General features: G+C 41.2%; 3 protein-coding genes across 5 annotated transcripts; 1 reads left to right on the forward strand and 2 right to left on the reverse strand.

Moving 5' to 3' along the window:
• The first annotated feature begins 4306 nt into the window (after nt 1–4306).
• Nucleotides 4307–27721, forward strand: copg2 (COPI coat complex subunit gamma 2). The gene is made up of 24 exons (XM_072453294.1): nt 4307–4472; nt 4856–4908; nt 7206–7286; nt 7370–7441; nt 7514–7593; nt 8727–8802; nt 9086–9178; nt 9247–9333; nt 9497–9654; nt 12124–12257; nt 12330–12397; nt 13407–13595; nt 14117–14212; nt 14556–14799; nt 15167–15242; nt 18745–18848; nt 21774–21899; nt 22425–22493; nt 23066–23247; nt 24012–24141; nt 24204–24301; nt 26251–26389; nt 26462–26560; nt 27100–27721. The coding sequence occupies exons 1-24, from the start codon at nt 4436–4438 to the stop codon at nt 27228–27230; spliced, it is 2622 nt and encodes an 873-aa protein (XP_072309395.1). The 5' UTR covers nt 4307–4435; the 3' UTR covers nt 27231–27721.
• mest (mesoderm specific transcript) lies at nt 27426–45653 on the reverse strand. The gene is made up of 12 exons (XM_072453295.1): nt 45549–45653; nt 42246–42425; nt 41066–41145; nt 40893–40970; nt 39093–39229; nt 38948–39006; nt 37081–37121; nt 36927–36997; nt 34676–34777; nt 33815–33891; nt 29205–29268; nt 27426–28800 (listed from the first exon to the last, which is right to left on the reverse strand). The coding sequence occupies exons 2-12, from the start codon at nt 42397–42399 to the stop codon at nt 28683–28685; spliced, it is 981 nt and encodes a 326-aa protein (XP_072309396.1). The 5' UTR covers nt 42400–42425; nt 45549–45653; the 3' UTR covers nt 27426–28682.
• Nucleotides 45654–47618: 1965 nt separating this feature from the next.
• atp2b1a (ATPase plasma membrane Ca2+ transporting 1a) lies at nt 47619–119780 on the reverse strand. 3 transcript variants are annotated; one of them, XM_072453334.1, is made up of 23 exons: nt 119603–119780; nt 103599–104065; nt 79875–80072; nt 76743–77000; nt 75904–76029; nt 72184–72345; nt 71880–71918; nt 68046–68201; nt 67227–67441; nt 66216–66458; nt 65901–66142; nt 64833–65070; nt 64390–64569; nt 61278–61365; nt 61087–61193; nt 59540–59731; nt 58855–59068; nt 56165–56376; nt 55279–55386; nt 54264–54452; nt 52821–52910; nt 50521–51036; nt 47619–50487 (listed from the first exon to the last, which is right to left on the reverse strand). In XM_072453334.1, exons 2-22 carry the CDS (start codon nt 103783–103785, stop codon nt 50560–50562), a joined length of 3921 nt encoding a protein of 1306 aa, XP_072309435.1. In that variant the 5' UTR covers nt 103786–104065; nt 119603–119780; the 3' UTR covers nt 47619–50487; nt 50521–50559. The 3 variants fall into 3 exon arrangements, with proteins under 3 accessions (XP_072309435.1, XP_072309436.1, XP_072309437.1); XM_072453335.1 differs by lacking the exon at nt 52821–52910; XM_072453336.1 differs by lacking the exon at nt 47619–50487 and having other exon boundaries at nt 50761–51036; nt 52733–52910.
• Nucleotides 119781–144179: the final 24399 nt, after the last annotated feature.

Here is a 144179-nt window from a genome sequence, read left to right on the forward strand (position 1 = left end):
AGTTAATCTTGTCAGTAGAATGCTTTAAGCCAAGTAATAGCTTTCTTAGTTCCCTTTAGTTACCTACACGTCCCACGTTTTATTTGTATTTTTATTTATTTTTTCCGGAGTCCAACTCCCTTTTAAATCAGTCCAACTGATTGTATGTACTTTTACACGTCCAACGTGTTTTGGAGTCCAACTCTTCTTTAAATCAGTCCAACTGATTGTCTAAACTAATGAGCTAACATTCACTAAATTCATACTTGTGCAATGTGGAAAATTTAGGTCTAGTTTTGGCAAATTTAGCATTTTCAATGTGCAGATTTTTGTAATAAATACAAGAGGTTTCTGCCTTACTTTTGTTGAATGTCGCAGTCACAATTGTGAGTCAAAAATAAACTGGCAATCCACTCCTCTTGTCTCTCTTTCGGCTCGGTCCTTGTTCTCCCATTATTCCCAGCTGAACCGTTACTGGACGCTCTGCGTCGTCAGCCGACATCCAGAAAAGAATCGTTTAGAGCAAAATTCAGATGTTTCCTTTCCAAGCACGATGAGAGACCCGCATCCTCCACCAATTCTGTCGAAGTTTAGTCTATACAGACTGCGAGAGGCGAAGATCGTTCTCAAGTTCTTTATTTGATGAAAACAGGGAAAAACAGGCAAAACAGTAGCGTGTTGTTCGTCTGCAGCTGAGATTCGACCCGTCACAAGAATTAGCTGTGTTTTATATAGCTGTTGCTTGGGTCTGATAAAATGGCCTGACGTTGATATGACGTCCGCTTTAAGATTGTTTAGACTAGTCCACAGATAATCAGAAAATACACAGAAAGTTCATCGTGACCCATATGCCGTAAGATCGTCGTGACTCATGATAAACAGGACACAGACATGACAATAATTTGATCAATATCCACATCCTCTGTCCCTCCTCAGTCCCACCGCACACGCTTCTGTCCTGGTTTGTCTCCCTCCCTGTAAAGTTTTCACTTTTATTTTGGTAACTTCCTGTGTCACCGGAAATTATAGTGAAACAATAATTCCACAGGACAGCAGTCAAAGAAAAGTCGCAAAGTAAAGTAAGCTACGTTTAAAAAAAAACAAAGATCAAGCTACAGTCGACAGGGGATCAAGGTTTATTATTTGTTCATGGTTGAATGGCACAAAATGAAAACAATAAAAATGACTCCTTTTTTAATCTAACTTTTTAACTTGCTCTGCTACTGTTGATGTTGTTGTTGTTAATTTAAATGGTGGTTGACAGCCAACTGAAAAGGTTAATTTACCGCCACCTAGTTGTACGTCTTCAAAGTATGTGTTTTACGTTATACTGTAAAAAAGAAAAGAAAACAAGGGAAGAGAGAAAGAAAGAAAGAAAGCAAGAGAGAAAGAGACAGAAAGAGAGAAGCTTCTCTGCTACTGGCCGCTCTACTTATGTTGTTGTTGTTGTTGTTGTTGTTGTTGTTTTATGGCGGTTGGCATCCAATTGTTGCATTACCGCCAGACTTTATTCCTCAGACTTTTCGTAGTCCTCAGACTGTCATAGTCCGTAAAAGTACTCCTTCCATTGCTTTGGTGTTACAAAGCCCATGAGGTCATGATATGTCTTTGTGACCGGCTTTATTCCAGGGAGACTCTTTTTCATCTTCCTCTCCCTCTTTGACGTTCGGTGCTTTGGAAGTACAAAGCCCATGAGATCATGGGACGTCTTTGTTGTTTTACAAAGCCCATGAGATCATGGGACATCTTTGTCGTTTTATCCTTTAGAAGTCCTTCTTCCATCACTTTGGCGTTTCTAAGCCCATGAAGCCCAAGCGCGTTAGAACATCCTCTTGCTCCTCATCCTCGGCTCAGTCTCCAACACCCCCCACCTCTATAAACGTTTACCCAGCCCTGTGCTACATAAGTAAGCAACCACAGCCTGACACAAACCCTGTGACTGGATCGCCAGAACGTTCCGCAGATTGAACTCCCGCCCATTATTCCGAAACCACAAGGCCAACCCGGCCCTTTCCCTATCATTCTTCTACTGTGGTGTTTTATACCAGCTGATATCCAAGTGTTACATTCTTCTTCTTTTGTTGTTGTTGTTGTTGTTTTATGGCGGTTGACATCCGAGTGTTGCATTACCGCCAGACTTTATTCCTTAGACTTTGTCGTAGTCCTAAAAGTTCTTCTTCCAGTGCCTTGACTTCCAGTGCTTTGTCCTCAGACTCTGTCGTAGTCCGTAAAAGTACTCCTTCCATTGCTTTTTCTTTGGTGTATTATGGGGGCTGGTATCCAAGTGTTACATTACTGCCAGAGTTTTTTCTTTAGACTTGTTGTTGTTGTTGTTGTTTTATGGCGGTTGGCATCCAATTGTTGCATTACCGCCAGACTTTATTCCTCAGACTTTTCGTAGTCCTCAGACTGTCGTAGTCCGTAAAAGTACTCCTTCCATTGCTTTGGTGTTACAAAGCCCATGAGGTCATGATATGTCTTTGTGACTAGAATAGTTGTTGTTGTTGTTGTTGTTGTTGTTGTTTTATGGCGGTCGGCATCCAAATGTTGCATTACCGCCAGACTTTATTCCTCAGAATAGTTGTTGTTGTTGTTTCAGAGACCAACCGGCTTTATTCCAGGGAGACTCTTCTTCATCTTCCTCTCCTTCTTTGACGTTCGGCGCTTCCACCGTACAGCTTTATTCTTTAGGCTTGTACCTCTGAGACTTTATTCTTTAGACTTTATTCTTCAGAAGCACAGGAGTTCAAAGCCCATGAGTTCAAAGCACAAGCCATTGACTTGAATTGACTGGTCATAACCTGCACTGGTGTGTCCCTACGGCGACGTCTGTGGATGAAGTTAAGGAGAATTTGACGGGAGTTCCGGTGGTGGACGCTAGGCGTTTGAAGGTGACCCGGTTTGGGGTAAGATGTGACAGCTTGTCGGTAATGGTAACACTTGAAGGGAGGTGCCTGCCTAGTAAGGTGTTCATTGGGTACATGTGCTATAGCGTCAGGCCACATGTTCCGCCGCCCCTGCGTTGCTTTAAGTGCCAGCGCTTTGGGCATATTGCAGCGGTCTGTAGAGGGAGGCAAAGGTGTGGTAAATGTGCAGGAGATCATGAGTATGGGAAGTGTGACGTGGGTGCAAAACTGAAGTGCTGTAACTGTGGGGAAGAACATAGCTCTGCCTACGGGGGATGCAGGTTTAGCAAAAGAGCTGCTGAGGTGCAGAAAATAAAGGTCTCTCAAGGTATATCCTATGCAGATGCAGTCAAGAAAGTTTCAAGTAACGAGTTTAGAGTAAATACAGAGAGAGGAGCCAGTGCTGCTCCCAGCCAGGGCGAAATGAGAAAGGCCAGCGTGGCTCCCAAGAAGTGTGAAGGTTTCAAGAGTGGAGGTCCCAAGTGTGCAGGTTCCAGAATTAATGAGAATACCTTGGTTGTGGATAGAGAGGATTTTGTACTCTTTATGGTGGATGTTGTAAACTGTGCTGCTCAGACTCAAAGCAGAACTGAAAGGATCAGGATCATTGCTAAAGCTGCAGGGAGATTCCTTGGAACAAAGGAGCTTGATTGGGCAGATATAGAAAACAGGCTAAAGGCGCTAAATGGGAGTCGGAGTGATGGGGGTCTGCTTGTGGGGAGTCAGAGTGATCAGAGTGACGAGATGGGGGTGGGGGTGGTCTCCTGTCCTCGCCCAGTCTCGTAGACGCACGGCTACCAAGCGGCGACATCAGTGGACATATTAAAGCCTATAGAATGAAGCCTGAAGAATAAAGCTGTACGGTGGAAGCACCGAACGTCAAAGAAGGAGAGGAAGATGAAGAAGAGTCTCCCTGGAATAAAGCCGGTTGGTCTCTGAAACAACAACAACTATTCTAGTCACAAAGACATATCATGACCTCATGGGCTTTGTAACACCAAAGCAATGGAAGGAGTACTTTTACGGACTACGACAAGGTCTGAGGAATAAAGTCTGGCGGTAATGCAACACTCGGATGCCAACCGCCATAAAACAACAACAACAACAACAAAGTCTGAGGAATAAAGTCTGGCGGTAATGCAACACTTGGATGCCAACCGCCATAAAACAACAACAACAACAACAACAATCAGAAATAAATCACATTGCTCACATAAAATTAACTGTTTACATGACATTTCAGTAGTGTGATAACATCGGAATTCAAATAATTTTGGTGTACATTTAAAAACCATAATAGGTCCATGGTTAAAAAAACAACAAAAAACAGCCACCGTCCCACTTTTGTTTACGCCTCAAACCTTTAATAGCCTGAGTCAACAGCGCTCTCTTTCGGCGGTGGCGGTACAACGATACCCTGACGCTACTTCCGTCTACGTGGACCTCGGAGGCGGAAGTGTATTTTCCTTTTGGATACGTGGAAGTAGCTTTTCATTTAAGGCAGTAGAGAGCATCTTTTTGCCCTCACCCGGCACATTCATTCCTATAAAATGATTAAAAAGTTTGACAAGAAGGATGAAGAGTCCGGTGAGTTTATTGTTATGACTTACAAACGCTTGAATGTTTAATAAAATTACAGCAGAATGTGGGTAAGCTGCAGGTGCTAACGCAGTTCGGTCTGTCTAGCTTCGGTCCATAGATCAACGGTTTTTTTTTAAATTGCTTGCTGTCAACGTTGTATTATGTTTATGATATTATGTCTGTTTATGTACTTCAAGTAATGGTATCAAGATTATGTATAATTGCAGTGATTCTTTCTCTGTTCTTGTTTGTCTGCGATGCTAACCTTTGCAAAGCTATCTACAGCCTTGCATACCGTAGTTCTAAAGTCCTGGTGAAATTGCACGTTTATACTATAAATGACCATAAAAGCTATTTCTTGTGAAATATTTTTTTTCAACAATTTGTAGGAAGTGGCTCCAACCCTTTCCAGCATCTGGAGAAAAGCGCAGTGTTACAAGAGGTAGGAACGGTCAATATAATTCAGCTGTATATACGATTTTGACTTAAAAGTGCATATGACACATCCTCATGTTTTTTGTATTCATGACTTCGTTTGTTTGGGTTGGTACTTGTGGTCAGTGTTGGGTAGTGTTGCTTTTAAAAGTAACCTCGTTACTGCCCTGGAAACTATTGCATTACGTTACTGCGCTGCTGTGTTACAAAAGTAAAACGTTAAAGTAATCTTGCGTTACCAATAATCAACATGATTGTATAACCTTTCTAGATCCCTTTGCATTGTTGAACACTGTAACATGATCATTAAAATATAAATTGAAGAGTAAGAGCTTTATTTACCAGTATATTTTATATTAGCAGATTACCACAGTACAATGCCATACAATATGCACGTGTAGGCCTGTCCGCAAGCAATGAAAAACATAGCTGGAACATGATTGGATTAGTAAGAGCACTGACGCACAACAGAACACGCTTGTTTTAGGCCTGTAGTTTATTTAAATCAAACTTGCCGCATTACTGTTACCTCACATTTACACCTCATCTACAAAATAGTGGTTATAACGAAGGAGAAGGACTTTTTCAAAATGTGCTTCTGAAAGTTTATTTCTCTTTGGACTAGATTACATGGATGCACAAAACTAACATGTTGTGTACCTCTGCTTGTGGTAAATATCCATCATAGTTTTAAATCAGTCAAGTTGCAGTTTGTGAAGAAAAAAATAATGATGTCACCAATAAGGGACATTTCGTTGATCATTGGTAAACAAATTCAAATTATATATTGCTTTTACTGATAACAATTGTAATGCTGATTTATTATTATTTGTAAAAACATTGAACATGATAGACAATTTGTTTATGCTATAATTTGGTGTTTTAGTTTTTTTAGACAATTCTCCAATGAAAAAGCAGAACAAGTCTCACATGAGACTCTTGTTTGTGTTGTCAATTTCAAAGCTGAAGTCCAGTGTTTTAAAACCTGTGTCCTCTCTCTGATCTGAATGGTCACTACCTGAAGCCCTGCTACATCAACAGATGGCATATTTACATTTGTATCATATTTGCATTAATATGCAGTGTCACTTTTATTTTTAAATAAATTAGTGTTTCATTTTACTTTGTATTTGTTGCAGAACATTTTATTGTCTTTACATTTAGAAAAGGGCTACGCTAACTAGGGATGTCCCGTTTTTTTGGCCCCAATCCGATTCATCTAATTTCGAGTATCTGCCTATACCGAGTCCCGATCCGACACTTTCATAACACATTTTAAAAAATGCACGAATGCAACATAAACAGGTTGTCCCCAGTTTTGATTTTATTTCTTTACTTTCTTTTGAGGTAGCTTGAATAAGAAATAATAGTGCAAAATTAAATAAAGATTGCAGCTCAACTTAAGATACCCAACAGGCATGTAAACAAATAAGCAAAGTGCGTATTAAATGAAAGTGCAACAGTGTCATAAAGTAAGGCCAGTAATGTGCTTTTCAGAACTGCACTCTTTAATTCTCTTCTGGCTTGAATAATAAAATGTATGTTTTTCTTGATGAAATCCGCCTGAATGTCGAGTCGAGAGTAAGCCAGGGGCAAGTGTTCTGATCCTCGCGGTAGCCACGCCGCCCGCACTCCGCCCCCCGGTGTCTGTGCTCCGGAATGGCGATGACGCCCTCGCCCAAACTGCACGTCGTCTCACCCATGGCTTTCTTCATATTAGCTGCGTTGTCGCGCAAAATTACATCAACCCATTGCTTGTCGATACCACAGTTATTGAGCATTTTCTCTCCTTAATCTGTTTGATGCGCTCTGCTGTGGCATGCAGGATCGCACAGCGCAGAACAAAACTAAAGTTTAGTACACTTTACGGCAGTAAAATGTTGCGATCCATTAATGCGTTATACGGACACAAGACTAATAATAAGATTGAAATGTATAGTGCTGATCAAACTAATAAGAGTAAAATTTATATCCGATCAGTGATCGGGAGGTGACGTCTGATTTCGATCGAGTCTGAAACCATGTGATCGGATTGGGACATCCTAACGCTAACTGGATTATCCTGGCATAAAGTGGTTTCAACATGCGTTATTGTGATATCTTGTAGTAGTGATTTATCATTGTTCAAAATGTTTTCTCGTGATGGGGGTGTCCATATACTGGGTAAGGGTTAGGAGGAAAGTTGTATTTGTCTATGCAGGTTAAAGCACTGGCAACACAAATTCAGTTGTGATTGCAGTGCCTCTCTAAATATGGTTCTTTTTAGTGTAAATCATAATTTTTACACATATTTGTTGCTTTTAGGCTCGTATTTTTAACGAGACTCCCATCAACCCTAGAAGATGTCTGCATATTCTGACCAAGATTATTTACCTCCTCAACCAGGTCAACATTAATACTAGTACAAATACTTTTTATTCTGCCACCTGAAATCCTTTAATCTGACTATTTTGTGGTCTCTAATCCAGGGTGAACACTTCGGCACCACTGAGGCCACAGAGGCTTTCTTTGCGATGACCAGGCTGTTTCAGTCCAACGATGTAAATTTTTAGTTCATCTTCATTTAATCTTAGATTAAAATGTCTCGTAATCTGAGAATATTACTTTCTCAGCAAACCCTGAGGAGGATGTGCTACCTGACCATCAAAGAAATGGCCAATATCTCTGAAGACGTCATCATCGTCACCAGCAGGTTTGTCACACCATTTTTAATTGCAAAAGTTATGTAAATACTTGTGATGGGTGGATGGGTAGTCTAGGTGTGTGTTACACATTCCCGATACTGTGTTGACACAGTACCGACACTGTGTTGGTGCCCTCTATTGCACCATCTGGTGGTCTAAAAAAGATAGGCCTACTGCTTCTTAAGCAGACGTGTTAACACAACACTGCGTTTGTTTATTAAAAAATGTTTATTGAAAAACACTGAACCAAAATGTGTTGAGGAGCAACAAATATGAGATACTTTAGATAAGGTCACTCAATCTTAGTCATTAAAACAAATAACAGCCTATTGTACAAATAAAGTAGGCTGTAATCTACAAAGTGACTCAAAATTAATATAGAAATTATATGTCTTGAAGAGGTTATTCTTGTGAATGATCAAAATTACCTCTCAAAGAGGAACCGGCAAAAATTCATCACCAGTGAACCAAAAAACAAGCAGACAAAGCGACAGACTTTTGTGACACGAGCGACACCAACTGACACAGTACATTTGATGGTCAGGTGACTTTTCAAGTGACACAGCTCGACACAGCGTCACTTTCAGAGCTCGACATGTGTCGGTGCCTCGACTCATTTGGCCCATCACTAGTTAATGCATGAAATTCTGAGCTTTTATTCATGTTGGGATTATGAAGAGTTTAGATTGGGTTGCAATTAAATATTAAAGGCGCAATGGACGATTTTTCGGCGATTTGAGAACTCAGGCAGAAGTTCGCATGCGCACACCCCCGTGCGGACTGATACAACACAAACGTGCGTTTGTTTATTAGCGCGACGGATCACATCGCATCTCGTCTCCTGTAGATTTCAGTCTTCTTCTGAGTCAGCTCGAACAGTCTTTCTCCGTCTTCATTTTGTCCCGTACACTGGGGGAACTATATTAGGATGGATCAATGCGCTTAGACATGCGGAAACGTGGGGACGAGCCACATGCGGCTGCAGGTGAGCGGTAGGTGCGTTCTATGATTGATACGTGGCAGGACTAATCGGCAGTCCACGCCACGAGGAAATAAGACTCAGATTTGGGCCAAAGAAATCATCCATTCAACCCTTAAGAAGAGGTAAACGTGTTAAGATGTTGTGTGTTTTGTTCTACAGTTTGACCAAAGACATGACTGGAAAAGAAGACGTGTACCGTGGACCTGCCATCAGAGCCTTATGCAGGATTACTGATGTGAGTTTAACAACAATGTATTTGTCCTTACCAATGTAAGAATTCATCATTCATTCATTAGTTTTCATCAAAGAGACTTTCTTCTTAAAGCATTCTAGAATACATACATTATGTGTGTGTGTCTCCCCTTTGTAATTGTGTTTTTTGTAGACCAATGTTTTCTAAGTTCTAACCCGCCGAAGCGGAGTATGTTTTAAAGGCCAATAACAATACATACACTGCATAATCTGTGTCCTGTAAGTAAATGTGTATATGTAAAATTGGTCTCCTGATGTCACCCCAGACCACCATGCTACAGGCTATTGAGAGATACATGAAACAGGCCATCGTGGACAAGGTGCCCTCTGTGTCCAGCTCTGCCCTGGTCTCATCTCTGGTAAGACCTGCTCAAGGTCACACCTCATTTTCACCCGAGCGTGTTGACATTGTACTTGTGTTTTTCAGCACATGGTGAAAGGAAGCTATGACGTGGTGAAACGCTGGGTCAATGAAGCTCAGGAGGCGGCCTCAAGTGACAACATCATGGTTCAAGTGTGTACATTTACGGCTCAGCATCGTACTCATTTTGAATGGCATTAAATTTCACTTAAACTAACCTGGATCTCCCCTGTGACTTGTTAAGTATTTTGAGTTACATCAAATCATTGATGTTTTAATAACTTACTTGCATACTATCTTTTGTTTGTTTTTCCAGTACCACGCCCTGGGGCTGCTGTACCACCTGAGGAAGAACGATCGTCTGGCTGTGACTAAGATGTTGAACAAGTTCACAAAGTCCGGCCTGAAGTCCCCGTTTGCCTACTGCATGTTGATCCGCATTGCTAGCAAACTGTTGGATGAGACTGAGGGAGGGTGAGTAGAAGAGCTGTAACGTTCATGTATTCACAGTCACAGCACACCTGCTCACATAAACGTTTAGTTTCTCAGCTCCAGGACAAAGTTAAAATGTAACTATGGTATGTTAAAGCACTGCTGCGTATGTCGATATTTACCATACTTTCGTCACTATAAGGCGACTTTAAAGCCTTTAATTTCCTCAAAAAACGTTGCGCTTTATAATCCGATGCGCTTAATATATGGATTATTTCTGGTTGTGCTTTCTGACCTCGAAACAATTTTGTGTGGTACACGTTTACATATTTTTTTTCGTCTCTCTCTGGACCCCCTCCCCCCCTCAAAAGACAAAAAAAAATGTCTGGCTTCACATACATTTTTACGCGTTGATAAAACGATAGTAGCTTGATAGACTCTGCTCACCTCTAGTGAACATCCCTGAACATCCTTTGGTATGTTTATCAGTAGACGTTATGACCTCTCCAAATAATGTCACCTGTTGCGCATGTTTGTTTACTCAATCCACATTTTCCACGGGCCCTACGACACATCCCATTCAACCCAAATTGTGAGATGACCACATTGCGATAGTCTCAAGAGGATGAGAGTGTCAGAATGACAGAAGCAGTACACGTGCTTTTGTCTCAGTGAGAATCTCACGTCTTCTGTGATTGGCCGAAACCTCATGCAGGGTTTGTGTTGGTCCATCTTCCGGGCAGTGCGTAGCCACGTTACTAAAGCCAAATCTCTTGATCATTTGCTGCGCCGCGTCTTGCCGCAAAAAAGCTTTTCCAACCCCGCCGTGATGCCCCGCACGGGCGCGCCGTGATCCCCGCACGGGCCACGGGGCGCCGCGCTCCCCCGCATGGGCCACGCGCCCGCCCCCGCCGCCGCCGCCTACTGTTGGCCTAATGCTCGTTGCTGAGAGAGATTTTTTAGCATTTCAAAACAATTACTGCCACAATGATGTATTGAAGCGTCAAAACAACAAAAAGACGAAATGTCTTTTCAGCTTCAACCCATTTTGAGATGATCCCTTAATGCGCTTTATAATCCGGTGCGCCTTTTTGTGCGGAAAATACGGTATCCAGATTTTAATACTTTCTGACTCAATCAGTTCAGGGATATTTAAACAAATATGGTCATGCCTTAATCTAGTCTCAATATCAAAAATTGTGCAACTCTTCTGCTGAAGTCGACTAAAGACATGCCCTGTGAATTCATCTGTCAACTAAAAGGGTGCAAAATCTCTCAATTTAATTAGGATCTTGTGCAAAAACGGCCATGTTCACAGGGAAAAACTGCCTCTGAAGTGAAAAGGCCGTTTTGGACTGGCCAGTCACTTCTAAAACTCACTCCAGGCATACTCTTTTCTGCTGTGTTCCATGTCAATCTTTATAATTATATTTTTTTTTTATAATTAATCGACTAATAAAAACATTTGGTTGACCAAGATGGTGTTTTAACCTTGTTTGTGTGGACCTGGTATTGTGTGGAGGATTTGTTGTTAAGGCGCTAGAGTTGTCACGATGATACAATTTCAAATTCTATTTCAATATCAAATTGGATACCACAATGATAATTAAAAAGGTAAACGTTTTAGAATATTGACTGACATTTTCTGCCCTAAATATACTAGTTTCTTTATTAAAGGTCCCATATCATGCAAAAATCGACTTTTCAGAGCTTTTAACCTTCTTATAGTGCTATTGGTGCCTCATATATGTGCCCAACGTGTTTTTTTGATTGATTCCTGCTCTTTAGCCAAAGAAAAGTCTCTCCTTTTCCTTGGATGTGCAGACGGACGGGGCCTACTCAAAGGATGCGTCATCCTTGTGGAGTGTCGCGGCACACTTCCCTGTTTCAGCCCATCCTCCAGGAAGCACTCTGTACCTGTAAAATGCACCCCTGGACCTCTGTTTACATTCCCACCGTCTCCACACAGAGACTACGTCACGGGGTGGGCGGGTAACACGTGCTCTCGCTGAGACTACGTCACGGGGTGGGCTGGGAATGCGTGCTCTCGCTGAGACTACGTCACAGGGTGGGCGGTGAACGCGTGCTCTCGCTGAGACTACGTCACAGGGTGGGCGGTGAACGATTATGTTATGGGTGTTGCACAACACTTATGATCAAATATACCCTTAGGGTAGACTACGAAACGAGGAAAATAGCATGATAGGGGATCTTTAAACATTGTGGTCTTGTGACATTGTTCTGAAAGCGCAAGATCCATTTTAAAACTGTTAAAAGAATCACATTAGCAAATCAATATTTTACCTTTTTTGAAGTGTCTTAGTATCTGATTTCGAATACTTTGACAAACTAAAACTTGATCCTAGAAACTGTACAGTACATGCACTTCTACTCGTCCGCATCTAATCATCACACAATTGGCCCTTAGACTCATCACAACTTCTTACATTATAATAACAGCCGCTGAAATGCTAATAGTACATGGTTAAGTGTGTTTTATTGTGTCATTAGCCACGACAGCCCATTGTTTGACTTCATCGAGAGCTGCCTGAGGAACAAGAATGAGATGGTGGTATACGAAGCTGCCTCGGCCATCGTCCACATGCCCAAATGCACAGCCCGAGAACTGGCCCCTGCAGTCTCTGGTCAGTGACTCGACTTCTATGCCATCACATAAAGGCGCAAACTGTTTAAAATGTCCCATTGTTTTTCTTTAGTTCTGCAACTCTTCTGCAGTTCTCCCAAAGCAGCCTTAAGATATGCTGCCGTCAGAACTCTCAATAAGGTACCGTTGTTTAGTTTTATTTTAACTATACAATTGTTGTCTAATTTGTGTTCAATGAGCATTAAATAAACCAAAATTATGAACTTAAATTACACATGAATTGGCTTTTAACCATGCTCTAACATTTTTCCCTGATCTAAAAAACATACCTTGAGTTGTATTTAGCTTCATTCATGCTTCTGTTCAGTAAGTCCTCTGTGTCTGAGCCTCAGATAACACTTTTTTTTAACTAGGATGTCAAATATCAAGTTCTTGTTTTATTGTGAGGGAAAACATCACTATTTTTTTCCTTCTAATTATTCATGACTACTGTGACCAAACAGTTAATTATTTTTATTTTATTTCATCCCTGTTGACATCCCTCTAACATGTTACATTTCTCAAGTTTGTGACCGGCTTTAAGGAAATGAACTTTATGATAAACAAAATAAAGTTAAATATGACAAAAACAGCCAGATATAAAAGGTTATTTACATTTAGGTCTAGTTTTTGGATTGAGATTGAACTCAAAAATATAGATTGAACTAAAAATGTTGTATTATTTTTTAGGATTATATTGTGACCTAACCTAATTAATAATCAATCTAATTGATCTAAAATATTCTAGATGTCTCTAAATGATCTCGTGACCAGATCTTTTATTTAAACTCTGCAGCCAGTAAAACAAATCTTGACGAGGGTAATTATTATATATAAAGTTATAAATCTTGAGATGCCCAACAGAGGTACAAGAGCATGTTTACAATACAAATAATGCATAATGTGTCCTTTTTGAATATATCTGTTTTATACGAATGTTTTGTTACTGCAAGTTTTAAGCAAAACGTTTAATTCAATATTTTAAATTGTATTATTTATTATTCCAAAGACATAAACACACAATTGCAAAGGTGTAGGCTGAACATTAATTGATTGTGGTAGTTTACTAAAACACAAACCCTAACCCGATGCAACTATCCACACACTTGAGTTTTTAAAAGACAAAACTTTGCTGCGTGTCGTCCTGCAGGTGGCGATGAAGCACCCGTCGGCAGTGACCGCCTGTAACCTGGACCTGGAGAACCTGATCACAGACTCAAACCGCAGCATCGCCACCTTGGCCATCACCACTCTGCTGAAGACCGGCAGTGAGAGCAGCGTAGACCGCCTCATGAAGCAGATCTCCTCCTTTGTGTCCGAGATCTCAGACGAGTTCAAGGCCAGTGCACTCTTTACTCTCAAACACATTATTCATTTTTCAGTAGTTTTTGGGTGCAGGTTTACAATGACAAAATTTCTCACTTTCTGAAGTCCTGGTTTAGGCCTCATTTAGACCTGGAGTAGTCCTGTTGCAGACCTGGTTTAGGCCTCATTTAGACCTGGAGTAGTCCTGTTGCAGACCTGGTTGCGAGTTTATGTTTCACTTTTCATGCCTGACAGCTAGGGGGCACTACTTTTGTTATGTGGGTATGGATTTGGTTACTTTGGGCAAAAAGACCTGGAGTAGTACTGTTGCCAACCTGTTTTAAATCTCTCTGAAACCCATGGACAATTTTCTAAAATCAATCCTTTATTATCTTTATCATTATCAGTATTGTTAAGGATTTCATTGTGAGGTAAGACCAGTCAAGTCTATTTCTAGCACTTGTTTCAGTTCAATTAGGATTTTTGTGGGTGTCCTGTTTGTAAATGTTTCCGCTGTGACCCTGACCTCGTCTCTCCTGTGTTCTCTGTATGTAGGTGGTGGTGGTGCAGGCCATCAGCGCCCTGTGCCAGAAATACCCCCGAAAACACAGCGTCATGATGAACTTCCTCTCTAACATGCTCCGGGACGATGTGAGTGGGCCACATTCAAACATATTTGTTTTAGGAAAGGAAAGCGAGGAGACCGTCAGAAATCAGAAATGGTTTATTCACTTTGACTTTTAAACACTAAAAAAATTATATATAACAAACACAGCTGCATTATTGAACTAAAATGTCAAAGAATACACTTACTCATAATTAATATTCCCTATATATTTAAAACCAAAGGAAATAATTGTTTCACTATGAGACGACTAAAATAATTGTTAGCTAATTTTTGTTGGAATTCAAAGTTTCTCCCTGCTTTAGCCAGTGTAGCATTTCATTGGTCCTCATTATCATTTATATAATTAATAGTACGTGTCTGTTTCAGGGAGGTTTTGAGTACAAGCGTGCCATCGTAGACTGCATCATCAGCATCATCGAGGAGAACCCTGAGAGCAAAGAGACGGGCCTGGCTCATCTGTGCGAGTTCATTGAGGACTGCGAACACACCGTTCTGGCCACCAAAATCCTGCACCTGCTGGGCAAAGAAGGTCCACGCACGCCCCAGCCCTCCAAGTACATCCGCTTCATTTTCAACCGCGTCGTGCTGGAGAGCGAGGCGGTGCGCGCAGGTGAGGGCCATGCTTCGAAGCTGCACTCTGTCACACAAAAACATAAAACTGCAGTACAAGCCGCCGTGATTTTAATCGCTCTTTTTCTTCTGTTTCGGTAAAAGTTTGAACTGACTTTAAAGCGCCCTTTGGTGATTATTTAACAGAACATGGCCTTGATTCATAAGATCTATAAGGTATTTTTGAGCAATTAAAACACTCTTGAATAATTAAATGCAAGATGGATATATTCCGGGCAAAGCATCTCCATGGAGACGAGCGTGTGACGACCACTGTTTCTTTTGGGGGGGTTCACTAGTTATGGGGCAGATTCATCAGTTTCTGTTAAACCCGTCTAACACAATTTGTTAATGTGTTTCTTTTCTAGCTGCTGTCAGCGCTCTGGCTAAATTTGGGGCACAGAATGACGATCTGCTCCCAAGTGTCCTGGTTCTGATGCAAAGGTACTATCACTTTTGTTGAGTTACATTCCAACATTTGAAACAAAAGGGTCTTTTTTTTTGCATTCACTGTTCTATAAGTTTATTTCATACTTACTATTTTCATCAATATATGTCTCTCTATCCCTCTATCCATCCATCGATCTATCGATCTGTCTGTCTGTATAGAAATCTATACCTCTGGCTGTCTGTCTAGATATCTATATATCTGTCTGGCTGTATAGAGTTCATTCACGTGACGTCACATGACCAGGCTTGTTTCGCCATAGTGTCCGTCAGCTGATCGTGTTTACCACTACAAGTCAATTCAATACTGCCGTCTGTCTGCTTCAATTTAAAACGAAACACAAAACATCATTAATGATATCGGACGCTTTACTATAATCAAAATGGTGAAGGTATGTGTAGCAGTTGGGTGCATCAACCGGGAAGATAAACGGAGAGATCTGAAGTTCTATCGGATACCGAGAAACCCGGAATGAAGAGCGCGATGGACAGCTGCGATAAAACTGGGAACCAAACGATCACCACAGACTACGTAGTAGTCATTTCATATCTGTTCATTTACTATTTGTAGTTGAATTGAAATTGTCACTCACTCTCACGGCGGAGGGAGCTGACAGCTGTTCAGCCCCGTGCAGGTGCGCAAACCCCGGGCATGCAGACTCGTGGGAGCTCCGGATATATCAAGTCTATCGTGTTCCGCGCACGCTGTAGAATCAGTTTTATTTAGGCTCGTAGACCCTTTGTTCAAAATTCAGACTTGTGAACCATTTATAAATAAGTGCTTTGTGGATAAACATGAAATTTCATACATTCCATACATCCATACATCCAGAGTAAACCCATTATCCATTTGGTACATTTTTAAGACCCTTTTTTCAAAAATGTATCTGGATACGCATCGTAATGAGGGAATTGTATCGGAATATACAAGTATTGGGAAACGTATCGCATCGCGACCCCTGTATCGGGATACGTATCGTATTGTGAGGGTCTTGCAATACCCAGCCCTAGGGCCCTCCATAATTTACGTTTGAGATTTCTTTCCACACTCTATCAGTGCATAGGACAGCAACAAGTGATGGACAATATGGCTACACAGTATGCGATCACGTGGTTTTGTGACGTTGGTGAATGAGCTCTATAGATATCTATATGTTTGTCTGCCTGTCTGTATAGATGTCTGTCTGTATATATAGATATCTATTTGTCTGTCTGTCTGTATAGATAAATATCTCTGTCTGTATAGATATCTACATCTCTCTATTTCTCTGTCTCTGTATATCTATCTATGTTTGGGGGTCACTGCCCCACACGAGTGTCCCCTCCAAAAAGTTTGACTCTAGTCCAAACCACACACTTTAGTGTCAGAGGATGGGCTGTGGCGCCCCCACACTGTAGGTCCAAGTGTCAGACACACAGTCCCGTGCTCTCACAAACTGGGGTCGGTCCGTGAGGTAGTCCAGGATCCACTCTGCCAGGTCATACTCCACACCAGCACTCTCCAGCTTGTCCCTCAGGAGCAGCGGCTGGATGGTGTTGAAGGCGCTGGAAAGATCGAAGAACAGGATCCTCACAGAGCTGCCAGGCTTTTCCAGATGAGAGAGAGAGCGGTGCAGCAGGGAGATGACAGCGTCCTCCACTCCGATGCCAGGCCGGTATGCAAACTGCAGCGGGTCCATGGCTGAGCTCACGGTGGAGCGGAGGTGGTCCAGGACCAGCCGCTCCAGTGTCTTCATCAGGTGGGACGTGAGAGCCACCGGCCTGAAGCTGTTGAGGTCTTTGGCGCGCAGTGTCTTGGGCACAGATACCAGACAGGAGGTCTTCCAGACCTGTGGTACCACCCTCAGCTTCAGGCTCATGTTGAATACATGCTCCATAACTCCACACAGTTCATCTGCGCAGGACTTAAGGAGCCTGGGGCTGATGCCGTCAGGTCCTGCTGCCTTCCTCACTTTAATCCTCTTCAGCTCACTCCTCACTTGTGCTGCTGTGACAGTCAGTGGTTGGCAGGGGGACTGTGTGCTGGGGGGATGGGTGGGGGTGAGTCCAGGTGAAGTGGGGAGCTGATGGTCCGGGGCGGAGAAATGAAGAGGAACGGATGCAGGGCATTGTCCCGCTGTGGAAGAGGGAGCATGCAGCTGTGCAGGGGGAGGGGCGAGTGACCGATCAAATCTCAAGAAGTGAGCATTTAAATCATTCACCCACTGTAGATCCCCCTCTGTCCGGGCAGGGGGGATTTTGAAGCCCGAGATGGTTTTCAGGCTTCTCCACACTCCCTGAATGTTCTTCTGCTGTAGCTGCTCCTCCATCCTCCTCTTGTAGCCAGCCTTAGCCTGCCTGATCTTCCTCCTCAGCTCTTTCTGCACAGTCCTCAGCTCCTCCTTGTTCCCTGACCTGAAGGCTCTCTTCTTCTCCTTCAGCAGAGCCTTCAGTTCACGGTTAATCCATGGCTTGTTTGGAAAACACCGCACCGTCCGGGAGGGAACAATGTTCTCAAAACAGAAGTTGATGTAGTCCATGATGCACTCTGTGATGGTGTTGATGTCCTCCCCATGGCCGTAAAGCTCAGTCCAGACAGTGGTGCTGAAGCAGTCCCTCAGAGCTTCTTCGCTCTCAGCAGACCACATCCTCACCATACGGGACACCACAGGCTGCCTGCGCACGATGGGTTCATACACAGGCCTCAGATGTACAAGGTTGTGGTCCGAGCTGCCCAGGGGAGGGAGGGGGGAAGAAGAATAAGCCTCTTTGGTGTTGGCAAAAAAACAAGTCCAATGTTCTATTGTTTCTGGTGGGGCAGGTAACATACTGGGTGTATGTTGGTAGAACAGAAGAGGGAGAAGCGTGGTTAAAGTCACCAGAGATGAGGAAGAGAGCCTGTGGGTGCTGTGTTTGCAGCGTACAAGTGCAGGAGAGCAATGCTTCACAAGCATCTTCAGCATTGGCAGACGGGGCCACATAGACTGCGATCAAAATCGCATGTGAGAACTCCCAGGGCAGATAATATGGCCTCATGCCAATAGCCAGTAGTTCAATATCCTTGTTACATAGCTGCTCCTTCACTGTGCAGTGTTCGGATTTGCACCAGCTCGTGTTCACACACACAGCCAGACCTCCATCTCTTTTCTTCCCGCATTCTCTCGTTCTGTCCGCCCGCAGCAGATGAAAATTGTCCAAACCTACAATAGAGTCTGGCATTTCTGCTGTTAACCAGGTCTCTGTGAAAATCAAGACGCTGCTGTCCCTATCAATCCTCTGGGACCGCATGAGGCTCGCTATTGCCGTCATTTTATTTTGAAGGGACCTCACGTTACCCATGACTACGGCGGGAACCGGTTTTCTATTTCCTCCTCTCTTCTCTCGGAGTTTACGTCCAGCCCTTCTGCTTCTTTGCGTTTTCCTTAGGATGTCCGCCGGGATAACGTGACGATCTCCGGGTAAGACGACGGTATAACGTCGACCTCAGTACAGTGTGTAAAGTGTGTGTTGTGCGTTTTAGGTGCATGATGGACAGTGACGACGAGGTGCGAGACAGAGCCACATTTTACATGAACGTACTGCAGCAGAAGCAGAAGGCTCTCAATGCTGCATACATCTTCAACGGTAACAATACGCACTTTTATACACTTTTACACCTGAGGTGAGTGTGTGCACTTTAGTGGCACAAACGGTTACATATATAGTTATGTTTGTATAGTTTTGTTAAATGAATACATTTAAAAGTAAAAAATACATTCAAATATAAGTTCTTGATGAGAACACTAGAAACCATAAAATGGTTATTGATGTAAACTATTCTGGATAATAACTGACATTTTATTAGTGGAAATTGGGGATTGACATTTTCTAAACGCATGACCAGATAAAAGTGAAAATACACTGACAGAAGGATGCTAGAGATAATATTTACACATATAAGAGCCATTTAGATGTATTATTAGTATTAGTATTAGTAATAATAGTGATAGCGATAGTAAGATAAGATATTCCTTTATTGTCCCACATGGGGAAATTTCATTGATGCAACGCAGGTAGATACAGAGGTAGATACAGAAGAAAAGAACAGACCACCTATAGGAAGTTTGAAAAACACCCCCAGTAGAAAATCTCTTATAAACAAAAACTCCCATAGACAAAACCCAACAAGGGATGGAGGGGAAAAAATAATAAAGATAACAATAAATAAATAAATACATAAATACCATTGCATGTGATCACGACAGTAATTGCATATGAATATGTTTCACGACGGCACATGGATTGCAGATGACTTTCACAGTAATTGCACATGAATCACGACATAAATTGCACATATGACGGAATTGCACATGGTTAGGTCAGTATTGCGAGTGTTCAGGACTAACAGTGTTTGTTATAAAGTCTGACAGCAGCAGGAAGGAAAGACCTGCGAAACCTTTCCTTCACATAGCGAGGGTGGATGAGTCTCTCACTGAAGCTGCTCTACAGAGCGAACAGAGTGTCCTGCAGGGGGTGGCACTCATGGTCCAGCATAGATGTGAATCTAGCCAGGACCCTTCTGTCCCCCTCCTGCTGCACCGAGTCCAGAGCACAGCCCAGGACGGAGCTGGACTTCTTGATGACTTTGTCCAGCTTCTTCCTCTCCCTCTCTGTGATGCTGCTGCTCCAGCAGGCCACACCGTACTGGAGGGCTGATGCCACCACAGAGTCGTAGAAGGTCTTCAGGAGTGGCCCTGTCACTCCAAAAGACCTGAGTCTCCTCAGGAGGTAGAGCCGACTCTGGCTCTTCCTGTACAGTGCGTCTGTGTTATGAGTCCAGTCCAGTTTGTGGTTCAGATGAACACCCAGGTACTTGTATGAGTCCACTCTCTCAATGTCCTGTCCCTGGATGTTCACTGGTGAGGGGCCAGTGGGGTGACGTCTGCGGAAATCCACCACCATCTCCTTGGTCTTCCCCGCGTTGATGAGGAGGTGGTTCCGCTGACACCAGTCCACAAAGTCCTGCGCCAGTCCTCTGTACTCCGCATCATCGTTGTCCGTGATGAGTCCGACGATGGCAGAGTCATCAGAGAACTTCTGCAGGACACAGCTGTCCGTGTCATGTCTGAAGTCTGCAGTGTAGAGGGTGAAGAGAAAGGGCGCGAGGACAGTGCCCTGGGGCGCCCCCACACTGCAGGTCTGAGTGTCAGACACAGTCCCGGGCTCTCACAAACTGGGGTCGGTCCGTGAGGTAGTCCAGGATCCACTCTGCTAGTAGTAATAGTAATAGTAGTAATAATAATTATAATAAAAGCCGCGCTCTCGCCACCAGCGCGACCGCCTTCCCGCCCATCCATGCTTTTTGCGGCATACCAAACGACGCTCAGTAATTCACAGTTGATGATTGCGTAGTTTGCTATTCATATAGTTGTTTGTCTTGACAAATTGTAAGATTGTCCTGAACCTGAGCAGGGAGAAAGGGAAAGAGAGCCTCGGTGACCCGGCTGCACCCCCTCCTCCCTGTACCTCCGTCACCTAGCAACAGAGACACTAATGCTAATTAATAATAATTTTAGGAAAATTGAGCCTTTTTTGAGGGCGTGTTACACGAAGATTTTAAGAAATATCAACTTTTTTGTCTTATGTCTCTAGATGCAAAAAAGTGTTGTTTTGAACTCGATCAGACGAAAAACCTAGGACAAGTATGATTATGAAGAAAAAACAAATAAGTCAAATGTGGTGGCGCCACTTTGATTCAACATGGCTGACTTCCTGTTTATCATACAGCGATGCTGCCAGGTGTGTTTTACTCGTCAAAGGTAGCTCTATCACTGTCCCAAGTCTCATGTGCCTAGGCCAAAGATAAAGAGTTTAATGTTTTTTTCTTTTTTGAACTAGTTGGCACTGTTGCGATGGGCGTTCTCGCAAGCTCCATTTTATTCTAGTTCGGGCCAAGCCGATCGCGTCTATGTCCCCATGTGTGACTTTCAACAATGTTCAGGGGGTCAAAAATGCCCGAGTTGTGGCAGAATGACCATGAAGAATAATAAAAAGAAGACACCAGAAGAACAACAGTCTTGAGCATTCCATGGAATACATTTCATTGATTGCTCGAGCCAATAATAATGATTATTTTAGTCTACTAATGACGACTATCAATTTATTCTTCATCAAATACAAGATGGAACAATATTTATCATGTGAATATTTTTTGTGCAATAGTGGACCAATTCTTGTTTTTGCAGTACATTAATATAGTATTCTATAAAAAAGTTTATGGTCCACTGTTTATCAGTTGCACCATATTTTTCGAACAATATTGTCCATTTAAAAAGGGTTTATTGGGATTATTCTGCTTTTGGGATGTTCCTCATAGTCTAATATCCCCTTTGGATATTTAAAATTAAGATTTATGGGAAATATATAGTCACTGTTTTGTAAAAAAATGTCTTACCGTTTTGAATACATCATTACTTTCAGCCACATCAACTCATTCTCTCATTTGAATAATGTGTCCATGTTAATATCACATAATACTATCTCACTCATCTTCTCCCCTCTGTGTCCCAGGTTTGTCTGTGTCCGTCCCTGGTCTGGAGAAGTCTTTGCATCAGTACACGCTGGATCCTTCGGAGAAACCCTTTGACATGAAGACAGTTCCCTTGGCAACAGCCCCCATCACAGAACAGAAAACAGGTAAAGGGTTGATGAAGTACTCTTTAGGGCAGGGGTGCCCAACATGTCGATTACGATCAACCGGTAGATCCCGCCAAAGCGCACTTTAGAAAAAGCCGAAAGGTGCCGAAGCGCGCGCTGTGTATTGCAGAGGAAGCTCAACCTTCTATCATTTAGCGTAGTTGTAGTCAATATATTTTATTTTCAAAATACTCGGCTGTATTAAATGGTCTAGTTAAACAGCAGATACTCTCTCCTTTTAATATTGCACATTTGTATATGATAAACGATATAAGACTATTAATGAAAACCTACATTATGTTTCTATAGCCTAATTACGGTTAAACAAAAATATAAACCTGTTTAACACGGACAATAAAAATAATACTAAAATATACAATATTTTAAATCTATCTAGGTAGGTCTTCGGGCTTCGTCAAATATAAAAGTAGATTGTGAGTCAAAAATGTGTGGGCACCCCTAGTTTAGGGTTTGATATGATACACTGGGAGTGTTTGTATGAAAGCTTCTGTGCGATTCCTGTAGAAATGGCTCCTGTGGCTTCCAGCAAACTGCCAGAGAAGCTCGCACCATCACGTCAAGACATTTATCAAGGTAAGACTCCTATAGAGGCCTGTGCCAGGGTTTGTCAAACAGATACACTTCAAATAGGAGTCATTTTCTCCATGTTTTTTTGAGAGCCTTTATCACTTTGAGGCACAAGTTGTAACTTTCACAGATGAATCTACATAAGACATATTCAGTCCAGTGAATAATCCAGCGTCTTTGACGCTTTGCACGTGTACATTAAAGTTTTCGCTGCTAAACTCAGTTTGTGTCTCTGAACAAAGAAAAAGCAGTTATGACAACGCTATTCTCTGAGCGGCAGAGGCCTGCAAAGTTAAAAACATTTAGATATGAAACAAGGGCGTTTATGCAGTGTACAGGAGAAGTGACCCGAGTGAAAGACGAAAGCAATTGAACTATATAAGCAAATTAGTTTGCGGCTATTCCATTTTTCAATTTGTTTGTATTTTATTTCATCTTAATAGTTTATTAAACCAATTTACAAGAAGGTAAAATATACTATAACTTGGCCAATACAGGCTTCATTATAGCACACTTATTCAAATGTTCGGTGTTCTGTTTAAAGAGTCAATAATGCGCTTTCTCCTTTTGGTTGACAGAACAACTGGCTGCCATCACAGAGTTCCAGAGTCTTGGTCCTCTGTTCAAGTCTTCAGAGCCGGTGCAGCTCACAGAGGCGGAGACTGAATATGTGGTCCGCTGCATCAAACACACTTTTGCCCGACACATGGTTTTCCAATTCGACTGCACAAACACTCTGAATGACCAGCTACTGCAGAAGGTACGCACACGCTCTCTCCAACAAGCAGTAACATGTATACGTGTCTCAATATGTAACGGCTACTATGACAAAATATTTAGTCTGCTTCCCTTTACATCAGGGTTTTGGTGTGTTTAGGCACAAACTTCATCAAACCACCTGGTGACAATGATGTTTAATATAACTCTTTACATTTTTTATATTTTCTTTCATTTTTGTGACGATCAAATTAGTTTCCCTTTTTTGCATCTTTTTTTTGACAAAACCTGAACAATGGTAACAATCAAAAAGAAGATTACGCACATCAGATGTAACTGTTCACTTTTCAATAATCTCATAACTCCAGAAATCAGTTAATGATCAGATTTCTGGTCTGCATGTGAACACAGTGTTCCTCCTTCAAAATCAGAAAAGCTTTGTCAGTGAACAAAATTCAAACATTGTTTGAAAAGAAAAAAGGCATGACAAATAAGATAATACAAAATAAACCAGATGGATCTTGGACCAGTTTTATGTGCTCAGGTTTTAGAGCCATTTATTTTTTCAAAATATTTTTTGTGTATAAAAATTTAGTCATCCAAAAAACAAGTCATGTACGGTAAATGTTCAAAGTTCTCTCGGTCTAGTCCTAGTCAGCCAAAAGTACATCCGGCTATCGTTGGAGTTTTGAGTCCTAGTTACTTAGTATCAGAGATCAAGCAGGTTGTCAACGTTGAAGGCGGTTTGCATTGAATTGCAATGAATTTAAGCCCTTTTTCCTCTGCGAATCGGTCATGTTTTTGCAGGTGGTGGTACAGATGGAGCCGTCGGAGTCTTATGAGGTCATTCAGTACGTCCCAGCGGCCAGTCTGCCCTACAGCCAGCCGGGCTCCTGCTACACGCTGGTGCAGCTGCCCAACGACGACCCTACCGCTGGTAAGTTCACGTGGTTGTAGTAAAGAAACAAAGACGTGGTGCTGACTTAAACTTCTGTTTAGTTTCTTGCACGTTCAGCTGCACTTTGAAGTATCTGGTGAGAGACTGCGACCCGAACACAGGAGAGCCTGATGACGACGGATATGACGACGAATATGTGGTACGTGTAAACGACTCGACGATGAGCAGTGGTCTCCAAACTTTTTGACTCGAGGGCCACATTGGGTTCTAAAATTTGGCCGAGGGGCCGGACCAGGAAAATATGGTGCGTTTGTGTGAACTAATGCATTACTATAAATTACACGCAAGAGTTGACCTGTAACTTGTAACAAAGCAACAAATGCAAGGCTCAATGTACAAATTGTTTTCCAAATGCATTAAATAATGATTAATTATCTACTGTCTTCTACTGTCCACAAGAGTCTTCTACTGTCCACAAGAGTCTTCTTCAGTGTGTCAAACACTTACACTTCCTGCTTGATTGGCCCCGGTGGCCGTTTGTGGTGAATTTAATTTTCCGCGCGCCATAGATTTTTTTGTGCACGCACTATGTTGCACTATGTGCGAGCAGCGCACTATGTTGCACTATGTGCGAGCAGCGCACTATGTTGCACTATGTGCGAGCAGCGCACTATGTTGCACTATGTGCGAGCAGCGCACTATGTTGCACTATGTGCGAGCAGCGCACTATGTTGCACTATGTGCGAGCAGCGCACTATGTTGCACTATGTGCGAGCAGTGCATGGGGAAATGTGGGCATTACAGGCGAAAGGTAAATGAACGGCCAGCCACAGTATCGTGAGTTTGAATCCCGACTTCGACATTTGCTGCATGTCCTCCTTTCTCTCATATCATTCCCCTTCCTTTCTTTCTCATTCCATCTACTGTCTAATAAAGCCTACGAAAAGGAAAAAAAAAGAAAAAATAAATAAATATTTTTTTATATAACTTGGACAAGCTTGACGGGCCGGATTGAAAGGCCCAGCGGGCCGGATGTGCCCCACGGGCCGTAGTTTGGGGACCACTGACGATGAGGATGAAAAGCAAAAAAAAAACGTCTTTTCTGAATAGTTTTAGAATAACAGAACAAAAGTACTTTATCGTTCAAATGCCAGTCTATTGCCTACAAAAAGCCTTTATTGTCATTCTTGTATTTCCTATTGGGCTGAGCAAAATAATATGTCTGTTTGCCGTAACCAGACCGACCCGGTATGAAAATAGCCATTTTGTTGAAAAAACGTCAAAATATTAAATTTTTCTATTTCGCCGACTCACCGACCGGTCTTCCCAAAACTGCAGTGTTGAATATTTTTATCACGTTGGTAAACCAGGCCCTGCGACGAGTTGGCCACTGTCCAGGGTGTACCCCCCCCTAAGGCCCGAAGTCACTGGAATAGGCTCCAGTCACCCGCGACCCGGAAAGAGAACAAGCGGTAGAAAATGGATGGATGGACGTTGGTAAACCTTTCTTTCATCCCAAAGGACTGATAACACATTGCACAACACATGTGCGACTTCATATTCAGTCCTCCACATGCGTCTGTAACAAAATAAAATGCAGTTAAGTGTTGTTACATTGCCTTATGCTCTTACGCAATGCATTCTGGGATTGAAACACGCCTAGCAGCATCATCACAACAAACATGGCGGCGCCCGTGTCCCCCGCATGTTCCCCCCGCTCACCTTCGCTACCAAAATAAAGGATAGCGGCGTACAAAAGGTCGATTGAAATATCTTAAAATCGTGAGATTTAGTCTCCTGATCGGGTTGATAGAGACGTTTTCCGTCATTGACTGTTGAAGCCTGACCCCTGGCGGTCACTTTTTCAAGAATTTGCCTACCGTCCGACCCACTTGAAAAATGTTGACTCGGGTTACAGCAAACAGACAATTTATATGGGGTAGCCTTGCTGTCAAGCCTTTTTCTAAGTATCGCGTTTCAAATTTTAGTTTTGTAACGATGTGAAAATCCATTACAAAAACAATTATTCCAAACCTATACATTCTGTGAAAATATATATTTTACAGTGAGTGCAAATCCGCAAACTAATAATACTTTGTACAGGTAAAAACAATCTGTGAACATCATTTGTGTTCTTTGACCTTCCAGCTGGAGGATCTGGAGGTGACGGTGGCAGACCACATTCAGAAAGTCTTAAAACCCAACTTTGGCGCCGCGTGGGAAGAAGTCGGGGACGAGTTTGAAAAGGAAGAAACGTTCGCACTGGCGTCTGTACGAACGCTCGATGGTACGGCCAGTTTGATTTCTTTTCTCGCCAGTTCATTATCTTTAGCTCTTTTATTTAACTTGTCCTTTGCAGAGGCTGTGAGTAACATCGTCAGTTTCTTGGGCATGCAGCCGTGTGAACGCTCAGACAAAGTTCCTGAAAACAAGAACTCGCACGTGCTTTTCCTCGCGGGTGAGTGGAGCTGGAGAACGGTTTATAATACGCTCAATACACAGATTTAGAATGTTCCATCTGAACTAGTGTCAGGCCACATGGTAGTATTTAAAATTATATTCTATTTCAATTCAATTACATTTATTTTGTAACGCCCAGAATCACAATAGCAGTTTCCTTAGAGGGCGACAAATCTTAAACGGAGAGAAGGGCCTAAAAGCATAAAATTCACACTCACAAGTTATACAGTACTAATATTGTATTCAAATTGACATGACTATAATTAAGATCACAATTACATTCTTAAATGTTTTATCCAACACATCTTAATCTATTCATATTATTGTTTTAAGTAACCTATATTTTTGGACATTAACTTTTAACTTAAGGGGCATTCAAAAGTCTTAAGGTCACGTTTATTTCACTGGAACTGTTTTGAATAAAATGTATTTTGTAGTGATCCATGACACTGTAACACTGGTTTAGTGGCTTTACCCATCATTCATCAGTGCAGTGTTTCTTTGTCCTAAAACTCTGACCACTTCTGCCGTTCCCAGGTGTATTTCGCGGCGGATACGACGTTCTGGTGCGTGCCCGTTTGGCTTTGGCCGATGGTGTCACGATGCAGGTCACGGTTCGGAGCGGAGATGAGACTGTGGTCGACATTATCCTTGCGTCTGTCGGTTAAATCCTCCATCGTTTCTTCTCGGTACACAGCTTCAACAGAAAACTCTTTAAACTATTTGAAGGAGAAAAATTACAGCATCTTGTCTTTTTTCTTCCAATTGTGTTTTTCTTTGTACTTTGCTGGTCCTCATGTCTCAGAACCAATACATCTATAATAAATATTCAAGTCTTCAAAACTTTTTATTTTGTTCAAACAGTTCAATTCAGTGCAATTTAAAAACTCATATCAAACTTAAGTCATAATGGGGCTTTTTGTCCTAAACCAATCTTAAATGGGCTTTAAATATAGAATCACTTACACCTACTTTGCTCCAAAATACAGGCCGTCTCTCTGAATGCCATTTTACATTTTTTACCCTTTTATACAAGTATTTGGATGAAAGGGAAACTTACTGTCACAGGAAAAACAGACAAACTCAGTTCTGCTTTAAATGACAAATATTGTCACCTTGGTGAATGTCTTTGCAAGTCCCTGTGATAGTTAAATATGTATTCTCTGGGCGAAAAACCAGCCTTGCAACATAAGCCGACAGAGTTGAAGACAATTCTGCTGAGAAACCCCTGGCTCCGTTTTTATATTTGGCAATGTGAAAATGTCGTTATACTGTCTTATGATAAAGAAATAAAAACTTTGTCTATTTTGACAGGGGGAGCTCTATTGCCAGAGTTACTTAGTTCTGCTTTAAGAAAACACTGGCCAATCAAACACAACTCAAAGGAGGTGTTAAAGGTACTCAGCTGCTTTGCCAAACAAGCCAAGTTGGTGTTGGAGCAACGCCACGCTCAGTTTTGTTTTGCAAGTAATGCAAAAGTTTAAAGTCATACTACAGAACAATAACATCTCCATGGAAACAAACAGGTGAAGAACAGAAGTCTGAAACTTCTCCATGGAGAAATTGTTTAGCTTGAAATGATCCACAAATTGGCATTAAACATGGCAATCGTCACTGTGACCAGAAGGTGACACCTCCTCTGGCGATACATACACCTGTGATTGAATAGATTTAAATTGTACCATGAATAAGTTTGTCACAATAATTATTATATCAACTTATCCTTCAATAAATGACTGACGGAACTATCTTTTTTGGTGCTCATTGTTTACGGTAATATGGAAATTTTGGTTGTTGACACAAGGACAAATACTCAACTACTCACTTATTTTTTGGGATTATCCTGCTTTACAATTACTGTCAGTGGCGTAAAGTAGTTTTAATATTATTGTTTAGATTTTCTGCAGCAATATATTGCAATACATTTTTTCAGGCCTAACAACAGATTGCCATCTCCATGGAGACGTACAGAAAAGTTCCGTAGTACACCAACAAAGACTATTGCGGTATACTGAACGAAGATGAGCATAATGTAGCCCCAATAAAACTTCATACAACAATTTGATCACTTTGGTTCATGCCACAATCTTTCCACATAATTTGAAACGTCCCAGGTACTTTCAAAATGAGTGTATGAAATTAAAGTACGCATTGAGGAAACCTTGGGGGTCTTCCAGCTGAGGGTAGTGGCTGATGTGCTCATCCAATACGCTGATGGTGGATCTGGGGACCAACTTCCTGCAGAAAAAAGGTAAAGTTGTAACTGATGAGTCCCATATTTACCAGGCTTTATGTTGTGCTAAAACAGTCAACAACTCAAGAGTCAAACCATTATATTGTTATTTAAATAGATTTTTAAGCTGATTAAGGTAAACAATTTTGATAGGATATTCACAAACACAACATCTCAACCTATTTGGATTGACAGTACCACGCCTTGATAAAACATTTTCTGTATAACGATTAATAAGTTCTTGAATATTTTGACTGCGATTGGACACATGCATTTCCAATAGTCGACACCTGTAAAGATATTCTTGGTTTCACCAATTGGACCATTTTAATAGTGTTTCAAAGGTATTGCTGTACATGAATGGAATTACGCCCTTATAAAGTGGAAAGTAGATTGCAGAGTGACTTACTTATAAAGTCTTATGAAGTCGGGGTGAGGGTTGATCGGGTCCAGGGGGCCATAGATTATGTGCACTGACGAGAATCACAGGGCAACAATGAGAACAAGTTTCACATCTACATTTGACTTCAGTAAAAAGTATAAAACGCACATATCAGGACAAATCCAACAGTCAACAAACTAAAGCAAATTATTTGCAATCTCAAATGTTTTCTTCAGACTAGCAACCCATCTACTACTAAATGTATATTTTGCTGATGTAAATGTTTTTGTTTCCCTGCATCTCACAAAGGAATGGTCCAGCTCTGTGCAGCTCTGAGCGTTTAATGGGCGCTCCCTTAGAGATAAGGTGAGGAGCTCGGCCACACGGGGGGAGCTCGGAGTAGAGCCGCTGCTCCTCCACGTCGAGAGGAGCCAGCTGAGGTGGCTCGGGCATCTGTTCCGGATGCCTCCTGGGCGCCTCCCTCGGGAGGTGTTTCAGGCATGTCCCACCGGGAAGAGGCCCCGGGGAAGACCCAGGACACGCTGGAGAGACTATGTCTCTAGGCTGGCCTGGGAACGCCTCGGGATCCCCCCGGAGGAGTTAGAGGAAGTGTCTGGGGAAAAGGAAGTCTGGGAGTCCTTGCTCAGACTGCTGCCCCCGCGACCCGGCCCCGGATAAAGCGGCAGAAGATGGATGGATGGATGGATGGATGGCATTAAACATTTACATTTACAGAGTGGCCTAGTGGCATTACCTGGTTGTCTCCATGGGGATAGATTAATGCCATACGAGGAACAATCAAGGCAAAAAAATGACATCTCCAATGAGAGAACCAGCTGGGGTAAGAACTGAGTTAAAATGAAGGCTGGACAGCATTGCCATGGTAATCTCCAGTTCTAACTGTTATAGATATCCAGGTCCAGCAGAGATGTGACTGGACTTTTTCATATGTGTTTTATTTTAATGCCCACGTTCTACCAAAGTAATCCATCCACCCATTTTCTTCCGCTTATCTGGGGCTGAGTCGCAGGGGCAGCAGCCTAAGCAGGGACTCAAAGACTTCCTCCGGGGGGGATCCCGAGGCGTTCCCAGGCCAGCCGAGAGACATTCCCTCCAGCGTTTCCTGGGTCTTCCCCGGGGTCTCTTCCCAGTGGGACATGCCCGAAACACCTCCCCAGGGAGGCACCCAGGAGGCATCCGGACCAGATGCCCGAGCCACCTCAGCTGGCTCCTCTCGACGTGGAGGAGCAGCAGCAGCTCTACTCCGTGCTCCCCCCGTGTGGCCGAGCTCCTCACCCTATCTCTAAGGGAGCGCCCAGCCACACGGTGGATGAAACTCATTTCGACCGCTTGTATCCGCGATCTTGTCCTTTCGGTCATTACCCAAAGCTCATGACCATAGGTGAGGGTAGGAACGTAGACCGATTGGTAAATCGAGAGCTTTGCCTTTTTTGACTCAGCTCCTTTTTTACCACAACAGTCCGATGCAGCAACTGCATCACTGCAGCCGCTGCAGATCCGCCGGTCAATCTCACGGTCCATCCTTCCCTCACTCGTGAACCCTGAGATACTTCTCCACTTGGGGCAAGGACTCCCCACCCACCTGGAGAGGGCAAATCACCTTTTTCCGGTTGAGAACCATGGCCTCGGATTTGGAGGTGCTGATTCTCATCCCAGCCGCTTCACACTCGGCTGCAAACCGTCCCAGTGCATGTTGCAGGTCCAGGTTTGATGGAGCCATCAGGACAACATCGTCTGCAAACAGCAGAGATGAGATCCTGTGGTCCCCAAACCGGACACCCTCCGACCCCTGACTGCGCCTAGAAATTCTGTCCAGAAAAACTATGAACAGAACCGGTGACAAAGGGCAGCCTTGGCGGAGTCCAACATGTACTGGGTCTGACTTACTGCCGGCAATGTGAACACAGCTCCTGCTCCGGTCATACAGGGACCGGACAGCCCTGAGCAAAGGGCCCCGGACCCCGTACTCCCGGAGCACCCCCCAAAGGACACCCTGAGGGACACAGTCGAAAGCCTTCTCCAGATCCACATAGCACATGTGGACTGGTTGGGCAAACTCCCATGAACCCTCGAGCACCCGATGGGGAGTATAGAGCTGGTCCAGTGTTCCACGACCGGGACGAAAACCACTCTTCTCCTCCTGAATCCCAGGTTCGACTATCGGTCGGATTCTCCTCTCCAGTACCTTGGATTAGACCTTACCAGGGAGGCTGAGGAGTGTGATCTGCCAGTCCAGAGGCACGGTCCCCGACCGCCACGCGATGTTGCAACCTCAGTGACTTCAGCTTGGGTGATGGACGAGCCAGCCTCTGAGTCCCTGGTCTCTGCTTCCTCTTTGGAAGACGTGACGGTGGGATTAAGGAGGTCCTCAAAGTATTCCTTCCACCGTCTGACGACATCCCCAGTCGAGGTCAGCAGGTCTCCACCCGCACCGTAAACGGTGTTGGTCAAGCACCGCTTCCCCCTCCTTAGGCGCCGGACGGCTTGTCAGAATTTCTTTTGGGCCGACCGATAGTCCTCTTCCCAGGCCTCTGCGACAGCAAGAGCTGCGGCCCGCTTGGCCTGCCGATACCTGTCAATGACCTCAGGAGACCCACAAGCCAGAGTGACCTGATAGGCCTCCTCCTTCAGTCTGACGGCATCCCTTACTTCCGGTGTCCACCACCGGGTTCGGGGGTTGCCGCCACGACAGGCACCGGAGACCTTGCAACCACAGCTCCGAGCAGCCGCATTGACAATGGAGGCGGAGAGCTTTCCCGAAGGTGCGAGTTGAATACCCTACTGACAGAGGGCTCCTCAAGACGTTCCCAACAGACCCTCGCAATGCGCTTGGGTCTGCTTAGTCTGTCCGGCTTCCTCCTCCGCCAGCGCATCCAACTCACCACCAGCTGGTGATCAGTTGACAGCTCTGAACCTGTCTTCACCCGAGTGTCCAAGACACGTGGCCGGAGGTCAGATGGAGGCCAAGTCTATCATTGACCTCCGGCGTAGGGTGTCCTGGTACCACGTGCACTGATGGACACCCTTTGTGCTTGAACATGGTGTTCGTTATGGACAATCCATGGCTAGCACAGAAGTCCAATAACTGAACACCGCTCGGGTTCAGATTGGGGAAGCCGTTCTTCCCGATCACCCCTCTCGAGGTGTCACCGTCATTGCCCACGTGGGCGTTGAAGTCCCCCAGTAGAACAACATAGTCCCCGGTCGGTGCACTGTCCAGTACCCCTCCCAAGGACTCCAAGAAGGCCGGGTACTCTGCACTGCTGTTCGGCTCGTAGGCCGACACCACAGTGAGAGACCTGTCCCCCACCCGAAGGCGTAGGGACCCTCGACCCCCTCGTCCACCGGGGTGAACTCCAACACGTGGCGGCTGAGCTGAGCCCGCCGCCTCTCCCCGCGGGCAACACCAGAGAAGTGGAGCGTCCAGCCCCTCTTGAGGAGATGGGTTCCAGAGCCCAAGCTGTGCGTGGAGGTGAGGCCTATATCTAGTCGATACCGCTCAACCTCCCGCACAAGCTCAGGCGCCTTCCCCCCAGCGAGGTGAAATTCCATGTCCCCAGAGTTAGTTTCTGTGTCCGGAGATCTGGTCGCCGAGGCCCCTGCCCAGATCTCTCTGCACCTGCCCCTTATGGATCCTCCTGCGGGTGGTGGGTCCCCGGGAGGGTGGCCCCACGTCGCTCTTGCGGGCTGTGCCCGGCTGGGCCCCGTGGGGTAAGACCCGGCTACCAGGCGCTCGCCGTCGAGCACCTATCCCAGGCCTGGCTCCAGGATGAGGCCCCGGTGACGCCGATGCAGGCGACGTAACTGGCCTTGTTCTTGAACTCATCATAAAGGGCTTCTGAAGTGATCTTTGTCTGACCCGTCACCTAGGACCCGTTTGCCTTGGGAGACCCTACCAGGGGCTTGAAGCCCCCGACAACATAGCTCCTGGGATCATTCGGGCACTCAAACCCCTCCACCACGTTAAGGTGTCAGTTCAAGGACGGGTTTTTCACATTACTTTTCACACTACCAAAGTAATGTGAAAAACAAAGCTGAATTTAAAATGTTTAATACATTTTTATAGTAATAGTTGTACTGAAAACAAAATAAACATGAATGGTTGTGACGTTTGATAGTTTAATTCTGCATTAAATATAGAACAGTGTTGATATTCATTTTCATTATTCGGAGACACAGGTAGAGTTCAGCATTAATAAAGTGTTTAAATGGCAAATAATGGTATAATTGTGGTCCTAGGAATTTTATGGCCGTGTATTTGGATAATTTTCTACTCAAACTCTGAACTTTCTCCACTCACAAGATGTCCGCACACCAGAGCCCACGCTCTCTCCAGCCTGTATTATAACACTCCACTAGAAAAGTTCCACAGTGCACATTTAAGTATCCGAGTCACAACAGGAGGTTTCGGGTAAACAGAAGAGGGCAGGGAGACTGACATAAGGGAACAGCAGCAGTTTGTGAATGAAAGCACATCTACAATACCTCTGCAAACTGGCCCCGCTCCCTCTCTTCCACACCCACAGATGGACCAGGAGCTAAAGACTAAGCAGCTTAAACTCGTACAGTAAAAGGCTCCACGATCTGTTTAAAAATATAGAAATTATTCAACTCACATGGGACCAAGGTGGAAGAGAGCGTGCCCACCCATCGCTCCCTGTGCTTCAGTCTCTGGTTGATGTACTGGAGGAGGCTGCAACATGCGAACACATTTATTATATATCACAATTGGATGCTCTCAGTTCAAATGGAAGGCAGGGGGGCTTTGGCAACTGTTTTTGAAAGGAAAATCCAAACAGAAACTACAAAAATGTTGAACCATAATCACTTTTTAGGGATAGAGTTAAAAACAATTGCCACATTATCACGCCTGTGTATTTGAATGATTACCTGTTTTATTACTTTAAATAGATCATGTATTGGTGATTTACAGGGATACATCCACGATGATGATGATGATGATGATGATGATGATGATGATGATGATGAATAGATCGGGATATTTCACCTTAGTTTATCTAAGCTGACAGAGAGGGGAGCTAGATTCTCTGTCGGAGAGTAGAATGTTGTCCAAAACCTTGTAAAGTCATTGTGCAATATTCAATTCATGTAAATATGTTGTGAGGGTACTATAAACTAGTCAAGTCTAATTGAATGCGTTTTACTGCAGGGGTTTAGCGGTTAAAAGTATTTTGTTATAACTGCAATTTAATTTTAGTTTCCTTATTTTGTAGCTCTATTCTTATGGTCAGAATATCCCCTTGAGGATAAATACAATAAATTATGTTTCTGATATTAACCATAACTGCATTTAAACAGTTAAAAAGGCAAATTCTTCCATACAATTTGGACCTGCTTCCTTGAATTGGTTTGTGTTGTTGTAAAGTGGTCTTTAACTAAACTATGACTGCACCAGTGGGTATGAGGTGGGAAAATAAATAGAATCAGTGACATTGATTGACATTATCCTGACTCACCTGTCTAATACTAAGTTTCCGTCATTGTAGCGCAGAGCAGTCCACATGTCCCAGAACTCTGCATCTGTGGGCTGCGTGTAGGGGCCAAACACTTCTCCGACCCTGAATGAGAAGACAACACTGTTCAATGACAAGTTACACATGTTCGGTCACTATTGTGTCCTTTTTGGTCTGGAGTATCCCTTAAACTTTGTCTCACCTAAGGACCTGAGTACGCCCCAACTCAGGTCCTAGGCAAAAACTTGCTTGACCAGCCAGTCCCTCCTACATTTTGTTCAAATGCAGAAGGTTCTGAAATTCAACTCAGTCAATTTCCAAAGGGAGTGATTGACAGCCAGATAAACCATTCAAACAAATGCATTGTCCGTTCGTGTCTAAACGAACATGGCGGTTTAATACGAGGGCATTAATAGATATATAGATAGGTATAGATACATCTCTATAGATACATCTCTATAGATACATCTCTATAGATACATCTCTATAGATATCATATCTATATAGATACATATATATAGATATCATATCTATATAGATACATATCTATAGATATGATATCTATAGATATGATATCTATAGATATCATATCTATAGATATCATATCTATAGAGATGTATCTATATCTATATAATATATATCTATATAATATATATCTATATATCTATATAATATCTATCTCTATCTAGAGATAGAGATAGATATATATATAGATTATATATCTATATATATATCTATATATATATAATTATATCTATTATATAGATAGATATTATAGATAGATAGATAGATAGATAGATCCATATAATATCTATCTATCTATATCTATATCTAGTGGTGTGGAGTACGATCAGGCAGAGTGGATTCTGGACTACCTCACAGACCGACCCCAGTTTGTGAGAGCCTGGGACTGTGTGTCTCGGACCTGCAGTGTGGGGGTGCCCCAGGGCACCGTCCTTGCATCCTTTCTCTTTACCCTCTACACTGCAGACCTCAGACACGACACGGACAGCTGTGTCCTGCAGAAGTTCTCTGACGACTCTGCCATCATCGGACTCATCACGGACGATGATGAGGACTGGCGCAGGACTTTGCGGACTGTTGTCAGCAAAACCACCTCCTGAGGAGACTTTTGGAGTGACAGGGCCACTCCTGAAGACCTTCTACGACTCTGTGGTGGCATCAGCCCTCCTGTACGGTGTGGCCTGCTGGAGCAGCAGCATCACAGAGAGGGAGAGGAAGAAGCTGGCTAAAGTCATCAAGAAGTCCAGCTCCGTCCTGGGCTGCGCTCTGGACTCGGTGCAGGAGGTGGGGGACAGAAGGGTCCTGGCTAAAATCACATCTATGCTGGACCACGAGTCTCACGCCCTGCAGGACACTGTCCGCTCTGGAGAGCAGCTTCAGTGACAGACTGATCCACCCTCTCTGTGTGAAGGAGAGGTTTCGCAGGTCTTTCCCCCCTGCTGCTGTCAGACTCTACAACAAACACTGTTAGCCTTGAACACGTGTATGCTGTATACTGTATATCATCATGTGCAATACTGACTTAATCATGTGCAATACTCTGACATAATGTAATCCTACTGGTGCAATATTCCCTGTCCCTGTATAAGTGTGTAAAAAAGACTGTTACTTACTATTTTCTTATTTTCTTAAGTCTTCTATAAGTTATCTATTCTACCACTTCTGTACCTACTTGTGCGTTGTAACATTGAAATTTCCCCACTGTGTGGACTAATAAAGGCTTAGATAAGAGATAAAGATATAGAGATATAGAGATAGATGGATATATGGCAGGGACAGCATACATGGAGCGCCATAACCAGGAGGGTGGCATAGTGTACAGAAACATCTGTGCAGAGTACGGGCTGGAGACCCCAAGGACAAGGTGGGAAACACCTCCAAAGGTGGTGGAGAGGACCGAGCCAAGGACAGAATACAGGACAGACAGAATGGTAATGGCGAACCAACCGGACATAGTGTTGGTCGACAAGGTGCAGAGGAAAGCCGTGGTGGACATTGCAGTACCATGGGATGGTCCAGAAAAGCGCAGTGCTAGGAACAGCAAAGATACTGCACAGAACCCTCAAGCTCCCAGGCCTCTGGTAGAGGACCCGAGCTTGAAGGGGGATAAATAGAGACCACCCGCGTAGGGTGAGAAAGAGTTTTTACACACACACACAAAGGCACTTCATATCCAAATAAAATATAATAGTGGGCAAAATGACCCGTGGACTGTGGGTTATAGCCTTACCCTTTCTGGAAGAGCAGATAGTTTGTTAGTCGTGTCAGGATTGTGGAAAGTAAACTGTAATCTTTGAGAAGCTTTGGAAAAACAGGAAAAAAGAATACATCACTCACATATAAATCAGTGTGTCAGTATTGACATAGAAGAATGTGGAACTCACCATCTGCAGTAGGCGTGGGTGATGCGTCTCTGGGAATAATCCTAGTATGGCAAAAAGACAAAATGTGTTTTTACCGAGAATATTAAAGAGGGTGGATAGTGATTAGTCAGAAATTATTATAAAAGTACAGTAGAACGTCAACAAAAATAAAGTTAAACCTGTAGGGGACACGCATGTTCCAAAAAGACCTTTGAAAGAAAGTACCTTTTCACAATTCAAGACAAAATGTTGGCTGGATCAGGAATGTTACCCATCCCCATGGACCAGCAACACCGTCTTCACCAGAGCCCTTTCCTACTTAGTTCAACATCTCTGATAAAGAACAGGATGGAAAGTTTCTCAGGATTACGTCCTTAATGACTACCGGTGTTTCACATCTAAACTGACTTATTGCTTACTGTGTGATCTAAACTTGTAACTAAATCATGTTTTAGTTTAGTTTGCCATAAGAACTGTGTTTGTGTTTATGTCATACTTAATGTACTTCCTCATTACTTGCTAATGATGTGTGTTCATTGACAATATTGCAGTATTTTGTCATGGTTACATGTCATTTTCCTGGTTTAAATTAAATTTGTCCAAATTAGGAATACGTTTAACTGAGGGTTGAAGTGACTCCCACTCTAGGCCACACCTCCGAGGTCAGATAAAACCCCAGACGAGCCTGCGTCTGCGTGCGCTTGCTCGCTTCCCTTTGGCTCTTGATCTGAACCTCTGCCAGGACACCGGGTCGTGGACCCCAGGGGCCCCTTCCCCACCAGGGAGAGGGCTCATTGTCTCCAAAACTCTGCTTTCAAAGAATGCACAGGTCAACGGACCTTGGACTCACCAAAGTCTTCGCACGCTAAACCCTGCTCAAGGATCAGCGCCACAGAAAGCTCTAAGGACCCAAAGAGCTGAGGAGGCCTTGCTCCACATCTGAGCATTGGACACATGAGACTTGAGAGTGGCTGATACTTGCAGAATGGCATTAAAGTCAGGTTCCCTTGGATTATTCGCCTAGAATTAATCAAACTTAATTCTTAATACCAGCATTTATTTTAACTAAGTTGAACATAGTCTGTGTAAACAAATGGTGTAAATAATTGCTTTTATATCTTTGTTTATTAAACCACTTATTGATATTTTTTAGAATTGTAATTGTCAGTCAATGAATCGTGTACAGTACTCCCTTTCAGAGAATGATACTGAGTAGATACAAATGTTTTGCTAAACAAGCATCAGGTTGTTTTTTAATAAATATGAACATTAACTACCTAAATTCCTACACATGTCCACAATGTAATGGCGAGTCCCAGAGAATATACGTTACATCTTGGTGTAAATGTGTGAGGAGGAAACGAGTATGAATACCATAGAAACCAAAACTTAGTTTTTTTATATGTCAGTTTATAAGGAAGTTTGAGTTAAAAAAAAAAGGTTAATCACATACTGGTGAAAATAAACAAGGGTTTTACTGTTGTCTGGTCATGTTGTCCATATAAATAATTGTGGAAAATCATCCTAAAGAATTTATCAAGTTTTTACTCGAAAAGGAGATGGCAAAACGCTTCCTATATGTTGAGCTTTAGCAAAACAAAGCAACAGCTGTTTTCTGTTTATTGACGCAACATTTAAAACATTGCACCTTGCATCTAACATCAGCCAAACTTGGATAGACATAAAGAGACATTAAAACACTGTAGAGACGCAGAAAAGCAGACAAGGATAAACCAGACGTAGGTTCTTCACACAAACTTGGAATTACTATTACGTCTTGTGATTTACCCAGATCAGCCTCATGATTAAAAAAAATAATCCAATAGCCGGAGAAGAACCAACGAAACAAGAAGTACTCTTTTACGAACAACAAAATAAGACTTCCTACCTCCATTGGACAGACACAGACTGTTAAAATTGAGATGTCCACTTCGATTCTGGTCACTCCTGCTTTGACAAACAGTAAAAGCACTTATTCCTGTGAGAATTAATAATAAGATTTTTTTCCCTTTTCAATGTGAGTGAGCACAGACCTGTAGAGAAGCTCGAGGGCCACCGTGTCGCCGTAGTCGTGGGAGACCAGGTTGACTTTCTGATGGCTCAGACCCAAATGAGTGACCAAAGCCTCCACCAGACTGGCCTGCTCGAAGACGGAATATCTGTGTGGCCGCTGCGCACAAATAACATCTCTTATACACCTACTACTACAACTACCACTGCTACTACTACATGAGAAAACTCCAAAGCATCACATTGTTCACCATTCATATTCATTCTAATATATTTCAGATTATTGATACTAAAATTATAACAAAATTGTCCGATCTGCACCTAAAGATATTTGATGCTTTTATTTATTCCACTCGCATTGTGATTTGGACTGATTGTACAGAAGTATTTATTAGCATCGAATCTAAACAAGATTTATCTCATTTTAATACGATTTAGAATTTTTCGCAGATTTTAAGTAAAATCTAGTTTACTCAAATTATATATCCAAATGTTTGTATCTTATATGTGGATAAAATGCACCAATACATTCAAAGGACAAATATTATGCAATATTTGTATTTTTATCTGCCTTTAAACATGCTCTTTAATACATTTAGTTTGGTATGATATGTTTTAAAACTAAAATCAAAATAAATATCTTTATCGCTGTAGTTTCCCATGGGACTAACAGAGTTTTGGTGCCATCTACTGTTGTCTTGTTTTCTCTGAGATGCTGGTAGTCACACAGTTGTGTGTGACTACAGTGTGATCGGGCGGCAATAGCTCAGGGGAGCTCAGCTCGTCTTCTGATCCAAAGGTGGGCGGTTCGACCCCTCCGCTTTGGTAGAGCAGATCCAGTGGCCCACAGGTTGGCGGTGCGATCGCAGCTGCCTCTGGTGAATACTGCCGTTGTGTCCTTGGGCACGGCACTCAACTCGTCCCGCCCCATGTCTGGGAACACTGGTGTGTGAATGGGTGACTGGTTCCTTGATATAAGGTGTTTTGAGTACCTTGACTACCGTCAAAAAGCGCTATATAAATGTGACTTTTTTTTTTCTTTTCTTTTTTATCGTAATATCGTAATTGGACAAATGAGTCTGGTGATGATTTATTTAACTAGTGTAAATGAAGCTAAAGGCAACTCCACTTGTGTTTATGTGTTTTGTTTATGATGAGGGATCAATGTTAGAACATGGGTGAAAGTAAAAAAAAAATTAAAAATATTTTTTAAATGTATTTAGCATAATATGTGAAATTAAAGGCATAATGAACGAACTCAGGCAGAAGTGCGCATGCGCACTCCCCCTGTGCGGACTGACACAACACACAGGTGCTTTTGTTTATTAGCGCGACGGATCGCATCGCATCTCACGTCTCCCGTAGATTTCCGTCTCTTCTGAGCCAGCTCGAACTGTCTTTCTCCGTCTTAATTTTGTCCTGTACACTGAGGGAACGATATTATGATAGATCAATAAGCTTAGACACGCGGAAACATGCTGCTTTCCTGGGGGCGAGCCGAAGAGACTGCAGGTGAGCAGTAGGTGCGTTCTATGATTGATACGTGGCAGGACTAATTGGCTGTCCACGCCACGAGGAAATGAGACACAGATTTGGGCCAAAAAAATCGTCCATTACGCCTTTAAACATGCATTGCATTTTTCAGATTCTTATGTTCCAAATATGTGCAAATTTGTAAATTTTTACTACAGCCTGAAGACATTTCGTGTTGAAAATTGTAATGTCTCTCACATTTATGCAAGTAAACTGCAGATGGAGTTTCAAACTGATATCACTGAATCTACGTTTTGTCCTATGTAGTGAATATAAAAAAAATAACTTACTGGTTTGTCACTGAAACCAAAGCCCAGAAAGTCCAGAGCGATGACTCTGTGGAAACGCTGAGTCAGGGGCTCCCAGATCTGTCAACGCGAGCGTACACAAACACACACGCACGCACACACAAATGAAGTGTATGTTTTTTACATTTGATGTGTTCTGCGAATATGAAACGGACCTTGATCCAGTCGTAGCTTGACGTGGGGAAGCCGTGCAGCAGAATGACCACGTCTGAACTGCCCAGAGCACCAAATGAATCTATATGAAAGAGATTTGTCATAAAACTACAACTGATCAAATATAAATGTGATTTTACATCACACAAGCCAAGTACAGGTGTACAGGTTTAGTTTTGTACCGACTAACATTTTCAAACTCAATTTCTATACTAAAGGAAAAGGCCTGATACCAACTCAATAAGAGTTGCTCAGAAGAGGCAGAAATCTGCAGAGATGAGAGATGTGATGCAATCCGTCGCGCTAATAAACAAACGCACGTGTAGCAGCGGGGCTGTTGATTGCTTCCGCACAAGGTTTGATGGTAGGCGGGTTCTCAACTCGACAAAAAATCCTCTATTATTCCTTTAAGTGATTTTTTTTTCAGTATTGACTACCGTGCTTATGACAGAGTGAGAACACTAAAGAAGGTAGCAGAGCTGAAGACATTTCCCTTAGGTCCATGATGAGGATGCTCGGCATCATAAATTAGTGATGGGCGTATCGGTATCAAAACATTGATATATCGATACAGACTCAGTACAAATGTGGGTATTGATACGGTTATTCAAATAGCAACTCTAACAACAATTTAAAAGGTTTTTTCATCGTTGTGTCCAAACGTTTACCCTTTTTGTCCTCCGAGTACCGCCAGATCTAAATCAGATCTAATCGGACTACAGTACTTCAGGGCTAAACCAGCTTCTCGTAGGAATACCTCATTGTCACAATAGTTTTAACCAAGAAATTAGTCAATGAAGAGCAAACATTTGAATAATATGTAAACTAAATGACGCAAACACTAGGTACAACAGAGATAGATAGAAAAGTTTGAGACACACTAATTTAGAGCTCATTTTATATTTATATTTCTTGAAATGCAGTCACCTACTGTGGACTAGTACAAAGTGTCTGTATCAAAAATACAAAATTCAACAGAAAACTATTGGATATTGTAAATATCTTGGTTTGTGCTCCAAATAGAAAAGACACGTCCAGAGGAAAAGAGAATATGGGCATAAGGATGGTGATGTTAGAGGAGTATTCTGGATGTAGTGAGAGGACGTGAGTCTGGCCGGAGTGAGAGAATAAAAGGTCAGCTGGAGGACTTCTGGTGGTAAGAAGAAAAGGTGGTTTCGTTGCCTCGGTAGAAGATCTTGTGTCCTCTGAAGTGATAGTGTTCCCCGGCAGAGTGCCACTTGTTGAGGCCAGGAGACAGCTGCGGTGGGGGGATGTGCAGGTAAACGGCCACCAGGGGGAGACACAAGAGACCCACGAGAAGCCACCACTCCCTCATGTTCTGCTCAGCTGAGACAGAGCATTCTACAGAGACGAGAAAAAGACTTCCACAGTTAGTTATTAATTCACTATTCATTTATTCTTGAAACCAGTCTGTACATGTGACTGAGTTTGGTGCATTTTATTTTAGGTAATGCTCAGTGGTCAAAACTTACCACCCTCAGAACTCGCCAGAATGTAGATGAGATGTTTAGCCTAGAATGTTGTGCAGTATTGCATTAAACTTATTAATCAGCAGAGGAGCGAAGTGTAATCGGTGAAACATGTTTCGAGCAGTCGACTACCAACAATAATTTCTACTGTACATTTAAAATACATTAACAAAAAAAGGGTATTCTTTTTTTTTTTTTTCAATCGTCATTGTGTGTTTGCTGTAACCCAACAACATTTTTTCAAGTGGGTAGGTAGGTAAGTCATTTTTTTTTTTATTATTTATAACTTTGAAGGCATAACAAAATCCAAATTAATTGTATGTTTGCTGTAACCCTACCAACATTTACCAAGTGGATAGGTAGGTAAGTAATTTTTTTTATTTATTATTTTTAACTTTGAAGGCATAAAAAAAATCCAAATTCGTATATAAAATCCACCCATTTAATAATATTAACTTCATTTCATAGACAAATAATCATTTATCTGTAGAGGTGCTACCATAAATGTAAAAAAAAATAAAAAAAATCAATAAGTCCAGCCAATAAACTATTTTTGGACATAAAACAAATTATTTTATTTTTTGTCAATTTTTTACAGTAAATCAACTTTGCATCATCAACGTTATGGCATTCTCCTCTGTAGTAGAATCCTCATTCTCGACGTCTTGGTCATCATATGACAAAGTCTGCATATTTCAAGCCCGTCAAATCCTGTTGCGACCAGAATTAGTTGGTTCAACTCCGCTTTGTTGGAATTCTCGGAAGATCGGTTAGCGCTCAGCAATCTCATATTTTTCACCTACCAAGGGCCTAACCTTCGGCCTAGCGAACACTCCCACGAGTGTTCGCTAGGCCGAAGGTTCGCTAGGCCGAAGGTTTGCTAGGCCGAAGGTTAGCTTGCACGGTGCTTCTTCTATCTTAAAAAATATCAAACATATTTATACTAAAAAAAACAACAACATTGAGCATGAATCCAAGTTGCTAATCCTAGGTAGGTAACCCTTTGTAGATTTTTAAAGAATATTTTTCTTTTAAAAAAAAATCGAGGGTTCTATTCAATAGCTCCCAAGGCAGCAAACCTAGATCGTCAACGCTAAGTTATAATAGTAGTTTGAATCTCTAGGTATCACCTTTTACTTTTTTATCATTTTATTTTCTCATTTTTAAATAAGTTTGATATTTTTTAGGATAACACATTTTTAAACAAACACTTTATGTACTTTAGTAACTTTACTCACAGTTTCAGACTAGCAAACCTTCGAACTTGTGGGCAGCCATCAAAATGATTAAACACGGCGCTTTTTTGAAAAACGATCGGTGAGTCGGCGAGATATAAGAGGTAAAAAAATATTTAGCATCACTTTGAAAAGTTGCAAAAAAAAATTTTACCAAGTGGTCGGGTTACGGCAAATTGACACATTTTTTGGGGAAGCCTAATGCCGTTTTAAAATGGTCTTTTGGGATGCGTTTCAGGGTTCAGAATAAGCGGTATCGCATCGCAAAATGCAACGCAATTTCTCTCAAATGCGATGCGTTTGTCACAAAAAAGTGCTTTTGTATCGCAGCTTTTGCGATACAAAAATGTGTGTTCAATTGTACAACCAAAGCGCCTAAAAAGTACTGATCACTCGTCAATCGATCGTCAATAACGGCATGACACATGCAGGACGCTGTGTTGTCATGACGAGTCCCGCTGCTGCTCAGATCGAGAGTCTGAAAGTGGGAGGAGCAACGTGCGGTAAAGTTAGCGTCACAGATACAGACTTCCGAGGTCAATAGCTCCTAAAACGCAAAAGTCTTTGCAGATCATTCACATGCCAAAATACTCATATTTACACTGTCAAGTGACTACAACCTGTTTTTAACAATCAGATGCGTATTTTGTGGGCAGCGAATCACACGGCTCAGAATGTGCAGCCGAGACGAGTGCTTAGGGACCGTCATCAAATGTGCAGCCGGAGCCGAGACGAGAGTACTTGGGGACCGTCATCAAATAATAAAACGAAAAATGGAATGGAACGTCAAATAGAGCGGTACAATTTGAATAACACATAAAATAAACCATGATGGACACCACAGCAACCTTTATTTTTCCGAGTGTAATGAGAATTAATATGTAAATGAGACTCCTGCAAATAGTCATCTGATTGATGATGATATGGAAGAAAGTTGTAATACTTTGTGTTGATTAATTTGTTCAACAATTAATTTTATTTGCAAGATTTATTTGAAGATTTTAAGTGTTTAAAAGTTAATTTGTTAAGAGTTTTCTTTAATAGAATGTTTACAAATACATTTAAATAAATGATCGCGTTATATCAATGGAAAATATTGATTGTTAGTCATTTTCGTGTTTTGCTATGCAATTATGAAATTGCTATACAAATTTAGAAAAATTAACGGATTGTTTAGCAGCACCGCTATACAAGTGAAAATCCTTAATCTGAGCCCTGCGTTTACAATGTTTAAAATAGGCTTCCAATTATAATATATTAAATATGAATATCAGAAAAGGCCAGTCGACCAGTCACAATTAGTCAATTCAAGTTAATTCATTGCATGTTTACAACTTTTTTGTAATTAAATGGAGTAAGACGTTTTACTGAACAAATCCTTACAGGAATGTAAAAGTCTTCTCCTGTATCCGCAGGCAGAGAACTAACATAGGCTTACTTTACAACATATGGGCTACTATTTGTTTTGCGAAAGGGGTAGTTGGATGTTATAGCATGAAAAGCTTGTCCCCAGTTGCCTCCATATCAGAACAGTTGTTTAAATGCTCTATAAATTAGGTGAGGTGTTTATCGTGTACTTTGGTTTGCCCCTGGACATGTAATTAGCCTACTACAGTAAACAAAACAGTAACTTTGCACGTGCATGTTGAATCCACACATTGACATTGCACACAAACAGGAGAACAAAAGCGGCTCATTAAACCGTCGTTCTGTGCAAGTTTAGACACTAAAGTGACTGCACAGATTACAATTATACTCACCTGTCAACCGCAGATCCTTCCGCAGATCCTTCCGCAGACCTTCGTCACGCGCTGCAGAAATCCTCCACGCGCCGCGGAAATCCACCTCTAAAACCTAAACAGGAAGTGTCACTCTGAGCTGCTTCCGGAATCCAAAACCTTTTCAGATACTGACAGTGTCATTTTACCTGCTATTTATTCTGTTCACATTCTGTACTGTACATAAACAGAGCCCCTTATTGTACATAACAGTATTAAATTATTCAAACGCGTCTTTGTATCCCAAAGGCTATTCTAATAAAATTGTTAGATTTACTTCCATTTTTAATAGCATTTTAATATTATTCATCTTTATTTCTGATGGCTTTTTTGTTTTTTACTTAAATAATTTTTGTTCGGACCTACATTTCAGGGGATTTGCAACAAAATATGAAGCATGCAACATAAATAATATAAAAATGTAGTTATGTTAGGAGTAGCTTAGTGTAAAATGTATTTATATACAAATTAATAGATATAATGCAAGTAAATCACCTGGGTTGGTACATGCTCCCCCGTAAATAAATTGAATGTCCAAAATACATTATCAATTGTATCTGTCTGAAGTCTGATGTAGAGCGTAAGATCTCTTACAATACACAATTTTCAGATGTTAAAAAAGAAGCGTGCTGCCCTCATGTGGCGTGGCTGTGTTACTCCAAAACCAGGTCAATTTAAGTGTTGTAGGGGATTTAAATTTATTCCTGTATCTGCTCTCTCTGTATTTGTGCAGAAATTATTAGTGATCTTTAGGAAATTAAGTAAAGTACTGTATTTTGCAAACCGTGATATAGGCATTATACATGCTCATAACAACAGGTGATATAGTCCCAGGTGAGCTTGAGTTTACAAAGGATCTTTTGTGTCTTTATAGTAGACCCACAGAGGAAGCACAAAGGAGAGTTGTTCTTGCAACTTGACCCAGGTAAATAGAGACAACAAAATTACACTAACATGTTACCCTTTCCCATCACGGTCTCACAGCATTCTTCTAACTACAGCATGATTCCCCCCCATTTTTTTATGTTAACAATTTTTTTTTATTTTTTTTTATTTATATTTATATATATATATATATATATATATATATATATATATATATATATATATATATATATATATATATATATATATATATATATATATATATATATATATATGATTGTATTTGTTATATGACACAAATGAATGCCCAAGCTGGTCAGAGCTCAGAAGCTAAGCAGTGTTGGGTCTGGTTGGTTCGTGCATGGGAGACACTGGGTAAAGCAGGTGTCACGGTGGAGCAGCTCTCGTCTAGTCAAACGGTGTTTTTAGGCGAGATACTTCACGCACTGTCAAAGATGAACGTGGTGCATGCGTGATGGGAGATGTTGATGCACATTTTGGCAGCCCCGCTTCAGTCAGCCTGCCCCAGGATAACTGCGACTACAATGCTAAAGAAATAACTTACTACCACATAGTATGGTGACTGAATAATGCAATATTTTAGACATCTTTGATAGTCCCAAAAATTGCATTATAATATGTACACACTTCTGTGCTCAGTAACTCAGGCAGTTCACTTAAGGACAGTTTTGAGGATCTTATTATTTTGACTCCACTATTTAAAAGATAAATACAACAGTTTCTGCTCCTACATTTTTAAAAAGGGTTCTTTGGTGGAGCAGTTTTCCACATTTTCTGTCCCATTTCAAGCCTTATGCTTCTCACTCCTGAGACGCCAGTCATCACTGCGGGAAGATAGTTTGCCCTGTACAGGTCTAACGATTTGTCGGTTTGCTGTTGTAGTTGTGACTCGGCTTTAAATGCATTTAGAATAGTTCAAATCCGGTCAGCTTTGTCTAACAGAGTTGGCTTATTCTTTAGTACTTAATTACTAATTAAATGGAGTTTTATTTGACCTAGTGTATATTCTGTACTACAATTCATTGTAGTACACCATTGCAAGACAAAAATGACAAAAAATAAAAATGGAGCAAAAGCAGGTTGAATACTCAAACATTTTACAAACTTCAGGAGTTGAGCACTGCGAATAACAACATGGCCCTGCAGTTAGGCTAAATACATTTTTTATTTTTAAAAACCATACACATTACTCAACAAGTTTCAAATGTAAATCCAATCACAATATCAATTTAAAATGCTCAAGATAAACAGACATGAAGTATCTTTATTTCCAAATGTTAAAAGATAAAAAAAATTAAAATAATCCATAGAACAAATGGAAAATAAAACATTCATTCCCATTGACAGGAAGAAGCTACAGAACAACTCATTCAAAATGAATTTCCTTTTTTCTTTGTTTGCAATTATGTTAATTAAGCGCCATTTGAAATAAAACAAAGTGACAATGGCCGAGTCCCATTTCTATTTACTTACTTTCTCAAAGCCATAGAATTTGCCTTTAAATGGCCATTTTAAATGTTTTGACCAGGTTCATTGTTAAAATCTCAAAAACAAAAAGCTTAACGTCTTTTCTCTCACAACAAAAGAAGTGAGTGAAACAGATTTTTCAGGAGTTTCAAAACGTTTGAGATAAACTTACAAAACACAAACGCAACCTACTTTTCAGCTGTAAACCCCGCCCACGAAGGAGTGCGAGCCAATGGCTTTCTCTCTTTAGAGGGCGTTATTGACAGCTGAGGGATCAAGGCTTCGAGGAGGTGGACAGAAATTGGACGCGGCCGAAACATTTCACCTTCTTTCCCGTGAGTGGTGATCTCTTCTTACCCACACTGCAATAACTTCTGCCAACTCGAATTAAAACCTCTTGAATATTCATATCGGTTTTCTACTTAAAAACATTTGATTGTTCCATCGGTATTGTTATTTTGCCGTGAAAATATTGTGAAACCAAATTGAAACCAAACCGTTCTTAATTCGAGCCATTTTAACTTCGATTTGGATTTGAACTTTGCAGTTACCGCGCTAGGTAGGTGTCCAATGCAGCTAACAAGCACCAGCCCACAAAACAGTAAAATGAAACAAAAACTTGGATTAAAAAGAGGCCAGTTGTCGTTCACACCGTTTGCACCCTGAGATGAGATTTTTCCAGAACAATAAATAATTTTCTTTAGTTGCCAAAAAACCCTCCCTGCCCCTTGTAGTATAACGTTGTTTGGTGTCAAATCATCCAAAATTGTGTTTAAGTCAGCGGAAAGCGTTTCTCAGTATTGTCATAAAAATACAAAGGTACAATTTCTCTTAAGGTTCGTATCAAAATGCGTTCCTTCTCATTGGGAACGCAGTAGGAAATAAAGTACCCTGTGCAGAGAGATACCAGTGTTTGCCCAAGCTTTATTCTTAAAAAAAAAAAAAAATGCACGTCCAATTTTCCAGTCAAAAAATGTCTTACAAACAACTGAAAATGCAGTGAAAGTGATTTAAGAAGTCACATGAACAGGGTCGAAAGAGAAAATAATGCCTTCTTACCAGAACACAGAGAAGGCCAACTACCAAAAAGTGAATTTAGTTTCTCCTAAAATATGAAAATAATGTAATTCTCATTTATTTATTTTTTTATATATTTTTTTAGAACAAGACATCAACCAGCTACGATAATATGTTTGAACTCAAAGGACATCTTATTTGATTCCCTTTAAAATGCAACACATTTTTCTATTTGCCTGAGTAAACAAATGTTGTAGCATGCATTGGCAGGGGCTAGTGATGATCGGCTGAAAAAGTTGCACCAATTCAATTAAAAGTTTAAAAACCTGGGTCTGTATATTTAGCAAGCATCCACAAAAATCTAACTCCAGAGCAGTCGAGAGGAAATTTTGTTTGGGCGATGTCCGGTGAAATCATTCGCAGAACTTAACATTACGCGGTTGTTTCGAATGGTAGCCAAGGCACATTTATGTTTTTAGTCCGTAGGAAAGACTGATTGAAAACAAAAACAAAATTGAAATATTACGCGCCAACTAAAACGCAGATATATAAAATATCGTTAAGCCAAAGAAAACGATGCCGCCGACCTGAAACTCGTGGCGCTTTTCGGCCTCGTTTTGTGCATCGCCAATTGTACGCCCGGCGCCAAATTCGAAACAGGTCTTGGTTAGGCCCTCGAGTTCCATTTGGTGCCAAGCAATGGGCAGATCTGTAGATGTCTGTTAGATTAAAGGCCCAGGTCCGTTCTCTGTACGTCCCCGTGTTAACGAGTGAACCTTTCAACATGTGGAAATCCTTGAACACAACGAATGAAAACGAACCCAGAACGCAGAAGGTTTTGTGCACATTGAACTATCAAAGAATGGAAGAAGTAAATATTTATAGCAAGTTAGTGGACAGAGGTCCTAATTGTGTTTATTGTCCCATCTCTGCTGGACCTCCTCTATACAAGCCTTAGTGTTTATCCATTTGGCTAGAAGGTTCTATATTTATCTACAAATATATAACAAATAAAACTTGCAGGCAAAAATAGTTAAGTTTCAAATAGAAACACCCTTTTCCTGAAAATACAGCAGTATCTGAAATAATCCTCTCATTGAACTCTGTCCCATTGTCTGTATCATACATCAGGAAGCTCTTTGCCTACAAACAGAAAAAAAGTATCTACAAACTTTGTAAACAGACCTGCTTTTCCAAAAACATAAATAACTCAAAATATTAACAGCAAATGAACAGAATGAGCGAGGGCCAGAGATATAAATATACAACACCATTCAGATAAAAGAAGCCAAAGGTTCGTTCAGAATCTTACAGACGATCTTCAAGCTCCATTCATTAAAATAATATCATCATAAAAACAGGTCACTTTCAATCAGTTTGTAGTCACCCCGTGTTACCGAGCCAAACAAAGGAAGAGGGTGAGTCCTGTGCAGCAGCGAGAAACAACCAAACGTAAAGACCAAAGCATCCAAACCACGCCTACATTCCACTGAATGTTGGCAGCCGTGTGCGCCCCTGCCCTGCACCTGCCCTGCACCTGCCGTGCACCTGCCCTGCAGTGCACCTACCCTGCACTGTCCCGGAGCTCAGGCTCAGGGGGGCATCAGAGCGACGTCTCCAGGCTGTGCAGGGGGCTGCTGGGGACAGAGGGCGTGGCAGACTTTGGTGCCTCAGGGAGCAGGTGGTTAGTGTCCACAGCGTTATTGTTCTGGTTTGGAGAGAGGGCGGTGGGCAGGGCGGTGGGCAGGGCGGTGGGCAGGGCGGTGGGCAGGGCGGTGGGAAGGGCAGTGGGCAGGGCAGTGGGCAGGGCGTCGGGAGGGGCCGCAGTGACCTGGGATGGGGTGGTGGACGGGGTGGGGGACGGAGGGGTGGGCGTGGTGTTTCGGGGGCTGGCGGAGTTTCGTTTGGTGGGAGCGTCGTCCTCGGCGTCAGTGTCGTCGATGAGCGGGATGTGGGGCTCCGAGTCCTCGATCCTGAACTCTGGATGGTTCATAAAGTTATGAATGGAGCTGCGCGACTCGGGCTTCTCCAGCCCCTCATAGAGGGAGATGGAGCTGCGGAATGCATTCACCACCCGGATCTGCAACGGACACAGGCCGTCACCGACATGTTTACAGGAGGTCAACAGTAACTATGGTCACACTGAAGTAGGATTAAACCATGAGGAGCTCTACACGTGCAGGTTATAACTGCTCCTCTGAGCCCTGTCCACTGCAGCACACTAACGTTAGTGAGTCTAAAAACACCAGGAAACACTCGGATCATCGTTAAGTACACTCTGAGTTCACCTCACAATTAAGGTTTTTATACTCATTAAACAAAGGTTAATTAAAAAAAAAAAAAAGAGTCTACATTACTTTCTAAACTGCTGTGACTTGTACAAAAGTATATTTATGTTAGGCTTGCTTACAAAAAAAAAGCATTTTTTTATATATTGAAAAGTTTGACTTGATTTTTAGGAAAAATCAAAAGAACATTTTGTCTTACTTATTTACTATGTTCATGCTTAGACGAGAGTGAGAGACAGAGAAAGGGACAGAGGAGAGAGAAGTGGTGGTCAGTTGTAGCTAATGTTTGTGGAGTAAAAACAAAAACTGCAGCAGCCAAGCAAATATCTACAGGTCCAAAAACAGCACAAGAGAAAACTCACAAACGAGACTTAGGACTTTGAACCCATGCAGAGCGCAGCACTACCTTTTCAATGGTAGTAAACCTTTGAGTATAGCCCATGACACATTTCACAGAATCTAAGGGAGAATATGGGGCGTCAGTGGGAACAATTTGTTTTGTTTTTGTTCTTTTTTTGTATTACAGGGATACAATCTTCTGACAAGACACACTTAAAGAGAAACAAAAACATCCAAGTCCTGAAAAAGATATTTAGTTTGTTAGTGAAGAAGTTTAAGATCGGCAAACGCTCCTGGTCACCTGAAAGAGTTAGCATTAGCACTTAGCATAAGTGTCGCTCTCCGGTGTGTTTACATTCAAGTACACTTTTGTCATTTGTTTCATTAGCTCTTTCACTACATCTGTTACACATTTAGAAATAAGGGCTCGTCGCTGTAGTGGCGTTGTGCCTTGCAACGTCTGAAAAAGAAGCAATGATTGTCAACAGTTCAATCGTTTGATCCAGGTGAAAAAATTAATACTTTTTTTTTTTTAAAGTACATACGTCAGAAACAGCAACTAGAGAAGAAAACGTCATCATTGACCATTGATCGACAAGACATCCACTGACAGTTCAGAAGCTTTGATTGCTCTTTAGTTTTAGGCCGTGATCATGGGCGTATACTCAAAACATTTACCCAGCTAGGGACTAGAGAGCCGCCACAGACACCCATGGGTGCTACAAGGGCACAGAGCAGACTGCAGACAAAACCTGGGCACTGTCAAACCATGTATATAGAAAGATGTGTCAAATATCAAATACCAAAACCACAGAAAACATTCGTCATATCGTGTAACAGTACAACATTTCCAATTCAGGACTGAAGCAGAAGCAGAACAGCAAACAGGATGACACAGAGAGGACACCTTGAAGCCACCTGGTGCAAATACAGATATATAGATATATAGATAGATATATATAGCATTTTATCAAAGCGTTATGACAATGTGGCACTGTTTGGTGTTTTGGAGATAAAAACATGAGGGACATTAGGATGAGAGAGTCAAACGTTAGGAGAGAGAAGAGCGGAAAGATGTTAGAATAAAACAGTAGAGAGATTTGTGTAAAAACGGGAAATCTCATGCACTAAAGGAGAACACGCACTCACACCCCACAGTGGCAGAAGCGGAGTTGGCGGCAGTAGTGGTGGTAGTAGTAGAAAAGGCTACATGTGAAGGGCTAGAAACATTGGTTACATCGTGCTGTTGTTGGCTGGAGTTGGAGGCCTGCCGCCTTAGAGCCCCCTGAAAGGAAGTTCCACTCTGGAACGCACTCACTACATCCATCTGCAAAGAACCAGAACCAGACAGCATGACAGAGCGAGCCCGGGAATAAAACACAGCCAGGAGGGAGAAAAGAAGAAAAGAAGAAGGCACCAGCGACCAGAGGTGGGTAGATTCAAAATACTTAAGTTCAACCATTTAAAAGTATCGGTATTCACGTAGGGGTAATTCCTCATTTGTCCAGAAGCTGTAGATTGAGAATTACTCGGAAGAGAGTTGAAATGTCTTTTTTCTCTAAAACAGTGTCCAGATGACAACTGAATATTTTTCTACCATAAATGTATTTAAGATAAAATGCTCCTGAAACACAGAGTTACGCGTTTATATGTAACGTTTGCTGTATGCAATCAAATGCAAATGCTGTAAAATGTAACTGAGCAACAAAAATTAATACCTTACATAATATCACTCAAGTGGTGTTTAAAAAAGTCCCAACACTCGCCCGAGTCATTGAAGTGTGCGGGGCATCCCAATTCTTAGAATGTTTTGAGCTACACTTCACCACGTTTCTCTCCGCACTTCCAGTAAGTGTGGCGCGATGCGGACTACAGGCAAGTACATTCCCCACAATTCACTGTAATGTTTTCAAACGGTGCAGCGCTTGGCAGCGCCTTAGCAACTTGGCAGCTAGAGCTAACAGGAAACAATTGAACAGATGATATTTTAAATAAATCTGCGACTGTCCAGCAACATCACTGTACAAACATTAAGCCTGTTCTCATGTGTCTGTGGCCAATTCAACAAATTATCCAAACTAAACTAAACTGAGCTGTGGCTGTGATTAATGTAACTGCAGTTTAAGAACACTGCTGTTTCTCTTCATCGCATTAACAACACTCTGAAGCGCGGACTGTCCAGACTTCAGTGCGTAGTGCCAGTACAAAAATTAAACAAGATGATAAAGTAAAGGCGAGGTACTAGGCAATAACAAACACTATTTACCACCCACCTCTGGCAGCAACCAAAGAGAAAATTACTTAGAAAACTAGATTTAGATTTTAGAGTTTAGGAAGGAGGAAGAGGAAATATTCCATTTAAAGGCACTGATGGAGGATATTGTTACTTTCTATTTTCCCTGCTTAATTCGTTGGTCTTCAGGGCTCTTCATCAGTACCTTCAAATCAAAATATGAGCAGATTGAGATCAGGTCAGAAATAAGGTATAGAAACCTGCTTTAGCTCAAGAAATCTGGCTTTTTTAAGCCAAATATAAAAAGGCATAAGTTTGACAGAAACCTTGATATTGAGCTGCAGGAGCAATACACAGTTAAAAGGGTTCCAGTATGGCTTTTGATTCCCTTTGAGGCTGGTGTGCCATTGTCACTTTGCGGGACGTTACCTGTGTGTTGGACATTACCTGAGTCTGAATGCGGTTTAGACCTCTGAACCACAGAATTTGTCCACGGCGCAGTTCCCTCTCGGCGTGGTCAATTTCCTCCATGTCATCCAGCTCATCCAGCTCCTCGTCTGGGATCTCCTCCTTCTGTGTGCCGTGGCCCGCAGTCTTCAAAAACTTTAGCCGACTTGTGGGTATTGAAGAGATTACCTACGATGTAATAAAAGTTGGTATGAGACTAAATTCAATCATGAACCTTTGGCAGGTGTCCTGATGGTGTCCCGCAAGGATCAATGCTTGGGCCGAAATATTTCTCATTGTAAAATAATGCCAATGTATAGAATACACACGTTTCATCAGTTGTGCTCTTCATACTAGGATTTGTTACTGCCAACTACTCTAAGCAATGAGAATGAACTATGAAGAAAAACAAAAGCTACCCATATAAGCAATATGACCAGCATGCAAATTTAAGAATGCATATCTAATTAACGCAATTTGACAGAGGAAATTCTCAGAACGAGTCCATCAATGATTTATGGGTTTAAAAACTGCTCAAAATCACAATCTGGGATGATGGAAACAGACTGCTATGTGAGGCTCAGTAAACCGAATGAATGAAAGCATGAAATAAGCCAAATATATGTTTTAGCTAAATAAACCATGTCAAATTCAAAGCCAATTTAGCACACGTTAGCACATATGAGAAAATGTTGAATCTATCCAAAATTGTTTGCCTGGAATCATTTGCATGCATTATTATTTTTTTCAAAAGTTTCAAAAAATTAACCTGTGAAGAACATACTTTACCAATAGACTCAAATGTACCCTTATTATTTTTAGCTTATTTGATACATCTTGCTTTAATTATTGTTCATTTTTGTATGTTGCACTGAATCACCAAAGCAAGCTCCTATGTTAGTGAATTTTGTTCAGTCACAATGGCCAAAAACCTTTTCTGATATACAATAACTAACACCAGGGGGCAGTGTTCACCCACTACACAGCTGTGAAGTGAAGCGAGTGCTGCATGTACCTGTCCCCAGAGCAGAGAGCCGAAGCCCAGGAAGGTGCACCAAAGCCACTGGTCGATGGTGAGCGACACGCAGCTGAACGGTTTTCCTCCAAACTGCACAATGACGAACTACAAGAGATCAAATAAAAAATTCCTTATTTAATTTCATTCGATAACATTCATTCATTAATTTTCTACTGCTTGTTCCCTTTCGGGGGTGACTAGAGCCTATTCCAGTGACTTTGGGCCTTAGTGTGGCCAACTTGTCGCAGGGCCAACATACATAGACATAGACACGCAGATAACCAGTCTTTAGACAGTGGGAGGAAGCCGGAGAACCCGGAGAGAACCCACGGTAACACAGGGAGGACATGCACACTCCACCCAGAGAGATCATATGATGTTGGTCTGGGAGGCAAGAGCGCTAACCTTTGCCACCGTGCACCCCTCATTTGATAACAATATTGTGATCATCAATACTACTCATTAGAAACATCTGAAGTAGAGGGCAAGTGCCAGTATGTAGATGATTATTTTTCTTATTGCTAATTGTTGAACCTTAAATAATATTTGTGACAAGAACATGGTTGTGCCATTTTAACTCCAGCTATATAAACATTACAATATTATTTTGGTCTTTATCTTGTCATGTTCCAGTTGGAATGAAAACGTGTAAGTTATATATATATATTATATATATATTATATATATATATATATATATATATATATATATATATATATATATATATATATATATATATATTATATATATATATATATATATCACATTTTTAGCTTTGCCCTGATATAGTAAGAAGTTTGAAATACAGTACATGTCACTATTATATAAATATTTGATTCAATCATAAGAAATAATATGAATGGTGTCCGTGGTATTCCTTCACCTGTGCAATGAAAGTGCCAAAGACGATACTACAGAAAATAAGATTGTTGAAGATGCCCTCAAAGACGTTCCTCTCTCCGTGGATTTTCCTGGCATTGATTTCGTTGAAGAGTTGCATCAGGACAAACGTGTTGAAGACAATGGTGTAGTGTTCGGAGGGCGGAGCGTGAAGAGGAGCGTTCCTGCCACTGTCGATGTCAAACAAACTCTCTCCTGGAAAATAAATGCGGATTTGTATGGACCGTTCTTCACATGGCAACTGATTAAGCAATTCAATGAAAGTCCCTTAATTGTGTGCTCAAGATCAAAATGTGTCAAAGGAAAAACAATTTAAAGCCAAATGAAACATACAATTAAATAAAAATAAATTATATTCTTGGCATCAGCATAAAAAATTAAATCAGCCACTCTGGTAAAAGGATGATTAATCAACAATTTCACATTGGCTTCACACATGAAGAAAATAAGTCTAATTTGAAAAAACAAAATAGTCATATTATTTGCTCCATCTGTAAGGTAATGATGTAATATGGCATCAGTGTTTCCATGAGTTAGATGCATGCTGATTTCAAACACAGTAAAAATATGAACAATGCATTTTGTGTGGACAATTAACAGATTAAAGGGTTGTCACTAATGATTATTTTAGTAGTCGACTAATCAGCAATTATTTTTATTAGTCAAATTGACCAACTACTTTTTAACCAAATAAACGTTGAAATATGGTGACTTATATTGTATATTATATTCCTCTCCTTGAACTGACACCTTAACGTGGTGGAGGGGTTTGAGTGCCCGAATGATCCCAGGAGCTATGTTGTCGGGGGCTACAAGCCCCTGGTAGGGTCTCCCAAGGCAAACAGGTCCTAGGTGACGGGTCAGACAAAGATCGGTTCAGAAGCCCCCTATGATGACAAAAAGAACAAGGCCGTTTACGTCGCCCGGATCGGCGTCACCGGGGCCCCATCCTGGAGCCAGGCCTGGGATGGGTGCTCGATGGCGAGCGCCTGGTGGCCGGGTCTTACCCCACGGGGCCCAGCCGGGCACAGCCCGAAAGAGCGACGTGGGGCCGCCCTCCCGTGGTCCCACCACCTGCAGGAGAATCCATAAGGGGCCGGTGCAGAGAGATCTGGGCGGCAGTCGACGGCAGGGGCCTCGGCGACCAGATCTCCAGACACAGAAACTAACTCTGGGGATATGGAATGTCACCTCGCTGGGGGGGAAAGGGCCTGAGCTTGCGCGGGAGATTGAGCGATATCGACTAGATATAGTCGGCCTCACCTCCACGCACAGTTTGGGCTCTGGAACCCATCTCCTCGAGAGGGGCTGGACGCTCCACTTCTCTGGTGTTGCCCACGGGGAGAGGCGGCGGGCTGGTGTGGGCTTGCTTATAGCCCCTCAGCTCAGCTGCCACGTGTTGGAGTTCACCCCGGTGGACGAGAGGGACGCCTTCGGGTGGGGGACAGGCCTTCGGGTGGGGGACTCCACAACAGTGAGTGCAGAGTAGCAGTGCAGAGTTCCCAGCCTTCTTGGAGTCCTTGGGAGGGGTACTGGACAGTGCACCGACCGGGGACTTCGTTGTTCTACTGGGGGACTTCAACGCCCATGTGGGCAATGACAGTGACACCTGAAGAGGGGTGATCGGGAAGAATGGCTTCCCCGATCTGAACCCGAGCGGTGTTCAGTTATTGGACTTCTGTGCTAGCCACGGATTGTCCATAACCAACACCATGTTCAAGCACAAGGGTGTCGATCAGTGCACGTGGCACCAGGACGGAGGTTAATGATCGACTTTGTTGTCGTGTCATCTGACCTCCGGCCGCGTGTCTTGGACACTCGGGTGAAGAGAGGGGCAGAGTTGTCAACCGATCACCACCTGGTGGTGAGTTGGATCCGCTGACGGAGGAGGAAGCCGGACAGACTTGGCAGACCCAAGCGCATTGTGAGGGTCTGTTGGGACCGTCTTGCGGAGCCCTCTGTCAGTAGGGTATTCAACACGCACCTCCGGGAGAGCTTCTCCCATATCCCGGGGGAGGCTGGGGACATTGAGTCCGAGTGGACCATGTTCTCCGCCTCCATTGTTGATGCGGCTGCTCGGAGCTGTGGTTGCAAGGTCTCCGGTGCATGTCGTGGCGGCAACCCCCGAACCCGGTGGTGGACACCGGAAGTAAGGGATGCCGTCAGACTGAAGAAGGAAGCCTATCAGGTCACTCTGGCTTGTAGGTCTACTGAGGTCATCGACAGGTATTGGCAGGCCAAGCGAGCCGCAGCTCGTGCTGTCGCAGAGGCAAAACCCCGGGCCTGGGAGGAGTTCGGGGAGGCCATGGAGGAGGACTATCGGTCGGTCCCAAAGAAATTCTGGCAAACCGTCCGGCGCCTCAGGAGGGGGAAGCAGTGCCTCACCAACACCGTTTACGGTGCGGGTGGAGGCCTGCTGACCTTGACTGTGGATGTCGTCCCACCGAACAGTCTTTTTCCATCTTCATTTTGTCCCGTACACTGAGGGAACTATATTATGATAGATCAATGCGCGAAAACGTGCTGCTCATGGGGACGAGCCGCACGCGGCTGCAGGTGAGCGGTAGATACGTTTTATGATTGATACGTGGCAGGACTAATCGGCAGTCCACGCCACGAGGAAATGAGACCAAAAAAATCGTCCATTCAACCTTTAACTTTAGCTGCACTCACCAGCGAACAGCAGAGTGAAGATGATAATGAGCTGGTAAACGCCCTGTCCCAGGATATTCTTCATCATGGTGCGGGAGATGAGGGGCTTGTTGCGTCCGTATGGTTTCCTCAGCAGCAGAGACTCTGTGGGCGGCTCGGTGGCCAGAGCCAGAGACGCAAATGTGTCCATGATCAAGTTCACCCACAACATCTGCACGGCCTTCAGCGGAGAGTCCTGAGAGGCACAGAAGAAACAAAGAAGTAGAGTAAGGCTGCTTTGGAAAATTAACACTCAAAATAAAGTTGTAAATTGAACTAATCTAGTTAGTAAATGGCAAATGGCTATGCTGTATTTTTTCATGGTTTCAGTCACGTCAGGGCTAACGTTATGGGCGGATATATATGTGCTACTGAAACTGAAATCCAATTAATTTGATATTCAGATTCCTCCATTCATTCTCTTCAACAATTCAGTTCAATTTCAGATTTCAAATTTGAAAGGTGCATTTAATTGACTTTCTTACAGACTTACTCTCCTTTCCTCCACCTGAGATCAATCAACTGATAAAGGTACAATTGGGCACTAACCCAAATTAACTAGAAGGGCCATAAAAAGACAGGCACTAGTGTAAGATTGTGACAATGCAGTAATAAAAGCCCAAAAATCTAGTTGTAGACATATAAACAGGTGTCGATTTTTACAGACCTGTGTGATGCACGCTCCTGAGAACGCAACAATCACTGCCACTACGTTGACCGTTAGCTGAAACTGAAGGAATTTGGAGATTGAGTCGTAAACGTTTCGGCCCCACATCACAGCCCGCACGATGCTGCTAAAGTTGTCATCGGTCAGGATGATGTCAGAGGCTTCTTTGGCAACGTCTGTCCCGGCGATGCCCTGAAAGAGTCAACATTAATTACAGCTAACATGGCATTATGCTTAAGATTAAAAGTTAATAAGCATTTACCTCAACAATACACACAGAATATATTTTTTTTATGATTCATTGTCAATAAATAACATCATGCAAGTCAAAGCTAAATTCTGAACAAGAAAGTAAATGTCATCATATTAAAGATTTCTTGAGTGAATGAAGCAGGACAATCTTTTGCAGTTCAAACATTATTTCTTTTTATTTTAAAAAAATGATTAGGGGTGCATCGATATATTGTAACGCCCGATATTCACGTCATCGAGTAATATCGGTTTCAGTCCAAAACCACCGATATCAGTGATGTTACGCCTCAAAAGAGTTAACTCTGACGTCCTTTCAGAAACAAGAAGAAAAGAACAGTTCTGTGGACAGATTTTCTGCTGTCATATTCAAACAGAACAGACTGTAAACTTTACTGAGCCAAAAGACCCAGAAATTGGAGGAACGGTCTATTAAAAGCTTTAGAAAGGTTTTAGACAAAACTTTTCGTTAAACATAAGCGCAATGAATTAACTGCGCAACGAATTAACTCGCGATGTGCGATATACGCAATGTTTTTTTCAGACATAACTTGACTAGTTTTTCTCCTAATTGACAAGTTTAGACATGTTTACTACAAATAACTTTAGTGTGAGAAGTTTAAAGAAGGAGAAGACAGTCTGAGGAGGAGACTGTCGCTGCTGCTGTTTTTACAGGAGGCGGAGCAAGATGATGACACGAGGACTGGAGAGGACACTTTAGTCTGATGAATTATCTAAATAAAACAGGAAATTGACAGAATTTGTTTCCTTTTTCCCCCCAAAGAAGCTTATTATATGTTCTAACTGGTTCTACGTGTTTTATAATAGATTTGATCTTTTTAGAATAAAGGTAGATTATAGCTAATATATTTCATTATATATTTCATATATAAGCATTTAAAAGAAGAATAAAGAAAATATCTGCTTAATATCGGTTAATAGCCAAAGCTTTCCCCATAACATCGGTATCGCCCAAAATGTCCATATCGTGCACCATTACAAATTATGAAATCAAAATGTAAAAAAATAAATAAATTGAAATAAATTACAAAAAACACATTTTGTAAATATAGTTGTTTCTTGACCATTAGTTCATGTATTAAAGCTAAAAGGAGCAAAATCACATATTTTGTTTCCCCAGATCTTTGTTTGTGAATCATGAATAACCAATAAAACCCTTTGAAAATCCAATAAAAACACAATAAGCTCCATCATAGACTGAGGACATGTAAAAGAGGGGGTCTAACGTGTTACCCAAGTCTAAATTGTCATCGGAGGGGGAAAAAGGAAAAACTCACCATGGCAAAACCAACATCAGCTTTCTTCAAGGCAGGACCATCGTTGGTTCCGTCTCCTGTGACAGCCACCACTTGTCTCTGTTCGAGCACTGTGCTGTCAATGATACCTGGAGAATGCAATGTTTCATATGTATAATTGTTATCCAGGTCATATTAGCTTTGTGTTTTATATTGTAAGGGCTTTGACATACCTTTAACTAAAGTGTGTTTATCTGTTGGTGAAGACCGCGCCAGGACTCGTAGTTTAGGCCAGATTTTGTCAATGCGTTCCTGTTCAATCTAGACATTTCAAACACAGAGGGACAAGTGGTTAGGCGTGACAGGAAAGCATATCCGAAGTGTGAGATGTTGTTGCATAAAGTATGAAAATAGAACATTTGTAGTGAAGACCACTTAAGGCCGATTAATCCAATAAACCCTTTTCTGAATTAACGGAATCTTCAAAATACAGTACGAGCTCCAGTTAATACATAGCACAATGAAACTATTTAGGAAAAAAAAGAAAGTGTGTTTAAACAGTCAGAAAACACATTTGGAGATGAGTTTGGCCTCTGGAAGGATACATTTTAAAAGCACTGATTAAAAGTCTGTATTATTGATATTAATGAAATTGATACAAAAAAACATTTTATTTAGTTTTTATTAAAAGGCGTAATGGCGATTTGAGAACTTAGGCAGAAGTGCGCACCCCCCGTGCGGACTGATACAACACACACGTGCGTTCGTTTATTAGCGGATTAGACGGATCGCATTGCATCTCTCGTCTCCTGTAGATTTCCGTCTCTTATGAGACAGCTCGAACCGTCTTTCTCTGTCTTCATTTTTAGACACGCTTTTTTTTCTTCCGCTTAAGACACCCGCGGAAATGTGCTGCTCTCGTGGGAACAAGCCGCACCCGGCTGCAGGTGAGCGGTAGGTGCGTTTTATGATCGATACGTGGCAGGACTAATCGGCAGTCCACGTCACAAGGAAATGAGACTCAGATTTGGGCCAAAAAAATTGTCCATTCAACCTTTAATAAAAATAAAGGTTCAAATCAAACATTGATCAATACTGGGGAAAAATATTGTAATTTGTTTGGACATAATGCCCTGCTTATGATTATTATTACAGGGTATTTTATATGGCACTTTTCCGTCTTCAAGGCACTAGGGCTGGGTATTGCCAAGACGCTTGCGATACGATACGCATCCCGATACAGGGGTCACGATACGATACGTATCCCGATACTTGTATATTCCGATACAATTCCCTCATTACAATACGTATCCCGATACATTTTTGAAAAAAGGGTCTTAAAAATGTACCAAATGGGTAATGTTTTTACTCTGAATAAGAAAATGTATGAAATTTCATGTTTATCCACAAAGCACTTATTTATAAATCCATTCTGCTCTAATAACTTCATACATCCAACCAACTGATCCAAATAGAAATATAAGGAACACATTCTAGTAAAGTATTACATGTTTCTTGCCAAACAATTGGCATCGTCTGAACATGCTGCAGCAGCATCTTCTGCACAGATCAGCTTCTGATCAAGTCCACAGCTCCTATATCGATACTGGGACTCAGTATCGATATGCGTATCGATGCGGAGTCCGTGACGATGTATTGCCGTATCGATATTTTGAACACAGCCCTACAAGGCACTTAAAAGTGCTTTAGTGTGGGTGAAGTGTCTTGCCTAAGGACACAACAACATTTGCTCTAGCGCCCCACTGTGGCACCTGCTGTTCCAGCGGTAACCAGACCAGGCAAGTATTGAACTATTACACAAGTAGATCATTATTTTACATTTTGTTCATTGTAAATAAAATGTACGTAATGTACGAGTAATGGAAATTGATCCATTGACTTCCTGTTCAGAACTGGAAACATGTGGAAACATGACATTTTAGAACCCTACAATGAATAATAACCTTGCATTGTCCGAAAAATGTAGACTCCAACACGTAGGAATCATGTACTTAAGAGTATACTAATGTGGAGCAAACACGATTTAACCATGTTAAAAGCCAAAAGATTTTGCATTATATGTCCTCTTTGATAAAATCTTAACAAGATGAGACATGAGATGTTTATACAGTTTACAATAATTTGTTCAATTCACAATTTTGGCACGTTTTCCTTTGTTTGATTTTAATATTTTATGGTATATGCGTTTTAATGTGTTGATACAAAATGAAACTGTGTTTAGGCTAAAGCCAAGACAGTAAACAATAAACAGTCTAGTTTATAAACAATAAACAGTGACTATTAGAGACTGAGACCAATTCTGCAGTGTAAATCCCCACAAGCATCTCAACTGATTATTACAAAGTACTCATTATCCAATACATCTATTTAAAGGCGCAATGGACGATTTTTCGGCGATTTGAGAATGCAGGCGGAAGTGCGCATGCGCACTCCCCCGTGCGGACTGATACAACACACACGTGCGTTTGTTTATTAGCGCAACGGAGCGCAACGCATCCCTGGTCTCCCGTAGATTTCTGTCCACTTCTGCGTCAGCTCGAACTGTCTTTCTCCGTATTCATTTTGCCCCGTACACTGAGGGAACTATATTATGATAGATCCATGCGCTTAGACACGCGGAAACGTGGGGACGAACCGCACGCGGCTGCAGGTGAGCGGTAGGTGCGTTTTATGATTGATACGTGGCAGGAAAAATGATTTATCCACGCCACGAGGAAATATGATAAAAAATTTGCTGAAAAAAATCGTCCATTCCACCTTTAAGTTAATTTAATTAGGCTATTGAAATAATGTGACTAAATGTGGAGAGCGCTCCTCTCACTCACTGCTGCTGCACAAGCTCTGCTGCTGTCGAAGGCCTTTCTGATGGTAAACTAACTGGATGAAGTAAATATCTCTTGCCGAATATTTTCCAACAATGTTTGAGTCTGAAAAACACTCATGTTCTGCGGGTGATTTAGATGTGCGTATATTTTATAAAACATTTTGTAATCATGTTTTTACAAAGTTTAGCACTGATTATGTATGTCAACAACAGTGGTCTTATACCTTATTATAGTACAAAATAAAAACTGGGACAAATGTGTCCATCAGTACAAGTCTCTATGTGGAGGAGTCTTAACTGCAGCTGTTCAAAGATATGCAACTTAACCACTTCATGTCCATGCCAAATGGAAAGACTGAGGGGAAACTCTCACTAGATCGTTTTTCACATGTGAGATCTCGTTATCTCGTCCCATCCCTATTTAATAGTGACTAATGTGAGAGGGCCTGCTGCTGGTGTCAACAAATCTGATTCAAAAAGCGCGAGTGATAGATTCCTACCTCTCCTTTCTCATTGCGTATCCGGCGATTAAACTCTTTGCCCTCCAGACACAGGAAGTCATCTCCTGGCTGCAGGATGCCACATTTGCAGGCAATTGCTCGAGCAGTGTTTATGTTGTCTCCTGTCACCATCCGCACCGTTATGCCTGCACGCTGGCACTTCCTTATTGCGTCTGGGACCTAAGAACACATAAATACTCATTTTAGTCGGTATTGTACATTTCAATAGCTTACAGAAAGAACATTTGACGAGACGCTAACGTTGAGCTCTGTTCTTCTTTAATGACAATGTATTGAGACCACTCAAAACATGTGTTCTTAAAGTGGCTCCAGAACTAATCTGGAGCAAGGCAAGTTCACGGTGCTACAGAATACAACTGCAGTGTTCACAATGGCTCCAGCGTACTGACTTAAGTACACAAAGCTCCAGTACAGACCCTCACCTCTGCTCTAACCGGGTCCTCAATGCCCACCACACAGACGCAAGTGAGCCCCGAGAGGATGTCGTTCTCATTGTCCCAGTCCGGCTCTCCGTCTGAGACCGGGAAGTCCCTGTAGGCCAGGCAGATTGTCCTCAGCCCTTCAGACGCCATGGGCTCGATCACCTTCTTCACCAAATCCTCACGGTCACGTGGACGAAACACCTTCTGCTCGCCGTTTGCCATCAGGATTTTGTAACACCTGACAAGCACAATAGAAAAGTCCATGTACTTTGAGGGTGGGCTACAGCGGGTAAAGTTGTTCTAAGCTCTGTGTGGGTTCAACACCCGCTGGTTAAGAGGCTTACAGAGTTGTTACTGGCTCATTTTCACACTGCCTGTTTTTAAATTGCAAAGTTAAGCACTTGGGTGGGAGCTAGTTGAACGCTTTAAGATCTTAAGCTATTAAAAGTAAAATTTACCAGAGTGAGCAGTTTAAATAAACATTAGAAATTACCAGTAAAAAATAATTTGTTAATCAATAATCATTTTCAATTACGGCCCTCTGCCGTTGGACCCATGTCTTAAACACTGTCACTTTAACCATAATTGAATCACTCACTGCACTGTTCACTTTCTGGACTACATATGTAAACTCAACTGTAAATTTGTGTACATATTGAGCTTAGTTTTTATTGTATAGCTTATTTTTATCCCATAGTAGATTTAAATCGTTTCTCTTTTGAATTATTCATTGTTCATTGTTCATTGTTCATTGTTTTATGTTGCACCGAATCACCAGGATTCATCCTATGTTTGTGAATTCTGTTCATTGAAAATGGCAATAATCCCTTTCTGATTCTGATTAAGGTCACAATACAACCAGAATAAATGAAAATACATATTGTGATCATTCTAAATATACAAAATAGTACATTGCAATGTTAGGTTTTTTATATGGCCGTTTATGTCACATTAACTTCGATATTATGATACTCTTCATTCAGAACCTAAACTGGCCTTTCTAATTAATAATCAAACTGTAAGCATAACCAAAGACGGCTCCTTCATCCAATATGAACATCGTCTTACTTTCTGAGAAGGATTTCGGAGGCTCCTTTGCTGAACATGCGGTAGCTGCCGTCGCCCATCTTCACCACGGTGCTCATGGACTTTCGCACAGAGTTGAAGGTATAGACTTTGTACAGTTTCTCTTCAGGAATCTCGTTGCGGATGACCTGGTAGTCTCGCTTCAGATCGTTAGAGAAGCCAAGCAAGGCACATTCGGTTTTGTTCCCCACCTGCCGTGGCAAGCCTCCTTCTTTTTCAGGAGACTAGACACAAAGAGAGAAATGTGGTTAAATGCAACAGAAGCATTTTAAAATCACTCTATTAAGTTTTCTCTACCATGATTTTGGTGGTGTAGGCGCAGTTGACAGCAATGCCAAGAATTAGAATATCTAAAGTGGAAGAAGGGATGTTTTCTGGTTCAGGGACTTTCTTGTAGTGTTTTTCTGCCACATAAGCCTGGACCACAGTCATGCGGTTCATGGTGAGTGTGCCCGTTTTATCGGAGCAGATGGCCGTGGCGTTGCCCATAGTCTCGCAGGCGTCCAAGTGTCTGACCAGGTTGTTGTCCTTCATCATTTTCTGTACACAGAAATACAACATAGCAAATGATGCACATGACCATGACACAACAATACAGGGCAATACATTTGTCTTAAAGGTGCTAGTTTTCTCCAGCTGCTTGTTGTAGTGCAGGCACAAAACTAAACACTCTATTATATACTATACTATATACTCTAAACTAACAACTGTATTTCAATATCAAGGAATATGCTCAATAACGATTTCTATATCGTAATGATAACAGAAAAAACTAAATAATAGTTTAGATAAAGCTGAAGATCATTCTAAAACTGTTCGGGAAATGTCACATTTTGTCCTGTTTGTGACTATTTGCATCACTATTTAATGTCACAATACGTACACAGGTCTCGATGCATCAAGCAGTCATATGAAAATGTGGCCTAAATATAAGAGAAAGCCTAGATTAAGACCTTTACAAAATAAAAACAAATGCCATAGAGTTTTGGTATAATTTCCCAAATTATTTTGTGACCGCACTACTTTGTTGCTTGTTTAAAGAAAGGAAACTTGCAAAACAACATCGTGAGGGACCCTATGATTCCCAGCCTTAATTTGCAATAATAATAATAAAAATATAATAAATAATATTTTAAATCATCCAACAAGACATTATTAAATTAACTTCTAATTACTAAAAGCCTTGTTTGGCTGCTGGCTCAAGCAGAAGAGATTACGACTTTACCACATTGGTGCGGTGCTCCATCTTAACAGGCTACAGACTCTCTTAATAGGTTTAAAGTAAGCTTGTCAATAGAATAGACTTACCTTCACAGAGTATGCCAGGGAGATGGTTACAGCCAGCGGTAATCCCTCAGGCACGGCCACCACCAACACAGTGACGCCGATAATGAAGAACTTCACAAAGAACTGGATGTAGATGGGTGTGCAGTCCTTCACCCAGGGAAGGTTTTGGATCCAGAAAGTGTCGATCACAAACAGCCCCACGAGGATGATGACTGTGATGGCAGACATGACCAAACCTGGAGGAACATGAACACACACAAGATGCACTGAAAACATTAGAAATATATAGAAAGATGCATGTATGACATGTATTGTGCTGGTGAGATTTCTATGGTAGAATTTTTTTACTGTTTGTTTATTTATACCGGTTGGTTTTTTGAAAATGTGAGTGTGTTCATACTTCAGGTCCTGGTTTGAGACCAGTTTAGTCCTGATGAAGTCGTTTTTGTGCTGTTCAAGTCGTGTTCCTGGTTTTGTCCCCGTTAGTCAAAATTCTGGTTTGGTGGGTTTGAACGCACAATTATTTATGAAATACTAATTTTAAGTTTAAAGTTTGCATACATGTAGCTCCTGCTTTGATTCATGAGTTTCAGCTTATTGTTATACACAACATTTTGAGGACTTTTGTTATTCAAAATATACATTTGGTTTTCAATTGTTAATCGCTATTGCAACGGTCAAAATTTCTTGTCATTCTGAAACCCATGGATAGATTATTTGGGAAAAAGGACCACCATCTATCTTCCATCCTACTGCACTATAACACAATCCCACAAAAGCATGTGCCCGCATGTATTTGGCCCCTGCAAGTCTGAAGAAACACCTGTGCTCCTGGCTTACCTGCTTTTCCGATCTGTACAGCCAGTTTGGTCAGTTTGCCCTGGAGAACAGACTTCTCTTTCTTTGGCAGGTTGGCTTTCTTCTTTTCTTCTGCATCAGCTCCTTCATCACTGTTCAAAGGCTGCATTTCCATCGCTGCCCCATCCTGTGCTTTTGCTACAGCAGAGAGACACATGAAAAAGAGGCGACGGATTTGTGACTGACCCAAGACTGATGTAGTCAAGCCACTGCAGTCAGAATATTACAAAGGCCCCCATTGTGACGTTTCTATTCTCAACCTGTTCACATAAATGAGATTTTAATTCATCACATTTTACAGTAATTAAGCATACACAAATTAAAAGAACACGTTTAGGAGCCTTGGGCCAAAACTGACTAATCTAATCTCCCTCAATTTATTATTTCCAACTCATACCTTCCCCCGCTTCATTCTGCTACACATAGTCACAAAAACTGATTCCAAGCTTCGTTATGCTAAAACGATATATATTTCACTGTTCATTTATGCTTGGGATGCAATAATACACAATATAATACACGTGTGGCGTGTTAATAGTGCTGTACACTATTAGTTGCTACATTGAAGAAAATGCTATAATTATTGGCAATAACCATAAAAATAGTGGAGTAAACGTCAATGTTGTATTAATATCAAGACTCATGCATCAAATCAGGAGAAAGCTGTATTGTTTCATCCCTAGGAGATAACTCCGCTATCTGCTGCTTACGAGAGTTCACACTTCATTAAGATTATTTAAATCCATCTGTCACTCAGCATGAGAGAGCCAATAAGAGGAGTGTGGCAAAATGTCTGTTTGAGCAGACAGCTGAATCAAACAAAGAAGCACTGCATCATGATATAACAATTTCAGATAAAATGGCAGACAGTCAAAGGAATCAGATCACAATTTGACTTGTATTATTGTCACATCGCCTATTCCAGTTGATATAATAAATATTTATGTTGGATTATGTTCAGATATTGTACAATCCATCTGAAAATGTAATGTGTGTGTAAATGTTGCATATTCTCCTCAAATTGTTCTGGTTTATCAATTTGAGGAGGGAAGGATACCAATGTATGTGTTGACGGTCAATCTGAAGTGAAGTACAATAGCTTCTTCTTATTCTTATTCTTATGCACATATATTTAAAAAAATAACACTTTAGAAGGGCGTTTAAAGTCCTACCTATTGATCTATGTGTTCTTCATTAATGTGATCTTTTCAGCGTGATGCCATTGTTTCTGTTTAAATACATGTAGTAGTGTGAGGCTACAGCAGCAGCTGTAGGCTGCGGCTTGCCCTGCACTTTGCCTGTGTAATCTCAGTCTAAAGGATTACGGCTGGTTTCTGGCAGGAGCGGGGAATATGCACCGGGGACCAGAGCCAGGTTTGTAGCCACAGACTCAAACATTACTGGATCATGGCGTCCCAGCGGGATACAAGACGAGCCAACAGCGCGGTGTATATAGGACAAAACGTTCATATTAATGCAGCATTGTTAATCGAGATTGAATCCAAATTACAATTGCAATGGCTGCAGTTCTTAGGGGGATAATGTCTCTCTCTCATACTGCGACTTATACTTATACTACGGAGTGACTTATATGTGATATTATTTGTTATTTTCACACTTGCAATCGCATTTCACACTCCAGTGCAACTTATATATGTTTTTTTCTTCTCTATTATGCATTTTACGGCCGATGTGACTTATAGTCCGGAAAATACGGTACAATATTTTTTATGTTTTGATGTGTCTTTGGTTTGAATAATAACAATTTAAAGTATAAAACTGCTAAATAATGCCTATGTCTTTATGTTATCTTCCCCTAAATGAAGCAAAGGATGATGGCCTATGTAGTTCCTAAGTTTCTTCTTTTGTTTCTTTCCGTATATTCCGCACACAAATTTGATATATTGTGACAGGCAACAATACAATGTGATATTTCAGTTGTTGTTACATCACTAGTTTTCAACAAATGTGTTTTTTTTATTATTATTCCTTGGGTTGTGTTAGAAAACTCCAAATGTATACCTAAGCGCAGTTGCAATATCTACCAGATAATTGTAATTTAACAACATTTAACATCATTCAAGCCTCTTCTACACCGTTTGCCGCCCGAAATTGTCGCACTGCACATGTACAGTTGAACGTGCATAGTTGAGGCCAAGTCAATCAATGGAACTGGAATTGTGGGTGCCTTGGGGACTGCGGCGTGGTGAGGGGGCGGGAAAGCAGATGTTCCGGGCCTAGAATTGTTGAGTGGCTTTAATCTCCTCATCACTAATCGCCATAACTGGATTCAGAGGCACCTGCTGCTCGATGTGCAATGTGCCAGAAAAGGATGAGAAAAAAAAAGGCCGGAGGTAGAAGAGCGACAGGAACAGCCCACCCTGAGCACGCTGACGACACAGGGTCAAGTAAAAGCATGTACCGCTTCATTACTTTGCCAAATAATCACTGCAGCCAATTATCTCAATGAGGCATTAACCTTTAGCGGTGTTATTGAGTTGGGGAGGTATCCATTCAGAAAATATGTAGATGAGAAACCAGCACAGAATACCAACATACTGAAAGTGAAGTGTGTTATGTAGAAAGGTTTGAATGTATTGAGCGTGGAGAACGTTGACAAAGTTAAATTGCATAATTTGAATTTATCTAAGCAAAAGCTAAAATAAAATATACAGTATCTTACTATATGAAATGTAATTGAAAAGGGTAGAACTCCTTTTTCCCTGGGGGTTGCTTAACAAAATAGCAACCAGGGGAGCCAAACATTTCCAAGGCGGGCCAAAAGTAATAAATATTAACATGCTGAGGGCCAAACCCAATTGTGTTAGATTTTAAAAGTTAATTTGCAAAGAGGTGAGGATAACAATATATTTAATTTACATATTTTTAGGGGAGTAGACTTGATGTGGTTTACTTTACAACTATTGACAGTCTTTCTAGCACAAAATGTAATTAAATGGACACCCCTAATAAATCTCAACCCCTAATAAATCTCAGTACTTTGGGCCCCCCGGATCAGAACTACAACTTGCTCGTCTCCATGGAGAAGATTTTGGTTCACCCAAAATGTTCCGTAGCGTGGCAAAAAGCTCCATGTTGTCCTCCATCGGAGGATTCAGAACACAGAAAACGTCTTTGTTTGCTGGTGATTATTTGTAGAAAGATTTATAGTGATTGTGGTTTTGGCCTTAGCAAAATGTGAAATAATGATCCACTTGTGTTGCAGCTCAATACTTCTTACCAGAATAAAGGAAAGATAACATGCCTTCTTTACTGATTGCCGTTTCTTTTCTCAATTTTTTTTCTTCCCATTTTTGAGTCTTTTCTTATCACAATTATTATCATGATTAGTATCATTACATTTTTCATAGTTATATATATTTATTAAAAATAAATACATTGACCCTAGTGAGAGTAAATGGTTGTGTGTGCCTCTATGTCTCTGTGTTAACCCTGTAACGAGCTAGCCCCTGTCCCACACAACTGCATTACGCATGGCCCAAAAGGCCCAAAGTCACTGGGATAGGCTGACCCGCGACCACTGACAGGAACAAGCAGTATAAAATGAATGAATTTATAACTACTTATAATTTCAGTTGAAATGATCATTGGTTGGATAATCTTATTTGCTGAGATGTCCATGGGTAAATGTTTGGATTTTCTTTTCTTTTTTTTTGTAACTGGTAAAAATGGTATCAGTTACAGTATGCAGTGGTCTTTTTTCCACAAAACCCAGTCCAGATAAAAGCCCTTTAAAACTTTGTGTTGCTATGGACACTGGACAATCAATGGGTAGCACTTAGAAAAGCAACTTACCTTTTTTGCGATTCTCCACAGATCCGTCCTGTTTTTTGTCTGTTAATGGGAGGGGGGGAAAGAGAATCCATTACAATTCAATACAGTGGCCTGAGCATAGCATTTTCCAAATGAACAAAAACGTACAAAAAAAAAGACCTTGACGTTACATTAGTCATTTTTGAGTGTCTTAAATGCGTAATGCAGTTGTGTGGGTGTTGTAAATATAGCGCGGGCAGAGGCTGCCTGTGGTGTTGTAAAACATGTTCGGGCTAACGCTAATGGACAAACAAAAGTGAAGTAAAACAAACGGACAAGGCCATACTTTTTTTGGCTTTCTTCTTCTCCTCCTTCGCTTTCTTCTTTTCCTCCTCGTCCTCGTCATCGTCCTCCGCTTCCCCGAGTAAAGTGAAGATGATTCCAGTTTGAGAGTTGACACCCACTGCGGTCACCACCATCTTCCCCGAGCCCTCCATTACGTGAGTGCCTTTTGGAGAGCACAAGATGTCTTAGTAAATAATGAATGGCATGCAACTGGTATGACTACAATACTTTTAATCTGTGTGGGAGCGACTATTAATATTAAATTCCTATGAAACTTTAAACTGTGTGTTTAATTAAATGTATAATGTACATTGACTGAGCGCTTGAGTGTTAAGATTTTCCAGTTAATTGAAAAAAAAAAAAATGAACTAGAATAATAATAATTAAAATCCACCAAGCGCAAAGACCAGAGAGCCACTCACTTTTTGTTTTTTGAAGAATGGATTACTAGCGATTATATTGTGGACTGGGTGTGATTAATTTAGAGCAGGGGTGTCAAACTCATTTTGGGCCGCGGGCCGAATTTCGACGCTCAGGCTGGGTCGCAGGCCGAACATAACGTAAAACATAAGACAATAAAAAATATAAGAAACAAAGAGCTTTATATAGCCTACGCAGTTTTTGAAGCAAATACTGGATCAATTAAAATAAATTACAACACGTTTGTTCTCCTAAACTGAACTGTATTAAGAAAAACAAGTGAAATTTCACCTATACTGTGCTTCAGTTTATGTGCATTACAACTTCAGATCACAGTTGATCTACAGAGCAAAACATTTAGTCTATTGTTAAATATTGTTAAATATGTATTTGGAACAGACAAATATTGTATTTGACTTAACAAAATGAACTTCAAGATCTAAAAAACCTTTTAAATGTACTAACTAACATTTCCACGTCTGTGTGGTTATCTGTGGTTCTCTAGTTCTCTCTAGTTCTCTCTAGTTCTCTCTAGTTCTCTCTAGTTCTCTCTAGTTCTCTCTAGTTCTCTCTAGTTCTCTCTAGTTCTCTGTACACCTGAACTGACACACCACTAAATACAAACAAACGTGGGAGCGTTTAAGTAAGGAGGTTAAGTTATGCCTCTGGCCTTGAAAATATAGAATAAGTACATGAGCCACAGTGTTCCATCAAACCAAACTCTTTTGTCAAATCGTGGGCCAAATATTATGTACAAAATGAAACAATAAAAATACAAGAAATACATAGCTTTTTTTACAGCAAAAATCTGCAGCAGGTGAAATACTGAGTCCATATTCATGCAGCAGCAGGAACAGGAACATGGACTTTTGATGTGATTTACGATATGAAATGTTCATATCACAGACATGTTTCTGCTCAAACTCAATATGAGCTCGCTATTTTTATAGTTTAAGCTGATCTAGTGACAAATGATTCATGTAGTGACTCGAATGAGTGCATTGTGTTTGTGTCCACAGTCACATTAGTGTGGACACAGCCATGGTCATACTTTATTACACTCTGACCTGTGTTTTTACCTGTGGCTTCTGATCTGTCCAGGTTTGTATGTTTTCCTCACAGAGCATCATCACAGAAGTTAGTTTTCTTGTTGTTAGCGCCATATTAGCTCCACTTTTAGTACAGCTCTAACATCCACAAAACCGTCTCCTTTCTTCCTTCCACGTGTTTCCTAGAACCACAAGTCTCTTTCCTCGCTCAGACCTCTGCTCTGAGGTGCGTAAGTGCTGTAAAGTGCGCAAACGCACTTCTCCCTCGGCAGTACACATGGCAGTGAAGAGCCGGCATTGTGGGACGTGTAGTTTTAGCGATAAAAACGGTTACGGATGTAACTACGGTTCTACGAACGAAAAAAAAAAAAAATTATAATAATAATTATATATATATAATTATTATTTGTTTATTTTTTAATATTAATTCAAAATGTTCGGGGGCCGGATTAAAACGTTTGGCGGGCCGGATGCGGCCCGCGGTCTGTATGTTTGACACCCCTGATTTAGAGTAATACACTAATTTGTCATCTTTTTTCTCTTTCCCGTGTTTGTATACCACGCTCTATGCTTTATTTGCTGTTGTAGCAGCGATGATGTTGGTTACACATGAAAGAGCAGTTCAGAGTCACACTGACGTCACACACGAGGAGCGCAGCAGCTTATAAGCGCTTACGAGGATCCAAAGTAGTGTTACGCTTCCCTGAAGTTGAGGAGAAGCAAATTGGGTCTAACTCATCCTGCAGTGACCCCTGTGCTTAAGCTGCTTCAATTCAATCACCCTCCAAAATGCCTAAAAGTATATATAGTCCATTCTCAACCCTCGTCACAGATTGCATGAGTGACGTTGGCGAGTGGCAAAAAGGATAGAGAGCACAGCTACAACAGTGTCCGCTCGGCAGATGCAGGGGGGTTTTCTCCTGAAACTCTTCTCTGACCCTGAGAAACGAGACATGCGTCATGGGATCACTTAAAAATGTGAACAGAGGTGAAGCAGGTGGACAAACTTCTGATGTGGGACTATCAGAGAAAAACCCGCGTCATTTGGAGCTGTGTCCAAACAGATGAAGACGACAGACACCGAGGAAAGGAGGAGGACTGATTTACACAGTGGGTGCCATCATTTGTGTAATGCGATTTAGCTTTGGTCGCAACTGTAAAAGTAATTTGTGTCTGCATTTATTGCATTATACATTTAGTGTTTAGGCAGAAATATCACTATGTGCCTCGTTGTTGCCATCGTTTGTGCCTCTCTCTCTCCAATTATGATGAAAATAGAAAGTTTTAGCCCAGATGTGTCCTCCGTTAATCTTCATTTGCTGCTGGGCTCCGTGTTTGCAGAAGTGTCAGTAAAATTTAGTTGGACTGGAGCAGGGCTAAAATAGTCCTTATTACGCATTTAAATTCCTGCTACTGGGCTCTGATCAAGTTTTTCTGCCTTTTCTGTCCTGTTCTAGTCCTGATTTAGTCCTTGTCTTGTCCAAGTTTAGTCCCAAATTGAATGTGGTAAGTGTGAAGCAACCTAAGCCTCAAGACTTTCTTTAATCAAAAGACATTTATCTCAATGAATTAATGGAACTGTCGTAGCCTACATCAAGCGCTTGGTTGAATCGCTCAAAAGTGAATCGCTCCATCACTAGTTTAATCTAGTTTATAACAAGTTATAAACTAGATTAAACTGGTGATGGAGCGATTCACTTTTGTAATTATTCAGGGACGCGGCGTGCAGGTGAGTGTAACAGTAGACTTAGCGTGTTTTACATTGGTAGAACTCACGCTTCTAAGTGTGCACCCTTAATCACGTCAAAACACGCTGGAGAAAATGTGGTAAACGGGTTTAAAATGTATATTTGCAATATAAAGGAGTTTGCGCTGCGCGTCACAGACACAGAAACGGGCGCGTGCGTCTTCTCATGCTCTTCCCCGGGGCCGCGCGCAGGAACGGACCCGCTCCGTCTCTCACTCCTGCAGGATTTTGACGAAAAATTGCTTCACGCGCTCTTATCTTTTGACTTGATACCGCTATTTATATTTCATTTAATGCTATTTTTTAAAGCTTGTTCAAAGTCTTCGACAAACTAATAAAACTGATTTGTTGATTTTCATATTTATTGCAAATGCGCGTCACCCTGTACCCACTTACAACAGCAGCACCACAGCGACCATCTTAGTAATAATATATCTACAAACTACATTAGCAAATTAACATTTATACTTTCTCATTTAAAAGTACAGCAGAAGTTGTGTGTTACCTGATAAGAGCATGGGGTCTTTTCCCTGCGTCTTTTTGACCAGGTCCGACTCCCCTGTCAGCGAGCTCTCATCTATCTTCAAATCGTTTCCCTGGATAAGGACTCCGTCAGCAGGCAAGAGGTCACCTGAGACACAACGACACACAACACGTGTCTAATTTGGAAAACAACTGCAAACATAACAATAGCCACTTGTCGTTTGGGAAGGTTTGAAGGCTACAGACCAGATTTACATTTTATTCAAAGGAACATGCTTTAGAGAAAACTTCAGCGCTAGGGATGCATACGGAACACATTTTCTTGATTAATTGGTAACCTTAACAAACGATCATTGATTGTTAACCCCCCTGAGGTCATGTACACAAACCAGCTGTTTTTTCTCAGCCAAGATGAAAAATCTGTGTTTCCCATTACCCTGGTGCTTAATAACATTTCTTCCCCATTCTAAAAACAAGCTGGAATCTAAATACACATGACAAATAATACATTCTCCTTTTTTTCATCTGTATACAAATATATAACAGGCCAAATGCAACTAATTATACTGTAAAAATTTACTGTTCATAGATTAAATTCAAAAGAAGTTAAATTAAACGATACAATAAAATGATAAGTATCAACTGTGCCACAATAAACTGAAGAGTAAAGACTTCAGAAAACATATGTACTATAATCTATGAACTATTATTCATTCATTCATCGTTTTATTTTGCGTCAAAGCACATTCCTACTCTGTGAATGTTGGTGCAAACAAATAACAAGGAGCAATATTGAAAAAATACACCAAAAAAAATAAATTAAATCTAACATAAACATGAACCAACTATTCATGAACTTACCATATTTTACTTGTGCAACGTCTCCCACGACGATCTCAGCCACGGGGATCTGGATGACTTGGCCTCCGCGGACCACAGTGAATTTCTGCTCCTGTTCGATGCGGTTCTGGAGGCCCCTAAACTGCTTCTCTTTGCTCCAGTCGTTGAAGGCAGTCACCAGCACCACGCAAACGACGGACAACAAGATGGCCGCCCCCTCGATCCAGCCTGCCTCCGACTCGTTCTCATCATCGACACCTCCCGCCGCCTTCCCACAGTCTGCAAGGGACAGAGATGGAGAATTAACAAAAAGTGATAAAGAATTACACATCTTACGGGTCACCCAAGTACTTTTGAGTAAGAAAAGCAGAGTTAAAACGATTATCCTTCCAGTAAGAAAAAAAAAATATAAGTCAGACCTTCTACAACCTTGGACTGTTCGATTTTGTCAAAAATCATTAATATTATTATCTCCATCAGTGATTCCCAACCGGGGTACGCGTGGCACTAGGGATACTGCAGGGGGTACGTGAAAATCCAAGGTAAATAATAATACAAAAATCTAAGTAAATAATATAAAAATCCCGTAAAAATCAACCACGGAGACAATAGTACACTGGTCTCCAAAAGGCGGACCGCAGGCCACAGGCCCACACGTTAATCTCTCAAAGTCCACCGCAACTATAGGAAGGTCCCTGATGAGACTGTCTTCAGTTACATGTCGTTCATGTAATGACTTCCAATAGCCACTCGTTCGACGTGAGATTTAAACCCCTCTCGATAGAGTTCTCAGTCAGGGTGCATTTTGCCATTCACAACATACAATTGAAAACCAAGACCATGAAGAAAAGCGTTCAGGGGTGCTTGTTTGTGTTGTATTTATACATATACATCAGTGTTCTCGCTGAGGGCTTTTGGCATGGCGACCCGCCATGCTGCCGCCGGCACCCGCCATGCTCAAAAGATGCCGCCATGCGGCCGCCGGCACCCACCATGCTAAAAAAGATACCACCGGGTATTAAGATAACAGTGCGCGCACTGCGGGCATTTTAGGGTGCTGCTGCGCTCGCTTGCGCATTCGGGCGGCGCGGGGCGCCACTCCGCAGGCGCCCTGGTGTCGTTAACTCGCGCCGAGCAGGAGCTGGCACCGATCGGCGAGCGGATGCGCCGAGCGGGCACCGAGCACCGTGTGGCCGAGTGGGCACCGAGCGCCGCAACACGCCGCTCCTGGCGGAGTGGGGTCATATTGGCTTTCTATATCGAGGGTGCCAGCGCCGAAAGGCGCGAGCGGAAATTTTTTGGTGTCCCACCGCCATCATCAAACCTCACTGTACATGTACAATAAACACATTCATAGGCGGAAAAGTCGCCTATAATTAAAAATATACTATTTAAAAAAGAAGGCGGCGCTTCTGCGGTGCGTCACTACCGTGGCACGTCATTCATTAGTCCCGTTTTAGTCCCATTTTAGTCCCGCTTTAGTCTCGCTTAGTTTAGTCTCGCTTTAGTCTCGCTTAGTTTAGTCTCGCTTTAGTCTCGCTTAGTTTAGTCTCGCTTTAGTCTCGCTCGAGTCTCGCTTTAGTCTCGCTCGAGTCTCGCTTTAGTCTCGCTCGAGTCTCGCTTTAGTCTCGCTCGAGTCTCGCTTTAGTCTCGCTCGAGTCTCGCTTTAGTCTCGCTCGAGTCTCGCTTTAGTCTCGCTCGAGTCTCGCTTTAGTCTCGCTCGAGTCTCGCTTTAGTCTCGCTTTAGTCTCGCTTTAGTCTCGCTCGAGTCTCGCTTTAGTCTCGCTCGAGTCTCGCTTTAGTCTCGCTCGAGTCCTGGTTTAGCCCTGCTTTAGCCCTGCTTTAGCTCTGCTTTAGCCCTGCTTTAGCACTGCTTTAGCCCTGCTTTAGCCCTGCTTTAGCCCTGCTTTAGTCCTGCTTTAGTCCTGCTTTAGTCCTGCTTTAGACCTGACTATCAAGTGTCTCATTAAAGCTCAGATGACTGATGAAAAGAACTAGGCATATAGTGAGTCTGAGTATTAGTGTTTTGTTCCTGGTTTAAAGTTGAAATGCCTGTTTGAAGGGGACTTAGGGATCTTCTCAAAATGGGTTGAAGCTGAAAAGACGAAATAATTTTTTTCGTCTCTCTCTGGACCCCCTCCCCCCTTCAAAAGAAGAAAGGCTGGCTTCACATAAAATGTTAACGCGTTGATAAAACGATAGTAGCTTAATAGACCCTGCTCACCTTTAGTCCCTGAACATCCTTTGGTATGTTTATCAGTAGAAGTTATGAATTCCAGGCCGCGCATGGGCCGCGCACGGGCCACTGCGCGCCGTGATCACAACCCACCGTGCGCACAGGCCGCGCACAGGCCGCGCTGCGCCGTGCTCCCCTGTACGCACTCGCCGTGCTCCGCGCCTCACCCCCGCCGCCTAATGTTGGCCTAATGCTCGTTGCTGAGAGAGTTTTTTAGCATTTCAAAACAATTACTGCCACAACGATGTATTGAAGCTTCAAAGCAACAAAAAGACGAAATGTTTGCAAGTTTTATTTAAAGATTATTTTTTTTTAAAGTGTTTAAAAGTTAATTTGTTAAGAGTTTTCTTTAATAGAATGTTTACAAATACATTTAAATAAATGATCGTGTTATAAAATGGAAAATATTGATTGTTAGTCACTTTCGTGTTTTGCTATGCAATTATGAAATTGCTATACAAATTTCGAAAAATTAACGGATTGTTTAGCAGCACCGCTATACAAGTGAAAATCCTTAATCTGAGCCCTGATGTTGTCCAAAAGTAAAGTAGTTTTATATCTTGCCATTTGGGTCACATTAACTTTACTCTATCATTCAGAATGTTTGGTAAATCTGGTCACAAACTTGAGGAATAGTGCAACGTGTTAGAATAAGAGGATTAAAGTGAAATCGATTTCACTGTTGTTTGGTCTCCGTAATCTGAATACTTGTTAAATGGTGCATTTTGCCCTTACAATAATTGTAACACTAAAAGGTGATATTGTGACATCCCTCTCATCAAATGTAATAGAATTTCTGAAATTACAGTAGAACTTTGTCAATTTGTCAAGACCTGGAAAAATCCTGAAAAAATTATGATCAATATAAAGATGAGTGCCAAGACTTAAGATAAAATAAGAATACAGAAGATACTTACGATCTCTTTCTGCATCTGGAGGTCTATAAAAAGAAAGACCAAGTGAGACTACGGCTGCTACTTCCAGGATGATGAGGGTGACGTCTTGTAGTGCCTCCCACACTAACTGTAAGAAAGTCTTAGCTTTTTTGGGCGGTATTAAGTTCTGCCCAAACACTGTTTTCCGCTTTTCGATGTCTGCAGGCTGTCCACTTAGACCTGCAATAGAGGAGACAACATACTTTTACTCATGTGAATAGGACCGTGACTGAACAAAGATCTCAGTCTCAAAGAGTGAGGTACTGATATAACTGATGAGCAACTTGGGAAATGCACAGTGTGTCCCTGGTTTGTAATGATTTTGGCCCTTTGATCCAAAAACCATTAATAAAAATAAATAATTCAACAGGTACAATAACAATGTGGTCTGGGTAAACTTGAAGTCATATTTAAAGCAAATAAAGGCTTGAAGAATTTCTTAGTGCTACCCTTTTTGAAGCAGTGAACTGTGTTGCTACAGTTTATCAGTGAATAATAATATTTGATAAGAATGAAGGATTAAAAAGAAAAAGAAAATTCAGTTTTCAACACAAAGTAATGGTAGTTTCTTTAGTATCATCTTACTAGCTATGATAGAACAAGACCATTCTAAAACTATTCCCTTTGTCATTTCATCCGCATAGCTACAGTTGAAGTGGGGGTGTGCAACTAAAATAAGGTTGAAGGTCGATACATTGCTATGGAAACTTTCTGCCACCACTGAAGCAAAAAACAAAACAGGATATTTATATAAGGTATATTGTTAAAAATGATTAATAGCAGAAGTAAATACTCTAGTTCTTATTTAGCATACTATAGTTAAAGAAAATGTAGACATAACCATTGACCCACTAATAAATATTGTTCAAACTATTATTTATTGAACAATAAGTCTATATCCAAGAAAAAGATGAATTGTCATGATTGAAAATTTGGTGCTGCAGTTTCCATATGTATGTATGTATGTATGTATGTATGTATGTATGTATGTATGTATGTATGTATGTATGTATGTATGTATGTATGTATGTATGTATGTATGTATGTATGTATGTATGTATGTATGTATGTATGTATGTATGTATGTATGTATATATATATATATATATATATATATATATATATATATATATATATATATATATATATATATATATATTATATCTATATCCATATCTATATAGCTAGCTTTTGACATATATAGCTTTTGTGGTATATTTTACATATTTATAGACAGCGCTAGAATTATGTTTCTTGTTTAGAAAAAGGAAACTTATTTATGCAATCCATTTGACTGTTTTAATGAGGAAAATTGGTGTATTTCATTTAAAGTTTGACCAAGAAATGCTTTGATTAAAATACATGTTTGATATAGGGTTAAAAACAGGGATAAATCAAAGAATATCATGTGAAATATATTGAGTATCACACACAAATTACTGCATCATGAGCGTTGTATCGATTGTGAGGAACTGTGATTTCCAGCTCTTGTTTTAGTATTGTATCAATTTTGTGACAAGCCTGTAAAATAAAACAACCAACATAATGAAAGGATGTATCCCATTTCAAACAACACAAAAGAAAATCTGCTTCACTCTCAAACACGACTCTTAAAAGCACTGGAATGAAGAAGTAGCGTAAATGAGAAGAGCAGCTGAACTCCTCCCATGTCCACCGTCCGGCGCAGGACTAACACACGGACACATTACGTTGCATGTGGTCATTCATCCATGTGCACACGGGGCAGCGGCGGCCCGGGCACACATGCCTCCACACTGAAGCACTCATGAAGGCCCTTCGCACATTTGATGATGCATGACACTTTTTCACTTCTATTCAAGCCGACTAACAGTGTGTGGGCGATCTGCAGACTGGCTGGATTTGTGTGTGTCATGAGAGGGAGAGAGGGAGGGAGGGGTGGGGAGAGAAATAGAGAAACAGAGAAATGGGAGGGAGAAAGGTGGAAAGGAAAGAGGTGGAAGAGGAAGACAGGAATGGGATGAGATGAGGAGGAGAAAAAGAGAAGCTGAGGAGAGAGGAAGGGAAAGTGAGAGGTTGGGCTAGAGGAGAGGAAGGAGAGAAAAAAGAGAACAAGGAGAGATGGAAAAGAACAGAAGAAAGGAAAGTTGAGATAGAGATGGAAAAGGAAAAGGGAGAGAGGTGATAAGAGATGAAAGCTGGAGAGAGAGTAAAGATGAGACAGAAGGAGAGAAAGAGAGAGAAGCAAGGGAAAGGAAAATGAAAAAGGAAGAGAGATACCAGGAGATACCAGGAGAAAAAGTGAGAGAAAGGAGAGAAAAGTGAGAAGAGAGGCAGAAAGAGGAATGAGTGAGCAAAGGGAGTGCTCCTGATGGACAGATGGGGGATGGAGGGTGAAACCAACGCACAGACTTCACAGAGACTTCTTCTCATACCTGTGTGGGCGGGTTCTCCTGCAGGCGCGCTCGAGATCAGCGTGGGTCTTTTTAAAAGGAGCTGTGCCCAATTGTATTTTCATGTAATAATAGGTGCCTATGACAGGTTTTTACAATTGGTCAAATTAACATCTGACATTTTACTCAAATCCATTTACTTATCTGGTGTATTTATATAGATATAAATTATAGTTTTACACCAATCGAGTAGGTATTTGTGGAAAAAACTTGTAAAAGAAAAATCTGTACAATATGACAAAGTGACATCACATCATTTTATTTCAGTCAAGATGTACGAATTGAAACACACTTTTGACCCTCTAAACATTAATTCAACTAAATAAAGTTGCTCTCATATATTTATATTAGTAAAAATTTAAAGAAAATGTGACATTAGATGAGTTTCTGCCCAGGGTTTGCAGAGTAATTTCCTAGTGTGATGTCATCAATTGCAAACAGGAAGTTAAAGTATAAACCTTAAATGTGCTATTCTGTGATAATTTTTATATTTTTTTAGCAAAATTCTAAATATATTTATCTTAACTGCATTTTAGTTCAATGAGTTGTCCTACCCGAGTTGTTCTACTTTAAATAAGTTTTGCCCCAGTGCAGATGTACATTAAAAACATTTTAAAAACACCTAATGGTGAAAAAGTGACCGCTGTGTGCTGACTGCGTGTAATGGTAGAGCGTTTTATTCTCAGCAAAACAGGAAGTGCGCTGTTGCATGCTCATGTTTTTTAGCTTTACCATGACTGTGAAACTCTGTTCTAGTCTCTGGAAGTTGTGAGAAGTCCTTATAAACGCTTCACAGTTGAATGATCGGGACGCTCAGATTGCATTGGGCAAGTGGGTTGTGGTAGTTTTGTTTGCCACATTTTTAAAGACGGTAAAAATCAGGTGCATCTTTAAAGGAGAGCTCTATATCTCATCCTGTGTCAGTAAAAGTATGTGGCAAGTTTAGACTTTGTAGGAGGAACTTTGACTATTTTTGGGGTCACATTGCAACGATTGAAAGTCTGGATTGTTTACGTTGAAGGAATTGGTATAGAACGCCACATGTATAGGCTTTACCAAGACAAATTGAAAATCTAATTTAAAATGGATTGCCTGAAATAATAAAGAACTAAAGAGGACGTTTTAAATGTCTTCTGAGTATACCACACATTTCTGGTGCACGCTTCAAACATTAAGATAATTTTTTTGAGCTAAGTCTAGAGGCAGCAGTGGGATGAGTAATTACGTTGTCATAATAAGAACTGTCAAACTGAGCCACACTTGGAGACAGTGCACACAAATTGAGAAAAATTACTGGAGAAATGACTTGTCCATCTAATTAACAAAACACTTTTAGTGTTCCAGCCATCTCCGGAGACGAAGTTATGTCCCTGCACGGGCTGGCTGTGTTCATTTCTTTTTGCCGGATATTACAAGAGACTAAATACAGCAAAAATGAACCAATTAAGTGTTTAAAAAGGTCAACTGTTGTTACACAAAGTCATCTTGTTCTGCACAAGTGGATGCCAAGTTGTAAAATGGTTCGCTCTGTGGGCTGCAGATGTCTCGGAGAAATTTAACACTAATTAATTACAAGATCTTTTCCTCATTAAAGCAAAATTACAACATTTAAAGTGCAACTGACAAGGAAAAGATACAAAGCACAATCAATTCCAAAATGACTGCAAGTTAGAGGCCCGTTGTGTGATGTGGTCAGGAAGAACGGCTGAATTGACAGACCGGATTGTGATTTTTCTTACATTGATGTAAAGATAGTCAAGATTTTTGTTCATCAATGTTGGCGTGTTCACATTAAAGACAACACTAAAATAGTAACTGTTGGACTCCTATCTAGCATGTTTTAAAGCCATAAAGCTATAGGGACAGTTCTCTCTTCAATAATTTCCCATTTATTAGATGTCAGTCCAATTAGATTTAGACTTCTAATCGACTTCACATGTAGCTCCAGTCGCTTTGAAGAAATGGGTAAAATGTACTAGTTAGCAATTATATTTCTGATTAGTCGACATTGGTACATTTAGATTTCTGTATTAATTAAGAAATAAATATGCCGACGGGTGGTCTCCATGGAGATTGCCAAGTTTAGTCCTATTTTGTAGCTCAAACCAGGCAAAACAACACTTTCTCTATGGGGAAAATAATGCTTTGGACCCTGCACCAAATCCCCGCAATGCACAATACTGTGTCATTTGCAAAAAGGCAGTGTAAATTGTAACGGCAGCAACCAACATTGAATGTGAATGAATGGACCTTCAGACTAGATTATTAAGTTTTATATAAGAGTTTCTAATATCTACCATCATTGCAGCTCCGCTTATGGTTAATTGACATTACAACAAATTAATGTGGGCTCATTTTTGTATTATAAAAGGAGCTGAGGGATGCTATGGGTTTACTCCATTCTGGTCCCTGCCCGTTTAACTGTGTCCAGGCTCATTCTCTAACCTTCTCGTAAAAACATACTGACAGTTAATATTCGGCTGCATTTTATCTTTTGCATAAGTAAAATTGACAGGAGGTGCTTGCCTCTATGGAGATGTTATTGCTTTGCCTGGCAGTCACTTCTCCACAGATCTGACGTGGTGGAGTACCCTGCTTGTCCTCATGGAGATCGATTAGTGTGATTAAGAACTATTTTAGAAGCCAAATTAAGACATTTCAATCTCCTCTCCCAAAAAGTTTACATAAATGTGAACTGCTTTGAATTTGTCTGTTTTTATCTCCAAATCTACTTTTTAATTCTAAAAACTCAGGGAGAACACTGCATTTATAACAATTTTAATTTTGCATTCAGAAAGCAGAACAGTTATGTATTTGCATTAAAGGAGACTCATAATTGGAAATAATTGTAACTCTGAAATGCAATATTGTAGGATTACCAATGTCATACTGTGGAACATTCCAGGCAAAGCAATATCATCTCCTTGGAGACAAGCAGGTGGCATGTACCAGAAAAGTTTCACAATGCACCTTTAAAGAAGAAACACGCCTGTGATCAATATGAGCTTCCATTGGTCCCGTTTAGGGGTTTGAGTTTTAACAAACAAAGGGGAGTGTGACTGACCGAAAAGCTGCTAAAGTCTAAAGCTAGCTTGTGCCTGTGATGTTGTTTAACAGCACAAATGAGCTCACCTGTTGTAGCCAAGCCAGGGCTTTGTGGTCATATAGTGTTAAAACAAGGCTCAGATTCAAGTCTAACTAGAGTAACAGATTCAGTTTAGGTGCCCCCAGTTAACTTCATGCCAAAGGTATCAATAAAAATCACAAAAACACTGAGATCCTGTTAAAAACTGAGGAACAATTTCTCACAAGTGGCATTGCAGTGTTTTTTTATAGTCTCACTGTTCTCTGTTGAGTGAAAAGTCCTTCTGGGGACAAGAGCTGCTAGTTACGATGCATGCACCAGACAGCTATGCTACAGCTAATGTCAATGTCAAGGTTTCCCTATTCAAAGACACAAATAAAATAAATAAATATTGTTGAAAAATTACTTGTGCATGACTTAAGAGGGACAACATTCATTTGTCTTAACAATGGCAAGTGAGCATAGTTGTTGTGGTGGGTGGGGATAGCACAGAAAGACATAACAGAACACTCAATCTTCAAATGCTGGACAATAAAATATCGCTCAAATATGCATGAATCTATAGAAATGTTGAAAGAAAAAAATAAGGTTTTAAAGGGATTTTTTGTACAATATGCTTTGTTAAAATAGTCATCTTTAGGAAGGATGCTAGTTTTGGACAGTCACATCGTTCAAGTCTTAAGTCAAACGGTTAATCATTAACGCTTTCATTTGTATGCATGTCCCAAGCTGACCCCAGGACAGCAAAAAGGGTCGGGGTAAGCCTCCAGGGTTAAATAAGGCAGGGATTGTACAGTGTGAAACCACAAAGCCAACTGCATCTGTTAACTACATAACAATCGAACCAAACTAAATCTCAACAATGTGACAGCAATAACATCTTGAAGTGCATGACAAGTTTTCTTCTTTTCTTCCTTCTAATCAGAGGTCATTCTGTAGGATAAAACCTGTGGTAAATATTTAATCAGGTGGCAGTTTGTCAAGACTTGGTTGAAAAGTGTTCTAAAATAAATAATCCCTTTATTTATGTCATCAAATACACAAAACTGTAAGGGACGTCATCATTTTCAATGAATTTTCTTCAAATGCCTATAATGTCGTAAGTAATTGTCGTTTCCTTTTTTGAGGTGTGACTATAAAAAGTGTAATGCTGTAATCCAAAGCTTAATGCTTAACATGAAAAATAATCACAGTGTCACTGGGGTGCAGGGTTTAAGCTACAGGTTATTTTTGTCAAGTTAAAACCTTTCTGAAAATGCCCTACTTGTCGTGCTGTGATAAAGCTTTATTTGGAATGTATTTTTGTATTAAAGAAAACTACAATTTTAATTGTTAAAAATATCTTTAATGGGACAGTTGTATGATTATTAAACTATAGTCATATTAAGCAATGTATGATACCCCAACACATTTCTAGTGATTGTCCTGCAGTGGTTAACATGTCTTGAATTTAAAGTGTTGCACAAAAAATTATGTATATAACACTAAATTTCCCCATGTGGGACAATAAAGGAATATCTTATCTTATCTTATCGTAAAGACTTCCTTATAATTGCAGTATAACTAATAATTAACTTTACAAACCCCAGGAATTAATTTTATATTTTAGTATTTTGCTATAAAAGGCGTGTCACACTGCCAGACAGTCACGTCCAAATGTCAATAACCCAGGGACATTTAATACACAATGAAGATGTTATTCAGCATAAAAGACACATCATAAGTCATAAGTTATTTGTTGACTCATAACTATTGTGTGCATTACACTTGTTATTTCCATTGTTTGCAGTATGGCTATGCAGGATTCAACACTCAACATGTGTGAATGAAACCGAAAAAAAACTACAGATATAAAACAATTTTGAATTTGCAGGTGGTCTTTTTAGTAATTTTAGAATATTATAGGGCATTTAAACCTGTTACCACCCACCTGCTCGCCGGCGAGCATTTTCCATATCTCAAATATTCTCTTATTCAAATATCATCACTTTTATTTCCGTGGTCAATACCAGCAAGCCATACATCATTTTAAAGCTTATTTTCTCAACAAAACGAATATGTCATTGAATAATATGCCCCAAGAAGCAATTGCCAATAGTTTGTAAGAAAGTCTCAACTTTTACAAACGCATGTCCTACCTGTTTGGTGTTTATGACGGACGAAACGACTTCAATTCTGTACATCCTTGTGCTCAGTGTGTCCGTAAGGAATCATTGAAAAACAATATCCACTTGTATTTTTCCTGAAGTTATCCGATTTCGAGATATTGTCAAGTAAACAAAGTTTTCTTCGTTGACGATAGTCAGAGAATGCGCTCATCCGGCGCATTTCTCTGTCCATAACAAATTACCTGTTTGACTTATAAGATGGTGTTTGGCATCGATCTCTTCCTCAGACTGTTACCTACAGAATGAGACCATCCACGAATTTTTCTGTCATCGGGTTTGTTCTCTACAGCCTCCGGAGGAAAAAATGCACCATTTCCGACGCATCGAACCTAACTTGCTTTTAGCCACATAGCTAACGTTAGCAGTGACTTAGCGGACTTTGATTGACATATTATTCTAGCCAATAAAAATAGCTTTCGAATGGGGGGCTGGACTTAGAACTTATTCACACAGAATCCTCTGTATTCTCCTGCGTAAGGCTGTAAAGAGGAGGAGAGGAGAGGAGAAGGGGACTAGATTTTACGCTAGATTTTATTATTATCACGTTTTCTGATTTTATTAGCCTTTTGGACGCGCATTTTGTTAGATATATGTATTATTATATCAATACAAAAATAAAATAATTGTAATTTATTTTTATTTTTTTTCACCTTTATATGGGAAATTCATGGGTAAACTCATATTTACACATTTTCACATACATTGTTTTTAGCAGTTATAATGGGTATTAGTGGCCTACAAAACATCAAAATGTATGTTTTATGATCATAGAGGAGCTAAAATTGTAATAAAGTAGTTTGGCACAGTTGGTACATATTTGGATCACTTGTTCCGAATATACTTTTTGATACAAAAAGGTCAACAGCACCAAAATGCCTGTTCCCAGAGATCTGAAACTTTACACAGTTGTTGTCAATAAGATAAACAGCATGTACAGTGAACAGCATATGCACGCAATTACCATTACAAATTGACAATATTCAGGCGAGACTAAAAAAAGGATGTTATGTTTGGGCCTCTGTAGTGCAAGTTCTGAAGCCCTGACATCTGCAGAAACTAGAAGGCCTAAGCTTTCTAATGATGCATCACACTTGCATGTGGGCTGTAAGATCCTCTTTTAATAAGCAATGCCATTTGGGTATGTCCAACCATTGTGCACAGGGCGAAAATAGGTGGGTGGTAACAGGTTAAAGCAGAACTGAATAACTTTCCGAGCACTTTTGTTAAGAGGTGCAGTTGAAAGATGAGGGAGGAGCTTGTTTTCTGCTGACATCTTCTACATTTATCAGGGAATAATAACAAATAAATACATTTGTCCCCACTTGTGTTTCTTGCAGGTTTTTTTGTTAATCATGTCTTTTTGAGGCCTAAATCCATGTGTGGCGTTCTTTTGCGGTCAGGAAATGTGTCAGTCAAATGTAAGGCGTACGATTGGTTCATGGCCGTGGAGTTTGTCGAGAGGAAATTATTAATTTTGTGAAAAAGTGCAAGTATCTGGAGTGGCGACAATGCAGACCACACAAAGAAATATATATATTACTGATGTGATATACTCTGTGTCCTCCCTCAATTGAGACCTTTGTTTTCACTTACGAAAGCAGATAGACGCCCTCGGCCCACCGCCAACTGGTGGTCCAGTTGTCTGATCCCTTTCTGAGCACAAGCTTTTTTCATAACTGCACAAATCCATCAAAGGCTTGTTATGAGACTGCAGAGGACATTTTACAGTTATAGTAATGAGTTATTCAAAACATCAACCTTCACTACACCAGCAGAAAGGAAAGAAACGACAAGCACGTTGTAACTTTACACAGCGTAGAACACAACTTTTTCTATGGAAACAATTATAAAACTTTCACTTCCTTCAAAAGTCAAACTGCTTCAAAGTTGCACAACAGTAGTGACTACTTCCTGATTTGTAATCGTAGTTCACTTTTGCTGCGGGAATGGCTTAATCAAAAGGGTGCTTTGGAGTGTGATTTTGCTCTCTGACGCACATAAAGCAGGCTCAACTCCCGTAATAAGGACGTTTGATTAGAGAAAACATGAGTCTGCAGTACCCCTTCAGGATAAACTAGGGAGAGATTAGAAGTGTTGGGTTTACAAACTGCTAATAATAAGCCTCTTGTGCATCTTATAGGGTACTTTTAATTTAGAGCTGCACTGAATGGGTTTACAGCCCCCCAGTAACACCCAACAGGATCAATACAATTAACTGAACACCGGCAAATGGCTAATTTGGCAGTTGAAGACTAATCTCACTCAAAAACTTCAATGGAAACAAGCCCTTTTATAGCCACCAAGACATAATGATGCCCAAAAAAACTATACCTAGCAGGGTTTAAATTGCCAAACAATGATTATAGCTTTGATTTATTATTTTTTGGTTGCTTGGTGAAGTAATTTTAACTGAAACTCATCCACGGTTAGTCAGCATCGGTGGGAATGCCCACTAAACGGAATACTAAGCTGTGTACTGTGTATTAACTGTGTGCTACATGCTAACATGTAGCAACACATTTAAACTTGTGTGAAAGATATGCCAATGTTTGTTAAGGTTCAAGTTAGACTAGACTTCAATGTAGGGACGCATACCTAAACCCACGTTCAGGTTCAAGTCCGGATTCGAATCCAGAGGTTTAGGTTCAGGTCCGGACCTAATGAGTCCAGCTGAACTCCGCCATTTTTGCATAATGTTATAACAGCATAAGACAAGCTACTTGGCTAAATTAAGTTGAAGACACATGAACAAGGATGATTATCAAACACAAGGCTTAACTGCAGAGTGAAATAAACTCAATTTATCTGGTTTATTCAGTTTATTAACAGAAGTTACAACTTACAAAATCAGGTCGTCTGCAAGTGATTCAGCACCAGGTTCTCCACAAACATGAGGCGCGCAATGGGAGAGGGACGACCCTTGTTGGCCGCACCCCAGCCCCGTCACGAACGGCTCTGCCCACTGACCCCAGGGGCCGGCTATCCTGGACCACTCGAAGTTCCGCGGCGCTACGGTATCGTTACGTCTAGGCGGGATTCTGACTTAGAGGCGTTCAGTCAAAATCCCACAGATGGTAGCTTCGCACCATTGGCTCCTCAGCCAAGCACATGCACCAAATGTCTGAACCTGCGGTTCCTCTCGTACTGAGCAGGATTACTATTGCAACAACACATCATCAGTAGGGTAAAACTAACCTGTCTCACGACGGTCTAAACCCAGCTCACGTTCCCTATTAGTGGGTGAACAGCTGTTTCAGCTGATACTATGTTTGTCAAGTGTATTACTGGTTTGACTGAGCTGTTCCCCACACTTGAAGTTTAATGCCTTTAGATACATTTCCACTCTTTAATTTTGCAGATCCGTTGGCATCAAAGTCATGCAAAAACCTTCAAAAACTAGAATAAAAGTCAACTCGAACCACTATAAATCAATCAACTTAGCAGTATCAAAAATAGAATATGAAAATATTTTACACTACACACAATACATCACATTAAAAGCATTAAAACACAAGACCATATCTAGCAACTGTAGAATACAAATACGATTACAAAGTATAAGCTCCAATTAATGAATCCAGCAATTAAACAATATTACTTTGACTTAGTATATTATACTATATACTATATATATTATATACTATAATATAGCACATTTTAGATGTATAAATATGTATATTGCACATTAACCCACCTAAATAAAAGCTACATCACACCACAACATAATACAGTTATTTTATTCATATTGTAGCGACCCTAGTCTCTAGTGTGTGTGGTCTCTGGGGCGGAGCTAACAGCGGGCTCAGGAGACGAGGTAGTTTCTGATGTTCCTGCTCCATCACCATGGTTACGGCCAACAGTAACCAACTCTGTTCAAGAAATAAAGTGACAACTTGTGAGCACTAAACCAGCATTACTGACCTGAGCGAGAAGTTACAATATTGACACCCAAACCAAAGCACAACGCGCTCCTTTAACAAGCGTCTTAAACTAAATCACGGAGCGACGCACGGAGCGACGCACGCGGCGGCTTAAAACGATTCAATTAAGCCAGCGATCTTCCCGAATGTTCGGTCTCTCGCGTCTTTAAACTCATTGCGCCGGCTTCAACTTCTGCCGCGGGGAAGTTGCCGATGGCTCCGGGTGCGCCAATGACAGCGATGTCAGTGTTTACGTCTTTTCTAGCGCGAATTTCGCGATCTATGGAAGGCTTCAGATGTTTTAGATTCTAGAACGTAAAGGATATAGAATGTGAGTGGTAGATTTTTAATGAGTCCAGAACCAGAACCGGGGTTTCATTTTTTTGGGACCTGAACCGAAACGTTTTTACAAGCCCAGATCCGGTCAGTCGTAGCGGTACGCATCCCTACTTCAATGTCGCGTTGCTGACCATTTATAAATGGAAAACGTTTTTTTGTCATTTCGAAGCAGCTTTATAAGCAAAATAGCCAAAAAAGCGAACAAGGTCAGATAGAGGTTATTTCAATTATGTCAATTTAAATATTCAAGGTGTCGGCTCCTCCTTGAGCCGACACCTTAACGTGGTGGAGGGGTTTGAGTGCCCGAATGATCCCGGGAGCTATGTTGTCGGGGGCTTCATGCCCCTGGTAGGGTCTCCCAAGGCAAACAGGTCCTAGGTGACGGGTCAGACAAAGATCGGTTCAGAAGCCTCTTATGACGACGACACAATCAAGGCAGTTCACGTCGCCCGGATCGGCGTCACCGGGGCCCCATCCTGGAGCCAGGCCTGGGATGGGTGCTCCATGGCGAGCGCCTGGTGGCCGGGTCTTACCCCACGGGGCCCGGCCGGGCACAGCCCGAAAGAGCGACGTGGGGCCGCCCTCCCGTGGGCCCACCACCCGCAGGAGGATCCATAGGGGGCCGGTGCAGAGAGATCTGGGCGGCAGTCGACGGCAGGGGCCTCGGCGACCAGATCTCCGGACACAGAGACTAACTCTGGGGACATGGAATGTCACCTCGCTGGGGGGGAAAGAGCCTGAGCTTGTGCGGGAGGTTGAGCGATACCGACTAGATATAGTCGGCCTCACCTCCACGCACAGTTTGGGCTCTGGAACCCATCTCCTCGAGAGGGGCTGGACGCTCCACTTCTCTGGTGTTGCCCGCGGGGAGAGGCGGCGGGCTGGTGTGGGCTTGCTGATAGCCCCTCAGCTCAGCCGCCACGTGTTGGAGTTTACCCCGGTGAACGAGAGGGTCGCGTCCCTCCGCCTTCGGGTGGGGGACAGGTCTCTCACTGTTGTGGCGGCCTACGGGCCGAACAGCAGTGCAGAGTACCCGGCCTTCTTGGAGTCCTTGGGAGGGGTACTGGACAGTGCACCGACCGGGGACTCCGTTGTTCTACTGGGGGACTTCAACGCCCACGTGGGCAATGACAGTGACACCTGGAGAGGGGTGATCGGGAAGAACGGCTTCCCCGATCTGAACCCGAGCGGTGTTCAGTTATTGGACTTCTGTGCTAGCCACGGATTGTCCATAACGAACACCATGTTCAAGCACAAGGGTGTCCATCAGTGCACGTGGCACCAGGACACCCTAGGCCGGAGGTCAATGATCGACTTAGTTGTCGTGTCATCAGACCTCCGGCCGCGTGTCTTGGACACTCGGGTGAAGAGAGGGGCAGAGTTGTCAACCGATCACCACCTGGTGGTGAGTTGGATCCGCTGGCGGAGGAGGAAGCCGGACAGACTTGGCAGACCCAAGCGCATTGTGAGGGTCTGTTGGGAACGTCTAGTGGAGCCCTCTGTCAGTAGGGTATTCAACTCGCACCTCCGGGAGAGCTTCTCCCATGTCCCGGGGGAGGCTGGGGACATTGAGTCCGAGTGGACCATGTTCTCCGCCTCCATTGTTGATGCGGCTGCTCGGAGCTGTGGTCGCAAGGTCTCCGGTGCCTGTCGTGGCGGCAACCCCCGAACCCGGTGGTGGACACCGGAAGTAAGGGATGCCGTCAGACTAAAGAAGGAGGCCTATCAGGCCACTCTGGCTTGTAGGTCTCCGGAGGTCATCGACGGGTATCGGCAGGCCAAGCGAGCCGCGGCTCGTGCTGTCGCAGAGGCAAAAACCCGGGCCTGGGAGGAGTTCGGGGAGGCCATGGAGGAGGACTATCGGTCGGCACCAAAGAAATTCTGGCAAACCGTCCGGCGCCTCAGGAAGGGGAAGCAGTGTCTCACAAACACCGTTTACGGTGCGGGTGGAGGCCTGCTGACCTCGACTGGGGATGTCGTCGGACGGTGGAAGGAATACTTTGAGGATCTCCTTAATCCCTCAGTCACGTCTTCTGAAGAGGAAGTAGAGACCGGGGACTCGGAGGCTGGCTCATCCATCACCCAAGCTGAAGTCACTGAGGTTGTCCGCAAACTCCTCGGTGGCAGGGCTCCGGGGGTGGATGAGATCCGCCCTGAGTACCTAAAGTATCTGGATGTTGTAGGACTGTCTTGGTTGACACGTCTCTGCAACATCGCGTGGCGTTCGGGGACCGTGCCTCTGGACTGGCAGACCGGGGTGGTGGTCCCTCTGTTCAAGAAGGGGGACCGGAGGGTGTGTTCCAACTACAGAGGGATCACACTCCTCAGCCTCCCGGGTAAGGTCTATTCCAAGGTACTGGAGAGGAGAATCCGACCGATAGTCGAACCTCGGATTCAGGAGGAGCAGAGTGGTTTTCGTCCCGGTCGTGGAACACTGGACCAGCTCTATACCCTCCATCGGGTGCTCGAGGGTTCATGGGAGTTTGCCCAACCAGTCCACATGTGCTTTGTGGATCTGGAGAAGGCTTTTGACCGTGTCCCTCGGGGTGTCCTTTGGGGGGTGCTCCGGGAGTACGGGGTCCGGGGCCCTTTGCTCAGGGCTGTCCGGTCCCTGTATGACCGGAGCAGGAGCTGTGTTCGCATTGCCGGCAGTAAGTCAGACCTGTTCCCAGTGCATGTTGGACTCCGCCAGGGCTGCCCTGTGTCACCGGTTCTGTTCATAATTTTTATGGACAGAATTTCTAGGCGCAGTCAGGGGTCGGAGGGTGTCCGGTTTGGGGACCACAGGATCTCATCTCTGCTGTTTGCAGACGATGTTGTCCTGATGGCTCCATCAAACCCGGACCTGCAATATGCACTGGGACGGTTTGCAGCCGAGTGTGAAGCGGCTGGGATGAGAATCAGCACCTCCAAATCCGAGGCCATGGTTCTCGACCGGAAAAAGGTGGCTTGCCCTCTCCAGGTGGGTGGGGTGTCCTTGCCCCAAGTGGAGGAGTTCAAGTATCTCGGGGTCTTGTTCACGAGTGAGGGAAGGATGGAGCGTGAGATCGACAGGCGGATCGGTGCAGCGGCTGCAGTGATGCAGTCGCTGCATCGGACCGTTGTGGTAAAGAGGGAGCTGAGCCGAAAGGCAAAGCTCTCTATTTACCGGTCGGTCTACGTTCCTACCCTCACCTATGGTCATGAGCTTTGGGTAGTGACCGAAAGAACAAGATCGCGGATACAAGCGGTCGAAATGAGTTTCCTCCGCCGGGTGGCTGGGCGCTCCCTTAGAGATAAGGTGAGGAGCTCGGCCACACGGGGGGAGCTCGGAGTAGAGCCGCTGCTCCTCCACGTCGAGAGGAGCCAGCTGAGGTGGCTCGGGCATCTGTTCCGGATGCCTCCTGGGCGCCTCCCTCGGGAGGTGTTTCAGGCATGTCCCACCGGGAAGAGGCCCCGGGGAAGACCCAGGACACGCTGGAGAGACTATGTCTCTCGGCTGGCCTGGGAACGCCTCGGGATCCCCCCGGAGGAGTTAGAGGAAGTGTCTGGGGAGAAGGAAGTCTGGGAGTCCCTGCTCAGACTGCTGCCCCCGCGACCCGGCCCCGGATAAAGCGGCAGAAGATGGATGGATGGATGGATATAAATACATCTAAACTTTGTCAAAACTATTCAAATCAAGAGAAACATTCTGATGTTAAGCCATTTTTACAACACCAATTGTCCTTTTTTGCTGTGTGTGCTTCTGTGAAATCCTGTTGGCCCAGTCAATCAGATCAATAGTCTCCAACCTAAATATGTATCAATATTTATTGAAACAGCAAATAACACTGAAAAACTGTGCAGCTAAATAAACAGTAATAATCAGAATAGCACATCCCAAGTCACGATCGCAATGTAAGCAATGCGCGTTTGTTCATCTGACAGGACAGGCAGAACATGTGACCCTTCGTACTATGTAATCTGTGCAGAAAGTAGTACATCAGGTTTGACTCAGTATTTGTGAATAAGTATACTTCACATAGTAGTAGTACAATCCGTCTGGTTGACAGAAGGGAAATTTCAGACCGCCATGCATTTTGAAAGTCAAATTATCTTTGTGTGAAAAAACAGTTTAGGCAAATGCTCCATTTTGAAGTTTGAAACTGGAAAACTCACTACACCCATCTCAACTTACTGAAAATATATTTTAAGTACAGGTGGGCAATATATGCTAAGAATAGCATTAATCCATCCATCCATCCACTTTCTACTGCTTGTTCCCTTTCGGGGTCGCGGGTGACTGGAGCCTATCCCAGTGACTTCGGGCACTGGGATAGGCGGGCAATAGCATTAATGTTGTTTTGAAATATTAAACATTTGAATATTTAGCTTTTTGGGTTTTTTGGGTTTATAGTAAAAACTGCAACAAAAAGAGCGGACTAAAATAAAAAGTGATGTTGTATTTTCTTCACTTTTATTATTAATTTTACAGACATTTCCCATTTGTCTGATAATCAAACCAAAACTGAAACGTTGGATGAAAGTCATCATAGTGCACTTTTCAGAAGATTTGTACAATCCTGCAGTTAGCTTAATGTATTTAGCCCAATTATAAATCGTGAAACAGCGCAGGGTTAAAGACCTTGGAAATGGAGTGGATTAGCTACAGCTTGGCATAAGAGGTTTGGGACCCGTTCAAACCAACTAATCAAAATCCCATTTCAATTGTCAAGCTTTAGTAATGTTTGACTGAGCGATAAGGCAGACTGTAAGCTCATTGTGGTTTTAACTTGAAAAATGAAGAAAAGCTGGCAGTCTGTAGACTTTTATACTTTGCCTTTTTCGCTTGAACAAAGAGCTAGATGGCCTTATGCTCTTGAAAAGGAGCCGATGCCATGTTGACATTTTACTGAACTTTACAACTTGATATGATGCAACAGTGTGCATGGACACGTCAAACTAGCTAGGCCATCAAAATGACCGCCGCGTGTCACAATAAAGTAACAAACTCCACGAAGAATGTTCAAATGTTTCAGGTAGGTTTCGATCTAGTTTAACCTAAATGTGGAGGTTAAGAGGATAAAAACACACGGCTGGGAGAAATTAGGATGAAAACTGAATAGTGAACTGATCCCCGCTGGGAGGAGCTGCAGCATTGTCTTTATGGAGTCATAGTGTGCTTTTACGTTAAATGCAGATACTCAAACGCAGACTCTCCTCCTATTGGTCACTCTCATAATAAGTGCATGTTTGGAATACATGCAAAATTATACTATGTAAAAAGTAATTCATTATTATAAGGGATTTTACTAATTACCGTTTTAGTACCGTATTTTCCGCACTATAAGGCGCACGTAAAAGCCTTTTAACGTCCTCAAAAGCCGTCCGTGCACTTAATAGTCCGGTGCGCTTTATATATGGTTTACTTCTGGTTGTGCTTACTGACTTCGAAGATATTTTGTGTGGTACACGGTGTATAAAGAAGATTTGGGACACGAGAGACGCCGATGCACATCTAAATTTACGGTACTCCGGAACCGGTAGTCCCAACAGCATGTTTGCAAAGCATTCTGGGAACAGTAGTCTACCGCTACATGCAGCGCTTGCAGCGCTCTGTCAAAATGTAAACAACATATCAGCCAGGCACGCAGACACTTAAATAAAGGACCCCAAGAATCTTGGCCCAAGATGGCTCCTGCCAAGAGACCATGGATCTGTTATATTATCGCAAGAAATGCACTTACGGGCTAAATTATCAGTCAACTGTGGTCAGAGGCCGGAAGGCACAAAGGCTGGAATCATCACTGAACTTCCGCGTGACTCGTCGAGATGGATCCATTTACCATTTGCGCCCCAGCAGACATTAAACCGGGACACATGTCTGGTCACCCGATGTACACGCCGGCATCCAGCCCAGTTGTTAAACACTGACACTAAAGATGAAGAATTTGAAGGATTTGTGTACGAGGAATGAACTGAAAAAGTGTGTGTGTCGTGTTGTTTTTTACGTGTTGCAACTGAACAAGGCTGGGAGTTGTTGTGGATATGCTAACGTGTCTTTTTGCGATATCAGACTATTGTATTTTACGTGAACAAGGCTGTGTCTTTTAGCGGTAGCAGAGTGTGTTCTGTGTTTGTATTTTATGCATTTACAAGTGATCTTGACAGAATTGATTTGGATATGCTAAGGTGTCTTTTAGCGGTAGCAGAGTGTGTTTTGATGTCGAACAATGTTGATCTGAATGAGTTGACCGCGTTTAATAAAGCTCAACTGACTGACTTATAAGCTTTATAGTCCAGTGTGCTTAATGTATGGACCAGTGCCCATGGTACACAATTAGCTGATGGTGTGCTTAATAATCCGGTGCGCCTTTTCGTGCGCAAAATACGGTAGTCGACTATTTTTACAATTACTGGACTAGTCAAACAATTATTCCGATGATAAAGATTTTTTATCAACCAAATAAAGGTTGAATGATGGCGACTGAAGGTTTCTAGATAAAAATATATTGACTAATAAAGTGTGTGATTGATGAAAATCTAACAGCTACTCAAATAGTTTCCTCTTTTTTACTTTGATGATCTAAGAAGGTCTTTTCATGTCTTTTAGAGTCTGTATAGTTTAGGTGACAATTATTAAAATACGAGATGCAGATGCTTTATTTGTGTAGCTTGCAGACTTGCTGCCATGGCGGGGGTGATATGCACGCCCGGTGTTTCAGCAGTGAAGATATTTGGCATGACTGTCGAAAAGTGCACACATCATCAAGTGACAATAAGAAAAATACTGAACGTAGAAGTCTGTAAGACATTTTTCAACATTTTCAACGAACATCATGGTGAGGTATCTGATGATTTTGTTGTGACTGCACAGTGCACCTCGGACTACAACAACAACTCCTCTCACGCTGTCACTACCGATGACAGCAGATGGTTCGATGTGGAATTGTCATCCACCATTTTCAGCATTATAGATGTATTTCCGATTAAGTGTATCAAGTACAACTGTCGAGCAATAGAGAAAGAGGCCACTTGTTTGATCAGACCCAAATCGAGGAAACACAACTGAATGCATTTGACGTCTTGATGACAAGATCCGTTGGCGAGACGTTCCAGAAAAAGTCAAATATAAGTTGCTTTCTCTCTGTCAACTCAAGTTGACAGAGAGAAAGCAACTTATATTAACTTAGTCTTCACTCGACAAACTTTTAATCTATGCACCCTGACGAGCCACACCGCTAATAGTATGGCCGTGGCTGCAGAGCCGCGGCGCGGTCAAATGGCCCAGCAGTTTCAGGAACCGCGGCACTGCCATATAGCCTCATGGCTAACCCTAACCCTACTCTAACTCTAACCTTAACCCGGCGCGGTCTAAACGGCGCGGTCAAATAGCGCAACAGTTTCAGGAGCCGCGGCACAAAATAACGTGGCAGTTTCGGCCGCGCGCCGCGGCTCTGTAGCCACTCCCTAATAATAAAGCTAATATGTTGACGGGGGCCACAGGAGTGGGGGCTGACCAGCAAAGACCCAGCAGTCGTGACGGACAACGCTACAAATTATGGTTGGTGCAGTGGAGATAATGCAGCTGATGCACGTTGAACACACTGAACTGAACCTCACAAGCAGGTCTAAAAACTACTTTATGTTTCAAAATTGTACTTTTGAGACTTGAGACAAATTTTGTTTACAGCTGAAGTATAAACTGTCCAATTTGCAAGTTTGCACTTAAAACCAGATTATGGTGAGAAGAAAAAATAAAGTACATTTGTATTTTGTAACACAGTTGAGCCATTTTCATTATTTAAGAGCAGATTGAATTGAATCGAATCGTGATAAATCGATTCAGGACGTTGTGAATCGAAATCGAATCGATTTAGGAAATTGGCCATGATACCCAGCCCTAGCGGTAATTACTAAAAAGTTGTCTGCTAATGGCTCTTTTCCTGTGGCAGGACTAGTATAGATGTAGAGAACTATTTTATTCAATATCTGCATACCAATAAGGCCACTTCAATACAAAGCACTCACTTCAAAGAAAAAAAACAGTCTGCAAAACCTGTGGATTTCAAAATAAAATAAAAATAATAATTAAAAAATCCAACCTAGCTACCTTTTTTTTTTATGTTACCAGAAACACACACTTTTTTGGGGGGGCCGTAGTAAATTAGATGCAAACATCTCAAAAAATATAAATTTTGTCTTTATTCAAATAATTATGATCATAAATCGTATAACCAACCAGAGTAAATTGCGAACTGAGCACTGGAATTTCTCCCTTCGAGACAAATAAAGGGCATCTTATCAGAATCAGAAATCAGAATAGGGTTATTGCCATTGTCAATGAACAAAATTCAAAAACATATGAACTTGTCTTGGTGGTTCGATGCAGCACAAAACAGACAAACTCGTGTCTCGTACCACCCCAATTGTTATGATTTAAATTTAACTGCACAGCCTTACCACTCTCTCTGCGTGTTAAAATGTTGCTTTTACAGACTTTGTGATACATCATGGCAGGGTGAGGGCTAGATTTGAACAAAGTGAAATGTACTAATGATTCAATGTAACAAGTGAAGTCAGATTGTGTTTTGTCCAAAGTCTTTTCTAACAGGATCCGTGAGTCACAGTCAGATGGATACTCAAGGCCGTTCACTCGCTGCAGTGGGCTGTCATATTTTCTGTTGTGAAAACTGCACAGAGTGGACTCTTGCTGCACTGGCTGCGGTGCCGTTTTAATCTGGGATCAAACTGAAAATCCTCTCCCATAAGAGTTCAGTCAAGGTCACGGTGGCGATTAGGCAGACCGTCTACTCTGAGGCAGGCACAGGAACAGGGAAAACAGGGCAAGACAAACCAACAAACAAACTGATTAGTAACAAAAAAGGCCAACATTTGATCATTATTCCAGTATACCAAGTAGCTTAAGGAGGTAAATAAACTAAAATAATACTGTAATTCAATCTTTTAATCATGAGTCCTATCTCAGCTATTGAAAAAAATATGTTTAGTAATTCTAAGTTTGTAGCACTGTGAGACGTGGCTAAAGCTTGAGTAATCAAGTTTATCTTTTACTGCATTCATTTCACTTCTCTGCACCCCTACTCAGCATTTTAACATATTTTTTATGAAATGCATAATGTTTGGCTGATGTTTGATGCATTATGCCCTTGTATTAGTTTTGTTTTTCTCAATGTACGAGGTTAGCATCACAGGAAATAATGCAGTTTATCACAAGATCAAGTCGGCGTTTGGTGCTTTTTGACGTCTTTTTCAAATGCGTCTGCGTTCTTTCTTGTCCATTCATCTTGCGGTAAGGCATTTGGAAGCTAAACCTCACAGGGTCCACTTTGGATCGCTTAAATGGGCCATTACGGTTCACTAAAGTCAGTGGAGACACTGTACCAATTTGCTCCAAAGTGAACCAATTTAAAGAAGCCTAGACTTTTAACTGATTACAACCGAACAGAATTGCATCACAATCTTATACTCATCACTACAAAAGCAATCTCAACATTCAGTAATGTGGCAAGGACAAATGGCAAGAACCCAAGCCAACAGGTCATTGAGGTAAAAAATAAAAAATATATATTAGAAACTGCTGCCAACCTTCATTTGGTTGGAATCTTTGTGGCTCGCTTAGTCGATTATTCTCCTCAAATGCTGAGACGGATGTTTGAGGTAAAAGCTGGTTAACAGAACCATCTATGAGGAACTAGGGTTGTCAAAAGTACTGAACGTCTGATACGAATCATATATACTAATTACTAAACCTAATATCCAAACTAGATCCTCATTTGAGCAGATATCAATAAAAACACACAACAGGACAAAATGCGAACTTTCCTGAACATTTTAGATTGATCTTTATCAAAAACTAGTATAAAAGAAATAAATTATGAAAAAGAAATGTGCAACATTTTTTGGTGTCAAAGATTCATTCACATTCATAGTCTAAAACCTTTACCTTTCCCTAAAAAAGCATTTTGTAATTATCATTGCAGTCCAAAAGATGGCATCGACAGTCGAGTAGATTCCTGAGAATCGTAATAGAGTTTGAAACACCATGAACCTGTGCAGGCATTAATGACACGCTTAAACAACAGAAAGTCATTAGAAATTTCCGAGATCTACACTTCTGAACCTACAGCATCAAGACCAAATCTGAGGAGCTGGAAATGTGACTTAATCATGGGACAGCTGTATTCTGATATTAAGGACAATGTGAACATGACATTGTAATGCCATTTGTTATTCTACTTACCGGTAATCAAAACATAATTTTGGTAAACTTCTAACACCGGTTTTAAGGGATATCATGAATCGGGACTTGTATCATATAAAATTCTGTGTATAGGGATTCGTATTGTATTGTGGACCCTGTATCGGGATACGTATCGTATCGTGAGGTACAAGGCAATATCCAGCCCTATAATAATGTGAGAATCACATGCATTTCATTACCATTTGGTGGTATAGGTCACGTTTTGGCATAACAAAACGCAGTTGACTGGAAATGCAATATTTTTATGAAATGCAATTTTCTAACTGCAATTTTAATGAGATTTTAATTAATGATTCAGCCCTAATGCCCAGTCTGACAGCTGCTCTTCCTGAAGATGACACACAGAGGAGAAAAGAGAGAAAGAGAGTAAGAAAGAGGGGGGGGGGGGGGGGGGGGGGGGGGGGGGGGGGGGACACACAGCACTAAAATAGAGCCGGACAGGCCTAGGTCAGAGCCAGCCGGCCCAGCACCTGTCTACACACTGTGGAGTGTTACAAGGAAGTGATGTCAAGACACGCACAATGCAGATGACACTGTGGCGAACACCAGAAACAATCAGGTCAGATAGGCCGATCACACGGGCACAAATGTTTCTGTGATGGCAGTTTGCAGATTCTATCCCGTAGTCAGCACTGTAGGACTTAAATTAGTTCATCCATTCAGCCCAACGTTATTCATTATTTAAATAATCATCAACTACATACAGACTCCAAAATCACTATGATATGTGCCGAGAGAAGGATGACTTTTATATTAAAATTACATTGTAAAAGTTCAAATGAAATGTTTTTGATGAAAAATCAAATTTGTCTATAAATATACTCTGTCAGGATCGCCTCAAGCAGCATCATTTCAGTTTCAGAGTCAGACATTGTAAAAATGTGATCTTCACAGGACTTTTGAAATTGAAACGATGAAAAATCTCTAGATTAGAAAAACAAAATCCTTGTTGTTGTTGCCCTAGGCAGGAGCCAGCATTCTTGTATTGAGATTATTTATATTAATATAATATAATCCCGTGGTTGTAGAGTCAGGGCTAATGTAACAGCTAAAACTACAGTAGCAACATTTTATTTCAAATGTAAAGAAATAAGACCTGTTGGGAACAAAATCTGCTCTATCTTTGTCTGAACGCCAACTGAAGCGGCCTTATTCATTGGTTTCCTATTTGTTTCAAATGTGCCAGTTAGAACTGTAGCATATATCAAACTCAAATTAAAATCATAATTTTGGTTGACACAATTATCAAAATTATGTGTGTTTATTTAATTAGTAATAATTAATCTCTGCAAGCAACAAAATGCCCTGTTTTTTTATTTGAAACACCTGCAAGACTCTAACACTTCTACAAACATGCTCTGAAATGGATGGGATTCTTGTATTCGTCTTAATCGTACATCAGATATTTGTTTCCAAAATTGTGAATTCCAAGTACAAGTAAAGCCATAATCTTTAGCACTTCGATGGCCTATTCATGATAAATGAGGGCTGTGTCAGTGCAGTTTGCGTGTTGCCGTACCATCGACAGGCGACGTTTTTAACCGGTTGCAGAGTCCGTGAGCATCTCCGTATGTTTCCCCAAGTTTGCCCAGTGCCTCTGCGCCTCTCAGCTCCATCAAAGCGCGCAGTTCTTTTAGCGAACAGCCAAACTCCCCATCGTGATTGGCCTCCACCAGGGAGTTCTTCACTCCGCTGTACGGTGCCATTTTCCTTTTCTACCTCCTCCGCCCTATCGCAAAGTGCCAATTTCCAGTGGGTGGAGGGGGATGGGGCTGCTTATCCTGGGTTAATTCCTCAAACGTGGGAAGTCAGTTGTAGTTTCCATAAACAGTTGATGTGGCCCCTCAAAGACTGGAGGACTCATGTGGCAAGTAGCGGGGGGAGAGTAGTACAAAAAAAGCCATGTCCAGCCGAGATGTGAGAGCCCTTTAGTCTGTCATGGTGACCCGAGACCCTCCCACTGAGCCAGAAGTCCCAGCACGTGATCTGCAACAGAGAAAACAAAGAAAAACGGTCAAAACCATGTACATATAGTTAATGGCATTTGGCATATACTGTACACAATCAAATTTCTCACAACAAGCTACATCTGAGAAAATATTTACCACCAGATCCAAACCAGGCTGGACTATGACGAGGCGAGCCAGGAGGACTGTAACAAGACAAAACCATGTGTACTCTGTACTGTAAACTAGAGATGTTCGCGGTTAACCAATTAACTCACCAATTAACTCTAAAAACTGATCGAATATTTAAAAAGTGAATATCGAACTTTTGTGATCACTGACGGGATAGAACTGATTGTCTCCATGGAGATTTATTGCTTTGCCAGTAATGTTCCACGGTAGGGGTGTGCCAAAATATTGATATGGCGATATATCGCGATATGTACTCCCGCGAGCAATTCTCGATGCGTTCGTCAAGTATCGATCTTTTAACGTTGTAAAAAGCTGCTATAAATAAACTGCTCCATTCACCGTTCCTTTGTTGAGACACTTCTTTGGAGTTAGCGAGTTATTATAGACAATATATTGATAATCGCAGTATCGCCATATCGCGATATCGTATTGTGAGCCATCTATCGCGTATCGTATCGTGAGGTACCCAGTGATTCCCAGCCCTATTCCACAGAATGAAATTAAATGTACATCTCCATGGTGACAAGCAATGCCATTAGGCCAAGCTACAAGTCAGATCAGTGGAGACGCGACCTTGTTCACAGTAAGAATACATGTTTTCATAGATAGATATGTTTAATGCCATACTGTGGAACTTCCAGGCAATGCAATAACAGAGAAAAGCCGGTAACCCACCCAACACAGAGTAGTCACACACCTTTACTACAATCCTTACTAGAAATGTATATCACACATACAGAGGTTATTCAAAATTAGGTTACAAAGCAAAAAAAATAATAATATGGGGAATGGATGCACAGAACTCACAGAAGTGATCAAGCTAGTCTGAAACCACAGATTGTAAAAGTTAAGTGAACAAAGCAGTAAATGTAACTGATTCTTCCTGGGCCGCCTGCGCACAGTGTTAGCGACTGTTAGCACTAATTTGCATTGTGCTGAGCAGAGACACCTGACCATAGTAAACAGTGCTTTAAAATGGCCCATTCACACAGTGCAGCCATTGATTATCTAGGCTTTAAAACACATCCATGCTGTGTTACACTCTCAACAAAAAAACTCTGCGAGTCAGCAGAAATCCACAGCGTATTCCCCGGCGCCGAGTCGAGTGCAGGGGACCACAGTTGGGATGGGAGCAGCTGACTGATTAGCTGAGGAAAAGCTGTCTGTTAAATCTAATTAAGACTATCTGTGGCATCAAGAGCTCCATGGAGTCCATTGTAACGAGAGGCTGCTGTCCATTCAGGCCCAATCAGCCCATCGTACGCGCCCATTCATGTTCATCCAGGCTTTGTCTTACCACAGCTCTGCCACCAAAAGAGGAAACTAACCACGTCACCTGCCAATTAAGCTGTATTTAAGAAGAAATGCATTTGTCAGATTCTCTTTATGAATTCTAGCCTTGAATCAAACAAATCAGGAGGTATTATGATAAAGGAAATGTTTGCTAGCAGTTCACTACTTTTACATAATCAGGCTTTCTCTGATAAAGACCACTATTTACTGTGCACTTTTCTGTTTCAATTTAAGCATCTCACTGACTTTTAATTCAAACCCAGGTAGAAGATGCGGCAAAACCTGTATCGATGATGAAAAGAAGGTACCTAAAAAAAAATTTCAGTTGATCGAGACCTACTAATCCTCAAAGTAAGGTTTACATAACGTTGTTTTAAACAGTTGCTTAACTTAAAACTTTTGCCGAAACTGTGTGACCCGAAGACTGCTAGTCTCTTCGAAATAACTGTCATCAATAGCACAACAGTTGAGTGATATTTTGACTTAGCACACAGTGCTAATTGTTCACAAGAACATAAATGTGATAAATGTGCCACAATGACTTTTAGGCTGTAGAAATCTTTGTACAATTCCAGCCGACTCAAGCTGACAAAGTAAAGTAAGATTTCATCTTACTATCAAACTGCTGTGTTTTCAAAAGACACTGGATTGAGGATAAATTACTATATTTAGTTGCTTTAATGTAGCTACTTTTCAATAATATAAATAATCAGGTTAATCATTTTGATGGCAGGGAAAGATACGTTGACAAGCTCTTCAAAATAATATTGTAATTCATAGGGATAGTCCGATATCAATCTTTTTTATATTAATCTGCTTCTACCGATATTTGCCTGGACTGAATCCATTGCAAGGCCAACAAATTTACCTGAACTTGAAGTAAAGACCAGAAATTGACTTTACATTTTCGTTGAGCTGTAATAGACTAAAGAATTCTTGATCAACTAAAGATTTGCCTTGTGTATAGTCAACTAAAAAAAGGGTGTAGAATTAGAAAAATCTCTATGATCCGACTATATATTTTACCTAAAGTGACAAGGAAAATACTAGTAGTGTGCATTTCTCTGAAAAAAAAAAAAAAGGTAGATTAAAATCACAATACTTCAAAAAGGACATCCTGGGAAAGACACAATGGCAAACATCGACAAGGGCAGGGCCAAATATCAGCCCGATATCAGACAATTTTTACAGATTTGCCCAATGTGCAGTGTTCTCGCTGAGGGGTTTTAGCATGGCGGCCCGCCATAATTCGGCTGGTCACCTCTACAGTGATCCCTCGCTATAACGCGGTTCACTTTTCGCGGTCTCGCTGCTTCTGCATTCTGATTGGCTAAACAGTCTCTCCGCGTCTTCTCTACCTGTGTGTCAATAATGTTATGGATTAATATGTACACGTACGTAAAACCTCTTGCCAAATTGAAGTTTGCGAGACCGGTGAGAGCGTGCGTGTGAGCTGCGGGACACGCCGGCGCGCGTGAGAGGCCGGTAAGAGCGCGCGTGTGAGCTGCGGGAGACGCGGCGCGGCGGCGCGCGTGAGGCCGGTGAGAGCGCGCGTGTGAGCTGCGGGACACGCCGGCGCGCGTGAGAGGCCGGTGAGAGCGTGTGTGTGAGCTGCGGGACACACCGGTGAGAGCGGCGCCGCTCGTGCGAGGCCGGTGAGAGCGGCGCGCGTGAGCTTCAATGTTTTATGGAGTATTTCATTGTATAATAACTGTAAAAAATAAAAGGTTTCTACTTCGCGGATTTCGCCTATTGTGGGTTCGTTTTGGAAAGTAACCCCCGCGATAAACGAGGGTTCACTGTATACCCAAAAGATGATGCCATGCTCCGGCTGGTAGCCGCCATGCTCAAAAGATACCGAAGATAACGGCACGAAGGCGCCCACACGGCGCCCGCACGGTGATCTTAGCGCCGTAGAACTTTTCACTACCGTGTAGTACAGTGGCCAATAACCAATGTAGTACCGACATTGTAGTACCAAGTACTTCTCACGAGCGCCGTCCCACTGCCATCCTTCAACCTCAGCCCAGCGAGAACGCTGAATGTGTACAAACAGTGGAATGTATATCACCCACTCCTGTTCATTTGTCACAAGATCAGGATAATTTTTTAAGTCGCCATATCGTCCAGCCCTACATTCATCTCTCCAATCCGTCCACAAGCATTTTGAGGATGTATTAAATGGATGTGTGAAGCTAAATAAAGTCAGTTGTCCCCTGGAAGTCCTTGTCCTTTGCTCCTAATTGTTTGGGATGTACAATACCAGAGCTAACCCATGAGCAGCTCCAGCGCCAACTCCAAGGATGTGCCAACACTTGCTGCGCGGCCATAGTTTCGGGTTGCCGAGTAGGTCACATGTCACAACAGTGGAAAATCATTGTGATTGGATCTCCAAGTCAACAGCTGGCATGGTGCAGCTGACTGACAGAGGCTGGGGTTAGCCCTTTACGCGCATTAGCGACAACAACAGCTCAGCAATAAGACAATTGTGTAGTCAGGAAGCAAGACATCTCAAGATGGCCCATGCAATTTTAAGATTAGGATTGGGAATGTGTCGTCAAATTTTTAAACTATCCGATTGCGATTTTATTGGCAAGGGATACAATTGTGAAAGCTAGGGCTGCAACTAACAATTTTTTCAAATTTTTTTGCTAATCTGGTCTAGTGATTATTATTTGGGTCACTCCACACTTAAGTGTACAAACATGTTACAGAAAGGTCCCAATTTAAAATAAGGATGGATAAATAATAAAAAATAAATGGATTAATGTTCATTTGTACAATTGACCCCACTTCAGCAAACCTACCTTGAATGTAACCTAGTTTTGGGCATAACTTCGGCGAACACAAAACTTTCAAAACAGATTTCTCCCTTGCTAACCTTCTGTCAGACTGCTGAGCACTCCATGCTGTGCAAGTTGCCGATTTGGGTACGGCAGTGCTGCACTACACGGAAGTAAGATGTTGGTTTTCCTCACGCGGTATACAATGTTGTTTCAACGTATCAACCCGTAAAAGGACACAAAAAGAGAGCTACAGGCTCCCGTTGTTGTTGTTGTTTTATGGCGGTTGGCATCCAAGTGTTGTATTACCGCCAGACTTTATTCCTCAGACGTAGACGCAACCAAAAACAGTTCCACCGTTGAGTACAGTAATAAAGCGTTGTCTTTTTATGACATAGCATGGCTATTAGAATGATTAGAAAATTCTAATCGCCATGGTAACTGGTACTGCGCAGATACCGGACACCAACTGGTTATGTCCAAAACACTTATTTTGAAAAACATTTGGGTGATGAATTTAGAAGTATTTCCCCTTCTTTTCATTGCTAGTAGGTTCTTTGTTTAGATTAAATTTGTCTTTTACAAGTCGTTGAAGTTGAAAGTACCATCGTGTAACAAAACTATCAAAATTAAATTCAAGAAAGGAAGCAGAAAATGTCCCTGTTTACTACAATTTGCATCAATATTCATAAAGAATAAACAAACAAATTAAAACACTTATGCTGCTGCTTTTATCAATCAAGATGTATCTGTTGAAAGTCAGTTGGTTTACAAACTATTATTAGGAATTAGCCCTGGTAACTTGGTCAAGAAGAAGCTTGCAGAAAATTAAAAAAAAAATATGTAGTATGAACAAGACAACCGAGGCAAGTGTGTCCAAAATATACTTTTTGTTTTTGTTGCCACGCGAAGGAAACCCTCTGGCAGTTTGCACACCTCTACGTGCCAGCGACGAGATACAAGTGGAGGATAGCGATTCTTGGGATCCCTCTGCAGTGAAGCGGCCGAATGCAAGAAAGCCTGGTATTTTTAGCTACCCCCAGACTGTCCCCTCCCCCACAGCTCCCCCTACAGCTCCCCCACGCCGCCTCTCCTACCGCCACAGTCCAAAATGAAGTGGGTCAGGCCATGAAAACGTGGAGGCTACATGCTACGAATGTCACAATGTCATCATTCAGTTTGAGGAGCATTATTATTAGAGCTGGGTTGAAATAATCGATTTTCCGATTTTTAATCGATTTGCATATTAATGACCGATTATTGATTCGTACGTCCAAAGATCGATTTTTTTTTAGATTTTTTTGTTGTTTTTTTAAATTAAAAAAAAAAAAAAAATCTTTTAAATTAAAAAATAATTAAATTTTTTTCTATATTTCCCTCAGTGAACTTCAATCTACCTTCAAGAAAGATAATTCAGGACTCCTGGATTATCTTTCTTGAAGGTAGATTGACCCTTAACCTTTTCATCAGTCTTCCAGCCATCAGTAACTACCAATACTTGTAAGATTTGCTGTTTAATATTGATATAATACTAGTTTTAATATGTTGCTTCAGTCATGAAGTGAAGGAAACGGTTCAAATACATTTCATTTTTAATAACATTAACCCCCGGATCGAATCGAAATCGGATCGAATCGGAAATCAGATCGAAATCGGAGCGAATCGGATGGGATCTGAGAAATCGGAATAAATCGATTTTGAAACGTAAAAACCGGAATCGAATCGATTCTTGAAATTTGAATCGAAACCCAGCTCTAATTATTATGGGAGGTAACTTTGTCTATTGGACTATTTATTTTGGCTGAATACTTTTGACACTATCCACACCTTGTTAATTAAATTATATTATTTTTAATTAGATTTTTTACAACAAAATCTGCTATAAAACTACAGTTACTTAAATAATCTCGTAATTATGATTATATTCCAACAACATGTTACAGGTGCCTCAATTATCAAATTCTATGTTCACACAAAAAAAATGAATGACAATTGATTACAAATTAAAAATAAATACATATCCCATTTTGGTTTTGTCTTTTAAGTGTTAATTCTCTGCATCCTAACAGTACAAAGCAGACATTGAGCTCCTATCACATCTGATGAGTGGTACTTGAGGCTCACAGACGGTTAGTGCAGCAGTGATATCAGAGTGTGACAGGCTGCAGTTCCGGAGGTGTCGCCCTAAGCACAGCTCCCGTCGGCATGAGCAGGTCAGGAATCAGCCAGCTTCCCGTCGAAAGGGGTTTCAAATGTAAGAGTATTAAACTTGGACTATAAAAATAGCTGATTTAAAGAGGATGAACCTGATATTTTCATGTAAAAATGAATAAAATTAAGTGTATTTGTTTCGCCACAGTGCAGATGTATAGTAAAAGCATCTCAGAATAAGACTGATGCGTTTGTGAATAATTATAGAGCGTTTTTATCTCTCGCGATTCAGGAAGAAACGCCCGTGTGCTGCTAGCATGCTAGCTGTTGTTAGCAGTGGTTTGATGAAAAAACGTGCCTATAAATTCATCGCAATGAATAATAGGTTGCATGGAACATGTTAATAGAACAGTTTAAAATTAACTAGTTCCGTTTGCAATGTTTTTAAGTGTAGAACATAATCCAAATAATCCAAGCCCAACTCAGGATTTGGATATGAAACCACTGCTACTACACCTCTAAAAACCATGTTCTGAAATATTACATTCTTGTGTTAATTCAGTTACGGTAATCCATGGTTTGAAATCTGCACAACCGACTACCAGACAGGTGCATTCAAGGATGGAGGATATGCAACCCTACATGGACAATAAAGTGTACGTTAAATAAAACGCAACTGGTATTAAACAAGGAGATCATCGTTTCCCACTTTCTTCGTTGTAATTCACATTATTGTTCTAAAACAACTTAATAAAAGAAATGGATAATGGAAATGGGTCAACTGACTTCAGAGACATTTCAAGCAGCAGATTTTAATTGACTCGTTTTTACTCAACATTTTTAGCCGTATGTGTACGACTGTCTATTTTTTCTTATTTCTTTATGTATTAAGAGCCCAAAGGCTTTATTTGACAGGACAGTTCTAGTCTTATAGTAGAGTATGAATCTTAATTAAATCAAATGATTACAGGTGGCTGAAAACTGAAGAAACAGTGGCATAGTGGTTAGAACGCCTGCCTCAAATCAAAAAGGTTCCGAGTTCCATTCCGGCATAAGAGTTGGGTCTTTCTCTGTGCCTTTTGCATGCTCTTCCCTAAAAGTGTAAGTTCAAGATACAAGCCTGGCGTAGCAGACTTTCAGAAGCTCACTCTGGCCTCATCCAAAGCCTGAAACCTGAAAAAGGTGCCATTGTGACCACGCGTACTCGTGTGCAAGTGGCTTGTGGCTGATATTTCTTGTTTGCACTCACAGACTGTTAGTGCTGCAGTGATATCAGAGCATGGCAGCCTTCAGCTCTGGAGGTGCCTCCTTCAGCACTGCGCCTGTCAGCGGCTCCTCAGCCTTGCACAAGTCAAAATACACGCAAGTCAAGTGCTAGCACCACTTAGGATGTAGAGCACAGACATTAAATACTTTGTCCCCCTGTTACAGAACAGATAATGCCACACTTTTTATTGGGGCCAATTCACCATATCCAGGCTTTTCCTCCGTATTTAAAATGTACGGTATACATTTTAAATACGGAGGAAAAGCCTCAATGCATTTTCTAGACAAGACTCATTTTCAACACAAAATAATAGTACACTTGTTAATTTTACAATGACTAGAGGTCCAATGTTGTCCAGTTTGTCATTTTCTCAGTATTGATCTATAAATATCTAGTTTTGATTTAGTCTTAGTATCAATTAATACTGAATATTTCACAGGTCTGCAACTATGAACAGGTTTTTAATCATTGGAAAATATTTGTAATATTTGGACCTTAAATTGGACATTATGCAACGTCGACTTTAATTAACTTTTAAACTTGTTACATCAGTGTTTCTTCATCATTAATTTACAGAGTTGTATTTTGATTGATTTATGGTGAACAATATATTAAATTTTAGATAATACTGTGAATATTGTTTTAAAGATGTGCAATTTTTTGCACATCTTTAAAACTATATACTTGATATTATAAACAATAATATCAAGTATATCGTTTACAGTAAAAAGTGTAACAACATAAATGTAAAATATCATAATTTGTATTGTAAACTTTAAAATAAGGGTATACGGTGATATTTCTAAGCTTTTGCGATTCATTTTACAGACATTTCCCATTTTAAAAGACCATTTTTTAACACATTTCGGTCGGATTGACATGCCGTCTGAATATAGTTATCGGAATCCCGTCACGAAATCCATTTTTGGCCACATCCCCCAAACTCCTGTTTTCACCTGAACCGCCCACCGCTCTGTACTTACGTGTGATTATTCAAAACATAAAGACTTCGAGTGACACATGTGGGGTTCAAAAATGTCACGTGGCCACTTTTCACGAATAAAAGCATTTATTGTTTGTGCTTTTGTTTTGAACCGAAAGTTTCTATTTGCAAGCCGTTTAAGATCAATACTACGGTTTACAATGAACAAAATGTAAAATAAAGACCTACATGTACGTATTTTCTATGTTTAAAAGACTTTGTTCATAAATATTCTTTATCTAGAAGACTTAAACCTTTATTTGGTTAAAAAGTGTATTTCAAAAGTCTCAACATATAATAGAAATACTCTATACTAATCTAATCAGCTCTAATTTACAGTGCTACAGTTATAGTGCTACAATACATCCAAGATGGACTCTCCAGTAAAGACCAGACCAAAAGTATCACTTGGCATGCATCAGTGTGAGCTCCACAGGACTGGAAGTGGTGAGGCCAAACATGAACCGCCTGTGCTTTTGTTACCATTATTGTATTATTTTATCACTGTTATCGTAGTAGTTGGAGGAGGAGGAGCAGCACGGACATGGGTTTTTAAATAGACTTTCTAGTTTGAAATAACACTGCAACGGTTATTAAAGGCAGCTCAACGGAAACAGAAGCAAAAGTAAAGAAAATCAGAAAGAAAAATAAATTATAAAAAGCTTTTAAATGGTCAAATAAAAGCATCTATTATCAATTTAACTTACTCTTTTCCTTCTTTGGGTCATTAATTTATCATCGACTCATCCCCCAAACTTCTAGAACAAGGGTGGGCAATTATTTTTCTACGAGGGCCGGCCTGCGATCATTGGCGTGAACAAAATAGAATAATTTAATATCAAATATCAAATTAAATATCACTTTTCTGTCAAATATAGGGTATCGAATCTATTATTTAATTAATTTCATGTCATTTTTATTAAGGACACAAATTCAGACAGATGTTACAGTTAAAAAATAGAAACAAAAATCTTTCTAGGCGCCAGATTAAAACCTGCCGAGGGTCACATCTTGCCACAAATGCCCAGGTCTGTTCTGGACACTAATTTTGACAGTGGCATTGCAAATTTTGTTTATTTTATATAAATATTGTCACCGAATACTTCACAGCCCAGGATGGAGAGCTGATATAACCACGATAAAGTGTATAATCTATACCTGAATAAACCTGTGGCTGTTCCAAAAGACAAGGGATGTGATCCAAACTAATCCAAAGAAAAGCACCTCTGTGACGCTCATTTCAAACCAATTCATCTTCATTTGGCTGCGTGTTGTTAGTGAGGACTCCACAAGGTCATCGGCTCCAACAGGTTTGCTCCAGAATATTCTACTATTCTCACTCGTGGATCCTGGGGGACAATGTAGTTTCAAACGCTTGGTTTCGATCACATTTACACAAAAGTAAACATAAGAACGACTGATAAATACAAATCGCGGTATTTTGTTCTCTTGTACTGTGAATCTATGAGGCCTTCATATGGTCAGATACAAGTTTGGAAAGAATATAAATAGCTTTTTAAAAAGATGGTTTAAGGGATTTCGCTGTGCCTCACCAGTTTAAAGTTTGTAGTTAAGATTACAATTTGTGCTTTCGAATAATCTGCAGGAATTGTGCGTCATCTTATGTTGCTATTTATCCGTTGTTATATCGATTAGCAATTTTACATTTTCTAGACAAAGACCATTCATTTGAAGCTCTTCATTATACATGACTGAATGATTTTAGAAAAATAATTACATTCTGGAAAAATATTGTGTGTAGAGCTAAACTGGGTTTTTCCATATTTTACAATCCAATCCAATATACAATTTGAAATGACTGCAATTCCAATTGACAAGGAGTAAGATGCTTAACACGTCATGGCTGCCTTGAGACTGGAGCCAAAACGTGTAATTGAAGATCGTTATCTTCGACACACTCCAAAACTTGCCATGTGCTGAGAGAAGAGCTTTTACACACAGTACTTACATTAAAATTACAAAAGAAGTGTAAAATTTGTGTTATGCGATCCTGTCTGTCTGCAAGTGTTATTAATCTAAAACTTGTCCTTTTGATTTATCTTTTTTATAATTAATTGATTTATCAAAGAAAATCAATACCAAATTTAATTTGCTTTTGTACAATGATTGCTAGCTGTAGCCCCATGTGGCTGCCATGCTGTGCTTCTCTGACCACATCTAACCACACAAGGTCACCGCACCTTTCATACAGAACCAAGGTAGATGAAGTGTCTTGACCAAGGTTACCACGAAAGTAAAGAAGTCCATTCCAAGTTAGTGTACTGGTCCATTTACTGGAGAGTACAGAGCACATGTTGTTCATGTTATTGGAGGATGAGCAGCTGAAGTGAGGCTTTTGTGCAGCAGAAATACTGGTACTGATGTTTCACTATATCTGACTGCAGTTACTATTAGAAACTTTTTCATGGCTGGTTAGGAAATGCTGCTGTAGTGCACCATGTCAGTGACATGATTCAGCCTGGAGTGAAGAGTGTGCCGCGGACAACGTCGCAGCAGCAGAAGAACCACTATGGCTTTATTCTGGCTAAATATTTTGAAAATAAAAATGAGAAAGATACAGCTTTTCATCTTTTTACTTGAGCGCCTCAGTGGTTAAGTGTTCGCCCATAGACCTAAAGGTTAACAGTTAATTTTTAGCTCACCCAATCTGTCCTTGAGCAAGAATTTCATGCATTATGTACATAACGTGTAAGGCTGGGTACAGTTTGAGTTTTCAATACCAGTACATGAACAATATCCAATTTAAGATACTGAACTGTATTTCTTTAAGTGCAAAATAATGGCCAATATCAAGCAAAAAAAAAATTCATCTTTTGTATAATCCCTGTACTGTCTGTTCAGTTATAACTCCCAAACAAATGAACCCCAGACTTATGCGGCTGCAAGTTTTCCTTTTGTTTTCCTCATACAGTATTTTATGTAAAGATATCAAAGGCAGCGTGGATCAACACATGCTTTTGCTCATGTTGTCGCAACTTTACAATACTTTTACTACACGTTTATCTGGGCGAGGAGAGGGATTATGGCAAATATTGGATAATATTTTTGTTTTGGCTGCATCTTTACCCAGACACGTGCTGCAAACTGGATATTTACTACATCACGATATACCTGGACACACTTCCATCAGTCTGTCCCAGGTCAGCTACAACTAAAGACAGAAATAGCTTACCACCAATAAGAATAATTTCAATGGGCAGACTAGTCAACGCAGTCAACCAGTTTACGGTAAAAAAATGAAAACTTAAGACTTTGCTAATGAAAATCAAATTGTTTATTGTTTTCCATTTTAACTCAATTATACTCCTGATAATGATGAACAAGTATTTAAATAGTCACAAATAGGGCTGTGGAAATTGAAAATACAGAGTATTATTGATTAAAAACAAAAATGTGTTATTCCTTTATGACATTTTCATTTAATACTGTTGCAGTCTTTTTTTTAGAGTGTGTATAGAGTAAATAAGACTACGATTACTTTTTATAGTTCATTTTATGAATATTGCATTAAATTATAAAGTCAGTTCTGTTTTTGCGCCAAAATTTAACATCACGAGATTGATTCCCAACTCCGACAACTTGCTGAATGTCCTCCTTGCTCTCACCTCCACTTTGGTCTACAAAAAACACCTAATTTACAAGTACTTCCTCCAAAAACCCATCTCTGTCTGCCCAAATTGCCCCAACATATCCAAAACAGCCCTGAAAGCGTCACCTCGCCGTTAAAAGAAGAGTCCTTTTGCCCTCACTGTCAAACACTGAATGAACAAGTGCATATGAATGAGTCAGACTCCACGTAACCTAAAGCCTCGGCTCGGAATAACCTTGGCCTCGCAATCCACAGTGAGCGAGATAAGCAAACTTCATCATCAGTAAATACTACCATAAATATTTAGCTTCCCGTGCGTGCACGCAACACAAAAGGACATCTGACAAATACGAATTTATTTATTTGACGAGAAAATGAACAGCGTAAATGGAACCTGGATATATTTTAATACGCATTTTCTTAACGTGTTACGTTATACTTGTAACCGAGCGTGACAGTAATGTGAGGAGGCGTATCGGATGGCACAAGGGAGGACTCGCCGTGAGCTAAGGACGAGTGTGACACCAGAAAGATTAATGAATTACTTTACAGGCACCCGGCTACAAACTGCTGCTACACGCCTGTGCAAGGGGAGCCGGCCAGCCAACAATCAAACAGTCAAATAATGAGATGTGGACAGATGGATTTTGCACAGCATTAATAAGCTCATGACTTTTCAATCAACAATTATTTGTTGAAGCGCGATTAGATTTGCTACAGATTCAGCTCAAAATACATGTATAGCACATTTAACAGGAGTATCAACATTGGAGAGCTGCTAAACTGATACAAGAATGACATGCTTTTCAGAACACATTTGTAGAGACCATTTGATTATATTGTTTGCAGATCACATTATGCTTCCATTCAAATTGTGATTTAAATTTGATTCCTCTACAAAAATACATACAAAAGCACTGAAATGTTTGTCTGTTTCAATTTCTACAAAACACACAAATACAGCTGTATAGCTGTTGTTTGTTCAGTGATTGTAAGAGCTATGGGGCTTTTTAAAACATACCGTTACGTAGCATTCTACTGCATACGGAACAATGCCAAAAGTACAGAGGAAGAAGGAATAGAAAGGATATTTTAGTGATTATCTGGAGTGACAGTAACAGTCCCGAGTTCAAAGGCCTCAGACACAGCGACAGCTTGAGTTACTGATGACCCAGTAAATCATTAATCTAACCCCAAATTCTCTTTACAAGGCAGAAAACGTACAAAAAAACATTTCTGTTACATATATTTAAAAGCTGTTTTTGTATCTTAGTTTGTAACTTATGTGGACTCTAAACTAAAAACATGAGTAGTGTCACGATACTTTTCAATTTCAATATCAAATACATGGTTTACAATAGACTGTAATTTCAAACACAAAATAAAAATACTTCATTTAAGTTTCCATGTGGTCTTATACTAGTTTTGTTGAAGCTTATGATAATTCCAAAACAGTTCAGGAAAGGTCTCGTTTGTCCTGTTTTTTGTAATTAGTAGGTTACAATTAATATATTATAAATATTTGATATATTTACCATTTGTAATCATAAGCATGTCAAAAGATGGCTGCACAACTCAAAAAACGGCACAAATTAAAAAGCAGCATTTAGTGACATTTTCGTTCAAAAAGTTGCATAATTATATACACAGGGTCTCAGCCCAAATCTGAAGAAATCTGAGTAGATAATGTAATGCTTGCAATAGCCTGACGCGGTTTAAAGTCCGTATTGATGGCAAAAGTCAGTACACAGACGCCGCTGCAGCACAAGCCTGGTGCATTTTAATTGGATGAGGAGTGATCCTTTCAGCCGTACACCCAAAGGTGCTCAGTGACCTACCGCTCGCACAGCAGCAGCAGCAGCAGCAGCCTGGTAACATGCAGGTAGATGCTGTCAGCCACGCACATTACTCTATATTACATTTTCTACAAGGTCAGGCGGATAAAGTTAACGCCGCAACAGCCGTAATCAACTTGCAGTACGTGGAAAGCTTTTGGAAATGCGAGACTGATGGCCATTACTGCAGTCTTTCTTTTTCCGACTTGTTAATCCCCGGGCGAAGGATGTGCCTTTTAACATTGTGCGTTCAATGGAAGAAAATCATCTTAAGAGTGACAACGTGGGCTCGGAAGGTATCAGCCATTACTAGAGAAGAATCTAATTTTAACCCCCCCAGTCTAAATACAAGCTAAACAACAAACTGGTATGACAAATTATACTTTGTGCCTGTTGTGTAGTCTGAAAATCATAAAAGGAATGGTTAAAATATTGAATAAACAACATTTATACTAAAATTGCCTGCTCCATCAGTCTCTGCAGAATCTTTAGGAAACACTGAGGTAAGCAGCTTCTGTTTGGATAGGATGGGCACAGTTGGACCTGGCTTTCCTGTGGCTTAATGCTTTTAAATAAATAAATAAAACGCGGAAAATACAGAAGGTTATCTGTGTGTGATCGGGTGTGCTCCGGAGTGACAAAACACGCATTTACAAACGCGTTACATAGTTCCAACTTAACAGACTGGAAAATAGATATACAAGATAAAGTGTCAAACATGTGTGACAATGAGAACGGGCTGACAAAATACATTTCACGAGCATTTGGAGCTGTAAAGATGAATCCAAGAAGTAACGGAGCAGACTGAGACGAATATGCAAAAATAAATCCCGTTAGTTGAATTTGCAACCTATTTTACTGTAAATGTGAATGACAGCTTTTACGGGTTGTCCTGGCTTCGAGAGACGCAATAAAATGCCGATTTGCCTTCAATAAAATCTGCAGTCACGTGGAAATCGCCAAACAAGAAAATAAAGACGCGTCAAGTATATATATTATATTATAGATTATTTTTTTTATTTTTTTCAATACATCAAAAAGAACGTGCTTTTCTTCATACTCGCGCTAGCCCCGTGTTAGCCGCAACATTTACGGGGGAAAGAAACAAAAAAGCGACCCCAAAACAAGCTGGCAAGTCGCACAATATTGACAAGAAAGAAGTTGTGGTCTTAACCGACCGGACTCTATTAAATAAATTCCTCTAGCATCCACACTGCTGAGCTAAACTGTCAGGAAAAGAGCAATGTCGCTGTATATGCCCATTCTACAGCGTTAGCTTAGCGTTAGCTTCAGGCTCAGGCAGCTAACGACCCACAAGACAGCAGCAATGGCCCTCGTTTTTCAGTCACTGCACATAAATTATCCGCTCTACAGTTCGGGGGTTTGCGTGCAGTCCCTACAGCTCAATCCCGGAGGTGAACGGGTCCGTTTTGCAGGCTCGAAACGCGCTGGAAAAATACTTACTCCGTGCACAGTGAGGAGCAGCCCCAGTCCCGGTGTTAACTCCCCTCCTCCGGTCCACGGTCTCTGCGCGAAGACAACTCTGCTCTCCGCTGCTCCGCGTTCAGAGCTCTAGCCCCCGCCCACCGCGCCGCCGCCGCCGCCGCCGCTGCTGTCACCACCGCACACACACGGTGCCCAGGCTGCGAAGAGGCAAGATAACACACAGCCGTAGTGCGGGAAGGGAACTTGAAGTGGTGATTTGCGTAATAAATAAATAAATAAAGTGTCATTGTCAATGGGGTCTCACCTGGTTAATAAAGGTTAATACAATAAAATAAGGGATGCTAAGAATAATGATGATAATAATAATAATAATAATAATAATAATAATAATAATAATAATAATAGTAATAAAATGATAATAATAAAATGTGTGATAATACCTAATACTGTATGTTTCTCTATTGTAGGCTATGTACCACCGGTGGTTAGCTAGCTCCATTGATAGGATACAGGTATTTGCTTAAAAAGAGCACTTTTGTGTAGCTCCTTAGTAAGTTTCGGTAACAACGATGTAATTCCATTTTAGAACTGCTTTTGCCCAACATTACCTTGAATAGTAGACTCACTATCATAGACCCAGTATAGACAAATATTTTACGTAGGTGGTTGGTCTATTTGGTGTGAAACGTTTGAGAACCACTGACATAATCTACTTTGCATCGCACTGGGCCTTGGAAGCTTATTTATTTATGTATTTATTTCATTCGGGCAGTGCATATCATTAAACATCAGTCATTTGCATATTGAGTTGAATGCCTAAAATAATGATTTATATTTCTGTATAGATTTATCATAGTGAAGATATTAATGGTTAGTTATAACAAGAGGTTCTTTAAAATAGATGGCCAAAATGTGCAAAATTACAAAATTAAATTCAAACAATAGCCAAATCTGTAATTTAAGACTAAATGAGCCTAGATAATATAGTTAGATTGTTAGACTACTATAGAGGTAGGGGATAAAGTCTTGCTATGAATAGATAGGCTAATCCCTTGAGCAATAATCTGGAAATCAATGTTATTTTTATATTATTAGGAAAACGTATTAAGAATTCAAAATGTGTAAAATACGTGCACGATGGTAGGTTTTTTGTTGTGTTTTGTTTTTTAGATTTATGACAGCAGCGGCGTTATAGGAAGTGGGCTGGACAGTACTATTTTGCTTCTCTTTGCGCCGCTGCTGTCATCGCATCGCCAGCAGGGACTCGGGGACATGTGATGCGCTTCAAAAGGAGGATGGATACGGAGCTGCTCGTGTGGATTTCTATTGGCGGAACCGGCATATCTGTCGCCTATGGAAACGGTTACGTCATATGCCTGATCTCCCCCGGTCGTCGGACTCCTTCCCCTAAACACTCTTTCTGTGTCGCGTTATAATAATATCAAGATTATTAAACGCTTCTCTCTCTCTCTCTCTCTCTCTCTCTCTCTCTCTCTCTCTCTCTCTCTCTCTCTCTCTCTCTATTTCCGTGCGTCCTCACACTGCCTACCAATGCGCAAAAATCAAATATTAATTTATAGAAAAACGCATTAAAAATGTACTCCTGCGTATTACTGCTGCTGGTTTGCGCTCTCCCTAAAACCACAAAAAGAGCTTCCCCTTTCTTCAGCTCGCCTTGACGCTTAATCTACCCTGACGTCATTCTTTCCATGACGTAGGGCGGAGGCTTTTTTTCTCTCTCTTCTTTTCCTCCAAATTCAAAGGGGGCATTCATTGCTGTTCTTCCTTGCAGAAATGGGGTCTCACACACACACGCAAGTTGCTCTTTTAGAAAGATGGCCCATGCAGAAGCAAGGAGACAGCCATTATAAGCAGCTCATTCAAATGTTTGTGTGTTATCTTGCTCCCAGTGGTCATAATTAGAAATGTAATAATGATAGTTTGTGCAAAATAAAAAAATAAGTAATAAACCTTCTTAGAACCCCTTAAGACCCTTGGGGTTCTACCTCTCCTTGACCTTTAAAGTAGCTCGGAGCATTTATTTTTATGAAAATTGTTGTTGCTTCATTGAATTAGTCCCTACCCTTTCTTGTTTTTGGTTTAACTTGCATTACCTAAAACAATTTACATTATCAAGGAGTGTGCTAAAATTGTTGGGACACAGCTTTTCTGCTTCTGATTGGTAAATTTTCCATTATTATTGGCTTGCACTCGCTCCTCACAGCTTGAAGGTCGCTGGTTCCTCTCTGTGTGGAGTTTGAGTCTGGGTGGGTTTCCTCCGGTCCATTGGTTTCCCCCATGAGCCGATGAGCTTAATGACCCTACTGCACTTAATGTTTTTATGTCCCTGCATTGTCTTGTTTGTCCCCCTCAGGGATCTAATAAAATTGAAGTTGAAGTATATTTAGAAACCATTCACTCATTCCATTCATTCATTCATTCATTCAAACACACGCACACGCACAGTGGAGCAAACTGGAGTGAGCGGATTGTCATATACATGACAATCCGCAACGTGACATTTTAGAATTTGCAGGAATCAATCAAAATAAAACTTTGAGTATGTGAATGATGAGGAAACTCTTCTGCAACAAGGTTAAAAGCTTATTGAAGTCAATTTAGCATAATATGTTCATGGTCTTGGGGCTTCAAATCCTGTCACCAGAAGATTGAGTAATATAGCCACATTTGTGCTGACAGAGAGTTTAAACTTTGAGTCAGTTTTTTGTTTTACGCAAACAAGCCCAATAATTACAGAGATATTATCTCGCATAAACTGTGTCAAAACATCTGCATATTGACAACAAATTCACAATAGAGTTCTGAGCAGCGATTCACCTCCATTTGAAATGTTTTGACATTATGAACCTGAGCCGAGTGTCACTGGAGCTGTCACACATGAACTCTTCATTGCGGAGGTCAGACCTTTTGTGTAATGGCATGTCCTCTGTGTGAGATTTATCATTAACACACAGGCCTTGTGTGAAAACTGGAAAAATAGAGGGGGCCAGGGTCAGGACTAAACATGGGGAATCAGCATTTACGTTTTATTCTGTTCTTTCTGAAAATATGAGACAGGCTTCAATCTATAATCTCTCTAGTTTAGTTGTGCTGATGACCAAATTAATTTTTAATTAATTCATTAATTGTATCTGTAATTTTATCTTTTAAAAAGTGAAAACAATTGTAGAGGATCTAATTTAGTATTTGAGTAAATTAGATTCCATATTATTATTTTTTAATACGTTGTCTTATTTGTTGATTAAATCAGTTTTTAAAATTAAATATCAACAAATCCTTCTGTGCAACAAATCTAGTCGGCCCTCAGAGGCGACTGTTGTTGTGATTTTGGGCCTTACAAAAATTAATTGATTTGATTTGATTAGTCCACATTTTGTTTTGTTACGGTGTGTAACTCTCTGGAGGTGGAGCGTCGTCTGCATGAGTCCAAGGAAACCCATACTGAACATTCCTCCTTCTAGATAGGTTTACTGTAAGGACAAACGGTTTTCTTTGTTTTTGAGGGGGGGAAAAACAAAACCATGCTTTAATTTCAGTTTTGGTTGAAAGGTTACACACTGGTGCTTAAAGTACAATATCATTAAGTGCAACTTTAAAGCTGATCTTCAAACTATATGGGGAAAAAATACATTTGGAGAAAATGGCATTTGAAGTTCCAGTGTTCCATATAAATCTATGGAAACAAGTGGATTAACTGAAATAATAAAACATCTTTAGGTACAGATTGGAACATTTCCTTTATTGTTTTGTATAGTACAAATAAAGTACAAATACATTTTACGGGTTGATAATTGATAGGGTGAATGTTCAACCTCCACATGTACAAGTGTGATGCAATGGTCAAAATGAGGAAGAGAAGAAGCAGGAAAAGGATTGATTTTGACTTGTGCAACAGGTTTGTCATGTGAGAAGCACATGACAAGTTCATCTTATTTAAATTCAGAGCCAGTTTTGTTCTTGGTTTGGTCCTGTTTCAATACAATATGATGTAATAAACTGAATTTTATTGTATATACATTTGTTCTGAATTAATCCTGGATAAATCATTTTGTTAATTGTTATTGCCTTTTAGACCTACTTTGATGCTGGTTTAGTCATTTCAACTGATTATTTTAAGTCCTAGTTTATTGATTGCCTGATTAAGTTCAGTTTTATACATTAACTCAAATAATCTGATTTAATCCTGGATTTCTGGCTTTCTAACAATGAACTATTTTAACGTTTACTCATTGTTTATACTTTTATATTATAACATGGTAAGTGATATCCATCATGATTATATGTCCTGTTTAGTCCGTCTCGTTTTCTAGATAGTCCTAACCCTTTTTATAACTTGTTTTGACTGAGTATATTTACATTGACTCCAGTCCAGGTCTAAGTTTAGTTCAGAACTGCAATGCCCTGGTTTGGCCTGCTCTTAAACTGCTAAGTGAAGTTGTATCCTTAGTTTAGTTCAATCCTGGTAATATTACAAATATAACTTGCTACTTAGTTCAAAGCACTGCTGGATTTTGTAGTAAACAAGGTCTCATTTGAACAAGCTCTGGTCTGAGGGCCTTCCAACCCTGCAGCGCTGGAGCAGATGCACTCACTATTTTTACTCCTGCCTGTTCCCAGTTCACTTTCAGTGGTTTTGGTGGTTTTCTGAGAGGCAGTGCGTAGTTTTTATGTTGGGCCAAGCCTGAACAGATGTCACATTAACACAAAAATGGGGTAGACCTTTCTTTACTCTTAGAGCTTGGAAGACAGTGGTGCAATTGGTTAATAGTTTGACAACCAACCAGAGGTGAGCCAGTTCAAACCTTGTTGGAGTAAATGTCTATTGTTAATACTTTACCAACATTTTGCACTATATGTACTGTATGTATTGTTATTGGCCTTGAAACATGTTCTTGATCTTATCTTTACTTTCGCATCTACTGCAAAGAATATATTAGTTTTAATCAGTCAGATGTGCTCTTATTAGAATTTGTGTTAACACTTCATCTACTTGCAGAATAATGAATTACCATGGGGATATAAACAAAAGCTAGCCTTCACCTGACTTGCTAATGAAGGCATGCAGTACGTATGCAGTATGTTGACGAAATACTGAGGACAAGTCTGGTGATGATCTACAGACTTAAAAACAGCACAGAAGATCTCTGAGCTACCTACTGTATGATGTCACTGAACTGTGAAATTGGAAACTGAGTGTTTTCTGAGGCTCAGAGGGGAGAGTGCTTACTAACCAAGATTCATCAAACAAGCTAAATCCAAATCCAAAAAGTCAATTTTGATAATAATCTTATCAAAATTATGTGTTTTTCAAAATTTATCCAATCATCTTATGGCTTACTGTGACAACGCCTGATAAAACACACAATTAAAAATGAGAAAATATAAAAATTTGTTCAACCTTTTTTTCAGGTCCAGAATTGCTTAATTAAATCAATTTTAATAGTACCGGTAATTAACGCACAATAGAAAGTTATTGTCAGGAAAGCTGGGACGGAAAGGAAACAACATCAATAAAGCTGTAAGAATATAACCACCAACCACTATCGAAGGAAAAGATTCAGTTGTGGTCATCTGGACACTGTTTTATAAAAACTAGACTAGATTTGCAGATTGAGAATGACTTTTGGATGAAAATCAGAACGTCTTGTGCCAGATGACTACAACTGACCCTTTTTCTACAATAGAACACTCCTGGCAAATGAGGCATTACACCGACTCACAAACCACTATGTTACGGCTATTCAGAACTTTTACCGGAGAAGTAACATGTACAGTTTAGTGCTTTCAAAAAATATTTTTTTGGCTTGTTAAAGGTTGAATGGACGATTTTTTTGGCCCAAATTTGAGTCTTATTTCCTCGTGGCGTGGACTGCCGATTAGTCCTGCCACGTATCAATCATAAAACGCACCTACCGCTCACCTGCAGCCGCGTGCAGCTCGTCCCCACGTTTCCGAGTGTCTAAGCGCATTGATCTATCATAATATAGTTCCCTCAGTGTACGGGAAAAAATGAATCCGGAGAAAGACTGTTCGAACTGACTCAGAAGAAGAGGGAAATCTAAGGGAGACGAGATCTGGGATATTCTCGAAATCTGGGATATTCTCGAATCACAGCTGTTGACTTAGTGGAAGTTCGCCATAATATGTTCCGAAGCATCACGTGAACTACAATAAGTGTCAAGTGTCATTAACCTTTCGCATGCTAATGTCTGAGTGAGCATTCAAAGTGGAACTGCAAAACATCCCCAAACGAGGACACTGCATCTGCTGTGTGCTAAGGCTGGTATGAAGCTAATGCATTTATCACACGCATTCAACAGAGGTGGGTGAAGTGAATGTTCACTAGAGTTTTGTTAAAGGGGACATAATTTAAATGTATACAACGGTGTTTCCTCACCACAAATGAACGCAAAGTTGTATTTTTATTCCTGCAACTGATGTTCCAGTGCTCGGAAAACGATTCCTGTTTTCGCCTTCCCCCTATCCCCGCCCACATTACTGTACTTATTTTTGATTAGTTGAAAAATTAAAATCCCGAGTGAAACATGTAGGGTTCTAAAATTTTATGTAGCCACTTTAAAAAAAAAAATCTGACAATCCACTGCTTGTTACAATGAAATGTCACTATGAAGAGGCGGGGTTTATCCGTTCTGCAGTTTTTAACAGGAAGTGAATGGAACTGTTTGTATCATTAAGCCATTTTAGCTCAATATTCCAGTTTACTATGAACAAAATGTAAAATGGTGATCTACTTACAGTATGTTATCGCTTAATACTAAGTGAAAAAAACATAATATGTCTCCTTTAATTCCTATTTTGTTGCGGTCTTTCCAATGTAGGATTAACAAACATTCAAAGACACTACAAAATAAGTTAATGTTAAGTACTAAAGTTCAATCAAAAGTTGTTTAGTAATATGGAAGTACAATGTCATTCAATACTCTCAAAAGTACAATGTATTAACACCGCACACTTCTTGTACTAAAAGACTCAGAGAAAGTTTCAAGTTAGCAGTCTTTTCGTCACCTTTCCGAATGAACAGTTATTTGTCTATGTTTATCCCAACATAGATCTTTAATTATTGGGAGAGCTCCATATACCACGAGATAAGACAAATAATTGTACGTTGGGTATAAGAACAGCAATGATGCATGAATGTGTCTGCGTTGAGAGAGTTTGCACCACTCTTTGTGACTTGCCACATTTATAGAGCGTGTCATTGCGTGACAAAACCATGCACAAAGAGTAATTTTAACCTGTTAAATTAAAAGTCTGTTGTTTTCCTGTCTTAGACATTCATTCGTGCTTGATCCCTGGTTTGGGTTAGATCAAGTGTTGAGAATGGCTTGTTTCCTGGTTTTATCCATATTGAGACATTTAGTCCTATTTGAATACTGGTTTAATCCCAGTTTAGACATGATTTTCTGGTCCTGGTTTAGATTTGTTTAGTTCAAAGAATGTTTCTCAAACTGTATTCGCTTTTGATACTTTTGTTTTTTTAAACATGAAGAGTGCCTTTTTTTTCTTGGAAATGTGTTTAAAAGATCCGCATGAGCATTCTTTTCTGAACTAAATTCTTTGCTGAATTTAGTTACATCTTAGTCTTTTGGGTTCGTCCTTAGTTACTTTGTCTAACAACTGTGTTGTCCAATTTTATACCTGGTTTAGGAACTCAAATAGTCCTGTTTTAGACCCAGTTTACAGGAGATCTGGTGAAGGTTACATCTTTTCTTAGGTGGTACTTAGTTTCTTGTTAAAGTGATGGTTTAGGTCTATCTTCTTTTTCTTTTCATTTAATAGGATCTCCTTGGATCAGACAGACAAGAATAACCAGTCCAATATTCAGTTTTTGTTTTTCAATTGTTTTGGCTATATAAGGTCTAACGTTCAGCACAAATTACAAAAAGGACAAATACTCAACCCATACAGCAGATGCAAATGGTACAAGTCAAAACTAGAATATTTGTACAACCGCATATACAATTTTAAGCCTTGATTCTCAAATTGCAATTATCGCACTTCTTTGTTCAGACTGTCCACTTAAAGACTGCTAATTTTTATCCAAGTTTATAGACCAAAGACTCAAGGGACACAACATAACACAGATAACAAAGATGTTGAGAAAAGGATTAGAAAGCACTTTGTTACAGACTTCTGTTGCGGAAACCTGAAGCATTTAGCGGGTCCAAAGCAAAATGAAGCCTTAGGGGCCCTCGCCACTTCACTGTCGCTCAGGTTTGATTATTGAAGATTCACATCTCACAACATGGCACACATCGGTCACATCCATTAACTATGTTTGTATTACCAAATGGAAATATGAAGGTGAAAAGATAAATTATATCCTCAAGACCAATACACCAACATTAGGGGGTGATGCTCTTCCCCCAGATTAAAAATAACAAGATAAATCTTCATTTGTTTCTGATAAATACAAGTACAGTGCAATATAATATTTCCTTTGCAATAAAATGGAAATGGAAACATTCTCAGGACCTCTCTGGTGGCTTCGGGGCCCCAAGCAGCTACTCAGTAAACTTATAAGGTAGGACTGGCTGTGTCTGTTTGAATCATAAAGGACTTCTACAGGATTTTCAAAACTGTAATGCAGGTTTGTTCATTTTGGTCTTGTTCAAAACCTGCTTTAATCCATGATTAGCCATAAACTAAACATCCTGATTTGGACCTGCATTGTTTTCTTTTGGTTTACTCCTGACTTGCATCTATTTAGTCCTGGCTCGCTCATGTCATTTGAAGCTCAGAGAAAGGCAACGCCAGAGAATACAGACGCATGAATGAACTTAACACCACTGACAATAGAACAACACAATGCAACGTGGTAGTCACAGCTGAACAGTCCACGCTGCACAGTTTAACCCATGCAAATGGAAAATTCTTGGTGATGACATGGCTTTTGGAATTGCCCAAGTGCTCCTATCTCTGTGGACATGTATGATTATTGTTTCCTGTGGTCAAGTGATCTCCACACACCACATTGTGTCTTGGGCAGTCGCAGGATTTTCCACTGACTCAGCACTTTGGCACTTAGACATTGAACGAGAGGAAAGAGGAAGAGGAAAACGGTGTCGCATGTTTCAGAAAAAGCTGTTAACTGTTGATGTTGAGTGAGAACTTTCCACCAATAAATTATTTTTAAAAAGTTAGCATGACACCACTTTCCAGGTTCTGTCACAATTGAGTTTCCATACAAGAGGCTGCTTAGCGTACAGCAGTCATTTTGTATTGGAGGTAAATAAACACACGATTTATATGACAAAACTTACTACTGTTAGTAAGCAGGTCTTTGTTGTATTTACAGGGGGTGGGAAATATATCGGAAAATGGTTACATAAAGATACAATTTGTTTTTTGTTTGAACTACAACCACTATCTTCACGTTCACGTCTTAAAACAGGAAAAACACGAGCTGTAATAAATAAATGGTCAACACTAGCACAATAGCCGCCATCGGAACAGAAGTTAACGGTCCGGAAGTTACAAAGTCCAATATGGCGGCCCTTGTGGCGGCCCAAATCACTTGCGGTTAGAGACAAGGCGTCTTCACCATTTTGTGACACCTGGTAGGTGAGGAAGGTCAATTTTCTGTCTTGTAGCAGGAAATCCCCAGATGTGTTGGCCTGGTGGTTAAGGATATGGCTTGTGGTGAAGAATAACATGGGTACAAATCCCTTATGGAGAAAATTTTATTTCGAGATTAAACTTTTTAAACTTATTGATTGCACTGTCTCAGAGGAGAGCAAACATTTAAATTCTTTTCTCCTAACTACTACAAAAACTTAGGGTTAGGGGTTAGGGGTTAGGGTTAGGGTTAACCCAAGAGAGAAAATTATTGCCTGAGCTGTAACAGCGGGATCGGTCTGGTCGCCGCCATGTTGGATTTGTCCCGATGGCGTCTATGTGCTAGTGCTGACCATAAATAAATAAATAGCATAATGAAACACTTAAAGGTGCCATAACATGCTTTTTTTCACGTTTCGTAGTCTATCCTAAGTGTATAATTGATAATAATAAGGGTTGTGCAACACCCTTAACATAATAGTTAAGAAATAACTATTATGCATTATCACCCAGACCTTGGACCTCCTCATCAACCCGGAAATGCAAACGGCTTTGTTTGATATTCGCCCCCATCCTTGTGAAGAGCGATCTGGCTCCCCCGCCCAACCCGTGACGTAGTCTCAGCGAGAGCGTGTGTGCCCCGCCCACCCGTGATGTAGTCTCAGAGAGAGCGTGTGTCCCCCACAGCTGTCAGCTCCGCTGTGCGCCGCTCCCGCCGCGCGAGTGAGTGACAAACGATAGAACTTCAGATCAACACTACTTTGAGCCTAAATAAAACTGGTGTTTATTCTAGAACAGAACAGATTATATATATATATATATATATATATATATATATATATATAGCGGAGAGAAGTTCTATCCTATACCGAAAAACCCGGAAATAAGAGCGCGATGGACATAGACTTTTATATATATATATATATATATATATATATATATAAATAAAAGTCTATATCCATCGCGCTCTTATTTCCGGGTTTTTCGGTATAGGATAGAACTTCTCTCCGTTTATTTTCCCGGTAGCTGCATCAACTGCCACATAAACCTTCACCATTGTGATAATAGTAAAGAGTGCGATATCATTAATGAAGTTTTGGGATTGTATGGGGAGACAGGGGTTAGCCTGGAGGAGCCAGCGCGGAGCCGGGGGGAAGGGGGCGGGGGGCGGCCGGCGCGAGGCGGGAGGCGGGAGGGGGAGGGGGGTGGAGAGGGGTGAGGGGGAGGGGGGATGGTGACGCGTGCTTGCCCTTATGACGCGGTCTTGCATCCACCCCCCGTCAGTTTGGAGATTCGCAGAAAGGAGATAGTCTGTAATATAGCTAAGAACTGCGGGAATCAATCAAAAAAACACTCTGGGTACATATATGAAGCACAAATAGCAATGTAAGAAGGTTAAAAGCTCTGAAAAGTCGATTTAGCATGTTATGGGACCTTTAAGTAATTCAGTAATTTAGAGTCATATGTGTTCATTATTCAACCTTCTTCAGCTGAAATTTTAATCTATTACTAAAAAATGTATTTTTGCTGTTAGTGCGAGGTAAATATACACACAATAAATGTTTTGTCCCAAAGCATATTGTTCCAGTTTTCATTTATTGATTGCTAAGTCTTTTTTTCAGAGGGCCCTCCGCTCTATAGTAATCATTTTCTCCAGAAAGCCAAAATAATAACAACTTTTAATGAAACACAATGACGTATCAATGAGCTGTTATGGCTGGTGGGTGGTGCATATCGTAATAACACGTCATTAGCGCTCACAATTACCGTAATCACATTTTTCCTGCAAATCCACAAAGTCTAAACATTGATTTGTGTCGGCTGCAGGAGTCCCAAATTACATGCTTAATATGCGCTCTGCTGACGAGCCCAACGCTGCAGAGGAGACGCCACCATGAAGCAGGTAGTTTACTGCCAGATAGAACTGCACAAGAGGAGGAAACAAGCATTGAAGATTCATAACCAAGAGGAAATAGTACCATTTAGAAGGAGCAGGACAATAGAGAAATGTACTCGATAAAACTGTTCTGAAGCTCGAACAGTACTGGACAAAACAAAGTCAAGTTAGGATTGAATTAAGGGAAATTTGGAACATAATCTCTGTAAAAAAATTATATTTGATTAAAAAAGGAAAGAACAATAATGATTCAGTATATGTCTGTTCCATTAGACTTATCTAAGTAGACTCATCTATCAGCAGACAAGCAGTTCAGGCCATGTCAGATCTGTGAGCGGGATCCCTCTCACAGATCTGAGCCATCAGGTCCCATTGAGCCCTCTAAATTACATGAAAACTGCTCCAGATTGCTGTAGTACCAAGAAAATTAGACGTAGCAGATTCACACTCACAATGCACCGAGGTCAGTGTCACGGTGCATTGGATTTAATCACTCTCTAAGTCTGACTCACAGTCAGTGTACACCCAGCCGTAGAATGCACTTATTTAACAATAAAATACCTGTAATTTAATAAATATCAGATAGAGATGTTTATTGCCAACAAAAAGTTACATAGTGCCTTTAATAGGTCATGTTAAAATATCTTAGAATAACACTTTACTGGCAGATAGACCAACTAAGTAAATAAATCTAAACTATTGTGATGTTTTTTAAAAACAAACAAATAAGGAATTTACAACCACTGATAACAAGAAAAACATTCTGATCCTCGGCATTATTTACTCAATTTTGCAGTGGGAGCTTGGTTTAGATGCCATATCTAAAAATTGCGGGGCACGCAAAGACCCACTTTTTGGGAATCTTTCTCTCTTTCCAACCTGATTCTATCCCTCTCTCCCTCTGTACCTTTGCTCAGAGGTCTGGTCGTGTTTCCTACTGCCGCTGGAATTTACAGCCGGCCCTGTCACAGAGAGGTGAGCGGCCTCCAGGATACAGCACAGGTACAGAGCCAGGGGAAATACTGATATGACAGTGACTTACAAACTAGAGACTGAAAGGGCTAAACACAAGTGGTTAAATCAAATTGCATATGTAAATACATTTTTTGTTTTCTTTTCTTAATACAAATATTAATTTAAATTAGGTTATCTTCTCAGTCTCTCACAAAGGTGGAGTGAAAGATTAAGGTTTTTGTATCTTTGTCAAGTAAATTGTTTTGCTTAAAGGTACACTGTGACTTTTTCTGATGGTGGTTTCCGTGGAGATATTATTCAACAGTATTTCATGAAAGCATTTAATAAATTACTAGAGGTTTTACTGTGCAATAAATACTTGAAATACATGGATTCTTTCTGAATACTGTGTAACATTTTGACTGACCCTGGTCCCACAGACTAGATCTAGAAGCACTTTGGACTTTTCATGGTGGAAAGGGTCTCCATGTTCAGGATCTGCAACTTGAGCGAAGAACTGATGTCATCCAAACATAACTAATGTTTTCTTAATTAATTATAAGACTGACAATTCACAAAAAAATTGTTTTGTAATTCCAATTTTGTGTTGCTGTAATTTACAAGAGTAAGCCTACTTCTGGTTTATCGTCCGCCTTTTCTGCACTTCTTTCACTTCTCTGCATCTCTGCGCTACGTCTGAGTCTTTTTATGTAATACGTTAGGTTTGGATAATGTCAGATGCATTCTGCACTGGAAATATAGTATTTTGGGTCTTGACGAGAGTGTTGTGCATCAATGATCAGGATACTGCTGATGCTATCGTGTACTAGTGTTGTTTTGCTATGCATGTGGGTTCAACATCTAAGTTATCCTCACTGGAAATACAGCGGTTTATTGCAAGATCAAGACAGCATTTGGTGAGAAATGATTACTTTCTGTGATTTTCTGAGATTTTCTGTGTTCAACCAATTGCTGTCCAAAGTTGCCTAATTACTGCTGAAAGATTGAATGCTGACCTAATGATTCAGTAGGGTCCATCTGTGTGTTGTCCATTCTCAGTATAAATGCAGCTGTTGATGAGCAAATAGCATCATGAAGTCCAAGGAACACACCAGACAGGTCAGGGAGAACATTGTGGAGGTGTTTAAGCAGGGTAAGTTTATAAAATGATTTCCCAAGCTTTGAATATCTCACGGAGCACTTTTCAATCCATCGTCTTGAAATGGAAAGAGTATGGCTCAATTACAAACCTACCAAGACATGGCTGTTCACCCAAGCTTACAGGCCAAACAAGGAGAGCTCTGAACAGAGATGCAGCCAAGAGGCCCACGGGAAGGAGGACAGGGAGGACCTGCAGATATCCATAGCTCAGGTGGACAGGGAATCCCTCCACAGGACTATTGGTCGTGCACTACACATATCTGGCCTTTATGGAAGAGCGGCAAAAAGATGCCACTGTTGAAAAACAGCCATAAGAAATCCTGTTTTCAGTTTGCCAGAAGCCATGTGGAGGACACAGCAAACATGCGGAAGAAGGTGCTCTGGTCTGATCAGACTAAAATGTTACTTTTTGGCCTGAAAGCAAAATGCTATGTGTGGCATAAAACAAAAATGGGGATCTGTGAAAAGATCCAACACTAAACATCTAATCTGACTGAGTTTAAGCTGTTTTGCAAAGAAACATAGTAGAGACAAACCCCAAAAGACTTTCAGCTGTAATTGCAGAGAAAGACAGTTCCATAAAGGGGGACTGAATACTTTTGCACATTGTACTTTTCAGTTTTTTATTAAAAAAATAAATAATAATCTGTAAATCACATATTATTTTCCTTCCACTTCACAATTGTTGACAAAATGGTGTACAAATACTTCTGCAAGCCACTGTAAATAAAGAATATAAAGAGCTGCAGAGGACAAAGTCTTATTGAGTGGATGTTTGACTATGGCTCTGTGTGTGTGACCAGGGCGGGGGACAGGGGTTTACTCACTCACTCCGGACCTAAGTTTATCCTGCTCCAAGTTTCTACTCACAAACAATAATTCAGCACAAGAGCTCATTGAGTTTGCCCGTTTTTGTCCACGCAGCAGTGAGCTGCCCAGACCAGCAAGTTTGGCTGCGTATGTGTCCAAAATTGAAACTAATGTGTGAGAGTGGAGACAGAAGAGTATGACAAAGGTTTGGGGTGGTTCCACTGAGATTTAGTTTATGTTCTGGTTCTTGGTTGAGTCCTGCTGCTTTGCTACCTGGTTTAGACAAGGGTTTAGTCCTGGTTTAGGACCTGGTAGTCCTTTAGTCCTGATGGAATTCCAGTGTTGTGGTAGTCTTGACCTGGTATAATGGCAATAAAGGGTGCGTTCACACTTCTGCATTCACCAAATTATAACTGGTACTAAACCAGCACTAATCCTGAAACTAAACCTGGACAATAAAAGGACTAAACCAACTTCACAATTTAGGACCAAATAGCAATTAGTGTGAGCGTGCCCTTCGAATAATTCTAGTCCTTGTTTATGTAATCCCTAATTTTTCTACTGAGTCCTTATTCTTTTAAACCTGTGCGGGCTTGGGTTTAATTTGAATTAAATCCTGGTTCAGGCCGTGTTAATAACTGGTTTAGACTTGCCATACACCTTGTTGAAAGCTCAAGTATCCATTTTTTTCTCATAAATGTGTAAATTCGGATTTCCCACCAAAAAGTTTCTTGAAAACTATGATTTTGTAACTAAAATCACACCTCATGTTGTCTTCCATCTAATTGAAATTGATCTACCCTACTTCATTTGTCTGAAAAAGCTGTTCTAAACCTGTGGTTGTGGCAAAGAATACATGCATATGAATATTATGTGCAAAAGGGTTATTGAGAGTGAGAAACTAGTTAGATAGTTTTAAATGAACTTCCCCCTATCATGGTGATTTGTAATGTTCTAGACCTGGTTTAGTGGTTCGAATGTTTCAGTTCTGGTCCAACCCCTTTGTTTAATGCTAGCGTAAAGAACATTTTTCCTAGTTTTCTACTAGAAATCACAGTTTAGTTTTGTTTTAGACCTGCTTAAACAGTTTATTCCTGGTTTAGACATGACTCCGACATGACACGCACAGTTTATATCTTTTTAGCTAAAATGTTATCTGTTGGTCAGAAATGGGGCTGGATGGATATCAAAATTGGGGACTAGAACAGAGCTAAACCAAGTCTACATCGGGACAAAATTTGTTTTTGCACTCTTAAATTATCTCTCTCAAATTTAACAATTCTGCCTTAACATGACCTTATATTTTCAAAGCGTCCAAGCTCAAGCACATCAGCAGTCAGGAGCCAAAAAGAAGGCTGCCGGGGTTGTGCCACTTGTATGTTTGTCAGAGCTCTGTTTTCCGTCGATATGTGCTGTATTTACACTTGGCTTGGTTCACTGCAGAGCTGCCAACTGCATTTCATCCAGACCAGTGGACATAAATGTGTCATGAAAGTGTCCCTGTTTCTGCCTGGGCTCATGAGACAATCTGCTTTTAGAAGTGAAATGAAAGCACAATGTTTTGTAGAGAACAGAGCAAATAATGTGACACTTTTGGACAATAAAAATGATTGATACCCAGACACTAATCGTTACTGAAACCTGATACAAGCCTAAAAGCTTAAAGAGAAAATGATGGGCCCTTTCTTGAATCATTTTAGATCCATACTTCTATATTGGAAGTTGTAAAAATAGACATGGTAATATTAAAGCTTGGGTACCTGATTTTCAAACCACAAAACAAGAAGTTGATTTTTCCATCCATCTAACCCGTTCCTTGCTCACACATTGATTTTTCAGTGCATGGCTTTAGAGCAGCTTTTTCAGAGTGAAACTGAGGTGAATCGCCAAAGAGCAGCAAATCAGAGCACTGCATTCAGTTTTTAAATTCCTGGTTGATAAGAAATAAAATACTTTATTATTAGATTCAGACAGTGGTCTCCTTTTGGCAGAAAGTACTACCTGTTAATATACAGTGCTTGTTTGGGGTAAAACATACAATTTACTCATTTACAAAAAAAAGATACCCCAGCTATATATATTTTCATTTGTACTTTGGCTTGGCTCTGCATGAATGTTTTTCAAGTAAGAAGTAACAGACTTAATTTTTTTTTTTTTAAAAAGTCAGAGAAGGGGCTGGAGACCACTGTCAATGAGTACTGATTTTTGAGTTTTTACTCGAGTAATATTTTGTCTGAAGTAACACTCTTACTTGAGTAAAAGTTTTGGTTAGTTCTTCCCCTCTGTGTGAGTAAATCTATCATGACAAAAGCTTTGTGAACAACATTAAATGGTTTGATCCATTTGGTCTCCTTACGCCTTACCTTCAGATAGGGGGTAATTTTTGTCATTATTTGGGAGAAAACAGAATCCGTGCATCATTTAATGTTTTGATTGTCCAATTACTATTCATCACTTCATGAATCATCAATCACATTTCAAATACCTTTTACCTCCAATCTGTTACGCAGTACTTAAGTGGTAGTTTCTCTAAACACCGTACTCTCCTTACAGTAATTATTTTAGGTCACTACTTGAGTACCACTATTAATTACAAGGAGCATTGTTTTACTTTCGTAATTTTTTTGGCTATGCTATTTAACTGTACATACAATGATAGCAGAGTTAACTTCCGTGTCTACTTGGCTGATTTGTAAAAAAAATGGTGAGATGGTGGGCAAGTCCTATAACTCTATGGGTGTTTTCGCTTTTATTGACAGAAATATCCAAACTAAAAGTGAAAACATGTAGATTTCTATTTTGCATCTTTCTTTCAAAAACAGTCAATCTAAAAAGAGTTAAATACTTGCCACCATCTGAGATGATTATGACAAAAAATGAACACAACAGGGGATCTTTTCAGTTAATAGTGCTGTTAAAAATGTGTAAAAATGTTATCAACCAGCAACAGACTGCAGAGGGCTGAAATTATGTTACCTATTTTTAGACCATTTTTTCTCTAGGGCAGTGTAGGTTGCAGTTACAAACATAACTGTACAGTGGGGGAAGCCAGGCGATTAAATAAATAACCGAAATACATTCAGTCAAAACCAATTCTCTGATAGGTGCAGTATGCAGTTGTAAATGTGGGTTGAATTTGGAAGAACGAGAGAGGAATTGTAGATTAATTTCAAACAAATAAACAATTAAACTTCCCCAGCCTTAACCTCACTCTGATGTTCAGTTAGGCGTGGTGAAACTCTTCTTTGGCCCAATAAATCCTCTATTCTTCTTTCTCACAGTCCACAGCAGCAGTGCCAGTGGAAAACAGGCAAAACAATGAACGGTGGCTTAATTACTCTACCACATCGTATTGGAAGTCAGGTGGAGTGTCGGCGCAAGAGCGCTGGGAAGAGGGCTGTCAAGAGAAGAAACACATTTTATATTTGAGTCTCATTACCGATACATAGTCAAGCAACAATATCACAGCGGAAACTCTTTTTGGTCATGTTCAATCAATCAATCAAATGTATTTATCCATGCATTTACACACAGATACATATATACACCTACATATGCATATATACATACAAATATATATATATACCTTGCCCCCCTTGAAAAAGAAGATTCAATCTCAGTGAGTTCTTACCTAGTTAAATAAACGTTAATAAAATCAATCAAATCCTGCGTTATTAGCTTGTTTACATTCATAGCCGATGATAACTTGAGTTACGTCAAATTGACTGTTCCATCATACACAAATGAGTGATTAACAAATCCCCATATTAGATTTATTTCATGTTCATATTCTGCTCTCCTCATCAATAACATGTAAAAATGGAAGATTAATGTCACTAGATGTACGACATCAGAACTCACAACTTTAAGTTAGTTAGCCTTTAGTTCTGATAGCAATTTTAATTGCCAACACACACAACCATGACTTTTTACGAGGCTTTGAACTAAATGTGGTCGATGGGTTGGTATCAGCCTAAACTCTCTTGACTTTGTATGATTTGCGTTTTTGTATTTTTTCTTAACATAATATAACATTGATTTAAACGTATCTGTCTTGCATCTCAGAAGTGTGCAAAAAATACCTTGAAAAATATGTGTTCTTGGTGGGGTCTCGGTCTCCTCTCCACAAACATTACCAGTATTTGGCTTGTCTCCATGAAGAGTGATACGTTTAATGCCATACTATGGAGCATTCTAGGCAAAGCAATAACATCTTCAAGGAGAAAAAAAAGGTATCAGACCCTTTGACATCGTTGATAAAACTGGACATTGGAATGAGATTCAATTATGTCCTCTAATCAAAATAATGATGTATTTTTTTTACATTGAGACATTCTTAGATTAGTTACTTTATTCATTTAGTTAAATGACTGTTAAGGGTTTGGGTTAGTATTAGTATTGCGAGCAGTGTGGCAGACTGGGCACAGAGGAGCAGATCCAATGGGAACTTGGTGGCCTTTACCCTCCTTTCCCTCCTTTTCACATGGGGCTGTTCCCTGGGGACAGGGCTATGCAGAGGACAGCCAGAATACTACTGAAAGATCTATAGTTTATATGTTTAAGACATCACTTCACATTATTGTATAGGCCTGCAATAATGAATTATGACTTGTGCAAGATAAATGAAGATAGCACAGTGCATGAGGGGAACCAAAGTATCGGTTTAAGGACATGGTTTGTATTTACACCTGAATACAAATGTGAATATAAATCCATTGATGTATCGTAAATCATTATCTTTACATACATACAAGTCAGTGATATTATTTAATTCATGCTACCACATGTCAAACTTTATATTGAGTAAGTTAGATGTATGAAACTAAGTAACAAAGCACTTTTGCATAAAGAAGACTTCTATCCAACCAGTGAGCATCTTCCTGTTGTATGAAAATGAGTTGAAAAGGTGGCGGCCCTGCAGCTAATGGATCACTTAAATTATGGCAAACACTAGGGATGTCTTGATCAGGTTTTTTTGGCCCCGATCCGATTTCGAGTCATCTTATTTTGAGTATCTGCCAATACCAAGTCCCGATCCGATACTTTCATAGCACATTTAAAAAAATGCACAAATGTAACATAAACAGGTTCTCCCCAGTTTTTATTTTATTTCTAAACACTTTAACAGTGCACCTTTCTTTAAGGTAGCTTGAATAAGGAATAAAAGTGCAAAATTTGAATTAAATACAAATTGCAGACATCTTAAAATACCCAGCAGGCATGTAAACAAATACCCAGTAGGCATGTAAACAAATAAGCAAAGTGCGTATTAAATTAAAGTGCAACAGTGTCATAAAGTAAGGCCAGTAATGTGCTTTTCAGAACTGCACTCTTAATACATTTTATTATTTAAGCCAGAAGAGTATGTTTTTCTTGATGAAATCCGTCTGAATGTCGAGTCGAGAGTAAGCCAGGGGAAAAGTGTTCTGATCCTCGCAGTAGCTGCGCTATCAGCCCGCACTCCCGTCTCACGCATGGCTTTCTTCATATTAGCTGCGTTGTCGCGCGAAATGACATCAACCCGTTGCTTGTCAATGCCCAAGTTATTGAGCATTTTTCCTTAATCTGTTTGATGCGCTCTGCTGTGTGGGATCCACGAAATTATACGGAGGTGAGAGACTAATAACAATCTTGAAATGTATAGCGCTGATCAAACTAATAAGTGTAACATTCATACCCGATCAGTGATCAGGAGGCGACGTCCGATTTCGATCGAGTAATAGACAAAACCATACCTCAATGGGACGCAGAAGAGTGTTGCCGGAGAACCTCTTCCAGCGGTTGTGGAGAAACCACATTCACTCTGTAGAATCTTGCAAAGGTATTCAGGGATGTCCAAGAGGCCGCCGCACAGATCGCGTCCGAGGACACCCCGTTCATAGACCCCCCTTGTGGAGTGGCACCTCACCCCGGAAGGCAACGGTCGCCACTGTCAAGCATAGGTTTCCGTGATTACATCAACAATCCAGCGCGCAAAACGCTGTTTGGACAGAGCCTGGCCCTTGCGCGGGCCGGCGTAACAAACAGGCTCTCAGATTTGCATATCAATGCTGTAGCACGCAAATATGCCTCAAGTGCACGGACAGGACACAGCTGTTCGGCAGCAGATCCCGCACCAAAACGTGCCAGTTGTAGCGGCCGGTTGTGCCCCGCCGACAAAATCACCTTTGGAACGATATCCATATTCGGCCAAAGGGAAACCCCAGAGTTGTCAGGGTGCCACCGAAAACAGTCTGCCACGGACAAAAGCCTGGAGCTCACTCACCCGCTTCGCTGAGGCCATTGCCAGAAGTAATGCAGTCTTCATTGACAGCCATTTAAGGTCAACATGCGACAGAGGCTCAAATGGAGGGGATCGCAACGCCACCAGCACCAGGGACAGGTCCCATGCCGGGACCACAGAACGGGCGGGCGGACGCAAATGCCGGGCACCCTTTAGAAAAAGGGAAATATCTCGGTTACAGCCAACCGAGAATCCATTCCACCCCACATGCCAACAAGAAATTGCGGCAATGTATACCTTCAGGGTAGATGAAGAGCGCCCCTGGCCAAGTAGTTCCTGCAGGAAAGCAAGCACCGTTGACACAGCACAATGCTCTGGGTCCTCACCGCTTTTGCGACACAAGGCGTCAAACAGTTTCCACTGGCAGGAATACAGGCGACGGGTAGACTGAGCACAAGCATTGCTTATTGTGTTACCAATCTCCCCGGCGTACCTCGAGAAAGTCAGGCCGGGCCCTGTAGCGGACATACCCAGAGCTTCAGGCGCTCGGGATTGGGGTGCAGAATCTGACCCCCTAGTTGAGAGAGGAGATCCTGCCTGGGGGGGGGGGGAGACGTCTCGCTGTGCCACAGCAGAGCCTGCGCAGCAGAGGAAACCATGTCCTCCCCGGCCAAAACAGGGCCACTAGCAGGAGACTGTGGCCCTCCTGAAGGACCCTGAGAAGCGTCTGATGAATCAGGGGGAAATGCATAGAGCATCGTCCTGGGACAGTCGTGAGCCAGTGCGTCCTGACCCAGTGGGCTGGCCCTGTCCGCCAGCAAGAACCACAGAGGGCAGTGTGTCGCGTCGCGGGAGGCAAAAAGATCCACCTGTGCCCTGCCGAAGGTCTCTCAAATGTCCCTCACCACCTCCGGATGAAGCTGCCAGTCCCCCTGCAGCGGCCGATGGCGAGACAGGAAGTCCAAGGACACATTCCGAACCCCCGGAATGTGAACAGCGCTCAGACGGGTCCTGACTGGCAAGGTAGCCCAAGTCAGGACCCGTTGTGCAATCCTGAACAGGGTCACCGACCCAGTGCCGCCCTGGTGATTTATGTGAAAAACCACACTGGTTTTGTCGAACCGTACAATGACATGACGGTCGCCCAGGTGTGGCAAGAAAGGGGCGCAGCGCTAGCTCGACTGCCAAGAACTCCAGCACATTGATGTGCAGCCTGCTCTGCCTCTGGGACCATGACCCTTGCACCATCCGTGCCTGCCATGTCGCACCCCAGCCTAGGAGGAATGCGTCGGTGTACACAACCTCCCTTCTGGAAGGAAGAGGCCCCAGCGGAACGCCCTGCGTCATAAAGGCCTCGTTCCGCCACCTGCATAGAGACACCCGGCATTGGGGAGATGCGGGTAGCCGCTGCTGCTTGTGATCCTGACATGTGGGGTCCAGGTGTAGGATGTTGAGCCACATCTGAAGGGGGCGCAAAGACAGCAGCCCCAGAGGAACCACCGTTGCGGCCGCAGTCAGCTTGCCCAAGAGGCTTAGGAACAAGACGTAGGGAAGAGAATTCCCCTGTCGAAAGTCCCGCAACATTCCCAAAATATCGTCCACCTGCTTGGGCGAAGGGAGTGCAGTCGCTGTATGGGAGTCGAGGACCATGCCGAGGAAAGTTGCTAGTTGTGACGGCAAAAGGCAGCTCTTTGCCAAGTTCACCCGGAGCCCCAAGTTGACCACGTGCCTGAGCACAGTCTCTGTATCTTGAAGCGCCTGCTCGTGGCTGGGCGCACAAATGAGCCAGTCGTCCAGATAGGGCAGAATCCGCAACCCCTGGGCCTGCAAGGGGGACAAGGCTGCAGCGACGCACCTTGAAAACACTCGAGGGGACAGAGATAGCCCGAATGGCAGGCCCCTGAACTGGAAGTGTTCTCCCCGGAAAGCAAAGCGGAGAAACTTCCAACAACTTACCAGTTGTAGAAAACAACGTAAATATACCTCCTCATTGCAACAGGTCCAACACACTTGAGCAGCCCCAGGAGGGCGAGCGAACTCGCTGCACCGACTGTACCACAGTCACAGGGCTAACAGGCTACAAGCAGCAACACGAACCAAACTTTGTGGGAAACAGCAATGTATTAGCCGAACAACAACCACATATACAACCTGCATGCGAGAAGGTGAAAAGGGACTGAGCTCCCGGTGTCACGTGACTATATAGACAAAGGTGACTTTTTTGTTATTAATTCTCGACCTGTGTATGCGCAAGGATGATCATCCAGTGCTTTAGGCACTGCCTCTGGCGGTCAGTAGGGATGAAATAGAACAATCTGGCACTGGCGCAGAGACAGGAGCAGGCTTAAATGCAGCCAGAGCTGTGTCAAGTGTGGAGAGTTGGCCTGATGAGGAGGCGTGGCCAACCGGCAGAGTGGAGTAGAGACAGGTGTAGGGAGTGAGTCTGATAAAGAGGTGTGGTTGACTGGCAGAGTGGAAAGACACCAGCAGACAGGAGGTGAGCAGACTGTGACAATGATAACTGTAACACCTGCAGAAGGGAAATGCTTTCCTCCCAAAATAGCTGTTGGAGGAGTCCTCTACCAGTGAAAAGGCACACCACCTGCTCTCATAAATATGGAAAACTCCTTGATCAAACCAGTTGGACTTTTTTCTTCTTCTTAAGTATACAATGGACAAGCAGACACAGAGAGCCACTCGTGCAGAAATCCACTTTGGTATGAACAATAAAGTATATATAATGAATAATTTCAACGGAAAATTATAGAACTTCAACTATATCATCAATGCCCAAATCGCTGCACCCATATACGTGGAGGATATATCGATGGCAAGATGACAAGAAGGAACCAAGAGAAGATGGAACGATGACATCCAAAACTGGACCAAAGTATCTCTGGGGAAATGCACAGCCTTGGCAAGGCAAATGAGTCTGTGAAGAAAGCTGGTCAAGATGTCCATGATTCCTGACCCTTAGTTATGAGGATGAGAACAGGCAAAAATAATGGCTTCCGACCCCTTCTGAGTGAAGGCTATCCGAAGAAATCTGAAACAAACTGATCTGACTTAAATATATTGCAGTCTATATGATGTTAGTGAGGTGAAACCAAGCCATGTTCAACACAGCAGTGTCACGATGCATACACAGATGAAGAGACTGGAGCGAGGACTGACCTTGAAAATATAACATCAAGTATTAGTTATAAAAAAAAGAGAAGCTGCAAATGCAACATTTTTCCATTTCAGTTAAGTAAAAATGTCAATCCTCATAGTAAAACATAGTACGGTATTCTTTGAATAGTGGTACACTAAAATAACATGCTCATTGTCTTGATTAAGATGGATGATATAGTGCACTTTTATTCTGCCATCTACCAACTTCTCAGTCACGGTTGTGTTTAGCTTTTCTTTGCCCATACAGGTATCTAGAGTCTTGGCCGCTGACACAACAACAGAATGTGATAATGATGAGACGAAACATTTTCAAGAATGACCAAATTGAAGAAATATTTGATGTGTACTGTGCATCTTCCCTTTTTCCACATTGGGAAGAACTGCACCATATATACAGTACTGTATGAATTCTGATCATGCTATGGCTCTCTTGGCTAGATTTGAACTGATTTATTTCTTTTCCATGTTGTTCTTGGAGAGATTTGTGGGTGTAGGCTAGTTACCAAGTTTTGACCAACCCTATGATTACATGCCCTGCCCCATAATAATGACAAACCTATCCCCAGATTTAGAGTGAACAAGTGTGAGTGAGGCATATCCTGTGTGATCCTGGTATAGCGGACAGTTATGTTAAATATGCCAATGCTGGCTCAGTCTGAAGTGGTTAATGTAATGACTTGTTCAGATGTGAAGGGGGTTTAAATGTACGCCACAGTTATATACCAGGGGAACAGAAATAGTATTTAATATATGATGAATTTAAAGCCAATAGAAGT

Source organism: Eucyclogobius newberryi, unplaced genomic scaffold (assembly GCF_026437365.1).
Source record: "Eucyclogobius newberryi isolate DKJ021-1_F unplaced genomic scaffold, fEucNew1.0.hap1 SCAF_2, whole genome shotgun sequence".
NCBI lineage: Eukaryota > Metazoa > Chordata > Actinopteri > Gobiiformes > Gobiidae > Eucyclogobius > Eucyclogobius newberryi.

Bases quoted from the DNA above. Each gene is read 5' to 3' on its own strand.
- copg2 (XM_072453294.1), top strand. From the start codon at position 4,436: ATGATTAAAAAGTTTGACAAGAAGGATGAAGAGTCCG. The intron at 9,334-9,496 runs GTGTGTACATTT...TTGTTTTTCCAG, and splicing joins GTGACAACATCATGGTTCAA to TACCACGCCCTGGGGCTGCT. The intron at 9,655-12,123 runs GTGAGTAGAAGA...TTGTGTCATTAG, and splicing joins TTGGATGAGACTGAGGGAGG to CCACGACAGCCCATTGTTTG.
- mest (XM_072453295.1), bottom strand. From the start codon at position 42,399: ATGAGGGAGTGGTGGCTTCTCGTGGGTCTCTTGTGTCTCCCCCTGGTG. The intron at 41,146-42,245 runs GCAACGAAACCA...TCTTTCATATAG, and splicing joins ACACAAGATCTTCTACCGAG to ATTCATTTGGTGCTCTGGGC. The intron at 37,122-38,947 runs GTAGGAAGTCTT...TTGCCATACTAG, and splicing joins TCTGTGTCTGTCCAATGGAG to GATTATTCCCAGAGACGCAT.
- atp2b1a (XM_072453334.1), bottom strand. From the start codon at position 103,785: ATGGCACCGTACAGCGGAGTGAAGAACTCCCTGGTGGAGGCCAATCAC. The intron at 72,346-75,903 runs GTAACACACAAC...GCTCTCCAAAAG, and splicing joins AGACCCCATGCTCTTATCAG to GCACTCACGTAATGGAGGGC. The intron at 67,442-68,045 runs GTAAGCCAGGAG...ATGTTCCTCCAG, and splicing joins TGTACAGATCGGAAAAGCAG to GTTTGGTCATGTCTGCCATC.